At 43.0% G+C, this 144,179-nt stretch overlaps 2 protein-coding genes across 6 annotated transcripts in view; both read left to right on the top strand.

Moving 5' to 3' along the window:
- The window catches only part of LOC147889494 (cation transporter HKT1;3-like), a 2,432-nt gene extending 1,009 nt beyond the window's left edge, over positions 1-1,423 (top strand). Inside the window, exons 1-3 of one of the 2 annotated variants that reach the window (XM_087391773.1) lie at positions 1-117; positions 531-770; positions 862-1,423. The exon at positions 1-117 is cut by the window's left edge and continues 1,009 nt beyond it. In XM_087391773.1, the coding sequence (XP_087247899.1) occupies positions 1-117; positions 531-770; positions 862-1,162 (658 nt within the window). In that variant the 3' untranslated portion in view covers positions 1,163-1,423. Of the gene's footprint in view, positions 391-530; positions 771-861 lie in introns of both variants that reach the window. The other variant, XM_087391772.1, reaches the window with a different exon arrangement.
- Positions 1,424-69,355: 67,932 nt separating this feature from the next.
- On the top strand, positions 69,356-126,358 carry LOC147889493 (oxidoreductase, zinc-binding dehydrogenase family protein). Of its 4 annotated transcripts, none has more exons than XM_087391588.1 (11): positions 69,356-69,666; positions 69,825-70,046; positions 70,271-70,366; positions 70,549-70,634; positions 98,511-98,639; positions 98,721-98,838; positions 98,977-99,055; positions 99,290-99,399; positions 99,511-99,641; positions 104,757-104,862; positions 125,878-126,358. In XM_087391588.1, exons 1-11 carry the CDS (start codon positions 69,586-69,588, stop codon positions 126,181-126,183), a joined length of 1,464 nt encoding a protein of 487 aa, XP_087247714.1. In that variant the 5' UTR covers positions 69,356-69,585; the 3' UTR covers positions 126,184-126,358. The 4 variants fall into 4 exon arrangements, with proteins under 4 accessions (XP_087247714.1, XP_087247712.1, XP_087247713.1 ...); XM_087391586.1 differs by having other exon boundaries at positions 70,540-70,634; positions 125,878-126,356; XM_087391587.1 differs by having other exon boundaries at positions 70,540-70,634; positions 98,980-99,055; positions 125,878-126,355.
- The last annotated feature ends 17,821 nt before the right edge of the window (positions 126,359-144,179 follow it).

Here is a 144,179-nt window from a genome sequence, read left to right as displayed (position 1 = left end):
GTTGATCTGTTTTAGTGCGCTAATCCTGCTCGGAAATACACTATTTGCACCGACTCTGCGCTTAGTCATATGGCTACTCTACAAATGTGCAAGTGGAAAGAAGAAGCTGATTTTGAGGTACTTGTTGAAGAATCCCCGTAGATGCTACACTCACTTATTTCCCCGCAACGAGACTCTGTGGCTAGTCTTAACAGTGGTGGCATTCAACGCGGCACAGATGCTCTGCATCTGCTTGTTAGACTGGAATTCACCAGCTCTAGAAGGGCTAGGTGCTGATTATAAGCTCGTGGACGGCTTATTCCAATCGATAGCGACTAGGACTGCCGGGATGACTGTGATAAATGTTGCGACCTTATCGGCGCCAACCTTGGTTCTTTCAATCTGCATGATGTAAAGGAAAACCGCTCTCTCTCTCTCTCTCGCTCGCTCGCTCTTGCTCTAGTTGTTGAATGTGGGCGCCGGCGGGCGGGCGTATTGTTAGATTCATGGGTCAAATGAAAACCTTGCTTATAATTGGGAGCCTCATGCAGGTACTTAGCAGTGTATCCCGTGTATGTCACGCGACAACGCAGCAGGGAGCCAATTACGCGAACGGAGGGCTCGCTGACAAATCCTCAGAAGGATATCTACGTGCAATCGAGGAGGCTCCTCACTCGGGACTCCGTCCAATTGTTCGTGGCGATCTTCTTCATCTGCATAGCGGAGAGAAATGCGAATCAGGACGATCCGCTGAACTATTCGATTTTCAACATCATGTTCGAGGTGGTGAGGTAAACATGCAAAAGTTTCCTAGTGATGAGATGATTGATGAAGGTGGATGCGTTGGAGCTCATTCTGGGAAATGCTGGGTGGGTGAAACAGTGCGTATGGGAACGTGGGGCTGTCGATGGGATACAGCTGCAGCTTGAGGCAAGCGACAAGGCGGGGGGTATGCAACGATGTGCCCTACAGCCTTTCAGGAAGGTGGAGCACCTGCGGAAAGCTGATTCTGGTGGTGGTGATGCTTCTGGGAAGACACAGGGGTCTTCCAGACAACGTGGACTGGGCAATCGCTCCTCCTCCCCGCCATAGCTTTGCTGATTCTGGTGCTAGCGATGCTTCTGGGCAAACACAGGCGGCTCTTCCCGATAACCGGGCAATCCCCTCCTCCTCCCCGCCATAGCTAAGTTGCAATTCAGCCATAGCCATAGCTAAGTTGCAATTCCGCCATAGCTAAGCTGATTGATGTGTTGGTGATGCAGCTTCTTTTGTAAACACAGGGGCCTCCCGACATAGCTCAGTAGCATTTCCTCTTCCCCCCCATAGCTAAGTAGCATTTCCAAGAACTCCTTGAGGCTCTTACATTATTGACATGGTGATGGAAACGTGTAAATACTGTATTTGTCAACTTTTTTTTCCTTTACTCCTCACTTTTTCCACCTGCACAACTGCACGTGGGCACTAACTGCCTCCTAGTACAGCGGTAAAGCGAACACTTTTGGATGCAAAAGAAAGCAAATGACCTACTTTTGGATGCAAAAGAAAGCAAATGACTTGCACTAGCTGCCTCCTAGTACAGCGGTAAAGCGAACGCTTTTGGATGCAAAAGAAAGCAAATGACCTTCTTTTGGATGTAAAAGAAAGCAAATGACGTGCACTAGGGTAAAGGGGCCAGTCTTGTGCACCCCTATCTTTTTCATAGTGTAAGGGGCTGCGCTTATAGTTTTTTTGATGTTTTTCAAAATGTAAGGGCCTCGCATGAATGGAAATAGAGAAAGGATATAATTTTTGCCCAAAAAATGAGGAAAAAATATTAACTTCTTGGAAAACCTACATACCTAATACTAAAGGCAGTGGTGGGCGAGTATTGTGTCACATTTAGACTATCTTAACTTTTCATAAGAGCTTGACACCTAAGCATATTTTCCCTTTTTCATGCCTCTTTATTGGGTCTTTCCATGGAGAAAATAGGGGAGGGTGCTGACATTTTAAAGGCACCCGCCTCTTTACTAGCCCCTTTACCCTAGCTCCTGGTAAAGCGAACACTTTTGGATGCAAAGAAAGAAAACGATTTTTGAAAGGCCATTGGGCTACTAAAAGGCAATGTTTTTCTATATAAATGGCAATCTAAAACACGAACTAATTAAATTTTTAATTAATTACACATGGAATTTCACAAAAGGAGTTTCAATCCTCCACTAGAGCACTCCTCTAAGGAGGGAGTGGTAACAAAGCCTACACCAATTCTTAAAAATGTAAAGTAAAAGAAACTTGGCAATAAATTTTTTCAAGTCCAACATGTAAAAGCGAAAGACCACATGACTAAATTGGGAGAGAATAAAGCAAGTGAAAGTAAAATACATATGGCGAGAGGAGGATGAATGCTCATAGTCCTTTACAAGGAGAAAAAGGGCAGCACTCTGATCCTCCTTACTTTTCCCTTTTCAACTAGCCATGTATTTTCGTCTCTTCAGAGAAATAAAGTGCACACACATGTAGGGCTATGTGCCCGCACACATGATAAACTCCAATGTTTGTGTGTTCGCATGACCATGTGTTTTTGTGTGCATGCTTTTTTTTTTAATCTTTTCTCTAACTTAAAGATGCAAGTGCCTATATGTGTGCCACATCATGTGTCTCTATCTTTATTGTATGGGTGAATGTTTGAGAGAGAGAGAGAGAGAGAGAGAGAGAGGGAGGGAGGGAAGGAAGGAAAATTGTTGTTGGTAATGCATTACAATGATGAAACATGTGATTCCTTTGACCAAAGCATGTGAAAAATCCATGAGTCACATGGATGATCTGTTGGTTGTGTTATATAACCATTATTAAGAATATGACTATCGTATCTTTATCTCAAGTAAAATGAATACTGACAATGCTTTTCTTTAATACTGACAATGTAAGTGGAAATATTGGTGTGATCCTTTTATAATTCTCATCAATTCATATCTTTTAATATTTGTAACAAGCAACATTGACACATCACTTCTTCTGAGAGCTATTGTAAAGATGTTATAGTCTTTGATACATAGTAATCACATCCAAAAAAATTCCATGATCATGCTGGTATTCATGGTCAATTGTGCCCTCTCTTTATACCCTCCAATAAGGATTGGTTTACCATAGCTACAGATAATATACCATGGGTAAACACTGGTAGTATAAATATGCCATTGTATTTGATATTAATTGGTGGTAAATTTTATTGTTCCTTATGTATTGAATATTCAATTTCCAATGAGACCAATACCAAAACATGTCATCTTTCTTGGGATTGCGAGCTCTTATGCTATTTCTATATCGGGGCTTAGGAATAGAGTATGAAGGGTCTGTTGGGCTACAAATGTGTCCAATTTTAGGGGTTGTGATATTTTATGGCCTTCTATACATTGGGGCTTGGCCAACTCCAAGAAAGAGAATATTATTATTAGAGGATGTGTATAGGGTATCCTTTTCCATGGGATTTTCATATTCAACATTGGGGTTTGGGCAATTGTTTGAAAGAGATTATAGTTTAGAGGGTGTTTTTTATGTCTAGGTTTCTACGTCTCAAGTGCATGGATTGTAGCCTGTTCTTATGTGCTTTGAGTTGAAACTTGGGTGTATTGGGGCTTGAGTGAACATAAAGTTGAGAGTATAGCTCTTTCCCATGTCCTCCCCATGTCTTCTGCAGGAAGAGCAAGGTATTCTCAGTATGTAGGGTTCCGAGGCTTTTTGTCACCTATAGTTATATCGGTGTTGTCGTTTGTAGTATAAGTGTAGCTTAGGACCTCAAGTCGTATCCCGGTGAGAGACGTAGGCATAAGTGTGGTAAGCAAACATAGTGCATGCATGTGTGAAAGGAACGTGCATCATCATGATTGGGGTAATGAAGGCTTTCACCTTTGTAGAACATGCATGTTGAGGATTCCTAAGAGAGATTATTCCTAGCCTTATGCAAGTACAAGTGGAGCTTTGCCGCTACTCTACACACACATTCTATACTACCTAAGTCCGTGTTGGCACAGAGACAATATACTCCCGGATCTATTTTATTACCCATCCTTGGGTTATGGCTTATTGTTGTGATCACGGAGTTGGGATGCCATGCGTGTACTCCAATGGCTATGGAACTTGTGTCATGCCAGTCAATCCTATTGTAAAGCCTTGGCACCATACAATTTCTGCTCTATTTCCAAGTAGCCTGTATCCACCATTTGTTCGAACAGAGATATGTGGCGTTCTTTGAGAAAGATGACTCTTTGATAGAGTCAGCTTGTAATCTGAGCATCGATCCGTTCATTGGGATTGAAACTGAGTGACGGCAAATGGCAGTCGAGGTGGCTAGGGACCTCCAAAATGTATTCCAATGTTTTACAGAAGATAGCACTTGGGCAAAGGAAGTGGTCAATGTTGTCGTGCATTATTTGCTCATGTTGTTGAAGTGCTCAAATCATTGTGCCTTGGATATTCCATTCTACACCAGAGTATGATTCAATCATTGGCCAATTAATGGTGTGATTTTCACCCAAAGTGTGTATGTTGGCTTCCCATATGTGACGTCGTGGAACCGCATAGAACTTGGGATGGGTTCTGAGACATGGAGGTGCATGCAGCTACTCTTTCAAGAAGATTACATCAAAGATCTTAGGACGGCACCAATCAGGTTGGGGATCCTGTAACTTGCTTATCCAATCTTCACTAATTTGACGCTCACGAAGGTTGGTAGGGAAGTTGTCATGGGAGTACGAATTGGATTATCCAGATCTCGATATTCAAAATCGAATACTGGGTCATTTTTTGCTGATGGCAGCACAAGTAGTGTCGGAGGCCATGATGATGGGATAGGGAGAGAATCTGGGGACATGGGAGAGAAATATGAAAGAATGTTAGTTGTGAAAGGGGGAGCAGAGGGGAGGGGGGGAAGAATTGGGCAAATAGCTTGGTAATCCTCGACAGTAGCATTAGCAAGGGAAGGGAATAAGCTAGGTGTGAGGGGCTCGTAAGTTTGTGACTGTTGGGTTAGTTGAAAATGGTGAGAGGCATGAGCAAAGAGATGATGAAGGGAGTAGATGTTAGGCTGGAGCTCAGGGAAGGTTAAGAGGGTGGTAGCAGCAAGGTAAGTGAGGTTATAAGGTTGGCAGAGAGAGTGGTTAGATATAAGAAGTTGGATGTGAGATATGCCATGTCATCTTCTGATACTTCTTTTTGCTGGTGCGATGGGATCATCAGCTGTGCTGCAAGGGTGGGATGTCGATTATGTCATGACTTGCAAATAATAGTGATGGCCTTTGTAGCAATGGCAACAAACCAGCAATAAGCCTAAGGGGAAGACTACCCATGAGGCATACATATGCGATGAAAGAATCCATCTTGAGTGCTATAAACCCAGCATGCGTAGACAGGCAGAATATATTTTTCGCATCTTCAGACAAGTCTTGGCAAATTATGCATAGAGTTTTGGTCCCTATGGAACATTCCCATTTGATTGTTGGATGTGCGGATATGATCCTGATTTGGAGTTGCTTCCATTGCATAAGCACTCATGCATTGAGGTGATCTTCCGCTTACAGAGCGGCCACAAGCTCTTGGTACACCACCGTTGTGCATTGTAGTGGAACTTCATTGATGTCTTCTTCCATTGCCTCATTGTTGTGCACTAGCAATTGGAGTTCAAGCTTGGAGATGATTATCTTTTGGGATTGCATCTCATCCATTTTTTCTTTATATTTATGGTAGATGGATGTATATGCCTCCTTAAGCTTTCTCATTTGCAAGGTGACCTGCGCTTGTTAAGGAATGACTTCAGTGGTATTGAACCAATTGTCCAAGACTTGTGCTTGTGAAGTGATGGCCTCTTTAGTAGTAGAAATTTGGTCCTTTAAGATTCTACATTCTCTTGTAAGCTCTTCAATGTTGAATGTGCGTATTGCCAAAAACTGTTGCATGTCTTCAAGCTTGTCTTGGCAATCCTAGAGCTCTTCTTCTTTGTGGATTAGAGTGAGTCAAGCTTGTGCCAGTGCCTCCCTCTCCTGAGCATGTGTGGAGGTCAAGGAATTATAGTAGGTCTGTAGGATTGTCTTTTCTCGTACTACTACTATCAGCTGTAGTTGGCTTTGGTAGAGGTTGGACGTCACATCCCTCACTGCCTTCTCTTGAGCTTGGAGAGCTTGGTTCATGTGCACTTCTTTAACCTCCTTCTCATCTATTTGCGCCCGAAGTTCCTTGACCTCTCTGGCGATTGCTTGGAATTGGTCCTCGATTACGGTTGTAGTCTATCTGTCCAATTCTCGTGCATGTTTCTCCTTAGGCAAGCTAGTGAGTAGTTCGGACATTTGGATCATTCATTAGGGAAAAAGGGAACTCATTTTGGGGCCCTGTAAGAAATTCACTATTTTTTGATTTATTTCTCTCCTAAAAGACTTCAAAAATAGTAAAATACGAAAACGTGGCTCAGAATTGTCAGTAAGGACTACAGAACTGTCAATTCAAAAAGGAATAAGATAATCTTTTGTCTGACTAACACGATTTTGCATTAAATATCTCCTTAGATTTTTTTTTGTTTACCAAAGATCCCGCATCTCTTTTGCCGACGTGTGCAAGCCTTTCATAAAGAATCCATCACTGAACTTGGTGATTGCAAGTTTTCAAAATATTCACATGGATACCGCTACACTTCCACGATTCATGTTACAAAACAACTATGAGATTGAAAAACAAACTTCGCAACCTTAGAAGCACAAAAAATGGCCGATACTAGTGAATCACTATCTCAGAAGAAGCGATTACACCATCTTCACATCGACTTAGAAGAACAATATGCTCCAGCACAAAAAAGACGAAAGGATACGGTGCTGAATGCTCAACAGCGGGAAAATATGAGAAGAGAAGGGCTTCAACATATTGATTTATGGTGCGATGGAAGCATATATCCAAAATGTCAAGTAAAAAACTCTACACCTCCATTTGTCAATCCCACCACATTACTGAGGTTTGCCGGCGATGGACAAAATGGACTTCTTGGTTATATTTCAGCGCAGTCTGCATTTGCGGAAACGTATAAAATGATGTACCTACAAGAAAAGGGGGCCAAGATGCAGGAGATAGCCATTCGTGCAAAATTGGAGCAGCAGTTGCAGAATGAAATTGAGGAGCATTCAAAGAGTAAAAAAGAGTTGACAAGAGCAAGAAAGAAGAGAACCATGCTTGGAGACAGACTACGTAGCAGGAAGATTAAAAACATTGCAAATTTGAAGGCTGGGACTAGTGGATGCAAGCGACAAATTCAGGAAGCAAGGTTAGATTGAAATTTATCATTTTGTATACTCAAAAAGGCTCTCAAATGACTAGATCTATTTCGTCAATTATCGCAAAACAAGAATGGAGGTGCTGAATGATATAGGCATATTGTGTTGTTACTACAGGAAATTATTGGAGCCTGCAAAAGAAAATATGGACCCGAACCTTCTTCCTGCTAAACAAATGAAAGGATTGCTTTCTTGCGGTGTAGCGAAAGGTTTGATTGAGGAAAAAAAATACAAAGCAGTCAAACGCAATGTTGTAGAGGACTTTGTATCCAATAATCAAGTTGATGGCACTATAATCCAAGAGGCTCTTGATGTTAGTGGAGTTAGCAGGAAGGGATATAGTTCGATTTTCCATGCGATATCCTCAAATTTGAAAGATCAAAGGATTAAACGAGTTTTACTGCCAAATCCAGCAACCGTGTGGAGGATAAGAGGTCATTTGAATGAAAGTATAGATGAATTTATTGGGAAATATATCCATATTGAAGAAATATTTCATGGTGGTAAAGGAACCACTGTGTATGATCCTTGGAACAATATATTTAGATCTACAACAACTTCAAAGAAGAATGGTCGAGCTTTATGGAATAACATTTGAGCAGTGCAAAGGCATTTTGAAATTTGTTATCAAACTGGATGAGTGTGAGGTTGTAAAGGAAAAGAAAATGGAAAGAGTTACTATTACATTGATGAATGGAGAAATTGATACATCATTGACTGAAGCGAGTTCGAAGTATTTTAGTGTGCAGTCAGAGAAACACATATGGTGGTTAGGCTCGTTCCAAGTATGATCATTTTTTGTTTTATACTTGATTTTGGTCATTGTTTTCAAATCTGTTATAGTAAGACTTTTGTTTTCTATAATCTGGTAGGTGAAGACCGAAGACCATGAAACACTAGATTGGGTGTTTCACCACACGGAAATACCGAGAATAATCAAAAGACAAGTGCAAGGCGAGAATCTCCATGTTGCAGGAAAAGGTGATTTTCAAGTAGAGTGGCACATGGCCGGGGATCTTAAAACACTTAAGTGCATGTATAACATTAGTAAAGGAGGCAACTCAAAGTCTCCTTGTCTTTACTGCAAAGAATCAGCTCAAGTAATGGATTCAAAATGGTGGAAGAGAGCACCTAATAGAGATAAAGTTAACCCTGACTTCAAGGCCATTCTTGACATTCCACTATGTAATGTTCACATCTGCACATTGCATGGTCTCTCCATGGTCTATGTCAAATTATTGAGAAATTGGTATTTTTATATATTGGATTTGCTTGGAAACTCCATCCTGAAAAAAATAGAAAGGATGCTCTTCAAGCATTGGAAAAAGTGTTATCCGATATAGGTCTACATGGAGGAGATGTTCAAATCACAAAGGATTTTAAAAAGTCTACCAATGGCAAGGAGGTACCAACAATCAAGCCCTCTATTGGTGGTGTTAAGGCAAGAAGATTCTTGTCTCGACCCAAACACAGTAAGCAAGTAAGGCAAGGTAGAACAGTTTCAAAGATTAATTATGGATTGTGGAAGCAAGTCCATAATGCTGTGAAAGATCATGAGGCAGATGGGGAAGCACGAAATAGGAAGGCAGAGGTGTGGAGGTCTCTTGATCAACTCTTCATGTTCTGTGACAAAGTAACATGGACAAAGAGTGATTACAAGAACTTTGAGGAGGCAATTAAACATTTTGGGAAGTCAATGAAAGACGCGTGGACAGCCTGCAATATAACTCACTACATGGTAAGGTTCTGTCTTTTTCTTTTACTTAAGTGTGATCCTCTTTTTTTTATTACTTACTATGCATTCTTATATCTTACAGCATATCATCTACAACCACCTTTCCTATTTTGTCAAAAAGTATGGATGCCCAGCAATTTGGTCTACCCAAGGCATGGAGAAGTCTCACTACATGGCACGTAATGCATTTTTCAGACACACACAACACTATGGAGGGAGTCAGAAGGCAAATAGTCTGAAGGAAGTCTTCCAATGGTTTTACCGAGGCATACTACAGAGGCTGCATGCTAAAAGAAAAGTTGCTAGCTCCAAAATCAAGCTTGCTTTTCTTCTAGCCCAAAAGCAAAGACGAAGACAAGCTCTAGACAATTCAATGGCAGCAGAGAGACATAGACAATGGAGGGAATCGAAGATATTTAGAAACCATAAATGGACAAGTAAACATGAATAGGACTCATTTGTAACTTATTGGTGTTATGTCCACATGTTTTCAAACTCAATCAATAGATTTTTTTTTTGTGGAACAAGTGACTCTTGGTGTTATGCATCAAAAGTATTTCTTTTGTGAAACATATGATCTAAACGTGATACGATTTGTTCATAATTTCAATATATTGTTTGTTTAATATTTAACGACACCACTCTATCTAAATGTACAAATCATTTCATCTTCAACTTATTGTGCATTTATACAAGATCATACCAGATATCAAAGACTTTGTACAAATCATTTCAACTTTAATATAATGTTTATGCTATATTTGATGACTAAATCCTATTTCTCCCAGGGCCTGCCGATCGGAACTCTCTTTTTGATCTTGATTGGAGTCTTTTTCTTCTTTATTGGCCTGATGTCGACTGTCTGTTTATCAATGCTTGCCTCTGTTGCTTATCTAGGAGGGGTATCCTTTTCTTCAGCTGTCTCCACCTGTTCCTCTTCTTGGACTGTGTGGCCTGATGCAATCATGGGTGGCTCTCGAAACCTTATGAGCTTGTGTTTTCCATAGCCCTCCAGACATTTGGGCTCCTTAACACCACATGCTAATGCATAACAAGTGTAAGACAAAAAGTAAGCGGCCCTAGAGGCCTGCTTATTCACATAATCTCCAAATATATTTATGGCAGACAACCTCTCTATCAAAATGATCTTTTCCTTTTGCCATGAAAGATCATGTCCACCTAAAGCCCTGGACAAACATTTTAAGAAGTAAACAATGGCTTCTCCATTGTTGCTCAACTGCCTATGGTAAATCAAGATCTTAGCATTGCCTAGATCATGAATATAATGAGCTAAGCCTGACATTTTGCGAAACCCAACCGGCCTGCTTCCACTTGATCTCTGGAGGAATGTGTCATCCTCAATTTGTAGCTGCCACATATCAAAAGATTGGAGTGAGACAATACACAACCTACAAAAACAAAGTTAAGCAGAAGACAAAGTATTTGATTTGAAGTACCTTCTCATTTTCATCAGCAACAAGTAGTTCATCTTTCCAAAGATTTATTCCTCTCCCCTCTTGTCCAGCCTCTTCTTTAGGCTTTTCTGTGTATAGTGCTGAGAGATTCATAGCTTCCTGTGTGAGCTGGAAGGCAGCTTCATCTGGCTCTTGGAACTTTTCAGCCTCTTTGAAACAAAATGTAAGGGCCTCTACAGGATCAAAAATTGTTTCCAAAGCCAGTAGTGAATGGTCATCCTCTATGCCAACCTCCTTGTCAAGCCTTGAAGCCTGGGCAATAAGGGAAATGGCATAGTCCTCCCTCAAATTGAACATACACTCTATATCATGGAGGAAAACATAATCTTTTCCACCAATCAAGACACCTGGAAGCATAGGCACTGCATACTTGCTGCTCTGAACATCAAAATCTTCAACTGGTTCTGCTCCCCTTAGAGTTTTTGTCCTCAGTTGAACAAGGTCAAGAGCAGCCACTTGCAACCCCTCATCCTGAATCTTCTTGCTCTGCCATTTCTGTGACCAAAGAAACATCCTCCTTTTCCTCTGCTTCAGATGTGTCTTCTTCTTCAATCTCCTGCCCTTGTTCATCCAAAGACTCCTGACTGAAGACAATGTACATAAGGAATGCCATGGTTTCCTCAAGCACTCTGCACTTTCTGGTGTGCAAGTTACAGTTGAATTTATATTGATCAGTCAGGCTGTCAAATCTTCTGTTCACATGGTACCTCAGCCTGTCAATGGAGACAATATGATTTATATGCACAAAAACCTTTTCTCCTTCCAGAATTCTTCTTGCCTCTATCAGTTCTTTGAAGGTATCCCAATAGTCTGAAAGAAAATCTTTGTGATGCTCCAGTACAGAGCTCATTGTGAACTCCATGTTGAAAATACTGTGGTATATATGGAAGTTACTCTGAGCCTTGCATTTGTGAAGAAACTCAAATAGGAGCAAATCTGGAGACTTGTCCTCTTCTGGTTCCTTTTGTTTTGTGATGGAAGAATCAACACTCTGCTCCAGTCTCTTCTTTTTGCCTGTTCAAAAACTTATATACTATGAATTCTATATGCTGACATATGCAATTAGTGAATGCATTGGATATCACTAGATAATTCCTTCATGAGCTCTCATGACTCACCTGGTGATTGCTGTGGTCTAATAATAGCAGCAGAAAAGTTCAGCTTCCTCTTGAAAGGTGGGGCCTGGGAGCCAACTGTTCCAAAGCAAAAACATTTCTCATCATCAAAGAAGAATTCCACAGGGCTAAAGATAGCAAAACAATGAGGTAGAAGTGAGAACCAAATCAAACACAGGAATTTGCAGCAAAACGCGATGGGGGACCATTTGGAAAATATAAAGCACTCTCCTCGCATTTTGTTGCAAATTCTCTAGTTCTGTTCATATGCATGTCAAATCAAACACTAGGTTCATCTCATTGATTCCTGGACAGTATGATCTCATATGCAAGAGAAATGCTGGAGCTGAGTGAAGCTTTTCATGAGGAATGTGTCAACAACAGGAATTTGCAGCAAAATGCGATATGGGCTATTTAGAGATTTATAAACCACTCTCCTCGCATTTTGTTGCAAATTTCTAGGTTCTATTCATATCAATCTCCAATCAAATTCCTGGGTGATTTACCACATTCTTGGACAGTATCAATTGAAAATGTAACAAGAAGGGTGGAGCTGAGTGAAGACATTTGGACATCAAAAATCCAATGGATGGAAGAAATATATGTCAAAAAACATTGAAAACAATCTAGAATTCTGACCTTTTTTTTCCTTTTCCATGTTGTTGGAGTTGCACTGGTGAATCTCCTGCTCTTTCACTAGCTTGAACTCTGCACTCTAGGTAACCTGGAGATCTGGCAGTGGTAGTAGTCTTCAGGCAGGTTGCAGTCTGGATGGAGTGTGCTGGGTAGGAAAGGATCAGAGAGAAGGAAATGGAAGATGCGAGGGTCGTGGCAGGGATGAAAGATTGGGAGGCAGGGGAGGGAAGAGTGGTTGTGGAATTGATTATGAAATCATGAATGGCACAAGTTCCAAGGCATAAAGTGGACCTTTCACACGTGCCAAATTTCAAACTCCAAGAGATCTGGGTCCCATCCACACGTGTGAAAAACGACTACATTCCACACGTGTGGGATTTAGAAGATGCCTTATTTGTATTTGCACTTATTTGTGGTATCCTGTTTCAGACCTCTTGCCCTCCAGTCTCTGCTCTCTTGCCTCCCTACCTCCATACTCTGCAACATCAGCATCCTGACCAGCAGCACAGGTTCATCCCCAGCACAGGGTACTCATCAGCAGCACAGCACATCCACATATAGATTTCAGGTCAGTAACAATGGGTTCTTCCCTTAGTCTCTGCAATCTTCTTGCCTACCATAGAAACAATCCATCTTGCATGGAAATGCATAGACTCAGTCCATATTTTATTTAGTTGTCAAGACAGAGAAATCACTGTGCATAGACTCAGTCCATATTTTATTTAGTTGTCAAGACAGAGAAATCACTGTAGGAATGCAGATCTTCAAGTGTGATATTTGCATGTGAGGGTAAAACTGTACTTATGGGTTCTTCCTTCAGTCTGTGCACACTTCTTGCCTTCCATAGACTCAATCCATCCTGCATGGTTATGCAAACACCTTCAAATGACTGAAGGCATATTCTAGCATGCTGCCTCATGAATTTGCAGGAAAACGCGAGGAGAAGGCCTTAGGAATTTCAAACAGCTGAAATCGCGTTTTGTTGCAAATATTGAAATGTTGCTTCATCCACCCCTGTCATTATGGTTTTGTGACTTCCATAGCTATCCATGGCTGTACTCTTCTTGCATAAACTCCATTCATACTGTATTTAGTTGTAACAGAGAAATCACTGTAGGAATGCACTAGCATGTCATTTCAGGAATTTGCAGGAAAACGCGATTTGGACTTGTAACAGTTAGGAATTTCAAACTCCTCGTATCGCGTTTTATTGCAAATTTTTCTATGTTGCTTCATCCACCCCTGTGATTGCCTTTTTTTTGTCAAAACATGTTCTCCATGTCTGTAATCTCTTTCCAATCCTTTGTATGTAGTTTTTCAGAGTGATGGCAAGAACCAAGTCAACTGCAAGGAAAGCTAGCAAAGGGCCAAGGCTTGCAGCAACAGCAGCTGGGGCAGGTACCAAGAAATTCAGTGTGCCTCCAAAGGGAAGAGCTGCACATGGCAGGAAGGGTAAGCCAATGAGCCTGCTCAAGCAAAAGGCCAAGAGATTGAATCATGGTGCAGGTGTGCTAAGGGAGATCAGGAAGCAACAGAAAGCTATAGGCTTTGCAATCCCCAAGGCACCTTTTTAAAGACTGGTGAGAGAAATATGTGATAGTTGGCACCTTGGGTTCAGGTGGAATAGAACTGCCATTATTTCCTTACAGGAAATGGCAGAGGATTACTTGGAAAAATATTTTAAAGATGCAATGCTAGTAGCAACCCATGCTCACAGGGTGACTTTGATGGCCAAAGACTTCAACACTTTGTCCAGAGTGAGATGGAGGTATGACAAGCTTGTTCATCCTGTGGAATGGCAGGACATAAAGATGAGAGACATATTGTTAATTCCACCTACAAGGAAGTTGAAGGTAGATGAGGTTAAGGTTGTTGAAGTAACCCACTCAAAGAACACCAGAGGGAAGGCTACTTATGAGGAGTCACTGAAGCAGCAAATAAAAGAAACAAAATCTATTATAGATGTGGAGACTAGAAAGAGGGAGCTGCAGATACATAGAAGGTTGCAGGAGCTGGGCCCTAATATAGTTGTCCATATTGAGGATGAATTTTCAGTGAATGATTTTGACTTGACAAAACCATGCTTGGCAGCATTGGCTCATAAGAATGAGTATTGCTCAGATACTATCATTCTTGCAATGCTCTAGTAAGTGTCTATTATTTTACATTTTTTGCAAAACAATCCTCCTTGTACCTCCTTTATACCCTACCCTAATTATTTTTTGGTCCTATGCAGCATGATGAGAAGCTGGCTTCACCCCTCTGTATAGCATACAGTCCATATTATTGATCCTGCCATTTCTTCTAAATTAAGAGATGCAAAGGAAACTCCCATTAGTATTTCCAGCTGGTTCAGACACTGCAATTTTGAAGTAATTGATGTTTTGCTACTTCCATACCATAACAGGAATGTGGGTGACTACTTCTTTTAAGATTCTTCTTTAAGATTGAGAACTCTTGTAGCCTTTGATTTCCTAATGCTTTTTTCCTTATGCAGTGACCACTGGAGTTTTGTTTCTATTGACATCCAGCAGAAGCAATGCTTTCTATTCAACTCTCTTAAAAACACACAAAGAGAGCTGAAATTGTAAGTGTTGTGTGTGCTTTTTGAACTTAAAACTTCATTATTTTGATATCATACTAACTAAATTATACATATTGCAGTTGTATTAGAAGGCTTTTAGATGCATTGGATCACTGTCCTCCCAATGTCTCTCTTTTGGATTCAATAGAGCCAATAAATCTAGAGGTAAAAAGTCGTTCCCTCTACTGATGTCTATTTCATGCTATGTCTTTGAACTTATTGAATAATTTTGTTTTGTTCAGATGCTAACAGTTTCTAACATATCTTTCCAACTGTACAGACACCACAACAAGATGATTCAAGTAGCTACGGATGGAGAGTGCTGATCAGTGCAAAATATCTACTTTCAAGCTATTTTGAGAAAGAATAGCCAGACCTTGTAAGAAAAAATAATTTTCATTTAGCTTGAAGATAATTCATAATGATACAAAGTGTTCTAAATTATCGTGTGCCATTGCAGATGAAAGAAGATAGCTTCAGCTCAAACTATGTATATAATTTTAGAGCTCATACAATTTGGAGGTTTTTGAGCTATGCCTCCCCCAAACTTATTGTACCAGCTACTGTGGAGTTGGGTGAGAGCTCTAAAGTACAAGAAGGTGTCATACACCTTGATGCCACAGATGAAGCACCTAATGCTGAGGAGAAGAAGCCACAGGAGCAATCACCTAGTGCTGAGGAGGAGAAGCCACAGGAGCAAGGACCTGCTGCTGATGTTGTTAAGGAGAAGATGGAGCAGCAGCAAACAGATGCTCCTGGGGCAGTGGAGGAGACAATGGAGCAACACCAACATACTGTACAGGACAGGATGGAGCAGCAGAAAAAAGATTCTCCAAAAAATGATGATAGGGAGATCTTGGACCATGTAGAGCAGCCTCTGGATCAAGCTGTACATAAATAGAAAATGGATGTCAGAGATATGTTCTACATGTTTAACTAAACAGTTTTGTACAAAATCTTACTTGATTGAATACAAAACCTTTTTTTATGAAGTCTGTGTTATCTCAATTTTCAAATTTTCAATGTCTTTGCATTTTATTGAGCTCTCTCTTCTTTTGAGCAATTGCAAAAAAGCAATATGAATCAGAGCGGTAAAGTAAACTAATAGCAATGCTTAATGAGACTAGGATAAATCAGATGGTGTACCTTTTTGTTGTTGTAGATAAATAAAAAGTCGTTTGGAATAGAACCTTCTGTCTCAAACAGAATGTCATTGCGCAATTGAGCTAGGGAGCAACATTCTCTTAATGAGATATTGACTAGCACATCACCATTCTCAACAACATCAATATCAAGAAGTTTATTTTCTGCACCAAAAGAATCTTCATCTTGATCCATTGGGACTAGTTTTGTGCCTAGCATTCGACTGCGCTTGTAATAAAAAGAGAAAATAAAATTTTGTGATGCAACCATGTACTTCAGTTGCATAGAAGGTTGGACAACCTCACAAAACACTGAACTACATGTCTTCTTATCCCAACCTTTATCCAAAAATTGTGGCATGCATGCCGAACTTGTTGCTTTAACTGTGAACATTGTTTTTGAAACCTTCACTGGAAAGGTATTAAACAAGTCCACAAAAACTGTGAGAGGCATGCATAAAGAAATTTTTACTATCCTTGTGGCAATATTGGGCCTCAGAGCTTTATGTACTTCTTTGAAAAGCTTGGCCCTATATGCCTCTGTAACACTAGAATGTGGGTGAGGCCAATCCACTGAATTCCATGCCGGAAGGTCTTGTTTTATTAACACACCATGTGTGTTAGCATTGTCCAGCAACTGATAAAAATGATCAATAAAAAATATACCCGATTGAGCTAGCTCTGTTGCACATCGACCTTGGTATTGTTGTTCTCCTATCGATCCATGCAGAACATCTATAAATCCCAGAATACAATCGATGTTTTGCCATGTCTCATACGATGAAGGATATAAATCTGAAATAAAACAACACAAGAATGTCAATAAGCAAAGAGAGAAAGCTTCATCTTAAAAATCCATACACCTCGTAAAGAAAAAAACCACAATAGAAAAATATACAATTAGGCATGTGTTGCGGAAGATCTTTTGGATAGTCTCGCAAGACAAGTTCTTTATGCATGTACACGTGCTGAATCAAAACTTCTTTCACGGATATCTTCCCTCTGGTGATTTTAAAATCTCGTACTCTTCCCTTCCATGATGCCAAGAAAATGTTTTTTGTCTGGGGTCTTTTTCTTTTGCTAGGTTGCATGAGCACCCATGCTCCTTTCGAAACACTAAACCTTTTCCAAGTTCCTTCCGTTTTGACTGTACTTGAATTCTCTACCGACGAAATAGAAGAAGCAGGTCGACGGGGTAAGGATGTGTGGTATAATTCTGCCTTCATAGCATTATCATCCACAGAGCGTCTTCCACAAGAACGGCCATGGTTTTTATTCACCATGGAGATTTTCTGAATCTGTAACAATAACAAAGTAATGTAACTAAGATAACAATTTGAAGTTTCAAGAAAGAGAAAGTGGGCAGATAGACAGTTGACAAGAAACATCTTACTCTACGCCAAACAGGATCAAGGGAGCAGTTTTGGAAAAGAAAGGCTGCTGCACAATGAGGCAATGGTGTAGAATTGTAGACCTTTCGAAGGAAAGGCGGCACAACATTGCAAAGTTCAAAGGAAGGTGGAAGCGGGGAGGCCCTTGTCAGATAAAATGTCAGTTTAGATTCTATCTTCTTGTCCAAAGATCTTGTAAGAATAAAAAACCAATCTCCACATTAATGTAGCACGCTTGTACCTACATAAAGTATTGTTTCTTTTTTCTATTTTCTCTTATTTTCGTGAATTTTCAACGTTACGTTGGCCCTCTATTGATTGGTTGAGAGCTTATTTTTCCAAACCATAAAAGGCCCCAAAATGAGCTCCCTTTTTTTATAATGTGGCTAGCTTGATGATGGAGAATGACAAACGGTGATGAGGACTGGCGATACTGTTGATACAATTGGTGCCATGTAGCCATCCTAATGATTCCATAGTACTTGTTGGGGGTTGTTCCAATGGTATTTCAGTCACTTGGGTACAATAGTCATACTGTTGATCTAGCACTAACTCCCCTTGTGGCTCATGAATTGGCATGGCGTGGTGGTGCCGATGTAGTCTCAGGCTCTGGTGTCGATCTTGCCTCAGGCTCTCGTGCCGATCCTGCCTCATGCTTTGGCTGTGCTGCTATTGTTGGAGATATTTTGGATGTAGTTGTGCACCGAGCTATAGCATCTCATGAGGCAATTCCTCAATTCCAAACTCTAGAATAGGCATTTCTTCTAAGGAATCCACATTTGCCAATGTGATAGTAGGAGAAGTTGGTGAGATGGCTCCCATGCTGGTGAGAAGGGAATGTCCCAACTCCTCAATAGGTTTCGGTGGCTGGGGCAGAGTCATTTCTCATTCCTGTAACTCTTTTTTGAAAAAATAACAACCAATAATTGTGGAATTTTACATTTTTGGCCTGATGAACCATCCAGTTTTTTTGTGAAGAAGATGACTAAGTGTTGGATCCAATCTTGCTTTAGTTTCCTACTCAGTAAAACAAGCGTGCAAAGTGGAAGGGATCAATTCTTGCCGCACTTAACCACTAGGATTGTGGATAGAATTGTGCTGCTTTCTTGAGACGAGGGTTAATGATGGTGCGAAGTAATATGCCATCCCTAAGGAACATTGTGTCCTTGGTGAGGAGAAGTTGTACTTCGAGAAATTTAGCATTGGCAGGCCTTGTAGGGTATTTGGCACCTTGTGTTGGGAGTGCGAAGTCCCTTTGAAAGATTGTACTATCGAGGATAATGTTGAGTGGGCTCTGATGTATAGTGATGGTGACGTACTTGCCAACCTGTGCATCGCTGGAGTGGTAAGACTAGAGAAAGTCCTTGATGTATGTGGTCATTGTAGAACTGTCCTCCAAGGATTTTAGGCTCATACAAACTAACCAAACCCCTTTGCTCTAAGAAATATGTTGTTGCATTGGAGAGAGCATAAGTAATGTAGGTGGCCACACAAGTTCCAATGACTAGGCCCCATCAATGGCTATGTAGGCCGGTGGTGATTGGGGTGGCATTTGTTCTTCTTGGGTTTCCATGTCATGCACAGAATCCTCCTCAGAGCTATCTCTCTAGACCACAAATTCCTGTGGTTTCCATGGTAGAGAGGAGGTAGATGGTTACAAACTCTAGAGGGGTTCTCTTGGTTGAGGCAGTGGGCTCTTTCTACGCATCCTCTTTAGTGGCGTCATTATTTCTGAACTTGCATCCATGTGCATATGGTGTACCATTGATCATTAGATTAGTTGGCATGCAGGTATGACATTTGTGTGTATTTGTGAGAGATCTTATTTTTGCACATGCTTTGAGAGTGTAGACTGAAAGTGTGTGGCACAATTATTAATGCAATCGACTATGTGTCTAAGCGGAAGCGTGTGAGTGCACGTGACCTAGTAGCTAGATAGGGACTAACTATATGCTTTTTTTTTGTTGATGGGATTTCATAGAGCAGATAGAACTCAGGCATCACTTCTGAGCCCTAGGTTAAAATTGATTGATGCTACCTATATGTGCAAAGACGTACATATGCAAGTGAGTGCTCGTGATACAATCTAATCCTAACTAAGGAAGACTTGGGTTTCCCAAATCTTCATTTTTGTCAGGGATGGCTTGCATGTTGAAGTAGTAGCATTTTAGTCAGCTCCCATTTATTGTTGTGTTGAATTGGACTCCATCCAATGTTAGCAGCACAGCTTCGATGGGATTCATATTTCTTACTCGGTAGGGTCCTTGACCTAGATACTTAAGTTTTCCCTTGTGTATTTTGGAATTGTATAACAAGACCAAGTCACCTTCCTTGATGTCTTTAGCTTTAAAATTCCTATCAAACCATGCCTTTCTTTCAAGGATGCATGATCTCCCATGTGTTCCCGTACTGCTATGTGTAATCTTGGTATTACAAAATTCGAGTGGGACCATAGCTTCGAGTCCATACACCAATTGAAAAGGTGTATTTTCTGTACTAACCTTGAGTGTGGTTCGATATGCCCGTAAGGTTGCATTTAGTTTCTCTGCCCAATCAAAACGATGTGGTTCTACTACCTTGGTGAGGATAATGCATAATATTTTGTTGGTGGATTCGGCCTGTCCATTCCCTTGGAGGTAGTAGGGTGTGCTTTTTCTATGGATTACCATAAAGCCAGACAAGAGTTCTTGGATTACCTCATTGACAAAATATGTGCCTCTATGCGACACAATTTCAATGGAGCATCTAAATCGGGTGATCACATTCTCATATACCAATCTTGATGTGCTGGCTCATTGTAGGACTAAGAAAGAAAATTCGAAAGGATATGAAAAAGATTAGCAGCTATGAAACGTTCAATGCTGCTCATGCGGTAGCCATTGACATCGAGGATGGCATGACACACTCTAACACTAGCAGTGATGATGGAAGATCTAGTGCACAGGATAAGCGCTCTTAAAAGGGCATTGTTTTATTATAGCCTGATACATTGACTGAATGCTAATCTAAGCTTGTGAACCCGATGGTCCCCCATGCAAAGTCATTGTTATTACAGTCTGATTCCAGCTCAATGCTAATTTGAGCCTGTGAATTAGATGGTCCCTCATGGACAATCATTGTTATTACAGTCCGATTCTCACTAAATGATAATCTAAACCTATGAATTAGTCGGTCCCTTATGCATGCTCATTGTCAGTAAAACAAGCTCGGTGGCTGTTTGGGATTAGTATAATATTTGGGGTTTATATTTTCTCTTGTTGGCTCTTTCCTACTGCTTTTGTAGGAAGAGCTGGGTATTCTATGTTTGCAAGGTTCTGAGGCTTTTTGTCACCTACAGATATATTGGGATTGTCGATTGTAGTATATGTGTAGCTTAGGACCTCGAGTCGTGTTCCGGTGAGAGGCGTAGGCTTAAGTGTGGTGAGCAAACAAAGTGCATTCATGTGTAAAAGGAACGTAAATCATCTTTGTTGAGGTAATGAAGGCTTTCGTCTTTATTGGGGGTTGTAGAGTTTAGAAGGAGTTTAAGGGTTAGAAGGAGGTTCCAGGGTTCAGAAGGAGGTTCCAGGGTTTAGAAGGAGGTTCCAGGGTTTAAAAGGAGTTCCAGGGTTTAAAAGGATGGGATCCAGGGTTAGATGGAGGTTCCAGGGTTTAGAAGGAGTTCCAGGGTTTAAAAGGAGGTTCCAGGGTTTAGAAGGAGGTTCCAGGGTTCAGAAGGAGGTTCCAGGGTTAGAAGGAAGATCCAAGGTTCAGGGTAGAGTACATGGTGGAGAACTTGTCTCCCTCATAGATCATGGAGTTTAAGGGTTGAGAACAAAGGGTTTAGGGGGAGCATAGGAGTGGGAGAGAAAGAAGGTGTAAGAGCATGGGGGAATGTGTTCCCTTTGTTGCTGGATGGATGGGACCCACATAGCCAATCCCCCATTTTTCAAATGGTTTTTGTGCAACAGCTATTGTTAGGGGATTGAAGTCCTTGTGTTGTGGTTTAGTCCATTGGCATACATCACAATCTTTGACATATTCATAGGCATCTTCTCAAAGTGTTGGCCACTAGTAGCCTGCGAGGAGGACTTTTCTTGCTGTGGCTTCCCCTTGGAAGTGTCCTCGTGCAATTCCTTCATGGACTTCACTCAGGATTGGCATGATCTCATGAGGCATTACACACCTTCTTAAAACCTGGTCCTTTCCCATCTTGTACAGTTGTCCTGCAATGAGTTGATAGGGTGCAGCTTTTCTGGCATCCATTTCTTTCATTTCATGGGGTGGCCTTCCTGTCAAGTACCCAATGATATCTCCACACCAATCTGAACAACATCTATTTGAAATAGTGTGGCATTTGGCAAGTCATCTTCTACGCCAGTGGCTTCTTCTCCCGACTTGACACGAGACATGTGATCGGCAATATAGTGTTGGGCACCTTTGCAGACCACTATTTTGAAGTTGAATTCTTGAAGCAAGAGGAGCCATCTGGTTATTCTTCCTATTGTGCACGGATGGTTCACAAGATAAAGCAATGCTTGATGGTCCGTGTAGAAGACAAAATCATTTCCCAATAGATAGTGCCAAAATTTCTTAACACTCATTGCTAGGGCTTTTCTTTCTATGGTGGTATAGTTGATCTCTACATCATTGACTTGTTGACTGGCGATGTAGAATGGGTAGTCTTTCTTATGTTCACCAGGTTGACAAAGCACACTCCCAATTGCATACTTGGATCCATCAGTATGAACATGAAAATCAATATCCCAATTGAGATATATAAGGATGGGTGTTGTGATTAGGTGCCAATTTAAAAGCTCAAAGGCTTGGTCGCACTCTTTTGTCCATAAGAATTCCACTAATAATTTGTAAAGTGGTCTGGCTATCATGGCATACCGTAAGATAAATCTTCTATAATAGCCGTCATGTCCCATAAAGACCTATACACCTTTGGAATTTGTAGGAGGAGGCAATTTCATGATGATTTTGATTTTGTCCATGTCAGTTGTTGCAATCCCATGTTGAGAAACAATGTATCCCAAAACAACTCCGTGGGTGACCATGAACCGGCATTTTATTAGATTTAGGGAGATGCCATACTCCCTGCATTTGATTAGAACTGCTTCAAGACATTTGAAGTGGTCTTCTTTGTTTGAGTGGATGCACAAATCATCCAAGAACACCTGTAAAAACTTATTTAGAAATGACTTGAAAGCTATGAACATGACTCATTGGAATGTGGCCGGGGCATTACAAAGGCCGAATGGCATGACTCTATAGGAAAAGTAACCCCATTCTCTAGTAAATGTTGTTTTTGATTGGTCTTTAGGAGCAATTTGCACTTGGTTATAGCCATTGAAGCCATCCAAGAAGCTATATATCTCAGAGCCTGCCAACTTTTCCAACACTGTTTCTGTTAAGGGTAGGGGATAGTGATTCCTAATTGTGGCAGCATTCACATTCTTTAAGTTTACACATATTCTGAGCTTCTTATTGCGTTTAAGCATGATGACGATGGATGAAACCCAATCAGTGTGCTCTATCTCATAGATGAATCCGGCATCTAAGAGTTTTTCCAGCTCGTCCATAAACCATGGTGCCATACTTAGGATTTGTTCGATAAGGTCCACATACCTTAGGGTGGCACGTTCCCTTATAGGTATCGTGTGTACTGCCACGTCTAGTGAAATTCGTTTCATCTCTTTGTATGACCATGCTAGGCAGTCACGGTATTCCATTGGGAGTGTCTTGAGTTTGGTTTCATCTTTCTGTTGAAGCTGTTTCCAAATGAAAACCAATTTTTCTTCCTCCCCTTCAAGGGCGAGGTTTATTGTTCGAGTTTTTGCCAGTCCCTCATAGATTGGAGTTTCTCCAATGCTATCGGTTTCTTGAACTTCAAATTCTCTTAGTGGTCTTTGCATTGCTATGGGGACACTGCCACTGTAATTCTTGAAGTACTCCGGCACTTCTTAAAGATCATCGTTTGATGGTGTTGAACTAGCCTGACATGTGCTATGGGTATTGGGTGGCATAGTATCATTAACCAATTTGTTAGGCTCTCGATGACTTTCTTTTTCTCAAGTCTCTTATCGAGCTTCATCCATGCATGTGGCTTATACTTCCGAAACTTCTTACATTGGGAACTGTGGGGTAACTTTTCCACTAGTAAGGTGTTCCCAAGTAAGGGTTCATTTGCTGTGCATACTCCTTCCACTCCCTCTAGGGACCATTCAAGAGGAGATGGCTCAAATTTTGAGGGATCTGGCTTTGCAAGATACAATTTGACGATCCTTGTTTGAATTCGTTCGAATTCATTGAGTGTTCGGCCTTAGCTTTTTGGCAATTTCCTCCTTCAGCTTTCTTCTGGGACCTTCTGCTACTGTTATTTAGCTTTGGAGGTTCAACTTTTGGAAGCTCAGCTACCATTAGGGCATGCAAAATGGCTAAGTCATTGTCAAAGACTTGATCTTCAATTTGAGCATTCTCAACCTCAATTTTGAGGTCCCAAGGAAAATCTGAGTCATCATTGGTATGGGTACCTTCTTCAGATTCATTATCCCACCATAAAGAATGGCACCTCTAGATCGATTGGTTCTTCATGTGTGAGTTGAGGATCTACCTATGTCACCGTAGCATCTATCTACAAGAAGATGGGGTCTAATGAATGGCAGTTGTCGATGGTTGCCAATGTTTGTATCCAATTATTGACATTGCTTTGTGAATCCCCCGCTTAGGCATGCTGTTGTAGGGGAGCTAATTTGCTTGAGATCGTCATTGAAGAGGTTTCATCCAACACTCTAGGCACAATTGGTTTTATTGCTCCTATCCCCACATTTACTCTGACTATTGTGTCACAATTTCGGATTGTCAGTCTATCCATTCCGCAATCATGGAGGACTGATGCTTCTCGCAACCAAGGACGTCCTCGTAAGATTTGATAGGATTTCTTGGGGAGATCCAAGATTGTGAATTGTAGGAAAAAATGGTGTTGACTCTGTGCCAACATGGACTTATGTAGAAAGAGAATGTGTTACAACTTCTACATACGACTTCTACATGTAGAAAGAGAATGTGTTACAACTTTGTGTAGAAAGATAATGTGTTACAACTTCTACATACGACTTTTACATGTAGAAAGAGAATGTGTTACAACTTTGTGTTACAACTTCTACATACGACTTCTACATGTAGAAAGAGAATGTGTTACAACTTTGTGTTACGACTTCTACATGTAGAGAGAGAATGTGTTACAATTCCTACATGCAGAGAGAGAAGCTCTCCAACTTGTATAAATACCCCATAATGGAATGAAGCCCATACTCTTTGGGGCATTGTGTTGAGTCTACTTTGGTATTCCAAGCATTTGTCTCAAGTGTCCATGCTTCCTTGCACTCCATGTCCAAAAGCATGTCCTAACCTTGCAACTCCTCCTCCCCTCTCCTCCAACCTTGCAACCCATCCTCTCCCTCTCCTCCTCCCTCCTCCTCCTCCCTCCTCCTCCCTCCTCCGCCTGCTCCTCTCTCCTCCTCCTCCCTCCTCTCTCTTCTTTCCCCCATGCTCTTACACCTTCTTTCTCTCCCACTCCTATGCTCCCCCTAAACCCTTTGTTCCTCATCCCTTAAACTCCATGATCTATGAGGGAGACGAGTTCTCCACCATGTACTCTACCCTGAACCTTGGAACCTCCTTCTAACCTTGGCACCTCTTCTAAACTCTGGAACCTCTCTCTAAACTCTGGAACCTCCTTCTAAACTCTGGAACCTCTCTCTAAACCCTGGAACCTCCTTCTAAACCTTGGAACCTCTTCTAAACTCTGGAACCTCTCTCTAAACCTTGGAACTCCTTCTAAACCCTGGAACCTCCTTCTAACCCTAGAACTCCTTCTAACCCTGGAACCTCCTTCTAAACCCTACAACCCCCAATGAAGGCAAAAGCCTTCATTACCTCAATCATGATGATACACGTTCCTTTTACACATGCATGCACTTTGTTTGCTTACCACACTTAAGCCTACATCTCTCACCGGAACACAACTCGAGGTCCTAAGCTACATGTATACTACAAATGACAACCCCAATATATCTGTAGGTGACAAAAAGCCTCGGAACGTTGCATACTGAGAATACCCAGCTCTTCCTATGAAAGTAGTAAGAAAGAGCCAACATTTGGCACCGCTGCCGGGGAAGCCCCCACACAGGAGTCCCAAAAAAAAAAAAGCAAAAAAAAAACGCTAACCTAAAGCTAACCCTAGCTTAAGTTAACCTTAGTTAGGTTAGTTAAACTAGGCTAGGCTAGGTTAGGTTAGTATTAACCTACATTAGGTTAGTTTTTACCTTTGCTAGGTTAGTTTAAATGTTAGTTAGTTACCCTAACGAGGTTCGTTGAACTAACTATGGTCAACTTAACCATAACTAGGTTAGGATAGCCTAATTGATTAGGCATCTAACTCAACAGGTTAGTTACCCTAACTAGATTAACTTGGTTCAAACCCCTCAGTTGGACCTAAAGTCTATTCACACCACCCTTAGAACCCCCCCCAAAGCAAATTTGCCCCCTACTTTAACCCCTCATAACTCATCCGTTTGGAACCCAAAATAGACCCCGTTTGACCCCAAATTTCACACACGGAAACAGCACACTACGAGGTATTTTTCCAGCCCATTTCACACCATTTTGGCATCCCTAGCACTTGCTCATTTGTGCCCCCATGTGGGCCTCGTTTTGCACAAATTTGCTCATATCTTCACGCCGTGACCTCCGATTAATGATCCGTCTGCATCAGCACATTTCCCTACACACGTAGGACAATCTTAGGCACATTATTAACATGATGGTCCCTACACAAACTAACACCACTCTAACCCTCCTAACAAAGCTACATCCACACCCACACTTGTGGCAGAGACACCCTTAGCAAATCTCGCCCAATCTGCATGCAGGTGTAATGCCTCATGAGATCATGCCAATCCTGAGTGAAGTCCATGAAGGCATTGCAGGAGGACACTTCCAAGGGAAGCCACAGCAAGAAAAGTTCTCCTCGCAGGCTACTGGTGGCCAACACTGTGGGCAAATGCCTATGAATATGTAAAAGGCTGTGATGTATGCCAACGGACTATTAAACCACAACACAAAGACTTCAATCCCCTAACACCAATTGTTGCACAAAAACCATTTGAAAAATGGGGGATTGACTATGTGGGTCCCATAGATCTAGCAGTAAAAGGAACACAGGCATGCTACATCATTGTGGCCACTGATTACTTTACAAAATGGGCTGAAGCTAAAGCAGTCAAAACCCTTCCTTCTCCTCCTCCCTCCTCTCCTCTTCCTCTCTCCTCCTCCTCCTCCTCTCTCCTCCTCCCCCCTCCTCCTCCTCCTCCCTCCTCTCTTTACTTTCCCCCATGCTCTTACACCTTCTTCCTCTCCCACTCCTATGCTCCTCCTAAACCCTTTGTTCCTCAACCCTTAAACTCCATGATCTACAAGGGAGATGATTTCTCCACCATGTACTCTACCCTGAACCTTGGATCCTCCTTCTAACCCTAGAACCTCCTTCTGAACCTTGGAACCTCCTTCTAACCCTAGAACCTCCTTCTAACCCTTAAACTCCTCCTAAACCCTGCAACCCCCAATGAAGGCTAAAGCCTTCATTACCTCAATCATGATGATACACGTTCTTTTTACACATGCATGCACTTTGTTTGCTTACCACACTTAAGCCTACGTCTCTCACCGAAACATGACTCGAGGTCATAAGCTACACATATACTACAACTGACAACCCCACTATATCTGTAGGTGACAAAAAGCCTCAGAACCCTGCACACTGAGAATACCCAGCTCTTCCTACGAAAGTAGTAGGAAAGAACCAACAAATGGACTCCTGCAACTTTTGTTGGCACGCCATTCACTATTCCCAAGGGTTTTGCCTGTGAATCATCAGTAAGGCATATGTTGAAATTAGCCTTTTGCATTGGTGGGAGACCCCATTCATCGTAGAGTTCCTTTGATAGGACATTTACACCTACTCCACCATCCACTATGGCTTGGACTTCATTATATTCCTTATGGATCAAAGGCACAGTGATGTTGCATATGGCATCTCTCTTAACTATCCACACAAGGATATCTTCTATGTCTTCCATAGGTGAAGGGGGATTTGTGAGTTCAATCTAGCCTTTGAAACTCTCCCAGAGATTGGGACAATTCCGTAGGAGGATTGCGATGGGAATCGACACAAACAACTCAAAATGCTAGAGAGTGCGGCTCGTTCAAGTTGGCGTGGCAGTACATTATGTTGCGGATTCTATTTTTTGAACAGAGGCTCAAGTACAGTATCAATACTTGATGGGGCCAAGTCATGGATTGGATCTTGCGCTTGCTTCTCATCCTCAAATTGAGCTTGTTCCTTTTGTACCCATTGTTGAAGCACTTGAAATTGAGCCTTCTCCACTTCTGCATTTGGGTATGGATCTTCTTTTATTTGAGGCTCAGGAACTGATGTGGATGAGCTTGGCTGCTCATTGCTTGGCAGAGGTAGAGGCACTTGTGCTTTCTTGTGAAGAAATCATCTTGGTTGGATTGGAATGTTAGGGTCCTTGGTGGCCTCTTCCTGTTGGCGTCTAATTACATTCACAGGTTGTGATATTATGCTTGCCATCCCCAGGCTTTGATTGTCCACCCCAATAATTCCGATTGGGATGTTAGGCTTAGCCTCTGTTTGTTGTGGGACCTTATTTTTCATTCGACAATCCATACAGGCATGGCCTTTGCCACAATCTTTGTAGAGTGGTTGGAAAGTAGCTCGATATGCATTGGGTTGTACTTTAATTTGCAAACTGGTATTAAACCTTTTGTGCCTTCTACATAGTACACTAGATACTCGGCTCCATACTCGAATGGTGAGTCTACTTCCTCGGCTTACAGTTGTTGTATTGGAACTGCCTGAGGAGCTAGATTTGGCGCTCTTGGATATGGTCATGGATTTGGATTCCTGAGTAATTGTGTGGGACTTGTGTCCGAACACTGAACAGGATTCAGCCTTGGAGCTAGGGGCACTTGTGAAGTGCTGGTTTCCTATACACTAGCATGGGTGTCGATTGGTATTGTTGAGGTCGAGGGGGGTTGTTGCGCATGTTGAAGATGCAACTATTTTCATCATGGCCACCGACTATGCAGATATGGCACCACAACCTTGGCGGTAGATTTGCTTATGTAGTGATTATGGCTCTTAGGACCGGGCATTCATTTGTTGTATGATTGGCCATGTAGTGTGGGCACCATACACTTCCTCGCCATGGATAAGCCTGAGGTGGTGGCTGAGACAAGTGAAGATTTTGTTCCATGGCCTACATCATTTCTTCTTTCAGTTTCATGGTCATGGCCTCTAGACGATCTTCATTAGACATTTCGGCAGTGGACTTGGATTTTTCCTTTTTTAGAGCATTTATCTCATGCACTGGATCTTCCATCAACACTACCAGTTTCCATCCTCGATGTCAATGGATGTCGCATGAGCAGCACTGAATGTTTTGTAACTGCTAATCTTTTTCATGTCTTTGTGGATTTTCTTCCTTAGTCTTGCAATGAACAAGGCCGTGAGGTACTTTGCATCGGGGCATGGGTCACATTTGGCAATTAAGCGTTTCATCTTGCCCAGGTACGTGCATACATCTTCTCAGTGATCTTGTTCGATCTTGCTTAGTTGGAGAGTAGGATCCTCCTGTAGTATCTCCATTTGAAAGCGCCTCTTGAATTCAATTTGAGCAAGTCCCATGTGGCTCTTTCTTCCACTAGGAGGTCTAGGTACCATTCCGACACTTCATTGTTTAAGGCCATGGGAAACCAGTCAACCTTGGTTTCATTGGATTGATCTCCACCCGCTCGACATGCGGTATCAAAATGCTGGAGGAATCGGGCTGTGGATCGGGGCTGTGGATCGCCCCTACCATTATATTTGGGAAGTTTGAGTCTTCATAGGGGGCACCTACATTGATTGTTATTATTGTTGTCAAAATTGTTGCGATTAAAGAAATTGTTCCTCTTTGCATCGAGGTCAATATCCCCATCATCGTGGACAGCACCCGACCATGTTATGTCATGGAGGAGTCAAGGGGATTTCTTGAATTTTAGGGGGGGAATCGGGGTAGAGGATTGTTATAGGCATTGGCCGCAGCAATGTTGAATGTAGATTTTGTGAGCATTAGTGTCGAAGGCATTGGCCGAAGCGCAACTGCATGCAGGTGCAACGGATGTCTCTACCATCGCAAGTGCAGGTGTTGATGTAGCCGTTCTAGGAGGGCTAGAGATGTGTAAGTGTTGTAGGGACCATCATGTTAATAATGTGCCTAGGATTACCCACGTGTGTAGGGAAATGTGCCGGTGCAGACGAATCGTCAATCAGAGGTCACGACGGAAATATACAAGCGAATTAGTGCGATAAGAGGCCCGCACAGGGGTGCAAATTAATGAGTACAAGGGATGCCAAAATGGTGAACAATGGGCTAGAAAAATGCCCCATAGCATGATGTTTCCATGTGTGAAACCATGGTTCAAACAGGGTCTAGTTTGGGTCTCAATCTAGCAAGATACAAAGGGTTAAAGTATGGTTTAAATTTGCCCTTTCAAGTGTGTGTGGGGGGGGGGAGGGATGGGGGGTTCCCCTTGGTCTAAAGTGTGGTGTGAATGGTCTTTAGACTTTAAGTCTATGTGTGAAGGTGCCTTAGGTGGACTAACCCCAACTGAGTTGGGGTAGCTGGTAGTTAGTGCAACTGAGTCAGTTTGATGGGTCAATAACTACATTTAATTCACTAGCTACAATTAGTTACCCTAACTAATTTGAGTCTCGACTAACCATATAGGGGGTCAACTAACCTAAGGTTAGTTGAGTTAAGTTAATACTAACCTAACCTAACTAGATAGTTTAACTGTTAGGTTAAAGAAACCTAATTGCAGCTAACTAAGCCTAGGTTAAACTAACCTAAAGTAATTCTAACCTAACCTATGCCACTAATCCTAACCTAGCTTAGTCCTAAGGTTAGTTTAGGTTAGTTTTCTATTTTTTAAGGTTGAAAAAAAGAGAGGGGGGGTGCAAGTGGGAGTCGAGGGGGTGGGGAGTGGTGAGAGGGGAGGGAAGGAGGGGATGGAGGGAGGGGAGGAGAGGGTCGCAGAGTGGAGAGGAGAGGCGGGGTCTATGCGCAGGAGGGGTCGTGCCACAAGTGCAGGTGGAGTTAGCGGCGGGGCGGGCGCCGCCTATGTGGCAAGCACCGCCACCATTTTTGGTAGTTCTATCGTGCTAGCGGGCCACCGGTGGTGAGGCATGACAAGGCTATCGGTGGTGGTGTGTGGCAAGGCCACCGCCGCCGTGCAGGCAGGGCCGTTGTTGTGCATGCGGCCTACCTTGCCTTTGCAAGGGCTTAATGCCCTTATATGCCCTTATAGAGTAGGTTAGATAGGAAGAGCAGGTCGAGCGGCGAGGGGTTTGTGGGTGGAGGAAGAGGAGAGGAGAGAGGGGTGGGGAAGAGGGGGGGAGAGAGAGGGGGGGGGGAGAGAGAGGGGGCGGGGAGAGAGGGGGGGGAAGGAGGGTTTTGGGGGAAGAGAGGGGGGGAAGGGGGGGGTGGAAATGGAGGGGGGGGGGGGAAGGGGGGGGTGAATGGAGGGGGTGGAGGGGGGGAGGGAGGGGGGAAGATGGAGGGGGTGGGAGGGGTGAAGGGGGTGGGAGGGGTTGGGGGGGGTGGAGGGGGAGGGGTGGAGGGTGGTGGAAGAGGGGGGGGAGCGCGGGTGGGGGGGGGGGTGGGGGGGGGGGGAAATGGAGGGGGGGTGGAGGGGGTTGGGGGGGGTGGAGGAGGGGGCAGGGGGGGAACTTGACGGACGGAAATGGAAATCCAAAGGGAGGAAGAGATGGTTACCTTAACACTCTCCAAGTCTTTCTCAATGTAATGGGATTGTTGAGGGCGAATGGGTGGATGGCTAGGTTATCACTGCAAGAAGGGCTCGAAATAACTCACCATGTGAGGATGGGAGTAGGGTGGTGATCGATGGAGAGGGAGGAGTGTCTTGCGTAGAAATCAAAATGGAAAAAAGGATGGAGGCTAGATGTGAAAGAAGAAGAATGAGGGGGTGGAGTGAGTTTTTATAGGAATGGGTGTAGGGTTAGGGTCAAATTGTAAACTCTTCCCAGGCCATAACTTTTCATGGTTAGCTCGGATCGTTCTTCTGTAAAAAGGTGAAGTGATCAAAATTGCAAGCTCTATGCATTCGTGTTTCCATTACCTAGCCTAATTTGTTTTTCAAGTGGCTTTTTTTTAAGAAATAAAGAAAATTTCTTGAGGTAGTAACCCAAGGTTGATGCTTGGGGTTGATATGTGTGGCTAGAGTTGGAAAAAATAATTTACTCTCCATGCCCTTGAGTGTTATGTTCGTGAAAGTTCGTAGTAGTTTGTTTTTTACATATCGTTGCATATGTTTACTCATTACTTGAGATGCTAGTCTCCCCGGCAATGGTGCCAAATTTTTGCTCTTTCCCACGGCTTTCACAAGAAAAGAAGGGTATTCTTAGTATGCAAGGTTCCGAGGCCTTTTGTCACCTACAGTTATATCGGTGTTGTTGTTCGTAGTATAAGTGTAGCTTAGGACCTTGAGTCATATTCTGGTGAGAGATGTAGGCTTAAGTGTGGTAAGCAAACATAGTGCATGCATGTGTGAAAGGAACATGCATCATCATGATTGGGGTAATGAAGGCTTTCGCCTTCACTGGCGGTTGAAGGGTTTAGGAGGAGTTTAAGGGTTAAGGGAAGGTTCAGGGTTTAGAAGGAGGTTACAAGGTTCAAAGAGAGGTTCCAGAGTTTAGAAGAGGTTCAAGGGTTAGAAGGAGGTTCCAAGGTTCAAGATAGAGTACATGGTGGAGAACTTGTCTTGGAGGTTAAGGGTTGAGGAACTAAGGGTTTAGGGGACCATAAAAGTGCAAGAGGAAGAAGATGTAAGAGCATGGGGGGAAAGGAGAGAGAGAAGAAGGGAGGAGGAGGGAGGAGGAGGAGGAGGAGGGAGGAGGAGAAGGAGGAGGAGGAAGACGAGGGGGGGGGGGAGGAGGAGAGGGAGAGGATGGGTTGCAAGGTTGGAGGAGAGGGGAGGAGGAGTTGCAAGGTTAGGACATGCTTTTGGACATGGAGTGCAAGGAAGCATGGACACTTGAGACAATTGTTTGGAATACCAAAGTAGAACTCAACACAATGCCCCAAAGAGTGTGGGCTTCATTCCATTATGGGGTATTTATACAAGTTGGAGAGCTTCTCTCTCTGCATGTAGGAATTGTAAGACATTCTCTCTCTACATGTAGAACTTGCATATAGAAGTTGCATGTAGGAGTTGCATGTAGAACAACTCGCATGTTGCATGTTGCATGTAGAACTCGCATGTAGAACATGCATGTAGGAATCGCATGTAGGATTTGCATGTAGAAGATGCATGTTGGAACCGCATGTAGGACTTGCATGTAGAACATGCATGTTGGAATCGCATGTAGAACTTGCATTTTGAGGATTCCTAAGAGAGATTATTCCCAGCCTTATGCAAGTACAAGAGCTTTGCCGCTACTCTACACACACATTCTGTACTACCTAAGTCCATGTTGGCACAGAGACAACAAGCGGTAGTATAAATATAACATTGTATTTGCCATTATATTGGGGGTAAATTTCATTGTTTCTTATGTAATGAATGTTCACCTTCCAATGAGACCAATACCAAAGCATGTCATCTTTCTTGGGATTACAAGCTCTTACTCTATTTTTGTATCGGGGCTTGGCCAACTATAAGAAGGAATAGAATACAAAGGGTGTGTATGGCTACAAGTGTGTCCAATTTTAGGGGTTGTGATATTTTATGGCATTTGTACAATGGGGCTTGGCCAACTCCAAGAAAGAGATGTGTAGAGCATGTCCTTTTGCATGGGATTTGCCTATTCAACATTGGGGTTTGGGCAATTGTTTGAAACAGATTACAGTTTCGCGGGTGTTTTTTATGTCTAGGTTCCTACGTCTCAAGTGCATGGATTGTAGGTTCTTATGTTCTTTGAGTTGAAGCTTGGCTGCATGGAGTGAACATAAAGGTGAGTTTTAAAATACTATATTTCATAGTATTATTATCATATTTAAGCTTTGTATAGGAAGCATGGCTACATCCACCTTACCAAACTATCATTAGTAGCTTAAAGTACACAGGAGAAACTGACTAAAGCACCTAGTTTTGAGTTGTATAAATTCAAGAACATCATATCCCCTAGAGATGCATAGCTTACAAAAAGATGTGAGTACAGCTATGCCACACATAAGAGGTCATTTTTTGAGTCATATCAAACATCAAGATTCAGATTTTTAATTATTAAGTGTGTAGGACCCAATGCCAAAGATTGTAGAACAATTAATTGTCGAGGTTCAATTAAGTGTTGACATGATATGCTAGAGCCTTTGCCAAGATCATAGATCACAAAGTCTATATCACTTGCCAGAGTATTTGGGGGAGCACTAAGGACCTTCCTCAGTCAACTCATTAAGGTTTCTTCCTCTAATCAAAATAAGAAAACACTAGAATCCTTGATGGAGACCAAACTGTGAATATCCAAGCCCCAAGGGGTGCACTATTAAGGCATTCAATGATATGAAGTGCATTCAATGTATTTCAAAACACCCCTCATATGTGAATTTTAAATCAATAAAAAGACCCCTTTTTCTAGATAAATATATGGTTTGTTTTATTGAAAAAATATTCAATTTAAAAACCCCATATTATCTATAGACATTGTTTTAAATGTACCTTAAATGTTTGAATTTAAAAACCCTAAATCATTTGGATCCATGTAGTAGTATACTTACATATTATTGGGTGAAACCCTCGAGGCCCAAGGTAATTTTGGAAATGCACTTATCTCTCTACATCAAATTTGAGTCTTTTTTCCATTATTCATGTTATGCCATGCACACTGCATTGATGGATGTAGCATATGAGAATATGGAGAAGTGAGTGAAGGAGTCCATCATTGCTAATTTGGATTTAATAAGATAAATGGTTATTTCTTATGGATGGATGAATGTTTCTTGTTGCCCTCTCATCAATGGTCATCTCTCCCAAAGGAGAAGCCTTCTGCAAGTCTCCTACAAGTCTTATTGTACAAATGGTGAGATTAAATGTAGAGAATATATAAAAGATTTATTGATGATGAGATTAAATCTAGAGAATATATAGAAGATTTATTGATGAAGGGTGATTTTTTAATCTTTAAACTAATAGTTTTAGTATGTTTTGTAGGTGAAATTTTTTAGACATGGATAAGCAATGTAATGTAATCACATAGTAGGAGCAAGATAGTTAGATGCTACAATGGCATGAAGTAGTCACATAGTGACAACATTGCAAGGTGAGCTAGAGCCAAGTTTGAGTAAGCACATGGACCCTACTAAAGACCTCTTTGAGCAAGCACATAGATCCTTCTAATGCCCTATTTATAGGCATGGAATATCTACACCACCATTCATACATTACAACCACTTGCACCATTAGCGATGGCCTTTTTGACAAAAACAACATAGAAATGTTTTTTTGCAAAAGGCAAAAAACGTCTAAATCACTGTGCATAGCTTGGGCGAGTCAAAGCAATATGTAAGATAGTGTGAGTAATCAATATAAGGGTTTTTATATTTTTATGGATTTACATATATAACACATTTTTTAATTCAAGAAGTGAAATTTTCCATACATAAGAGATACTTTAATCATCTCAAAATTTATAGGACAAGTATATATGGGTTATGAAACTCTATAGGTAGGGGGTTTTTTAATACCCCTTGATCACATATGCTATGTGGGTATTTTACATAGTGACTCCCTAGGCATGGATATAAGCGTTGATAAGAAAGCATCGCATTAACCATTTTTATAGCAATCTATATAAACATTGATATGGTAATATGTCAATGTTTGTGTATATGTCATTTTGACTCTGTTACTAATAAAACCAAACTTAAAAGACCCTCTGATGTGCAAGTGAGCCCAAAGGATCTATTGCAGGCTAGTAACCCCTACCTATTAGAAAAAAGAAAAGACCTAGAAAATTAAAAGGGATAACAAAAGCCTACAAAATACTTTACCCTCATCATTTCTTGTATATGTCATGGAAGTTCTTGGGTTTGCTACAAGCACCCAATAGAATGAAAGTTTGAGTGAGTAGAAGATTGAGCAATAGATTATAGTGCAAGAGGTGGAGTATTGTATTGTCAAGTATTTAAGAGTGTGGCAGATTAATGCAAACATTGACATTACTAGGACATAGTACAGCTCTCCTAGGATGTCCTGGTAATCTCATAAGGTTTGAGCTAGCTACGAGAGATGTCTAGTTTAATTTTAGGAGAGAGTCCTACTTCAATTTTAGGAGTTTAGGGCGACGGAGAGTATGGGTTTGGTTTTATAAGATTGGATATGTACCATGTGGGTGGATGCGTAGTTAGATGGACTAGCTTTTGTGCTAAATAGCACCTTGAACTTAGCACCTATCATGCAATATGCAAAGTTCTAGGTAGTTAGGAACCACCTCTCCACCTTCATGGTTGCTTTATCCTTTCCTTTGTTCCCCCCTCTTTTCAATTCAAATTATCTCTGTGTTTAGCATTCCCCCTCTTTTCACTTCAATATGGTTCCCCCCTCTTTCTAGTAGCTAACTCGATGGACCACCCAGTGCTTACAAAGTTGCCAAATGACATCAAGCTTAATGAGAATTTAGCCTCGATCATTCTGCAGTCATAAATAGGAACCACCAACAGCGAGGATTTAAAGAAAAAAATTGAAATTTGCAAGGTAATTATCATGAATCGGTTTTAATCTTTTGACATGTATTACTCATCACTACTTTTTGCTCTAGTAATTGATAGCAATCAAGTCTGGCGTATTTTGAACTGGTAAGTGGTTGTTTTGTTATGGAAGTTATGAAAAGGAACAATTGAAGCATGCAATGTTGCACATCAATTTCTTCAAGGAAATTTTGCAGGCCATGGAGTTCAAACAACCATTTGTTGTTGTTCCCCACCCCATTTGTACACAACCACTTTCTCTTCAAAGTGGACAAATGCTCAGGTTGTGTCCTATCATTCAACCAAGATATTACGGATTTGTCGATGCTTCAATGTCCCATACTCAGGTAGTGCTACATGAGAGTCCATTTTTTACACTTATTTCTCAATGCTTTGCGAACCTTAGAATGTCTTTTGCACCTTGATTGGAAAATCATGGGTAGGATTTGCACGCACAAAATTTGTCAGTATAGGTGTCGATATGTGCATTGGTATAGGCATTCGTACGTGCATCCGGGGCACTTAGCAATACCAATGTAGATATCGATGCACATACTGACACCTATACTAATGCTTGCATTCCATGATGAAATTATAGAAAGTAGTTCGCAAAAGGACCCAAAATATGCAATTTTGATCATTTTGAAGATGAAAAATACAAGAACACCAAGTTTGGGATCAAAATACTCATATATTCATTATGAATTTAATATCCAAGTTGACGTAATGCAAGTATAGAAGTGAAAGAGCCAAGGATAAGAAGCCTTATCAATGGCAAAGGAATCAATTAGCAGCATTTACATCGAGGGATACATCTTCGACCAAGACCATCATGCCAAATAAGTCTATCTCTAATTCTATTCCCAACTCAATTATATCATTAGGGTCTATACTACCAAAGACTCGATCATTCACCCTCTTCAATAATAGCAAGTGATACATGATCACCATCTTCTTTTTGGATTTTGTGACATCCACCTTTTTATATTGCAATGTCATTATTTCCACCTTCTTCGCCCATATTGTAATCTTCATCTTCTTCTCTAAATCCATTGACATTAACTGGATCCATTGGCATCTCTATATCCACATCCATATCTTTAAAATTCAGTTTATTTTGAGAAGAAAATTGGACCACATACCACCATCTTGGATCAGAATGATTTGGATGAAATACCACCTATATTCAATAGGAAAATGCCATTAATTATATTAATTTACTATTAAGAGAGAATATGTTCCAATTTACTATTAAGAATGAACATATTACAATTGTTTAAAAACAAAGGCATTAGCTTAATTCTATACATGTTCACATTGTTGAGGCAGAACAAAAGTATCGCTTTCATTGGACTAGATTTTGGTGGAGTCTATGGCAAAAAAACCACTACCAAATTTCATGATTGTTGCATCGGCACCATTGTAGATAGTTCTAAACCATTTTATATCAAGAATAAAAATAATAAATTGTCTAAATCTAAATTCTACAAAACCAAAACCATGGGGGAAGGTGTGATCTTATATGTTTTCTTCGATGACTTTATAAACTTTGATCTATTGGGTAACGATTGCATTGGTGTGGGTATTGAGAAGAAATAACAAGCCATAGGAAGTGGCTTAGGGTCTTCTATGTAAGACATTGGCTATCTCAACCTAATTAAGTGGCCAATCAAGTCTAGATTAACTTATTGAATGGAAGCCCATTGTAGCAATATATGCCCATGGACCAAGATGTTAGCATACATGAGGTGGTCAATGATTGAATGGTGGAAAAGGATGCTCCATCTTCAAAGAAAAGAAGATGCACTTTCATTTAGAGGGATCCTAAGCAAATAGGTCCTCCAGCATCAATGTAAAAAATCTCACTAGAATCGTTGCAGCAGGTATCTTCCATCAATTGTTATGGGAGTAGATGTTGCCAACATGATGAGTCAGACTTCTTCATGTCTATAAGGAAGGATTTTTTGGGTAGCTCCTTGGAATCTCACACAAACTTTATATATGATGGATTGTCAATGTTGGAATCATGACTTGGCTAGGAGAATATGCTACAACTTCAAGGTGAATGGTTAGGAAATGTGTTGCAAAGCATGGCACGAGATGCATGGAGTACCAAGGACATCATTTTATCAATACTAGCAGCAATTTGAGAATGGTGTGCAATGATATGTGCATGGGAATTCAGGGATTATGAGGAGGAGCAAGGAGCACACAGGTATGGGTGGGGCTCTCATTTAGCACTTTGTTGATAATGACTCAAAGCATATGCCTCGAAAAAGTAGAACCATGTTGAATGGCTCTAGAGAGACACGGTTGGTGACACCTGAAGCATACAAGCAAATAGACATCCTACATGAGGTCAAAACTTTGCTAAAACAATGTGGTTATGAGATCCTATCCACATCTACATTTGGAAAAATTTGGAATACAACTTAAAAAATGTAGCCAAGCTTGCTACGACTAGTGAATTCTCTAAATGCAGCTTGTGCAATGGGACCAAGGCTCAATTGGCCGCCACAAAAAGTCAAGAGGAGCACAATTTTCTAATGGAGGAGAGAAAGAAGCATATGATACAAAAATAGAGTTGTAGGAACTTATACTATGCATGGCATAGGTATCTAAGATGGATCCACAAAAAGACGAATGCATAATCCATGAAAAGATGGACCAGAAGAAGAAAATGATTCCAAGACTTTGGGTGAGGTCAAGGACATCAATTGCATGTGGCAATTACAAGTTTCACTTATTGGAATGATTACTCATGGGCATGGGCATGGTTGTTATGGGCACATCACCCTCAATGGTTTTCTGTCATATCTAACCCCAGCCTGACAATTGCTGACAATTGGATCCCTTACAATTTGTTTGTGGAGCTTGGAGAGGATGGATACACATGATCTTGAAGACCTTTCTACTAATGGGATTCCAAGAAGAAATGTTCAACTTCTCAATTCTTTATGCTCAAGAAAGTAATTAGACTCTCATTTTAATTCTAAAGATATGCAGCTTTCGACTATGGGTGGCACATGTGAAATTGTAGATGGCACAATCGTAAATGCAGATCTAGAGATTGTATCAGATGATGACCCAATGTTTAGCATGGATGCGGTAGGATAACTTCCATTGAACTACATGTACTGATTCCTTGCCATCACCTAGATGTAAGAACCCAACCTCTTCAAATTGAAGTGTTACTATTGAGCCACCATACCAAAATTTGCAAGAAAGCTTGCTAGATAATTGTGCGTTTGAGATTAAAATAAGATACTTGTTTGCAAGGGGTGATTTCAAGGCTATTCAATTGGGCTTCTTGATTGTACAGACACACTTAAGGATATTAATACAATGTTTAGTAGGTTCTTTGAGAGATTGTGAGTGGGACAAACCTTCACTCCCCCTCATCTGATGGATACATTCAAAAAATATCATCCTCACTAGCACCATTTTTTCTTACACGAGTTCCAAACTTCAAGAGTTATGTGGGAAGGCTACCTACATGATGGCCAAGATATGCTAGTTGGTCATGCAAAACCATTGCAATGTTGATTCTTTATGCGGGGTGACACACCAATGATGCAATACAAAGTGCATCAAAAATAACCAAATTGGATGCCCATTCAAGGGGGAATCGAACTATGGAAGAAAGATAGCAAGGGATGACTATTGTTGCCAACAAGTTGTCTAGATTGTTAGATATCAATGCTCCACTCTCGTGTAACTACACGGGAACCAGCTAACTCTACTTGTAAGCCCCCCATATGAGGAGAAGGCATTTGAGTAGCTCGGTTATCCGGTAGGTCCTGGTTTGGACACCAGATGGGGGCCATGTGTGGCCTGATGGCTGGACGGCTTCAAATAGAGTTGGCACACCGCCAACTAGGCTACATGCAAGTGTGGGAAGGCATCCCTTGACTGACTGCACTGAGGGTGGACGGAGCATTTCTCGAGGCAGCCCACTCTCGAGTTTCGGGGCTCGTTTGGAGCCTCAGATGATCTCGGATGGCTGTGGGCCGAACAGAGACCGTAGGCTAGTTGCTCTGTTTTGCACACCGGTTCTATCGTATGGTCGGTGGCCTATTTCGGGACTGACCCCCAGTCAACCGTTTTGGGTAGACTGGGTCGACCACCCAATTGAGCCTAATCGACTACGACTGGTGGCTATATAAGAGCAAGCCCGTGAAGCCCATTTCATCACTAGCTATAGCAACCTTGATTCCTTAGCATTCAGCCTCCGTCTTCTACTGTTTCTAGCACGCCATCGAAGCTTCTTTCACAGGAGCGCACGGCTGGGAGGCAGCGCCATCTATTGTATCAATTCTACAGTAATCAAATTTTTTATTCTCCATACTATCTTGTTTTCTCTCTTGCGTACGAGATCCTGTTATCTGTTGAGCACAGACGTTGTATTATTTTCTTACATGGTATCAAAGCCTGGACTCTAGCAAGAAGATTTGGTAGTGTGTTTCTATTTGCAAGCAGATTGTGAGAGATGGCCCAGCCCGCAAGACTGCGAATCCCACCGTTCGGCGAAAGCGGAAAGTTGGACGGCTCTAACTATCCTCTCTGGAAGTTCAAGATGAAGACCATCCTAAGTGCATATGAGCTTTGGGACACTGCTACTGGGTGGACGTGAGGTCGGTTCCGAGACCGAATCCAGCCAATGCAAGACAACAGATAGTACCAACTGCGGATGAGATTCTCGCGTGGACAAGAAGAAATGCAGATGCGCTGTGTTCTATTGTCTGCAGTGTTAGTGATTCCGTCATGGCGTTAATTCAACATGTCATCACAGCAGAGGAGGCATGGATGGTCTTGAAAAATCAGTACGAGACCACGAATCAGACGCGGATTCAAAATCTGGAGACTCAACTCGCAAATGAAAAGTTGTCTGAGTCTGAAGTGGCAGAGAAGTTCATCACCAGGGTGAAGAATCTACGCGATCAGATGACTGTGATTGGCATCACCATCACCAGCGAGAATCTAGCACAAAGGTGCATACGAATTCTCCCACCAAAGTACGACGGTCTTCTTATGGCGCTGAATACGCAGAACAAAAATCTGCCCCTCAACTTTGAGGATTTCAGCGTGATGCTTCTGGAGGAGGAGATGCGTCAAAAGACGAGGACTGGAGAAGATTCGGCTTTCTGGACCGGATCAAAGAAAGGTAAGGGTAAGGACTCTGGTAACCCATCTTCTTCTGATGATAAAAAGAGAAAGAAGAAGATCAAGTGCTTCTATTGCAACAAGGCAGGGCACAAGCAGAATGAGTGTCGCAAGAAGATTGCTAATGAGAAGAACGGAGTGAAGAAAGAGTCCAGCAACAGCGCGCAGGCAGTAACCATAGAGCTGTTCATCGCAATTGAGGAGATTTGCACGGAAGCAATTCATGTACCTGCAGATGAACCTTGGATCATTGACAGTGGTGCATCGTGCCACATGACCAGTCGGAAGGATTGGTATACCTCTCTACAGCCGGTAGGGAATGACATCATGGTAGCAATCGACAATGATGCAAAATGTCCAACAAAAGGAAAAGGTACAATTGCTCTCAAGTCAGATGGAGTTGTAAAACAGTTGTCCGATGTTCTTTATGTGCCAGATATTAAGAGGAACTTGTTGTCCGTTTCTACGATCACGGATTGGGACCTCAAAGTTCAATTCGATAAGAATGGTGCACAGATCCTGGATCTTCAAGGAAAGGTCATTGGTAAAGGTACACGGCGCAACAACATTTACGAACTCTCAGCTTTTAGTGCTCGAGCGGATGTGAAGAACACTAAATTGTGGCATGAGAGGTTTGGTCATCTAAACCTTAGTTCTTTGAAGGAGATGCATAAAAGTGGAATGATTGCAGACCTACCAGAAATTTTAGATATGCCCGATGTATGTGAAGCTTGCATGATGGGCAAGCAGCATCGGCAGCCCTTTCCTAAAGAGGCCAGCAGAGCAAAGGCTCCTCTAGAGCTCGTTCACAGAGACCTCTGCGGAAAGATGGAGATGGAAGCTTTGGGTGGTTCCTTCTACTTCATGACGCTGATCGACGACTATAGTAGAAGGATATGGATATACTTCCTGAAGACGAAAGATGAGGCTTTCAGTAGGTTCAAGGAATGGCATGTAATGGTCGAGAAAGAATCGGGAAGGAAGGTGAAGAAGCTGAGATCAGACAGAGGTGGAGAGTTCACATCGACTGAATTCGAAAGTTACTGCAAAAGTCACGGAATCAAGAGGTAGAAACCCCCGCCACATACATCACAGCGAAATGGAGTAGCAGAACACAAGATGTGCGTCATCTACGAAATGGGCCGGAGTATGATGAAAGGGAAAGATTTGCCAAAGACTTTCTGGGCTAAAGCATGTAACACTGCAGTTTACATCCTCAATCGTAGCTACACGAAGGCTGTGAATGGGATGACTCCATTGCAAGCCTTTTCTGGTAAGAAACTTTCAGCTGCACGTTTTAGAGTTTTTGGATGTGACTGTTTTGTGCATGTCCGTGATGCTACTAGGACCAAATGGGAACCGAAGAGCCGGAAGTGTATTTTCTTGGGCTACAGTGAAGAGGCGAAGGGTTACCGTCTCTATAACCCTGTTACCAAGAAGGTAATTGTAAGTCGCGATGTGGTCTTCTCAGAACAACCGCATCAATTGGAGGAGGATGCTTCCTTCCCAGACAACCAGGACCAGGATATCCATCCAGTACCACCACCAACAGCAGACCCAACTCCCCCACCAACGGTGCTTGGGAGGATTCAAGACAAAGAAGATGAAGAAGAGCCTGTAGAACCACAACGGCAACGGCCATTCCCGAAGTGGGTAAAGCAGCCTTTGGACGGCAGAGAACCTCCAGCAATTGAGGAGGAACCATCCGAACATCGCCGGTCCAAGAGATTAGAGAAGCAAAGAAGGGCGCAGGAACACTTGGTCAACTATGCTTTGATGACAGAAGTGATCCGTGCTGATGAACCCAAGTGTCTTGAAGAGGCACAAGGCGATGATAGGTGGATGGAGGCTATGCAGTCAGAGTATGGCTCCATAATGAAGAACAACACTTGGGACCTTGTGGATCGACCACCAAAGCGCAAGGTAATCAAAACCAAGTGGGTGTACAAGATCAAGTACAAGTCTCGAGTGCCATGTCATCACTTGCCACAAAGCCAAGTCCAATCATCAGGTTAACTAGTCAACTACCATGTCATCTATTGAGCATCCACATAGCTATCCACATCATGATTGTTGCCACCTCAGAAGTGGCACATGGCACACTGCCCCTTGCTAAGCAGTTACCTCTTGCGCAACTTAATGGCTGTGCATTCACTCCAAATATGTTTATGAGAGCCAATATTATACCCTCTATTACCACAACACAGCTGCATACCAAGCGCTGAAGGATCCAAAGGTGCAAGCATCCTTGGTGATTGACAGATCTCAAGCTAGAGTCGCGGACCGCCGACTGCCATGCCACCTTGACATGAAGCTACTTAGGGAGTTCATCGATACTTACAATTCAAATTCGCATGCATGTGTACTCTGACATGCAACAAGGACACTTCACTTCAACCACCTCAATGTGGATGTAGTGTGCACTATATTTGGCCTACCAGTGGTTGCAGAGAAGTATACGCACAAGAAGAATTTGAACGAGCCCCTTAGCAAAATATACACCTACGATACGAAGAAAATCAAGGGCCGCATCAACTTCTATGAGCTCACAGTACCAACACTAGACAAAGCGGCAAAAGTCCTCCAACTATTGACACAGGTCAAACATATGAACCACCACTAGTCTATAGTGCCGAACATCCTCGCGCCAGGATTGCAGAGTTGCAAATCACAAACTAGGTAGATTATTTCTACACTTAGATGAGGGAGGACCTCAAAACACATGGAAATATCTTGGGCAATTCCTCCAACACTAGCACCACACAAGCATGAGACATCCCAATCCATGTCATCCAATGCTCCCGTCGACCTACCAGATGACTCGATACATTGTTGTAGCCGACAAGTCTAGTTGACAAGCTGATTGACCTTTTGACCTTAGGGCATGCAGAGGAGGACCCCATGCCAAATGTTGATGATGATGTTCCTCTAGCCCCCACTCATCACCACAAAAAGATATACAATGGAGGCCCGACCTCCAGTCCTTTTAGGTTTTACCCCATAGGGTTCTCGTGCATCACCAGAAGGCCCAACTCAAAGGCTCCCGCCTTCATCTGTCTGAAATAATGGAAGCTCGCCCCTCCACTACTTCTATCACTCAGTTTTTCAACGATTGGATGAGAGCCAACCCGAACCGCACACATGGCATCTACAACTTGGCTCTAGACATGCCTAATCCACTCACCGACATGGACGTAGGCCTCCAACCCTGCTGGCACATCTCCTTTTTGAAGAAAGAGCAATTTTGGTGCTACTATCACAGTGTACCCCCGAATCCATCCCCTCTACATGCCCACGGAACAATGATGGTCCTAGGCCCACTTCATGGAGCTCCAAAAGAAAGGTCCCAGCATCATCTACAACTTCCCTAAGTACAGCTTCCCCAATAAAATGACTCAAGAAGGATTTTTCTTCTACCTTTAGTCATTCAATGCATACCTATACCCTCCCCTCTCTCTTTCTCAACTCTTTCTTCTCGATGGAAACCCCATTGCAACGATCCAGTAGGCACTTGAGTGACACGAATGAATGCTTCACTATGCAAGGCTCCCACTAGTTTATTATACTAACATAGGGTGCAAATTTTTGTGTTTTTGATCTCACCAGTGCGTCCGAAGCAGGCCAAAACTACCAAAACGCTTCAAACATGCTGAAAATGGACAATCAAAGGCCCAGAAAAGGCCAAAAAGGCTCAGAAAAAAAAGTGTACAACAAAATGTGATTTGACATGACAAGTGGCTTCGGAAATGCTGAAAACGAACAATTGGAGGCCCGAAAAAGGCCAAAAAGGCCCTTTAGAAAAAGTGTACAACAGAATGCGATTTGACTTGATTGACGGGTCAAATCGCATTCTGTTGCACCATTTTTTTTCTAGGCCTTTTTGGCCTTTTTTGGGCCTCTAGTTGTTTGTTTTCAGCATTTTCGAAGCCATTTCGGAGCTTTTGGCCCGCTCCAGATGCTCCAGTGAGGTAAAAAAGACCAAATTTTGCATCTGTTAGATATAATAAAGTAGTTCATATATCCTCATTGAATGCAAACTCAAAGGTCTTTCTTTTTTCTCCTTTTTTTGATTTTTCCCAATGTTACATTGGCCCTCATTTGATTGGCAGAGGGCTATTTTCCTTTTGGCTAAAAGGCCCCAAAATAAGCTCTGATTTTTCCTAATGGCATTGTAGTGTCCAAAATTAATATGGTCCCTTGTGCCACATCCATTATCCCTTCTAATCTCTTCCATTGGATGCTGGTGTAGCATGATAAGGAATCCTCCCCCTTTTCTATCCTATGAGAACATTGAGATAAGCAATTGGACTCACCTACATCAATCAAGATAAGATAAAAGTTAGAACCTTTGTAATAATCTTCATGTAACCGTAGGCTTCAATGCCTAACCACGGTTGTTATCCTTGTCCATCCCATAATTTTCTCAAGAAAGAGAGGAGTCAAAAGAAAATTCTATGTATTACCAAATTTGTATATCCATACATGGACATTTGCATGTATAGTTTTCTTATAAATGGTATTGGGCATAATCTTTGCAATATAGCAGAATGTCAAAAACTCTAGAGTGATAGTCCAAGTTTTTTCACATAATTCCATGTTTTATAATGATCTCATCCTAATTTTCTACTGCTTCCAAGTGTGAGAAAACCTATAAGATCATAATTGTGCTAGAGCAATAAATAAATCCTCCTAATCATGTTAGTGTCTTTTATAGGGAGGTCTAGCAATATCTCAAAGGGATTTTTGACAGGTCCTAGAATCTAATGTGTGTCAAAGTATTATTAATTTAAAAATAGGGAAGCTCAGTAAAACTTAACTCTTCTGATGAGACCAAAATCAGTTAGGAGCCTTTTCATATATCCTGAGTCCGGTTCAAAGCTACATGACTAAGATTAGCACTTAGTCCAACTCAAATTAATCTCAGTATGACAAAAATATATAATGCATTTTTGAAATTACTTTAAAATATAGGAAAAGGTACTGTTATGATTGAACATGTAGGACAGGGTTGTTGTGGGGGTAATAAAACTTCATGCACCTCTTCACTTCCTACTACTTTCAATCTTAGTGACAGAGATCTTATCACTAGAAAAGGGATATTAAAAAGAATCTTTTACTCCAAGAGAACACACCATACTTTCCTCCCTTTGATGAGAATGAAGATGGTAACATCCCAAGTGATGTTGTACTCAAGCATAGGGAGAAGGAAAGAATCAGTAGAGGCCATAATCTCAACAAACCAGTCTGCACCAAAGAGAAGAGTGATACGTTGTTGAAATAAGATCTTGTGGCTCAACATGACATGAACTCATATATATCGAGGAGTTTGAAGGGGCTGATTTGGTCGAATGGGTAGGTTCCGGGGAAACATTGCACCTCCTTCATAGATAACTTTACAAATTAGCTCAAAACACTCTACAAATTGTCATCAGACATAGAGGCCTATAACTTCTAGCACATATATGATATCAAATATTAAAATGCATTTGGAGATGTGTCTTAAAATGGAATTCGCTTTGATATAAGTTTCGTAAGAAACAAAGAAGTGGTTGAAAAGTTATGGGCATTTTACTAGAAGGGCATAAAAATTGTCTGAAAAAGAAATACTCACACACAAAGAGTCATAGCTTTTTGGTCTGACATCTGATGCAAAAACCGGTAATATACAATGATTCTCCTTGAATAGATCTTTACGTTGATATAATTTTCATCAAAATCAGAGCATTGAATAAAACGTTATGAGCAAAATACTGTGACAAGGGGTCAAACAATCATGAAAAACACCTACTCCTACTGATGCCGACTTTGGAGAATACTCCCTCTATGTTAAGACTTCATCAACGACCATAGAAGTCACCTAGGAGAGAGGAAAGGATGCCCTTCATGCCTCGAGAATGGGCGGACCATGTTTGCACAATGAGTGGCCGAGTAAGAAGCACTTCGAAGATCTTGAAAGGAAGAAGAGAACAATGGAAGGAGAGAAGACTCAAGAGAGGCTAAAGTGACCTTTATTTCCAATAGAGTGAGACTCCACTCAAAAGCAACTCAAAATACTATAAACATAAGGGAGAAGAAGAGGTTTCATACATACAAGAGGAAGCGAGAGCTCCACAACTACTCATAGAAAGAGAATGAACTAGAGAGACATGGACTCAAGAGTCTACATAAGAGAACATCTACAAGAGGGAAGAGAAGGCTCATAGAAGAGGCTTGAGGGGACTAGAGCTACAACAACATGAGGCTCAATGGTCAGAAGAGATGTTGAACAAGAGAGAGGAGGGCTCCTTTTATAGAGATTTTGTCACCCTCCTTCACCCATTTACAATTGCTGCCTGTAGGCTCCTTTCCCCATCAATCACATAAGCCCATATGTCACCATCCATGTTCTTTTTGGCTACTCTTGCCATGTGTCCCATCAAAAGATGCTCAAGACTCTTAAAATATTGAGAAAGTCAAGAGTCTCCCCACATGGAGCCCATAGGGAGACCCTCGCTTTTCCATATGTCCACCTCCTCCTTATTCCACATAGGAATTCTAGAAGGATTCCTCTTGACTCCACACTCTTCCACACTCCTCCACATGCCTTCCACATGCTTGGCATGTGATGTGTCTTATATTATTGGAACACATGGACATGAGACCCACCTCTTTATATGACTCACTCTTCCTATTTTCTAAAATATCCCATACACAAATAAACCAAGGTATTTATCATTCATACACATGGTATTTATAGTGATCCATTCCACTCATGCTCTCAATCCCATACAATATCTTAGAAAATAGAAATAAGTGAGAGCCACTAGGCTATCACTTGATACTCGCACTCTTACCAAACATAGAGAAAATAAAATACCAATTCCCAATAAACCATATCAATTTTTAGTGTCACATCTTTCCCCCTAGTAGTAGTAATAGAGAGGGTCTGTTGACCCTCAAGGTGGTTGAGCATAGAAGAATTTAAGGTGATACTCATTGGTGCGTGCGGGTATCACCATGCCATCAATATCCTCAAGCTAATAAGTTCCATTGGTGAACTTCTTCTTAACTTGATATGGTCCCTCCCATCGGTCGATAAACTATTTGTCTAGCCACTTGTCCAAATGGCTCTCAAATCTCATGACCAAATCTCCTTCTACAATATCCTTCTTCTTGCATAATTTAGTGTCAAAACGGGCCTTGCACCTTTTTTGAGAAGCTTCCAAGTTTTGTAGGGCTTGTAATATGCATTCATCCAAGGCTTCTAGCTATACCAAGCGTTGAGCATAGGCATCCTAATGTCCTTCTATTCTTGCAAAAGTAGTGCGAAGACTATGTATCTCCAATTCAATGGGCAAAATGGCTTCTATCCCATACACTAGTTGGAATGGTGTAAACCCAATAGCTAGGTTGTGTGTGGTTTTGTAAGCCCATAAAACTTCTGCCAAGTTTCTATCCCAATGTCTTTTCTTGGTATCTACAAGCTTTTCCTTTGAATTGCACAACAATCCATTTATTTTCTCAGCCAAGCCATTACATTGGGGATAGTATGGTGTGGACATGTTATGATTTATCTTTAGCTTATGCACCACATCTTCAATTAGTTCATTTCTAAAAGAGTTTCCTCCATCAGTGTGAGAAATTCCAAAGGACAACCAAAGCGTAAACAAATTTGGTCAAAGAGAAATTTTGCAACTGTGCTTGCCTTGCTACTATTGACTATGGCCTTGGCCTCTACCCATCAAACTACATAATCTATGGCCACCAATAAATAATGCTTGCCTTGAGATGAATGAGGGAGTGGTCCCACAAAGTCCAACCCCCACCTCTCAAAAGGTCCATATGCTGGAATAGGCTTCAAGGGCCCATGGATCAACTGTCACCTTCCAAACTTTTGGCATATTGTACAACTTCGACACCATTCATATACATCCTTATGGAGGCGTGGCCAAAAGTAACCTACCTTAAGAATTCTCCTAGCTGTGCTCACTGAAGCAAAATGGATGGAGCATTCATGACACATTTCTAGGATTCTCCCAGTTTCCATGGGATGGACCACCCTATGGAGCACCTTATCTTTTCCCAATTTATAAAGAATGCCATCAACAATAGTATAGGGATAAGCCTTCCTTACCAATCTCTGCTTCTGTTATGGAGTTAACCCTTGAGGAAACATGCCTTCTTCCACATATTGTTGAACATCTTATAGTTCTAGCCATCCTGTGTCTACCAAAGAAACCACCCCCCGTGTTGTACTACAATGGCTTGAGTAGCTAACTCATCTGCCCTTTTATTTTCTTTTCTATTTATATGAACAGACTTGCAAAAATCAAACTGACTACATAGTATCATAGCCTTCTGATTAAGCTCCTTCAAATGAGGACTTCTTGTCTTGTAATGCCCTTGCATTTGCTTTATAATAAGCTGAGAATCTCCTCTTACTTACAATTCTTTAACTTGACTTTGAAGACAACCTTCCAAACCAAGAATCAAAGCATTATACTCAGCTACATTATTAGTTGTGTAATACCTAGAAGCTCTTGTCCTCTTGCCCATACCTCTTGACCTTCAGAATCTATCAAGACCATCCCCCTGGCTCTTTGTTGGCATGAAGGACTAAAACCCCATCAAGATACAAAAAAAAAGCTATTGGTGGTGTCCTCTTTCATCTTTAATGTTCTCCTTACATTCCTTATATTCTCCTAGATCCTCCCATCCTGTGAGCAAATCTGCCATAGTGGACCTAGTGGTATTTTCAGTGACAAAAGAGAAAGAGAACTCTCGAAGCTCTAACAAAACCATTTTGCAAATGTTCCCCCAGGATTAGGCTTGTGAACTAGATATGCTAATACATACTAAAAGGTAAGGAAGAAAAATGGTCGAGGCAATAAATAGGAGCGAAACTTTCTGACTGAGAACACCAAAGAGAGAGCTTGTTGCTCCATTTCTTCATACCTTGTTTCCACCTCTATAAGCCATCGGCTAGCATAATAGATGGGTTGCATTCTACCTGCCTCTCCTTTTTGTAGCAATACAGCACCAATTGAATGCAAAGATACACTTGGATTTACATAAAAGTCTTGAGACCAATCAGGGGGCTTCAATATTGGTCCCTTACTCATGGCCTCCTTAAGTTGCTGAAAAGACTCTTGTTGCTCCAGTCCCCATTGGAAAGAAACTCCTTTTCTTGTCAACAAGCTCATTGGATGCACTAACTCTACGAAATCATCACAAAAGCATTATAATTGCTCTTTCCTAGAATTCTGCGAACACCAGTCACACTCTCAAGACTTGGCAATGATATGATTGCTTGAACCTTGTCAAGATCCTTCGCAAGCCTTCTTCAAACACAAGTATTCCCTAATCTATCATTTTGCATGCTAACGTTGTTGTCAATTCACTAACATATTCAAGAGTGCAAACATAAAGGATTTGATCATGATGACTGTGTGAATAGCTTGAGCATCACTTCACAATCTTCTAGTTCTCTTAAACGGGTTGCAATCTCTTCTAAAACGGAGTTCTTCCAGGCATCCTCTTTATCACATCAAAATACACATGCCTATACTAGGCATAGCATATGATCCAATACACCCAAGACCATTGAGTAACATGGGATGAATCCAATACCAAACGTACCTGGCATCTCTAGCAAAAGATGTGACATGAAGTTGGGGGTTATAAAACTTCACGCACCTCTTCACTTCCTACTACTTTCAATCTTAGTGATAGATATCTTTATCACTAGCAAAAGGGACATTAAAAAGAATCCTTTATGCCAAGAGACCACACCATACTTTCCTCCCTTAGATGAGAATGAAGATGGTAACATCCCAAGTGATGTTGTACTCAAGCATAGGGAGAAGGAAAGGATCACCAGAAGCCATAATCTTAGCAAGCCAGTCTACGCCAAAGAGAAGAGCGATACGTTATTGAAAGAAGATCTTACGGCTCAACATGACATGAACCAATATATATTAAGGAGTTTGAAGGGGCTGATTGGGTGGATGGGTAGGGTCCGGGGAACTATTGCACCTCCTTCATAGATACCTTTACAATTAGCTCAAAACACTCTCCAACCTATCATTAGACACAGAGGCCTATAACTTCTAGCAGCGATATGATATTAAAGAATCAAGCACATTTAGAGATGCGCCTTGAAATGGGCTTCACTCTAATATAAGTTTCATAAGAAACAAAGAAGCGGTTGAAAAGTTGTGGGCATTTTACTAGAAGGGGTAAAAACTATCTGAAAAAGAAATTGTCACACCCAAAGAGTCATAGCTTTTTGGTTTGACATCTGATTCAAAATATGATAACACAACATGATGCTCCTTGAAGAGATATTTGTGTTGATATAATTTTCATCAAAATCGAAGCATCGAGTAAAAAGTTATGAGCAAAATACTGACACGGGGTCAAGCACTCATGAAAAACACCTACTCCTTCTACTGATGCCGACTTTGGAGAGTACTCCCTCTATGCTCAAACTTCATCAACGATCCAAGGCCCATAGAGGTCACCTAGGAGAGAGGAAATGATGCCCTTCATGGCTCGAGAAATGGGTGGACCATGTGCGCACAATGAGTGGCCAAGTAAGAAGCACTTTGAAGACCTTGAAAGGAAGAAGAGAACAATGGAAGGAGAGAAGACTCAAGGGAGGTAATCTGAAGTGACCTTTATTTCCAATAGAGTGAGACTCCACTCAAATGCAACTCAAAATACTACAAACACAAGGGAGAAGAAGATGTTTCATACATACAAGAGGGAGTGGGAGCTCCAAGACTACTCATAGAAAAGAGAATGAACTAGAGAGAGATGGACTCAAGAGTCTACCTACATAAGAGAACATCTACAAGAGGGAAGAGAAGCCTCATAGAAGAGGCTTGAGGGGACTAGAGCTACAATAGCATGAGGCTCACTGGTTGGAAGAGATGTTGAACAAGGGAGAGGAGGACTCCTTTTATAGAGATTTTATCACCCTCCATCCATTTACAATTGCTGCCTGTAGATTCCTTTCCCTATCAATCACATAAGCCCATATATCACCATCCATGTCCTTTTTGGCTACTCTTGCCTTGTGTCCCATCAAAAGATGCTCAAGACTCTTAAAATATTGAGAAAGTCAAGAGTCTCCCCACATGGAGCCCATAGGGACCCTCTCTTTTCCATATGTCCACATCATCCTTATTCCATATAGGAACACATGGACATGAGACCCACCTCTTTATATGACTCACTCTTCCTATTTTCTAAAAACCCCATAATATCCCATACAGAAGTAATTCTCATGCCAAGATATTTGTCATTCATACACATGGTATTTACAATGATCCATTCCACTCATCCTCTCAATCCCATACAATATCTTAGAAAATAGAAATAAGTGAGATCCATTAGGCTATTGATACTCACTCTTATCAATCATAGAGAAAAGCAATACCAATGCCCAATAAAACATATCAATTTTTGGTGTCACAATGGCTTCCTGAACATCTCTCTCTCTCTCTCTCTCTAGGTACTCATTTGCCTAACCATGCCTTCCTCATTTGTGCAAAATGAAAACTCCTTCGAGAAAGTGTGCCAAGAAGAATGTGCACCGTAATGATGCCAAAACAGAAGTGTCCTTGTCAAAATCTTTTCCACAGCGTAAGGTGTTTCTATCAAGATTAGTTTAAATGCCTTATTCCTTTATTTTTTACGTGTGATTCTAATCGAGACAAGTAGTCCACAATCAATTATGACTCTTAGTTATGTTGTATGGTTTTCTAGGAAGTGGGAAGCGATTTGAATATCCTCGTCTCAGTCGGTTTTGCTATATAGCCAAGGAATTGAACATAGAGTATGGTTTGAGCTTGTCGAGCAAGCTCTCAGTACATATAAGTGACACTAATCTCCCAGAGAGTCAGTGGTTGACAGTATTCACTATAGTAGCCACATAAAGGGAAGCAAAATTTTCCTTAGCATGGTTTGCCCTAAGTTCTTGGAACTTTAATTTTTTTCTCATAAAAGTTTCAAATCCTGGTAAATATTTGAAATGTTTATTTTTATTAGGGCATACAAACTTTTGACACCAATATAAAAATTTCGCTTCTTAACAAAACTATCACTTCTTAACAAAACTAACCGAAAAAATTCATCCATGTCAATAATGTATTTTGTAAGCTTTTGTTTCCCTTTCTATCTAGTTCTTTTCTTTTTTTGTTAGTACTTTCAGCAAGTAGAGTGTTAAAGTTGTTCATCTCTTATTTGTAGTGTAGGCTACAGCCTAAGTACATGCGTCCCTACTTGATATAGTAAGTTGGTTCTTCTTGTAAAATATGATGTTAGGTGGGGCTAGTGCTAGGGCATTTAAAGATTTACATATTTTACTTTAAAATTCAAAAGAAAATATATAAAATTATGCCATGTTTAATCAATATTTTGAAGCTACAAAAACTAGCTTGATAAACTTTTTCCAAGATTTTATATTAATATATAAGTATAGCTTCGATAAAAACATCCATGCTTATTGGCTTCCCTTTCAAATGCAAAGGAGAGCATACAAAAGCTAGCATTTGGAACAACTGCAAAACCAAAGCACAAAAGTCCCTCTAATATGCAAATGAGTCCAAATACTCCTGTACGTTAGTAACCAAATTCAAATCATTGACAAAAAAAGAAATGACCAAGACATGATGCACTCATGAATGGAATATTCTCTTGCATTCAAATGTGCACACCCACACATCCTCTACTTCAAAAATCCTCATTTTGATGCTTTCAAGTGGTTGTTTTTTGTGCTTTTTTTCCTCAATTGGCAGATCATCATCTAGCGGCAGTCTTTCCTAAGGAAAGTGGTACTTGCCAAGTATGGAAACTACATCCACCGTGAAGGGAGTAACAGTGTAAAGTTGTTTTGAAGGAATTCCTCTCCTTCATCATCATCAATTCCTTTGGTCATGTTGACTCCCTCAGCCACCTATGGGCAGCAAGGGTCCTGCAGAATTGTAACCCTCGATGATACAAAGATGGATGGCTATATTAATGGTAGTAAGCTTAAGCGCTACTATGACCCCTTTACACTGCAAACATTACAGGCCATCCATCGAACTTAAAAAGGAAGTTGCCCAAATGAAGTGGCAAGCCTTTTGAGAAACCACACTCAACATCATGTGATCATATGTGCATAGCACTAACACATATAGAGTGCTATAAAGGAAAGGGTTAGATGCCCTAACCCTAACCCTAAAAGGGTTTGTATTTATTCTACATTTTCAACTAAATCTAGTGTATAGTTAGTCATTTGTGGTGTGCTCTCTAGTTGTGCCCTCTCTCCTCATCTCCACTCTTCTCCTCTCCCCTCTTCATATTTTGTCATGGTATCAAAGCATGGTTCTGCCTTCCACTAAGGCGCCATCCTTCTTGCAAGATTGAGAGAGTGATTGAGAGATCGAAAGTGATTGAATGTCCTTTCATTCCATTGATGAAAGAGAAGTTTCTGTCAGAGATTTCCATCCATAGAGATTTGAGAGATTAAGTGTTCTTGTGTTTTGTGAGAGAGTGAGAGCATTCATTCTTCTTCACATAAAGAAAGAGATCTAAGAGACATCTCTTCCATTGAGAGATTGTGTGAAAGAAAGAGAGAGATTCCTTAAGAGAAAGAGAGAATTCTATTGACATCTCTTCGGTTGAGAGATTGTGTGAAAGAGAGAGAAAGATTCCTTGAGAGAAAGAGAGAATTCTATTGTGAGAGCTTTGATGATTTGAGAGAGAAGTCTTGTGTGAGAGGATCTTATGTATTCTCTATTCCCTTCTGATTCCTATGAGAGAATGAGAGAAAGGCTTTTTGTGAGATTCGTGTCTCTTAGAGTCTCCAATACTTCAACCTACAACCATCTTTCGGCTTCTACATGCATAAATGCGTACTCCTATGACTCACAGCCATGTTCTATGCAGTCGGTTGAGGTAAAGTCTAGCTGATGGAGTAGAAGGCAATGCTACAAATAGAGGCAACTCCTCCTGCAAGGTTGGCTCATCCAACAACTAAGGCGGCAGTTATCAAAAGCAACTCTCCTACAACTAGCAGCGAGCAAGCAGCCCTTATCATCCAAATCTGTAGCGCCATCTACTCTGTCAACAATTCTAGCTCATCTCAGCCTTCATGACGAGCCACATAGCTCCTATTGCCACTCAGCACATCGTCATACATACCTATCCAACAATCAAATTTTAGAAGGTTATGGTGATGCAGATAGAGACATGGCTCTACTTGTAGCTCCCTTGTCCTAATCCATGCCGATAGGTCCACGCTGATGAAGCCATCACCAAATATAAGAAGGAAAGAACAAAGCCAGAAGGCACAAGAAGAGGTGGCCGCAAAAAGATAGCAGGACAAAGAGGCCGCCTACAAACTCTAGGAGGAAGAGGATGCTCAAAGACACAGGGAGGCAACCGAAAAACAATGCCAAGACATTCTCTAATAGCAAGAAGACATCAAACGGCTCCGGGAAAAGCAAGAACTAAAGAAAGCTATGGATATAGCTGAGCATTTGCACTGAGAGCATAGATTAAAGAGGCCAATTGGCCAGGGGGAGGATGTAACTGATCTCACATAGGAGTTGCAAGAGCCCAACCCACCTCAAATGCCTACCTCTACTCCAGGCTAGCAGCCTCTCCTAACCCCATTCCTCCTGAATGTCTATCAGTAGAGCTATAGGAAATGGAGTCGTTTACCACCCCATTGTATATAACTTCATGGTGTGGACTAGAGTGTTGCAAGACTCCATGTACTTCACCATGGCTATGCCTCTCCTCAAGCTTATCAAGCCCTCAGCTTTCGAAGACCAACCCTACAATCCAAAAATCCAAAGAAGAAGTCTTGAATGGATGCAAGGGTATGGTTGACATGATGTTGAGTTTATATTCCAATTTCCATTGCCTGTTTAGGGCATCCAATGAAAGATATCCCCCTATTGGCATCATTGTTTTGTACAATAATATAATCCAAGCCCTTTAGAACATGATTCAAACTGGCATAAGTCAGTTTGATGATTCACATGTGGCATACCCCACGAAGGTGCAACCCAATGATATGGATGTGGCTTGGAACCTTTTCTCTTCCGCCCCACAACCACCATTGCCCTCACATCCTGACACAACACTTAGCATAGGTCCAAGCTCTATCCTCATGGGGACCAACACAAGCACAAGCCCCACATCACAGCCCTCCACATCATAGCATTCAAGCAACAATAACATCTTGACTAGGAGGGATAGGAAGACATGAAGAACAAACACTGGTACAACATTCTAAAACCCATGTTCTTCTCCAACATGGAGGGGCCTTATGAAGAAGAGGCTCTAGAAGAAGTGGACCAGCACCCACCTGATGAGAAAGATCAACTGCCAATAGGACACCACTCCTGACCACGGTATTTGGTACGATGCCATCACTTCATTCAAAACGATTGAGGATGTGGTAGACATCAATAGATGGAAAGGAAAGGTGCAAAGCTTCCACCTCACCCAAAAGGACATCATGAAGGTGCAAGATCTCACTGAGCTTATCCAATGCAGCTTTAGAAAATGGCGACAAGAGAATGATTGACATACATGGGGTGGCTACAGTAGGCTAGACTACAAACAAGTACCCCGCACTAATACCCATGCTGGTCTACAACCTCAGTGGCAGATCCCATTTTTGAAGAATGTGGAATTTTGGCAGACCTATTGCTGCATAGGGCTTTTACGGAGAATTGATCGAACCTACATTACCACTATGCCGACGATGGAGCTGGCCCGATTTTGAAAAGATGTGGGCTACGAATCCAAATATAGCATAGAACTTCCCTCAATTTGAGTTCCTAGAAGTTGGCTCTTCATTAGCATTGGCTGCATAGATGGAGGAATTTAACAATACATTCGCACAAGTCCCAAATCTGGCAGTGGTGGCAATGATGCATTTCTTCATACTACTGATCATTTTGTTAAGGGACCTCCTTGCACTCTCCTTGTCAGCCCAAGAGCATCATCAGTGTTGGTGGCTGAGTACCGAAATTGTATTCAACTTGAATGAGGGTCCCTTTTTTCCTTCAGGTATTGCAACTCTATGTACATGTCTGCAATCTTCATGGTCATCACATCCAAACCTTTGAAGATATGTCTGAGACACTTTTGGAAGCAGCTCCATCCATTTTTCCGCATCTCCCATAGAACATTCGATCGGTACAGCATCATGAACAACATCCTCAAAACTGACATCATCATGCACAGGACACAATCCTAGGATGGATTATGAATAGGAAAGGGGCATGTTAACCACCTCCACAATTAATAGTTTAGGTACCTTGTAAAGTAAGTGGAGATGTAGGAGAGAACATGAGGCTTAGAATATGATATCTGTGTTGGAGCCGAATGGGCCCAAGTGGTTGTAAAATGAGAATGAGAGCGGTAAATGAGAGTACAAGGGTTAGCCCTCCCTTTAGAAGGTGGATATGTATATAAGGCCAAAAGTTTGACTTTGGTCTTCATTGTGTACTTGCAAGTTTTGGAATAGAAGCTCTCTCTTTCTCTCTTCATTCTCTTGTATTGAGTCTTCTTGCTTCCCCTTGCAAGTTGTCTTGTGATTGCCACTCTCTCCACTCCCCTTTCCCTCCCCTTGCACTCATCCCCTTCTTCTTCCCCCTCTCCCCTTCCCCCTCCCTTTTCCCCCTCGTGGAATCACTTGCACATGATTCGATAGATGCTTGGGTGACACAAGCATGTGGCTTGCACATATGAAGCTCCCACAAGGAGTTGTTTGAGAGTAGTGGCTTCGACGGCATTCCTCCAAGATGCCCATGACACGTGATTCATCACCGGAGACTACACATTAAGGCACAACATTCTTCCCTCTCAAAACATTTGGGCTTGCAGCCTCTCTCATTGATTGTGCTTTCACCCATTGGTATTCACACGTCCTTGCCTTCTTGGGCTATTGTGAGTGTCTCCCCTCCCCAATTGCGAAGCACCTTAGCACCCTTCACCCCCAATTGTACCAATAGCATCAAGTGCCCTTCTTTGCTCTCCATCCTAAACGTGATGAGCATGACCGTGAAGTAGGCTCCATGGATCTTGTGCAAAGTCTTTCAACATGCCTTTAGGCATCACTAGCCTTTGATCCACAATCCATTGACTTTAATCTCTTCAACTTCATCCTCTTTGAACTTTTTCTGAGATGATATTCATGCCCAAGCTTCCAAATATCAGCGCTCCCTTCACTAGTGGTTTTGAACTTTGATGTCAATCATGGGTACCTCATTCTCCCAGACTGTTGCCTTAGTCAGTCAATGATCAAAATCCTCATGTCCAATTCTTGATACTTCTCCCAAGCTGACTTGATTTGTGTTTGCTCCACTTATTCAGCTTTTTCTACATCCTTGGGTTTATCATCTCCTTCATTCATTTGCCCTACTCCACTAGCTGATCCTTCTCTAGTTATTGAACCAATGAGTCTCCCACTTCAATGAGCAATTCTTTTTGTTTCAGATCATGGCTTCTCTTTTTTGCCATCTTATTTTCTTCCTTCTAGTGAAATTGTTTCTCTCTCGGCTTCTACATCTTTGTTTGGTTTACTCCCTATGATCTTGTGACCATTGTCAAAGCCATGGCTACTCTTTTTTGCCATCTTCTTTTCTTCCTTCTACTAAAATTGTTACTCTCTTGGCTTCTTCATCTTTGTTTGGTCTACTCCCTATGATCTTGTGACCATTGTCAAATCCACCTCTATTAAGACCACACCCACTTGGGGTGCATGGCATCTTGGTTGCATGCTTTTTGTAGCAAAGTATTTGCTCTTTTGATTCCCTTCTTTGCCATAGAAGTAGCAAGTCATGTTGTCGCTCTTTGATCTTTGACCTTGCTAGGTTTTCTTTGTCTCCTTTGCTCCACTTGGTAGACGTTTACCATTCACTTGTTCTTGTTGAACCAACAATTTTTATTATGTGGCCCAAACGGTTGCATATGTTACAATAACTACCCACCAACACTCATTCACTAATTTCTATAAAAAGAATGACTCGTTAATTGTGTGACCATTGATCTTGCACTTATGGCACTGGATCTTTCCCTTTTCTCTATTTCCCCAAAAGCCCATCTCTTTCACAAGATTTTTGAGCTCCTCTTTGGTAATCGTGGTGTCCTTTTTGGCCACCATTTCTTCTTCATTGTCACTATTTGCCTCATAGACGAGAAAATTCTTTTTGGCTCTCTGTTTCCCTTTTCTAACACAATAACTTTATTAAGCAATTCATTATACCTTCTTTTTGGGTATGTAATCTCTAATGTTACATGGCTATGCTCCTTCAGCGATATCACTTGAATGAGAAATAGCAACACCATTTCATCTTGCATGTTGTTGAGCCAATTGGTTAGCACCCTCATTTGTGTTACAAAGTTGTACAGTCGTTTATTTTTTTGATTGAGGTAGTTGAGCTTCAGTAATGTGCCTTCCTGTGCTAGAACCTCTTCAAGAGGCTTCGTTGGCAAAAATGTTGGGGAAGTAGATCAAGTACTCTTCCTCACAAATGACTTGCAGGATTTCACACATTCTTAGGAAATTATGTAGGTGAGGCCACGGATTCTCTCTTGGTGTCCATTGAAGTTTTGAACTTACATTTGTATCTTTGGTCCTCTTGCTCCATTGTGGCTCCTTAGTGTGGGTTCACTGGTGGAATCATCAGTTACGTGTCTTCATCTCTCTCTCTATCTTCTCTATCTATGTCAGCTTGGTCTATATCACTTATTTCTCTATCCATATCCGCTTGCTCTTCTTGATTCAATCTTCTTCTTGTGGTGATGGGGTGAGGATCTTCTCCCTTGTCCTTGCAAAAGGTTGCTTGAATTTAGAGGTGGGGTTCTTCGACTCTCTTGGTTAGTCCCTTCTTCCTTGCTTTGTCCAATGTCAACAATGCTAGTAGACTCATTGGCCTACTCAATTCTCTCAGTCAAGGATTTGTCTTCTTTATAGCAATTGTCTCAAGCCTTCTTGTCTTGGCTTTGAGCCTATCATTCCACTCTTCTCTTTGTTGTTAGTATCTGAATTGATTTATTGTTCTTGCACCCATTGCCTCTATCATTCATCATGAGTTAACTCACTTACACTCCATTGGTCCCTCTAGCACAACAAACTTTGGATTTCCTAGTAGTATTTCTAGATGCTAATGTCGAATTGTGAAAGTGCTATGACTAGTATGTCGATTTGTCCCATGGCCTCATTTTGTCCAAGTGTGTGGGAAATTTTCCTTTTCCAGATGACCAGACACGTGTTTCCCTCTTTGAGTGAATGCATATCATCAAGATCAAATGCATAGCATGGGGAAAGGGAGAACAAACAACTCAAAATAAAGATTTGAAAGAGAGAAAAGGAAAGTTTGCAATGATTAGAAGCAAATTGTCTTTCTGTTACTTAGCCCAAATGGACTCAAATATAAACATCTTCCACTACACTCCACGCATACAAGCTACCTATGTTGCACAAATGACCCCAACTTCTAGGACTCTAGAACCTTATATGCATGAGTCCCTATTGACATTCAAATTGGGTCCTACTCACTACATTTACAAAGGTTTGCACCTCCCTTGTCAGAAGGAATGGTGCCATTAGTTCATCTATGTTTGAGCTAACAAACTTTTCCCACACGAATCCTTTATGTAGAGCCATAAATAGTGTCCTTGGTTCAGTGGCAGGTTGATTGTTGGGTCCTTTCTCCTTAGCTATTGCACCCATCATGAACCTCTAACCACCCAACTTGTCACCTAGCACCACCTACGGATTGGGCATTCTAAAGATGATGTTGACAAGCAGGTTTGAGCTACTTATTATGTTTCCAAACTCTTCAGTTGTGTGCCCCATTTGTTCTTTGAGCAGGACATCCATCCACACGCTTTGCCCTTTCCTCTATGAGCTCTTCTTCAACTGAAGTTGAATCCCCAAAACATCAATGTTGAGGTTCAACACATTGTTGCCATGATTCTTATTCCACTATCAACTTTGATGTTGATGCTGGTCTCCATATCTTTGGATGATGACCTACCTCATTCTCTACTTTTGTTTGAGACTATAATGCTTGCTCATTTGCTTGAACTTTTATTGAATGGCTTGTGTCTTAAGTTCCTCACCGAGTAACATTGATTGTATGTCTTTAAGTGATGGAACTTGCTTTTGTATGGAAGTACTTTGAACTAGTTTCATATCCTTCACTAAGTCCATTAAGGATGACATGAACCATCTTTGCTAAATTCATAGTCTCTCTTATTGGCTGCAAGCTGATTGTTGTGACTAGATTCATTGTTATTGCAACAAATCTATTGAATATAGTTTATAAGTATCAAAATCCCAGAAGTGTTCTTGGAATCATAGAGTGGTAAACACATCCCATGTTGCCTTATATGTTTTAACCATGCTATTGCAAAAACTCTTATTCATTTGGTTTCTGAGTGTCAAAATCAAGGAAGTTATTGGATTCATCAAGAGTGGAAAACATATTTCATCTTGCCTTGGATTTTAAAACCATGTTCAATTGTCCCAAGGATGACATCCTGAACATTTTGCTTGATCATCATTCTGTCTACACTCGAGATGGCAAGATTTGCTATGGGGTTACCAGATGGTCTAGGAGGAGACCCATATACATACCCCCATTTGTCTTGAAGAACAAGAATGGTCTCCATCTGCTACTTCCATGCAAAGAGTACTCATAATGCCTATGAAAATGTTGCATTGTAATCTGCAATTTGGTGGTTGTTCAGGGTGGTTATACCCAGAGCACTTCTACATTAGACCTTCATACAAACACTTCCCATCAAGTATTCAGACACTGAGTCGGAGCTATATCAGACAGAAGTCGGAATAGATAATTATTCAATTGCGCATTGGAAATAGTAGATATAGATCATAAAGTGTCTCCTTATATTCAGCATTATCAGATCATAGAAAAAGATTAGTATAGAACTGGTATAAACAAAGCATATTGCAATCCAATCAATCTCTGAATGTCATTAAACTACAAAGACTCATAAGCATGAGCATAGAAGTTACATACAGATAACTGCATAACTATTTTTAGTATGCTAACTAGGACAACTAACACCTAAGAGTACTATGTTGGACTAGAGCTATTTTAGATTCCTAGCTAACCTCTAACACCTGGCATTTCTGGTGGATAGGGCTTTTGATTTGTCAAAAAACCATAGAGGCTTTACAAGGCTAAAAACATGCACAATATGCCCACAAAACATCTTTACAAAATGAAGTCATACACAATATGCCAACAAATGACAAATAGTCAATATGTCTTTACAATGAAGTCATGCATAGTGAAGATAAACAAGCTACAATCTACCCATTTATGCTATGACAAAATATTGTCTGCCTCACATTCCATTCATAGTCATTAGGTCTGAAGGTATATGCTAAGTGTCAGACTAGTGGAAGTATAGGGGGTGAATGTCCCAATTATAGGGCCCCAATTGAGTAGAGCTCAAGGGCTTTAGAACTCAGCATATATGAGGGTAGATGAACTAGTAGGGGAAAGGTATGAGACTACCATGTAGATGGGGCTGCCATTAGACTCCTTCCTCCTATTATATTTGGGAATTCTAATGGGACACCCTAGTCAGCATTGAGAGATGACTATATGCCCGCATTTAGGGCAAACTGTGGGGCTGGAATAGACCTAGCAATGTGGCTATCCATAAGGCCCTAGATCTAGTGCAGGACGATCTATAAGGCCCTAGGGCATCAAAATAGCATACAATGGGTGGTTGGGGCCATTTATATGCCTAGATCCAAGTCAACAGGACAGCAGACCAAGTTAGTTGTTTACAATAGTTGCATAGCAGATTATGTTTGGCCACAATAGCAAATTTAGTTAGACTCAAAGACCCTTCAGGAAGACAAAAGGTGTAGAACCAATTGCTTGACAAACTAGTCGTATGATCTCTCCCTAGGTTTGCCAGATCAAGGCTTATATAAGGGCCTCCCTTGGAGGCATTTGATTCATTCACACGTGGTAAAACTGAGCATTTTCCAGACAATCTAGCCTACAGACTAGCACCTTGTTAGAGGGCAAGAATGTAGTAGTGAATCTAGGGGTCCACATGCAGTACCACATACATAGAGCATTCTTGTAGGGTAGAAGTCCAAATGTCTACTAATAGTAGGAGAGCATAAGGGTGTATCAAAGGGAGCTTTGTGTGCAGTACACCAATGACACATATCTTTGCAAGAGTGCTTCACCTTGAGCAACTACTACTAAAGCCTATCACACAAAGGTGCATGACAAAGAAGAGGACATTCCTTTAGAGTGTGTAGCAAAAGAGAACCTTGTTTTGGTACGTTACCTCAAGGATTGTTTCTCGAGGTGTTGGTACATAAGTTGGCAAGTTTTTGTACTTGATATTTACCTATATATCTATAATGTTTTTGTTATATATCTGAGTTCTCTTCAAATCCCCCTCTTTTCATTTAGTAAGCACATGTATTTGAGTTGTGTTCCTGAATAATTATCTTGTGATCTTGGGGTGAATCTTCCATTGCATAGGAGTGTTGGCTTCAAGCAAGAAACCTCCCTCTCCTGTTCTATTGCATGTGATCAAACGGGTTGATGCCAATAAGAACTAGTCGGATGAGTTTGGGCAAGGGATCACTTGGCTTTGTGGGGTTATTCTCCCTCAAATATATGCTAATTTATGCTAAACTATCCATCATAATGACAAAAATTAGTAAATCATTTCTATTCTTTATTTTTTTTGAAAGTGATGGGTTCAGATGCATCAATGAAGAGGCTTTAATATGCAAAAGATATGGATCTCATGTAGAAGCTCAAAACAATAAGGTGCACACTTTGCATATGGACCTAAAGTACATCATCCTTTTGGACCCTCTTTTGATCAACATTTCACAACTTTTGGCCTAAGAGGAATTTAAGTGGTCCAAAGAGGAGGAGTGATTGGTTTCTCAAGTTCTATGTGCTTGTCACATCACACATGATTTTAACACTCTATGCCTCTGAAGCATTGCTAGTGGAGCACAAATGTAACATGGCAGTGTTGTGTCACATGCAATGTGAAAAACTATGCTTAGGTGGCATAGTTATAATGTGCCCTTACTGGGGTGGATTATTATGACATGGGCTTCTATGTGGCCTAATGATATGGATTTACACATGGTCTTATCCTACCATGTTTCACTTTGAGGTCACTCTCTTATCTCCTTATGTGCCACACAGCTAACTGCCACATGTCCTTCTTTCTCATGGTGGTGACTACTTGCTCTACCATGTTGTACTATGTGGTTTTCTTCTTGTGTGAGGCTGCTACTTCCTATGAGCTACACTATTGCATCATCTCTACATGCTGTGTGCCATTGCTATTTGATGTTGCTATTTACTGCTTTGGTGCTATGTTTTAGGGTTGTAGCTTGCCTTATGCTAGTCATAGCCCATATTTGCATCACTAGGCATTAGCATGTGAGTTAGGCTTGTTGTGTTGTGCTTGCTTGCTTTGTTAGGTGTCCATCCTGTCTTGCACTGATAGTTTATTGATGTTGTACTTGATTGAGCATCGTGTGTATTTGTATTATGCTACTCTATTTGTAGAGTCATTGTTGTACTTTGCACTATTGTAGGTGTTGTTTGTCACTTGAGTTTACTAGCCAAGCTTATGTGGTCACTCGAATTATTTTGTTGTGGGACTACTAATTGCTTTTAGAATTGTCGTGCTACTTATAGATGTTGTAAATAGATGTCTATATATATACACATATGTATATGTATATCTACATATATATATTAGAACTAGATAGGCAAGACTTTGGCATAGGTTATAAGACGAGGAAAAAATAGAGGCGATGACTGAAGGGCTACTAGAAGATGAAGGAAATTCTAGAATCCCTTAAAAACTTCACAAATCACCCTCAATGCACCCAAAATATCACTTAAAGGACTCACTCAAACACCAAAATGTTTACCAACCACTAAAAATCTCTCTCCCTCTCACAAGGAAGCTCACACAAATGATCTCACTCCCATTGCTCCAAATGCGGAGCTTTCTTAAGTAAAATGAAGAGGGGACCTAGATATACACTCTCAACAATGACAATCCTTAGTGGAAGGCATGAAGAAGCTCTGATATCATGATAAAATATGAAGAGGTAAAGGAGGAGAGTGCAGATGAGGAGAGAGCACACAACTAGAGAGCACACCATAAGAGACTAACTGTACACTAGATTAATTGTAAAGAATGAATACATACAAACCCTTTTTCCTTCTTAGCACTCTGATGTGTTAGTGCTTATTCACAATATAATTTGTGTAGAATTGGTGCCTTTGAAGGCCACACCAAAGTTCCACATGACTTTAAATTGTGCATGCTAGATGGTAACTTGTGATGAAATGAAACAACTCTTCGTATAGCTATAGATGAGAGTTTGGCCCCCTTTCAATATGTTTGGTAGGATACCAAAGCGTAAACTCCTCTTTCTCTAGCACCCATATAATTTATTGGGAAAGAAGAAATAAAGCATCACATATAAAATAGAATGAACATTTAACTCTATTGTGGCCATCTTACAACTCTATTTGCACTTGCAATTGATACATATGAAAAATGTTATCATGGTTATAGAAGAAATATGCCATGAATTCAGTTACTCTAAATAAGGAAAATGGCTTGCAAATTTTGTTGTATTGCTACTCCTCATAATGAACATCATATCACTCATAATTGGGTTGCAAAGGTAATGCAATCCTCTACAAATGATGCAATGTTCTAGGTGATGGCAAGAAACCCAAAGGACTAAAGGAGAGTAGAAAGGGGAGATTATCACAAAAGGATATGCATGAAAATTACCTCACTTGAATGAATTTCAAATAAAGAGAAACTACAACCTGTGACCATAGATTCTTTGACATGTGCATGGACAAGCAAGTGTTAAAGTGCATTATGATCACATTCTTGTGTTGTGGGGAAAAGTACACAATTTTACCCAAGGTTTTGGCACATTCAATGGTTTATAATACAAAGTGAAGGAATTGCATATGAGACATCTAATGGCACTTGATGTCCTGATATCAATATGAAACAATGTGTTGGTGGATCAAGAACAATGTGTAACATTGCATAATATTATTTTCTAAAAATATTAAAGAAAGCCTCAAAATAGAGAGGGCATTTCTTGAATAACCGTTGATCATTCAACATAACTGCAGGGAAAGGATAACATAAAAAATTATTTATTCAACTACGTTCCAAACTTCCCTACCACGTAGACCACAATAGCACATTCCATTAACAAGCTGTCTTCGTATCACAAGGGACTCCTCCTCCACAATCTGGAGAGAATGAAAATTTTAATTCATTACATACAATCCAAATTGAGAACAACATAAAAATTGTTGTAAAGGAAGCTTATCTCTTATATGTATTTACTTGAAATTTTGAATTCCTTATGCTTTTAAGTGATTTACATATTTACCTATACAATTCATCACTGACATCATGATTTAATTTGACATGTCCTTCTGTTGTTGACATGGTTGATTGAATTTGTGATGTTGAGAAAAAGTTACATGATTCAATGTTCAATGCTTAATACAATTTACTCTTCTGTGTGCTTGTTGCCACTTTGATTTTATGCATGCTTCATATCTCGATTGTGCATGGGATCTTCTACTAAAGTTGAAGTGTCTTCATTGATAAATGTATTCATAACAAATTATGCAATCTCTTATTTTATTTGCATAATCCATTCTTAAATTTAAAATTTACCAAAGTAGAAAAAAAATCAAATCATGCAAAATACAAGATGCCATTCTATGAAAATTCTATGATCTTCTACTAAAGTTGAAGTGTATTTATTGTTAAATGTATTCATAGCAAATTATGCAATCTCTTATTTTATTTGCATAATCTATTCTTAAATGTGAAATTTACCAAAGTAGAAAAATAATGAAATCATAAAAAATACAAGATGTCATTCTATGAAAATTTTAGGATCTTCTACGAAAGTTGAAGTGTATTCATTGTTAAATGTATGCATAACAAATTATGCAATCTCTTATTTTATTTGCATAGGCCATTCTTAAATTTGAAATTTACCAAAGTAGGAAAATAATGAAATCATAAAAAATACAAGATGTCATTCTATGAAAAGTCGAGGATCTTCTGAATTGTAAGGGCGATTTGCATAGTGGAGACAATGCTAGTAGATCACTACAATGTTATAGTTGATCATTACAATGCCTTACAACTCCAATAAATATCATCGAGGGATGAGGGGCATTTGCAATCAATAATCACAACAAAATTGTCTTCCAAGTCATTGTCACCACCGATCACACTTGCAAATGAATATATGGTCATTGTCAGGATGTGGAATGTCTTGTGGCACACCCTCGATGATTAAAAGGGTTGTGGTCACTCTTTTCAAATTTTGCAGTTTTAGCTTCAATGATTGCCACAAAATGTAGAAAGAGTTTCCATGAGCCTCTTCCCTTATTCATGAATAACTAAAACACACTCCTTTCAATTGGGTACATTGTGAAAATGAGGTGGCAAGCATTCGATGCTGGACTAGATACTGGGGCTAGTGATGCAAAAATGCATGAGAGGATGTTTGTTTGTCGACTAGGATGCTATGAGCACATTCCCATTCACTAGCCAAGCAGCCAATAAGAAGTAAACACAAATAGAGCAAGGCATAAAGTGGCAATGGTTCTCACTAGATGCGCCCGATTGCTAATAATTAGAGAGACATTAAGAGAGCAATTCACGCTTGTTTTTTCAAGAATTGAACTTCTTGCAAGAACCGAATTTGTCTCTCCATCAGTATTTCTACTGAGCACATTCCCCTTTGCTGGCCAACCAACAAAGTAAACACAAATAGAGCAAGGCATAAAGTGGCAATGGTTCACACTCGACGCCCATTGCTCGATTGCTCATAATTACAGAGACGTTAGGAGCAGTGCAAACTTGTTTTTGCAAGAACCGAATTTGTCTCTCCATCAATAACTTTGCATATGGGTATGTCGAATTTGTTGCACCTCCAAAATGCAAATCCAAAAGACTTGTTTCTAGGGGGACGGAAGTCTCCCTCCTACTAAAGCCCTAATGACATGGTGGGAAAGTGGGAAAAAACTAATTCCCCGTGTTAAATATCAAAATGTTTGCTGAAAGAATAGAGTTTATGTACAAAGTCCTTTTTCCCACAAAACCATTGGGAACAAAAAAAGTGAGAGACCACCCACCACCTTGGAATTGAATTTCCCATTTATTCTACCTATTATTCCCGAACCCCAAAAAAAAAGGGATAGGTCTTTCACACATGGTAGCTTGGAGGGCTTAGGAAATGCTGCCACATGCCACCCTAGGACTCTTTGACTATCATTACCTCTAGGAATACCAGCCTTGGACTCTTGGACTTTTATGAACTCATGAATTACTATAAGCTCTTGAACTACTACTCTTGGCTCTTGGACTACACCCTTGGTGGACTACCACAAGCTCTTGGACTAACACCCTTGGACTCTTAGACTACCGCAAGCGCTTGGACTCCCACCATTGGACTGACTATCACAGGCTCTTGGACTATGACGCGTGCCACCCTTGGACTCTTCGACTATCACTACCTCTTGGATTGGACAAGCTCTAGACTACCCCCCCCCCCCCCCCCCCCACACACACACATGCATACGTGTGTGCAACATACATGCACCTGTGTATACATGCAACAAAAACATAACACACACACACACACACACACACACACACGTGTAGCGGCCATAAAACTACCACAATGTCATCAGAGCAACTCCCCATGCACTGCTGGAGATGGAGGAGGCTGCTGAGTCTAGCGTTTTGGCTTGAGCATCAATTAAGGCCCCATGTGTAGTTGCTAGGATGAAATTGTGGCGTGAAGTGGGCTCCCCCTGCCTGAACGAAATTGCAACCGACTGACCCTTTCCACCAATGAAAAGCTTCTGCAGATATGCTGGGCTGGAATCCCACATTTCATCACTAGCATTTGACATGCCATGGAGTGTGGCGAGCCAGCAGCCCTTCAATCTCAACAGGGCCTCTGCTAGTGGCGCTGCGCCACGGGGAGGCCATCGCAGGCCTGGTTGAGCTCTTTAGCCAAGTCATTATTGGCCACGTCAGCAGCATCGTAAAGTGTTGGCCACGTCACCAGTTCCAGCCTTGATCGATGAGCGGCAGGAAATTCATTTGAAGGCAGAAAACCAGGCAACAGGACGAATTTGCGGAAATGGTGAGAGCTGTGATCGGTGACGAGACTCATGTAGAGACTTTTGTGGACAATCTACTCCAGTCTGGGATTACCCTGCAGGTCAATCTTGCTTTTTGCTTTGCTTCTCCTTTCCATTTTTCGCTTATTTCAGTATGATTATTATCTTCTTCATGGTGAACTCATCATTGCTTGATTTTCAATCCTTTACGATCGTCCAGTCACGCCAGCTCACTTTTTAAAAAGCTGTGGCTTGGTAGGTTGGACTTGCCATTGGAAGGTTAGGCACTGGATCCAGCCGGGATGCTGTATTTGCTCTTATTCCAACGCCCCAAAATGAAGGACGGGATGCAGCAGCATTTTTGGAAGGAGATTCTGCAGGAAGCTCCAGGGAAACAGAAAAGAAAAGGGGTGCTAAAGGGAAACATCTATCCCAGTCCTTGCAAATTGACGTTGATTGGGTCGCGGAACATGCTCGTCAGGTAGCCTTGCGGTTCATCCTTGATGAACCAGTGCTTTATTTCTAATACAACTGTTGGTACTTTCACATTAACCTTTCATGTATTGGTAGTGCTATAGAACTTTACAGCATCACTGATGATGCCAATGCAGGGTAGAACACACTTCCATTTTGCAAAATAAATCAGCATAACCTATGTATTAGGTTCGAAGCAGAATAGATTGGATCTATTTTTTGTCTGAGCAGGTATCCAAAATGCTAGTTGGTGGGATAAGCGTAATAGGAATATATATTCTCACGAATGACAGCAATTTCAAAACTTCTATGGCAGTGCTGTGGCAGGTAGGTCGTGTGGTGGTGGTCTTCAGGCTTATCTCTAGTCTTTTGACATCTTTATATATGTTTCTCGTTGTCAGCCACTATACGTTGATCAAGCTGTATTTGCTTACTTTTTTATTTGTAATGGCTTTGTTAGTTATTTTCTTCTTGATGCATCTTGCCTAACTTGAAGCCAGACATCAAAGGTGGTAGCAGCAGCAGCACGTGCAAGTAACGACAGACTACGAAGTGAAGAGTTTCTGCTATTGCACTTTTCCTTTAGTCCAAGGAGGTGGGATACTTGACTTTTTCAATGTTTCTCTTGATCTTGAAATGCCATTTATATGGGTTCTTTGAAGGTCATTCTCCAAAATGTTGTCCATGCTACCACGTGAGACAATTTTAATGCACAATATTTTATATTTGCTTGATTGGAGTCAAAGGCTTTCGAAACATTTCTGAGATGACACAGCAGTGTCATTACATGCAAGAGTATCTACTTGTAAAATCTAGGGTATTTTTGAGCTGTTTAGTGTAGAAAACATACTTTATTGGATGTCCATATGGTCTAGTTATTTCTTTGTTTCTCTCCTCCTTTCAATGCCTGTAGAACAAGCCATCGAATCTAATAAAACACAATAAATATCGTGTGTCGCTTTTATAGTTGCTGATGAGTTCTTATTTTCACTGGTCTGGCTGTGTCAATGCTCCCAATATGCTGGCATATCACTAAAACTACAAGAAGACATTGAGGTATCTGGCTTCTGCCGTCTTAATGCACCTGCAATATTAGAATAGAAAGTATTATAGTCTCATGTGCAGCCCGTTGTTTGGCACCACTATGCTTAGAAAATGTAATATTTAGATGGCTCATTGCATGTATTCAACATGCCCAAGGCTTGAGCATGCTAACCTCTCACATATGCCATGCCCCACATCTTACACTCTCTTCACTAGGGGGGCGGGTGAAGGATGCCGTGATAAAACTTCATAATGGCCGCGCGAAGGATCATGACGGGCTATGCACTGAGTTCATTGCATATGGGATTAACCTCCTAGCCCCGATCTTAGCAAAGCTCTTTAATGAAGCTGTTTGTTTGGGGTTCCCACGCACCTGGACCATTAACACTATCTCACCCATCCACAAGGCAAGGGATTCCATGAGTCCGGAGAACTACAGGACCATTATGATTGGACATGTCATGTCCAAGGTTGATGCATCGGTATTTGATTTCGAGGTCAGCAGATTTGCGGAGTGTCGAGGACTTAGAGCAGCAGGATAGGCCGGATTCTGGTATGATCATGGAACCATGAACCACATTCTCACACTCAGATGTATCATCGAGGAGGCGAGGGCACGCAAGCAAAGGGTTTACTGTTGCTTTGTGGATTTTCGCAAAGCATTTGATACGGTTTCGAGCCCGCCTCCTCCGGCGTCTACAGGATCTGGGTTATGACCGGGAGATCATTTGAGCTGTCATGGCACTTTATGAGAGAGTCTTAGGCAGAGTCTGGGCAAGATTTGGGTGGACAGACGAGATCATGAGAACTATTGGGTCAAACAAGGGTGTCCTTTATCACCTCATAGACGAGCTCGAGACAGTGATGCAGACACAGGGGGGGATGGATGCTCTCTTGTTGACATGCTGATCCGGATATTGCTGTATGCAAATGATGTGGCTCTTTTGTCTTCCTCAGCAGAGGGGCTCCAAAGACACCTTGATGCACTACAGTCTTTTTGTGAGTCTCATGATTTGAAGGTCAACCTGAGTAAAACCAAGGTTATGATCTTCAATTACATCTCGAGCCGTCATGCGTCAGGAGCAATTCACATTTAATGGGTCACCTATTGAAATAGTTTCATCATACACGTATCTCGGGGTTGTCTTCTCCAGACCCATGTTCCCTATGGGACTTGCGATGCAGGCCCGCTTGGGTAGAGGATACGCTTCATTGGCCAGACTAGAAAGGCAGTGCTTCCGCTCGCACTTTCAGGATCCACGGACCAAGGGGTTGCTTTTTGACTTCTTGGTTCACCCAGTGGGGATGTACGGCATCCAATGTTGGGGGCCAGACTTATCGGATACAGAGTAGACCCGTGTGGAGCGGCTACAAGTTCTCATGTTATCATGGATGATTCGTGGTAAGCCATCCGTTCCTCACCAGATTACTCAGAATGAGTTTGGGTCACCCCCTTTACATAGATGCTGCATTTCAGGTCTTCACGTATCTGTATCGAGTCAGGGAGTATGGGGATTACACCTTTGGGCGTAGCAGGCTACCATGGCTAGCTCTGTTCTCGTCTATGGCACTTGCAGCAGGTGGGGACCAGAGGTGCTGGTATGCACGTACAGAGAGATGGTTTGAGCGACTGGGGCTCCGCATGGATAGAATATCTCCCTTCCAGTACAGCATGGATGCTCCGTTTTCTCCTGTCCTATCACACAAGGTCAACTAGGTTATCCATGCTCTATCACGGAGTTCTTTCAGCCAGATCACATGGACCCCCACGAGATGAGGCCTTGACGTGACCGTGACCCGAAGCTTGTGACCCGACAACTTAGACAGAGGGTTGACCATAGATCACACTTGGGGACATCCCCTTCTTGGTTAGAGCCGGAGCTTGATCGATTTGGGTCACAGTAGCCTTGGTTAGACGTCGAGCTACGACCAGGAGACGTGCCAGGACTGCACCTTTGAGTGGCCGACATCACTCTATTGCCAATTTCATGCCCCCATTGCCTCATCCACCTTGATGTCCTGCTGATGATGATGAGGATGTTGATGATGCTGAGATTGATTTATAGTCGACCATTGACATGACTATGCTATACTTAGGACTTAGTACTATCATTCTAATGGAACAAGAGCAGGAGACAATGGAATGAAGCAAATGGAGATTGTTTATTCAAGAGTGGAGAGCCCAATATATAGGCTCTAAGATACATCCAGTGAACATCATAGATGATGTCATAGTAGAAGCCACCAAGATCCTATAATCATGCCACCATCTCCATGAATCTCTCAATCACACCTAGAATCTTCTACAACCGGACCCCATTACATCAATTTGTCCTTCATTCCCTCAGCAGTAGTACATGGGATGCTCCATGGCTTGCCCACCATCATGTGGCAACACATATGGCCCCAACCTGTGACTCACTCCTAGGACTCTTGGTTTACAACTGGAGGATTGGACAATGACTATGTATGGAAATCCCCATGGGTCCAACAAGGTAAAATCTCAAACAAAGTACTAACAATCATTCAAGGATGGACTATCCATGGCAGAGAATCATTATTGACCACACACACAAATAACTTAGAAAACAAATGGGTCATCACCCTCATCTTGATTGACTTGGGTGGTGAAAGTAGTCAGAGCTTTAACATCCTCTGGTTCTTCTTCTTCTTCTTCTTTCTCTTTTCTTTGCTTCTTCGACAAGGTTTGCTGAACATTTCTTCTTCGCATAGCACTCTTTCTCAAAATGTCCAGGTTTTTCACAAAAGTTGCACTTCATCTTGCTCTTGCTGGTGGATCCCTTGAAGTTGCTTTTGGCCAAATATGCCCCATGTTCTTTGTAGTTTGATTTTCCTTTCCTATTCCAAGAGGGATGCCTCAATTTCCACCAAACTAATCTCTGGTATATTGGTGAGAGTAGTGACAATAGTGCCATATTCCTCAGTTAGGCTTTTGAGTAAGATAGCAATTACAATGTCATCATCAAGATCAAACTTGATGCTAGCTAACCGAGTCAGTATGCTCTTCATGGAGTTTAAATGTGAACAGATGGATTCTCCTCTATCCAATTTCAGATCAAAGAATTTGATGAGCAAGCTAAACTTGGAGCACTTCCCCTGTGCTCCAAAGACAAGCTCAAGATGACTCCATGCAGCATGAGCAGTCTCATAGCCATCAATGTGGTGGATAAAAGAATCACTCAATCGAAGAGCAATTATGGCTAGTGCCTTTTCATCCTTGGGTAACCATGATGCCTCTCCTTCCCTGGTATTGGGTTTCTTTTCTTTTCCATTAGCAATATTCCAGATTCCCTTTTTCATGAGGATAAATTTCAGTTTGGTTTGCCATGTATGGAAACCTTCACCCTCAAATTTGTCAATCTTGGTTTTAATGGCCATTTGGGAAGGTCTTACCAATTTAATGGCAGTGTCTAATCCCTTTACAAAAAATTAGTCTTTTTGAACAAAGAAATCACCTTCACCATATAAATGCTAATTGCTAGATAAAAATTCTGAAAAACCTAGTTGTTTGGCATATGCATAACCAGTTGGCTTCTCCCAAATCCTCTTAACTAGGGTCTTCTTCACCTTGTACTTCAGCCTCCGAGTAGTCTTCACCTTGTTTGATTTCTTCGCTGGGCTTTCACTTGTGCTACCACAAGAACTTGGCATGTTGTCTTTCAAATACACACAATGTAAAAAAGATGAAGAACATAATGCAAAACAAGCTCACTAGTCAACTACATGCTTCCATCAACAGACTGAGAATGGAGGATGCAATTCGACCAAATGAGAGCAGAGCTTTGAGGGCTTTTGCTGCGCAATGAAAGATATACTGCTAGAGAAGACCCAGTACCAAGCTTGGGCGAAATGTCGCGCCAGGTCGCCATAGCCAGAAGCTCAGAAGTCGACTGGTTTTTTTGTCATCGCGCCTCAAATACTGGAGCATTTGCCTTTAGATTTGAACTGTAGATAGCTCTTGGTGTCACCTAGCCTCCCCTGAGAGGAATTAGAGAAATTCGGCTCCAGTAGGTCACATTGCACCAAATGGCACAGACTGTGTATTGTGTCAGCACGGGCTGTAGGAGGCCTAGCTTAAAAAATCCTCTGGCATGAACGTGCGCCCTAGTGAGGGGAAGCTACAGCAGAAAGGGCTTGGGCAATGGTCGCCTAGATTGGGAGAACAAGCTTAAGGAAAATCAAGAAGGGAAGAGAAAATTTCATTTGGGGGAGATTAAGAATCTAGGAGAATCTAGGGGAATCAAAGAGGACTCAAGGAGGGTGGACGTGGCGGCTCTGATACCACATGATGGAACAAGAGCAAGGAGACAATGGAATGAAGCAAATGGAGATTGTTTATTCAAGAGTGGAGAGCCCAATATATAGGCTCCAAGTCACATCCAGTGAACATCATAGATGATATCATAGTAGAAGCCACCAAGATCCTATAGTCATGCCACCATCTCCATGAATCCCTCAGTCACACCTAGAACCTTCTACAACCAAACCTGGTCACACTAACCAACATACAACCCTTGTACTCCTAGGTACACCCCATTACATCAATTTGTCCTTCACATTCTGCATTTTTGCATTTTGCATTTTGCATTACCACAGCTCATTTGTACCAGGATTTTCACAGTCTCATAGACCCATCAGTCTTCCGAGGACTTTAATAAATTTTCTTTCTTTCCATGGTTGTTAAGACACTGGTGTCTTATGATAAGACACTTAAGACACTTAAGACACGTGTCTTACCTTAAGACACCTTTAGACACTCTTGCGTTTTTTTTTTTTTTTGGTGGGTGGGGAGTAACAACACACATTGAGTTTGACTTAGCCATGCTATCATTGATGGTGACTTTGGATCTAGCAGTGGCAGTGACCTCATAGATTCAGATTAGGATGAATCTTCAGAGATTTGAGTCTTGAGAGTCGAAAGCTTCCTTTCAATTATATGTATCGAGATGCAGTTTTCATTCATGTCACATGTGACAAGATTCAATTGTCAGTTTAAACCTTTAAGTACTCAAAACTTGTGAGCTCTTCAGTCGTGAGTCTTAACTTTAACTTTTAAGTCTTGAGTGATGAGTCTTGACTCTTAACTACATTGTACAAGTGCATTGTTTCTTCTTGCATTATTTAAGTGTAGCTTATTGTACTTCTAGAATCTAGCAGCTAGCTATGCTAGTAAGTTGTACATTTGTATACTTATACATATATTAATTAAATATTTATTATTATAACCACAATGGCGTGTCTTACGTGTCTTATCTTTAAGACACTTTAGACACTCGTGTCTGAAGCGTGTCTAACGTGTCGTGTCTTAAAGTGTCTTACAACCATGTTTCTTTCTTTCTTTCTGCAAAACTCTTGTAAGCTTTTGTGATCATGCCTTTGAAGAATATTTCATGAATCCCTATCCACTTTCGATTCCTATTGGATGGAGTCCAAGCTTGGATCATCTTATCCTCCACCTCTTAGCCGATAACCTGGAATATGTTTACCTTCAGTCCTTGGCATGGTTGTTTGTTTCTAATCTTGCTCACACATCATATTGGAGGTTATGTTCATCAGTTGCCTTGAGGTTATCCTGTACCTATCTTGACTTAAAGAGAATCCCATTAGGCTTAGTTATCAATCCAAGGGTGGGGTTAAGCTCCATATAGTTATATGGATTTGGGAAAGAATAATTTCCTTAGCAATTCTTATTTTGAAGGTGAATAAATTGTGCTTGCTTATCCAGTCTTTCAAGCTCAGTTGGGGAATTAGTCTCACCCTTGAACTTCTGTAACAATATCTGTTGATAACCCGTCATCATCTTTGAAGACCTTCCCCTTTCAGTTTGAGCATATGGTGAAAATAGTAATTCTCTCCTCACCTTTGGGTCTAACTACTTTTATTCATGAAATTGGAGAGCAAGCGTGTCTTTCTTCTTCTTCTGAGCCACTTCTCTGAATGTGGCAGCCCATCCATTTCAGTGACAGTCAGTCTTTCTAGGTTTATTTTCTGCGAAAGAGGGATTGTCGGCTTATAGGATTTGGAGTTATCCTCTCCTTTTCATAAAAAACACTACAACTTCTTTTAACAGAAGCCATAAACTTAGCTTCAAATTGGGCCTCAAAGATTTGGTAAAGATTAATTGACCTTGAATGGGTCTTGCTTTCTGAGCTATGCAGTGCAAAATAATCATCAAGACCTCACACTGATCAAGATCCTACTCAATGTATGTACACAAGCAAGAAATAACCATGCACAGATTAGTCTGATAGACTAAGAGATATATAGCCAAACTTCAAAGCGTGAATAAATATGTGTTGTGAAACATGGTGGGAGGTCATATGGACCTTCCACCTCAAACTCCTACTACACATGACCTTTGACTTATTCCTACTGAGACTCTAGTGAGGGACACTCACTCTAGGATTTCTCACACTATGGCTTCGATATCCAAAACACCCCTTCGAAGCAAGGGTGAGAAGATATCAGAGAAAAAGACCTCAACAAGGTTGAAAATATCAATCTACTACTGCTCCTCAACGAGCCACACCTGAATTCTCATGTCAGGTGTGATAAGACGCTTATTCTTCACGTCTATATTGTGGTCTATCCTAAAGACACAATTGGGGGTGAAGACACCCCCGTGGTCAAATCCCCCTTGTTCTAGGCAGGGTATAAAAGATATCATGAAGTCTTTAGAGGACAAGGCACACATATAATAATTTTTGAGGGACCACCCAAGGCAGAGTACCAGTATTGACACATACCCAAAACAATTATTTTATGCTAATGCAAGGGCAGAGGACCCATTATTGATAGACAAAAAATCAGGACGATCTTTCTCAATGGAATGATGTGGTTAGTGTGACTAGGTTAGGTGGTAGAAGATTCTAGTACGTGTGATTGAGAGATTTATGGACCTAATTGAGAAATCAGTGGAGAAATTAGTGGATCCGGAGATGCTCTCTCTTGGGCACATGCATTGTATCACTTGCCTATATATTGGGCATTCCACTCTTGAATAAAGTACAGTGTACACACACCTTCCTTCATGCTCTTGTCTTTATTACGATTCCATTGATGTTCCTTCAAGTGGTATCAGAGCTACCTCGATCTCCTTGAGCCTCTAGAGCTCCTAAACTACCACATCATCATCTTCTTCCCCACCTCCGCCTTCTTCTCCATTTTGCCCTCTTTCTGCCTAGACCATGGAGGACCGAATTCACCATTTTTGTTGCTCCATTTCTTGAGATCTTTCTGCTGGAGATCCACCTCAGTAGAGTGCACGTCCACCCCAAAGCATTGCGCAAATTGTTGCTCCTACTGCCCGCATCCATCATCCTTCACGCCAGTGACCTGCCCGCCTGTTCTCCCTGTCTGCTGAAAATTTTCTCACATACTCCTAGCTGGAGTTAGGTGACCCTATGAGGAGTCTTCAGTTCAAATCTGAGCTGCGATGGTCCCGGATTTGAGGAGAAATCAGTGATAAACCAGTCTCCTTGAGAAGAAATCAAAGCAAACCAGTCCAACTTGCTACTGCTACCCCGGGTGACGTGATGCGGCATAGAGGAACGTCACTGTCTGGAAGATGGCACCAACCTGGAGAGGGGACATGGCGAACTCTATCTGTATAATCTGATGAAGGACCGAGGGTTTACTCCGAATCATTGTGGAGCCCATGGCCACTTGTAGTCTCGCAAATCTCTTCCACTCAGTCAACACTGAAATATCACTCCCCTAGAAAGCTGCTACGTACATGGTAGTCAGTCTTACCAGTGTGTCAAAGAGCCAACCCTTCATCGGCGGGTCTTGGAATTGTGCCTGGCAGCATCGACTCTCTAGTTGGGCTAGAGCACCCTGTCCTCGTGTGAGTTGTGCCGTACGCGCATGGATCATCGTGAAACTTGGTCCAGTGAACACTATCCCCAAATATGTATAGGACTGCACTATCTCCATAGGCTCGCAACGGTATGTGAAACTATGGTGACGGGACACTGCTCGCGAGGTGTTGAAGATCATAACTTTGGTCCTCCCAAGGTTAATCGTCAAGTCTCTCTCCCTGCAGAACATCTCCAGAGCCTCTAGATGTTTCTGTAGTCTCTTTGCTGAGGATGATATGAGGACTTTGTCATCGGCATACATCAATATCTGCATCATCAGGTCAGCCAGGAGCGAACCCTCTCCGCCTAGTCGATCGACAAAAGAAGTGATCTCGTCGATATAGAGCTCAAAAAGAGTCGGTGATAGGGGGCAGCCTTGCTTTACTCCGATGGTGCTCTCAATCTAGTCTGATAAGCCTCCTGGGACGCGTATCCTCCCTCTGGCAGACTCATATAGACTCATAATCCCCCAAATCATGATATCTGGGAGTTGTAGCTCCTATAACCTCTTGATCAGGCTAGAGCGTGGGACAATGTCAAATGCCTTACGGAAGTCTACGAAGCAAGTGTAGACTTTCTGATGCCTTGACTTCGCCTCCTCAATAATAGCCCTTAGGGTGAAAATGTGATCCAAGGTGGAGTGCTGTCTCCGAAATCCTGCTTGCCCAAGTGCCCACTGTCCGTGACCCTCTGTGTGGCTGTTGGTCTCCCTCTCTAGTATTGACCCATATATCTTAGCCAAAGTGTGGCCAATCATAAGAGACGGTAGTTCCCTGTGTCCATGGGATCACCTACCTTGTGTATCGGTACTATGGTAGTGGTGCTCCAGGTAGGTGGGAAGTCATGGCATATGGCATGGTTGAACAGCTGTGCTAAGATCGGGGTCAAGTTCTTTTGCTCGTGTGCAAAATGCTTAGCGCATAATCCCTCATGATCTGGTGATCGTCAATTATGAAGCCGGAGAAGGGTAGCTCACACATTCTGTGAAGTAAACAAATGACATGTGGTGGGTCTGGGCATAGAGGACATATCAGGTGGTGCCTGACCACCTTGGACATCATATAGAGAGCAAGCATATGTATGCCAGACTGTGGGATCTATGATGGGAATGGGTGACTTCCCTTCTGATAAGAGCCCCTATCCCGTAGTAGGATCTCCTCTGCGAAAGGAACTGATCCTTACACATGAGGAAAGCCCGCTTCTTAAGCCGTGTCACTCGGCGTGAGATCCGTTGTGCCTCTGGTGAAGTCAAATATCCCAGTGCTATCTCACGTGTAAGGTGGGCTCTCATCTCTCTGCAGTCATCATCGAACCATGGATTTTGGGGCATCCTCCCATTTGGAACACGTGCAGATCATGTCGTGGGAAAGGATTTGGCGGGAACATCTTGTATCACTGATATAAGAGTGTCTGATGCATGTGTGAGGTTGTGGCTCATGTACACCGGGTCAAGAGCACGGTCAAAATGGATCTGAACACGAGTGGGTGGTGGGGGGGCCCTCCTCATGGCTGGAGTGGCAATCGATATACAGAAGGTAAGATATGAGTGGTCGGCTCCGAGTGGAGGAGGCAGCACAGTAAAATCATGTATCCGTGGGGCCAGTGCTAGTGGACCGAGCAGGTAGTCTACTGTACTACTCCCCCAGAAGCCAGGTGGCTCACGTACACCGGGTCAAGAGCACGGTCAAAATGGATGCGAACACAAGTGGGTGGTGGGGTGCCCCTCTCATGGCTGGCATGGCAACCGATATGAGTGGTCGGCTCCAAGTGGAGGAGGCGGCACAATAAAATCATGTATCCGTGGGGCTAGTGCTAGTGGATCGAGCAAGTAGTCTACTGTACTACTCCACCCTCCATGTGGGAAACAAGTGAGTCCGCTAGATGATGGCCATCTTCGGAGACCGCTATATATGATCAAGTCATGTATAGCCCCCAGCTTGAGTAAATGTCTCCCATATGCTGTCACTGGTGCATCTACATCTGCTGATTGCCTCACGATCCCCACCTCTGCTGCATCCATCTTATGAGGGAATCCTCATTGAAATCTAACAGGACCACCTGTCTGTGCCCAGTACGTGCATTGAAGTCACCAAGGAGGAGAGTGTCCCCATGTCTGGAGAACTATGTGATGTCATCATGAATAGTCTCATATGGACTGTGCCCGTCAGTGGTGGCCTCTCACGCATAAGATGATGTGTCGGGGGGAAAGTAACATACTGCAATGAAGGTTGGCTGTGTGTCTGGTAATTGGACACGAATCCACATGTGCCGTGCATGCTCCTTCATATCATAGAGAGGAGTGGCCTCAGTTATGATCTGAAGAGAACAGCCACACCTGCGGATCCTCGTACCCCACTATCCCTCCTCAGCTCCCTGCTGTGGGCAGACTCCCATGTGTATCCTGTCACTGTGGGTAGCCCTCTCTCTGTGCTCTCATGTGTCTCGGTGTAGAAGATCACATCTCTGTTATGGTATGTCTCCAAGCCCTGGGTCCGGACCATAGGGTGCCAGTGCAATTCCACACTGCCATCCTCAATTTGTTTTGCATACTCGCCCCATTGTTCATAGTGTACGCAACACGTTGGAGGAAGGAGGTGGGAGTGATAGGATTAGATGTCACATCAAAAGATGTCCTTGTACATGAGAGTATGGTACTTATGTAGTACCACCTTATCCCTTTAGACCCCTGTATCTTGCAAACACCCCAAATACTAATTATCCTAACCCCCACTAACTTGACCCGCTTTTGGCCTTCATTACAACCATCCCTCCTGTAAAAAACTAAAATTGTCCTCAAAATTGAAGGTGATGGGCCCCCAGCTGTAAAGAGGTCATGCATACCACCAGGGTCAAAAGGAAATGTAAAATATGCTTGTGCCTTGGGTGTTTTGGCACCTCCGGGGTCATGTGGGTGGTAATCCCTCCTGCCACGATCATCATCATGAAACTCCATAATGACATAAGTTCCGGCTGTCCCCATGTTTTTGGTTCTGCACACCACATTGTGCTTTGCTGTTCACTTTTCTCCACATGTAAAGCATTGATTGCTTTGCCATGTACCCTCAATGGTAGCTTCCATGAGCGCTTCAATGAGCTGTCTTTGCATTGCATCTTTCGTTATGCTGTCCTTGCCAAATGCCAAGAACTGAAAATCATCTTCATTATAGCTGCTGTATTTGGACTCAAACAGCTCCATAAGCTTCTTTAATACCCCAAGATGGCATGGATCTAGAATTCTGACAACACAGGGCTCCAATATTTGGATGCTAGTAGTATACATGTCTTTCGGACGGCCTCCAGGTGCATCTAGCCTGCAAACAGCCAAATAATCTGAGAGAGACGGATTAGGCCTGCTAGGAGTCATGTAGGCATGGTCCCATAAACTTTCCTTGTCACTGGAGACACCAAAGTCCAACCCCCAGGCAACACAATAATAAAACACATTGTTTGAACCTATTTCAGTAGACCAAGGAGGGGGCATTGGATGAAACAACAAAATGCTAGATCCTGTTTGACCTCCATTTGCTTCGGGCTGAAAAGGGTTAGCTGTCCATGTTGCTGTGGTAGTAAGAAGACAACACAAACATGCACGGAGAACAAAGGCTATCAGCCATGTGCAACCCAAAGTGCATGTGCTGACCCATAGTCTCGCGTATGCATGCCAGATTGACTGCATCTGAGCATCATTGAGCAAGTCGTCTCTGCCATAGTCCAACCAAGATCAGTCAAGCCCTCTGAAGAGTATGCCTTCTTTGTTGAAGGAGAGGCATGAGCTTGCATACATTGATATTCAAGATATGCTGCAACCAAATCTGTAACCAAATTACCATTGGCTGGATGGATGCGTCTGCCTCTTTCCCACACAACATCAGCAGGTTGCATGTAGCATGAACATTAAACTTGGAAAGACAAGGCCTAGCCATTCATTCTCGTGCAATCATTCTATTCCAATTGGCTCCTTGAAGCTCAGGTAGATCTTCTGCAAAGCTGCCTCTGCTTAAGCTCTCCATACAAGGGACAATTTCCACGATTGATATCATTGTAGGGTTTCCAATCAGCTGATAAATGAGGTTCCATATATCCTCATTGTGAATGGACCGAAATAGTGGCATGCACATAAGGCTCTGTAATGCATTACCCCATGAGAAGAATTGCATCAAAATTTTCAGATCCATTGCCACAATGCTCAAATTTGGAAGTCCAATGGCTTCATTTCTGTCCAGGCTTGAAAGCATGTCTATTGAGCAGCCATTCATTTCAACATCATGATTCCCTTCTATGAGTACATTTTGCATATGGCAATGAAGGAACTGGCAAACATATGGGTGATCTCCCTGTGATATCAACACCCATGGACCTTCCTTGTTGATTGGTAAGCTGTAATAAATGCATGCAGCATAAAGAAGCATAATGCCCTGATGACAATTATGCCAAAATTTGTGGCCCAAAAACATCAACATCACACTGCATTAGGACAGCAATCATAACAGCTGTATCTTGGGGCTTGTCTTGCTGGCTTATGTCTGCAACTTGCTGGACAACGAACCATTTTACATATTCTGAATTTCTAGCTCATAGGCTAGTGGTATCTTCGATGAACTATAAGTAATAGTTCTGACATCACCCTCATGGGTCTGTTCAGCCTCATCATGTGCACACGGATTTGCTTTTGTGAGTGCCAATACATGGCAGCATTTATCCGATGTTGTACCAAGCACGAGGACACCCTTGCAAAGTTCTGCCCTTGCATTTACAGCAATCCTATGAGATGCCATTGTTTTCCTAATGGCTGCTAAGTGTAGCAAGCAAAACTCCCAACTATACTCACCTAGTGAGCAGCAGTGAAGGGCATCAATTATGTTGAAGTTGTGGCCATATTCCCCTCTGTCATGCTCCTGAATGTCTTGTGACACAGCTTCAGGACTAAAACTGTCTTGCATGTCTTTTTCATGCTGCACAAGCTGCTCCTTGTCACTGTGGGTAAGTTTACTTTGGCATCCCTTGCTATCCTGTGTGGTCTTCTATTTTCGTCCTCACCTCCTCAAAAACTTTGTCCTCAAAGTTTGCATGCCTAGAAGGATCGAGTGTAAGTTCATCCACATCCTTATCTTGCCATGCATCTTCATCAATATCACAGATTTGCTCATCATTAGCGCTTCATCTATCTTTTCACCCATCAGGTCTGTGTCATTGTCACGGTTATGTAGGCTACTTTGAATATAGGCATTTCTTCCATTACTGTGCTGAATTGCTAGGGCATCATCTGGAGCAATGTATCGGTCCTGCAAACTGATATAACAGCCCCCTTGCTGTCCCTATTTGTTTCCATCATGTGGGCCGCTGCTTTTATTTGAGCAGCTATCCCAACATAACCCTTTTGTAATTGCAGCTGTAATAGCCTGGAAACAACCAGATTTTTGTCCTGCATATTGAGGCATCTTCCACGGATTTGAAGCATGATTTCACTGCGTACTACGGAGAGGCATAGCATGGCTAGGCTGCATAGCTCCTCTAGGCATCATAGCTCCAGGAGACTCTTTGGGTGGATCGATATCCTTCCCATCCCCATCGTTTTGGTGCATAGAAGGAAGTGTGGGCTGTTTTCCCATCGATTGCATTGCAATGTGCACAACCTCTCCGACCTTCTCATAAATTTGTTCGCCGATTTGTTGGCCCATCTACTTCTCTGCAGTGCTCTGAAGCATCCATGAAGTTAGCCCTTGTGCCATCGAGCGTGTGCATTGCAAAGCTAGGAGGTATACCCTTGGGTGCTCTCAAAATGACAGCTTTTGATTCTTGCTGTTCATAGCCATTTAAGCTGCTATTTTCATTAAAACACTTCTCCCCACAACATCCTTTAGTATTTGCAGCTGCAGTCACTTGACAACGACCATAGTTTTGTCCTGCATCCAAAGGCATCATCCATGGCTCTAAAGCATGGTTTGGCTGCATGCTAGGGAGTGGCATAACATGGCTAGACTGCATTACAAGCATTGGCCTGACAACATTCTCCCTAGATGTTGGGTGTTTACTCTTATAGGCTTGCATAGCTTTTGGCATCACCCCCCTCGGCATCATAGCTCCAACAACAGGCTGCTCTATGGCATTTGTATCTTGACATTTAGCATAGGACATTGCTGTTAAATCTAACAGCTGAATACGTAAGGTACAACCACCATCATATATATCCCGACCATGCAAGGTATTTTGTGCTTGCAGTGCACTAGCCTGTGAGGCAAAATGCATTTCAGCTTGCAGTCCACCTGAAACTTGATGCATAACAATCTTCTCAATAAGCCCAAAAGGTGAAAATACCTGATGCAACACATCCAATGTAATGGGGTACAAGATATTGTGGATGGTAAGCAAAAGGATTCCATGCGGCTGTGAATCATCCCCACTTTGAAGGTGCCCTAATCTTTTTGCATGCTGCATAAAGCCCTCCGTAAGCTGTCCAAAACTAGAGGCATGGTATCCCATGTTCCCTTCATACGCATATGGCTGTCCCTTGTTGTGCATTAAACCTTCGTGGCTGTCCCACTGTGCCAAATACATGCACATGTACTCTTTTTTTGCCTGTCTCAAAGCTCAAAATGTAATGGAGAGGCTAGGAAGAAAGTGCCAAAACAGTCTCGAATGTCCATGGAGAAGGCTCAAGAAAGAAAGAGGCTTCAAAATGGAGCCTAAATGGGATGTGGAAGGCCTTGAGAAGAGACTGGAAAAATTGACTTTCTTGCCCTCTTTTAAAAAATTAAAGAAAAAATAAATTAATAAATTTGGGGGGGGGGGGGCTCCTAAGTCACCTAGGACAATTAGTACAGCTCTAACCTAAGACCTTTAGGACTGTTAGGACAGTGTCTTAGGCCAACCTAACCCAGCCTTTAACCTTAGTTAGTACTAACCTAACCTAGACCCAAACTAACTAGAACCTAACCTACTAACCTAACCTGACCTGGACTAACCCTAGTTGTCTTCTTACTACCACAGCAACATGGACAGCTAACCCCTTTCAGCCCGAAGCAAATGGGGGAGGAGGATGACAAGTTGGTAGACGGAGGTAGATGGGCAGACGGAAAGGGGGTTGAGGACGGGATCATTGAAGGCGTCCGATTGGGTTGAAATCCCTTTGAGGCACCTTTGAGGTGACGACGTGAGCAGAGATGGGCGGGGCGAGCAGGACATGCATCCACGTGAAGACGCGATGCAACAAAAAAGGGACGGACGACGACGCATATGGGAGTGTTGGTCGCTCACACCTTCCGGCCCGAGGATTGGCGCTTACTTTTTTTCTCCATAGAAAAAGTTCCTGCACCCCGTTGCCTTGATTCAATTCTCTGGTTCAAATGACTAGAGGTCTCTCTACCCTTGCTGAAAGGCTATTGGTCCTTCGATGGATGCTTTTCTTCTTCTTTTTTTTGTTCGATGTAGCAGGTCGGGTCACACTCGGTTCTCAAGGCTTTGGAATGTATACAGTGAACGCTTGCAGCTGGGTGTAGGGGTTAGGCAGCAGTGACGTGGGCGGCACTCTCAATAGGCGTTGGTGAACTAAGTCCAAGAAAGTGCTTTGATACCAATGCAATGAAGGGGATAGGGGCTGAATTGGTGAAGTCCAGAGATGGCAGGAGAAAGAAAGAAAGAAAGAAAGAAAGAAATTTTATTAAAGTCTTCGGGAGACCGTGAAGGTCTATGAGACTAAAGATAACTAGTACAATGAGCATAACGGTGGCGGTCTCAAGACGGTCCGGCCAACCGTTTCTTCAACCAAACCGCCTTGGTTTCATGGGATTGATCTCCACCTACTCGGCATGTGGCATCAAAATGCTGGAGGAATTGGGTTGGATCTCCGCTACCATTATATTTGGGAAGTTCCAGTTTTCCCAAGGGGTTTTTGCCTTGATTGTTATTATTTCTTCGATTAAAGAAATTGTCAACCTCTACATCGAGGTCGATATCCCCATCATTGTCACGACAGCGTCCAGAGGGGGGTAGGGGATTGGTGTTCTAGAAATTTCCTCCAGAAATCCTTGGAGTTGCTGTTGAACAGGATGTTTAGTAGCGTATCCTCATTCTGGCGCAAGAAGGCTAGCTTCTTGCGACGGACTAGGCGGCGATATTCCCGGGTGAGGTGTGGGTCAGCCCTAGCATTTCGCTGGGTCGTGAGTCGGAGTATGCGGCGGAAGGCTTTACATTCGTCATCATACCAGCTATTGCAAGGGGTGGAGCCAACGGGTGGGGGGCGGGTAGACCGAGTAGTGTAAGGAAAGATGTGGCGGGCTGCATTGTGGAGAGAGTGGGTGATGAGGGCGGTTCGGTGATCTAGAGAGGGTATGGTGTTTGAGGAGAGAGGCTAGGTGGGCTGAGTAGTCAGGTGAGAGGTTATGATCAAAGTGTATGTCATGATAAGTGGTGTAGTGCGGAGTGTGGCTGGAAGGGGCTCGAGGTGTAAGGAGATGAAAGAAAAGGTAAGTGTGGTCGGCTCCTGGGGGTAAGGGTGCGGTACGGAAGTCATTGATTTGTGAGGCTAAAGTAGGAGATCCCAAAATGTAGTCGACGACACTGGCTCCTCCGCCATGTGGGAAACATGTGAAACCAGAGGAGGCGGGCCACCGATCTAGTCCATTGTAGATGACCAGATCATGTATACGTCCAAGATCCAAAAGCCTGCCCATATGCAGTAACGGGGGCTCGACTGTCGGCGGAGGAGCGGGGGAAGCCCGAGTGACCGGATCTGAGTGGAAATCCAGGAGGGATGTCTGATGTGTGCCTGTCCGTGCATTGAAATCCCCAACTAGGAGGACCTCTCCACGTCTGGAAAACTTCACAATGTCTGGGTGGAGATCTAAATAGGGGGATACCCCCGTATCCTCGCATAGCACCCGTGCGAAGTGTGACGTCTCAGGGAGGAAGTAGCAGACTGCAATAAAAAGGTCGCGTGTGGAAGGGCGTCGTAAGCGGAGCCATAGGTAACGGGCATGAACATCCCGTCTGACCACGGATATCAGACTAATGAGTGCTGAACGGAAGAGTACTGCAACTCTGCCTGAGCCTCGGACCCCCCCAGTATCTCTGGTCTCCTCACGGAATACTGACTCCCAGGTATAGCCACTGACCAAGGGGAGAGGGCGCTCGGGGCTCTGGTGTGTCTCTGTATAGAAAACTATGTCACGTCTAGTGTATGACTCGAAGAAATTCCCAGGGTTAGACCATAGGGTACCATTACAGTTCCATATGGTGCATGCCAAGGGTACTGTGTGCTGAGTCTGAATCTCATAGACCATGTCTCCCTATTTGGGGGGGGAGCCTGCTACCATGTCTTGAGTACCTGGTGGGGCTCGGCGGCGGGGGCCAACTAGCAGGCGGCCATCTTGGACGACAGCCCACTTCCCCTCCTGACGGGCTGCATCTCGCTGCTGAAGTAGGATGCGCCGCTCCTCTACTTGCATAGGTGTGAGATCCTCATCCATGAAAATGGTAGGGTGGTCCCGCAGTGTAGCGCGCTGCCTGAGTGCTGCAAGTCGAGCCTGAGTGTCCCTGAATCGGATGATAAGTGGCTGTGGACGTGTGGGATCCCGTCCCGTGCGCCATGCATGCTCGATCCCATGCTCGGCGAGGCCGAGGGTAGAGGTCACGAAAGCAGTCGCGTCCACAAGGGCGGTGAGTGAATCTACTCGGGGGATACCTCGAACTAAGATGTTGAGAGCCTTACTGGCCCTCTGTTCCTGCTCGGCGATGGTGGCTGAAACTGTTGCTTTGGGTGCCCGTCTTGCAACATCTACCCATCTGGTAGTCTCCTCAATAGCGGTCTGGATGGTGGCGATCCGCTCCTCCACCTCTGGTGTGGTGCGCGGGACCGTTGTGACTGTAGCGGTGAGGGAGACCACCTCCTGACGGAGGTGAGTGATCTCCTGGCTCATGCTCTGGATAAGTTGGTCCTGTGCTACGGTACGATCCCGTAGCCGATGCAGCTCTATAAAGATGTAATCAAGCGTCTCAGGTGGGATCCAGGGGAAGAGGAGAGGGGAGGAGGAGGAGGAGAGAGAGCGATAGAAGGGAAAGGGGTAGAGAGAGAGAGAGAGAGAGAGAGAGAGAGAGAGAGAGAGAGAGAGAGAGAGCATGTTGGAGGAAGGAGGTGGGAGTGATAGGATTAGATGTCACATCAAAAGATGTCCTTGTACATGAGAGGATGGTACTTATATAGTACCTCCTTAGCCCTTTAGACCCCTCTATCTTGCAAACACCCCAAATACTAATTATCCTAACCCCCACTAACTTGACCCACTTTTGGCCTTCATTACACAAGGTCATTGTGTGCTTGTGTGTGACCACATGGTGGTTAGTGTGACCAGGTTAGGTGGTAGAAGGTTCTAGTAGGTGTGATTGAGAGATTCATGGACCTGATTGAGAAATCAGTGGAGAAATTAGTGGATCTGGAGATGCTCTCTCACATGCATTGTATCACTTGCCTAATATTGGGCATTCCACTCTCGAATAAAGTCCACACCCCTTCCTTTTGTCTCTATCATGATACCATTGATGTTCCTTCACATGCATCTGGTAATATCAGCCTGTAGTTAACCTGATTTTTACCAGGAAAAGCTGCCTCATTCACTTTAAAGGTCCTTTATACTTTACTGCAAGCTTTACATATTTGATATGACCTTGAACTGATTTGATTTGTAGTTTATGAGTCTTCAGATAAACCCAACCTCCCACTTGGAACTGTACATATCTTCACTTCTTATTGGTTGATTTCTCATATTGAATTTGCACCTTCTTATCGTCACGGGCATCCAACAGCCTGTAGCCATCTACTTGACAACAGGGCAGCCTAAGGGGCTGCCAAACCCTCAAACCCTTATATAGGCTCAGATCTAGTTGCTAAACCAATTTGGGTCTGTGAACAGACTGATTTAATCTGTGGAAATGGCAGTCTGTGAATTGCAGTTATAGACCAGTCTGTGAAATGGCAGGAGTCTTCAGGGCTATGAAAGAAGGCCAAAGTCTCATTCTTCCAGCATCACCTAGTCCAGACTTCAGCCAGCAGCCCCTCCCCAGCAGCCCCTTCAGCCACCATAGCCTCTCCTTATCCAGTGCCTGTGAGAGGAGTCCATCAGCCATAATCAGATTCAGCTATGAATAGCAAACCCTTGCCTCTTCGGCCTCTCCATTGAGGAACTAGATGCTATATTCAGGCCCCTTCATTGAGGGAACCCTTCAGCTGTATTCAGTGGCTCATTTGTGATTGCCAATGGCAACAGAATAAAGATTGTGTTTAGCATAAACTCTTAGCGCAACAGTTATGAGTGTGATGTGAATCGTGATATGTCTTATGGATCTCCACAATCTCTGTCTCTGAAGTTGAAGCTAGCAGATTACAACAAGCTATGCAAGTGGTTGCATGACACCTCAGTAGTGCAACAACGTCCACGCTAGAATCATCCATTTGCATAGCTTCCAATGGTTGCTGCATCTGTGAATGCCATCTTGGACCGGAATGCTTGCATTTATGTGAATTTGCAAATGGGAGTCATGGACCTGCAAAATCCAAAGTCTGCACCACAACATTAATAAAAGTGGCAGATGCAAGCTGTAACGAGGAACTGAACTTGTCAAATGAGTTATGAGGGACAACTTACAAGCTGTGTCTTCGTGCCATCGTAGCTGAGGAGGTAGAACAGGCTGTCTCTCAAATGCCATCCATCTTCAAGCAAGCTTGGGCTATGAACAAAATGTAAAGAGGGATATTAAAATGACAGTGCTGAATACCAGGCCTTGCCTTGAAAAGATCCATGAACAGTTTATTGCTCTCACAAAAGGAATGCTATGAGTTGTTGAGTGGTTCACTATAATTTGGCTGTTCACATGTGGTTCTACCCCCCTCTCCTCTCCCCCGCTCCCTACCCCCCGCCTCAGCCCTCTCCTCTACCCCCCTCTCCTCTCCCCTGCTCCCTACTCCTCACCTCAGCCCTCTCCTCTACCCCTTCTCCCCGCTCCCTGCCCCTCCTCCCTCGCCCTCTTCTCCTCCTCCTCCTCCTCCCTCCTCATCCTCCCCTTCCTCCCTTTCCTCCTCAGCCCCTCCTCCTCCTCAGCTCACCTTCCTCCTCCCAAGCAGCTTAGTGCGGAAGGAACCTTGTTTGTGTTCGAGTCGGCCTCACCCACCTCGATTGGCGATTTCTCTACCTTCAGCCAATCTCTGTCCACTCCCACCGGCCGCGAAAACAATTGTTTTCTCAAAAGACGAGTTGAGCAGCCCAAAAAAGATACTGAGCAGGAGAGCTCGTCATTGCTCTTTGCTCGCATCCATGGGTCCCACCCGTCCAGGTTACATGCCAGGGACTGGATGCTCGCCACTCTACCTGGAGACCTCGCAGGGCACCTTACAGATGTTCGTCTGCTTGGGCGAGGTTTCTTCCAGATTGTTTTTGACTCCTCGGAGGTAGCTCGTACAGTGCTGCAGGCTAGCCTGTTAGCACTGAGCTCTAGGAGGATTTTTTTGACCCCTTTTTCTTTGAGGTTTGATCCTGTCGAGGAAGACAGCCGGACGACGTCAATGTTCATTAGATTTCCAGGCCTTCCTCAGGTGTACCATCGACTGCTACATTCCATTGGAGCCGCCTTTGGAGTGGTTACTGAGATCCCCACTCTCCCTGAGATGCCTACTTCAGCAGCAGAGACAGTTAGGTCCGATGGGGTACTGTGTGTTAGGGTCATTGTCTTTGACCCTAACATCTCGAATGACCACATCATGCTTCAGCGTCCAGATGGCTCCTTCTTCAGAAGGAGAGTCGAGATTGCAGGAAGACAGGATCAGTGTAGGATTTGCAGGACCCTTGGGCACTTTGCTAGAGACTGCCCAAGGAAAAAGAAAAGACCAAAAAGATCCACGGGTGTGCCTCATAGCTTCACCTGACCTGGACCTTCTTCATGACCAGTTCCTACCGCCTCACGAGCTGCTAGACCTTCGATTTCACAGCCAGGACCTTCAGCCTCTCGTCCTAGTACTTCTACAGCGCGTATAGGACAGTCAGCACGTCTTGCTCCGGTCGTTGCCCGCTGGGTGTCTGTTAGAGTTGGCGAGCCAGTATCTCAGGCTACCACTGATGGGACCATGGACACGTCTCTTCAAGCAGGAGACATCCCTATCCTGGTTCCATGTGCAGATGAGATTGCTCCTGACCCTGCTCAGATGCAAGAGCACTTATCTAGGGAGAACCTTCCTGCAGAGGCCCGTGCTTTACTTGAGGGGAGTGACAGAGTTGTGGCTGAGATCAGGCATATGTGTTTGCCTACATCTGACAGAGGTAAGGGGATTATTGGTTCCACTCCTCCTTCTGTAGGGCTCCTTCGCACTCCAGTGCCAGAGGCACTTCGCAGGAATTCATTTTCGGTTCTGGCAGACTTGGCTGAGTTTGAGGCAAAGGAGTTCGTACCCTCCACGCTTGGGGAGCATATCTTCCAGGAGAGAGTTTCCCTCTCTGCAGGGGGGGTGTGCTTTCCCCAGTTGACTTCCCTCCTCTTGATAGGAGGAATTCTTCACGAGAGAGGGCTTTTTTGGCTACTAGGTTGGGTAGGATCTTCCATCCAGCCTCCTCCTCTCGTAGATGAGGATTGTCAGTTGGAACGTTTAAGGCCTCAGGGATGTACCTCACCGCTGCCGCAGGCAACTGATTCTTAACCAACTTCATCCAGGTGTTACTGGGGTTCCCATGGACATTCTGATGATTCAGGAACACAAAATGGATGCCAGGGATTGTTCCAAGTCGGGTAAACTTCTTTCAGGCCACACTTTTTGGTCACCCGCCTTGGGCACCAGGGGAGGTACTTGCATTTCTGTTTCTTCTTCTATACTACCCTTGGTGATTGGACACAGGATCATAGTCCCTTCTAGAGCTCAGTGGATTATGCTTTTAATTGATGGGCATAAGGTTGGTCTTTTAAATCTTTATGTACCCAATTCTAGAGGGGAGCTTGTTCTTTTTTGAAAGGAACTGCTTTCTTGGTCACATATTGCAGATGCTTGGATTATAGGGGGTGATTTCAACATGGTTGAAATGCCCTCAGACAAAGGGGTGGTAGGGAAGGTGGCCTTCACTCCCTAGAGAGAGCAGCGTGGGATGCCTTCCTTTTTCAGTACAGCGGCAGGGATGCTTGGCATGATGATGCTTTTCACACTCAGCCACATTCTCTCCTGTTTTCTTGGTCAAACAGGAGATTGAAGATGCCTATACATGCACGGACTGTCAGATTTTATGTGGGTGATTGGGCTCTTGACAGAGGTGGTACTGTTTACATTGCAGCTGGGGTGTCTACTTCAGATCATTTGTCAGTGGTTTTGATGGTCTCAGATCCCCATGTGAGGCGCTGCTTTGCTAGTATCAGGATTCCAGATTCTTTCTATGCAGAGGAGGGTCTTATAGAGACAGTGTTGAGGACCTGGGTATCTCATTTGCAGGATGGACAGCTTTCTCCTTCAGATTTAGCCGCAACCCTCTCCGATATCAGTGACTTTTATATTTCAGTTGCTCGTATCAGAAGGGGTGAGATCTTGAGGCGTGAGATAGGTATCCGCCAGCAGTTGGCTGCCCTCCAGAGGGAGGAGTAGGAGAGGCCTACGGATGCATGGATTCAGGAGCGCCTTGCTACAGCAAGGGCTCAACAGCAGTCACTTTTAGATCAGAGAGTAGAGTATGCTTTTCACGCCAGAGAGTCATTTTGGACACAGAAGGGAGGTAGGGTCAACAAGCAGTCCTTCTCTACTCTTGGTCCCAGACATAGTAGGGAGAGCGTCTCACGGCTTGTTGACTTAGGCGGAGTTCTTCAGACACATCCAGAGGCCGCCTTGTAGGTTGCCACCGATTTCTATGCCTCCCTACTTATAGCAGATCCAGACACTCAAGCCACAGATGATGCTAGAGTGGTTATTTGGCGATACTTACCTGGGTTGATGACAGGGTATATGATTGTTTCACTTGATGCACCCTTCACCAATGTAGAGTTCAGGAGTGCTCTCTCTGCCCTTCACAAGGGCAAGTGTCCTGGTTCAGATGGACTTACCCCCCTTATTTTTTATTACTTTTTGGGATCAGATTGGGGATCATATTACCTCAGCCCTGCAGGGTGTATGGGACTCGAGTGAAATGCCAGAATCACTTACAGAGGGCCTCATTCATTTGATTCTGAAAGGGGGTTGCAGGAATTTAGTGTCTCAGTGGAGACCGATTACCTTGCTGGGTACCTTGTACAAAAACATGGCTAAAGCTATCAGCCTTCGTCTGCAGCCCTTTCTACTAGATCTTATCCATGATACGCAGATGGGTTTTGTGCATGGTAGGAGCATCTTTTATAACATCTTCTCATTTTGGGAGGCTTCGGAGTGGGCCATGCATAATGGCCACATGCTGGCCATTCTACTCTTGGATTTAGAGAAAGCTTATGACAGGGTAGACTGGGGCTTTCTGGAGGGCACACTTACTCGCTTTGGCTTCTCAGATGCATGGATCAGAGGGGTGTCAGCCCTCTATAGATAAGCCCACAGCCAGGTTCTTATTGGTGGAGTCAGGGGGGGAGACAAGTTTGAGATTACCAGATCAGTCCGTCAGGGTTGCCCCCTAGCCCCCTTTTTATTCCTTTTTGTGGCTGAGGCTATGAGCTATTACATTAGAGCTCAAGTTGGAATTGTAGGGCTCAGGCTTCCTCTGAGGCATGAGGATGAGCTCTGAGACAGTGAGTTGGCAGATGACACGACTGTTTTTTTGGATGCCCATTGCCACTCCATAGACACTGAATTCATTCAGGATAGCATTGGATTTGTTTTGCATTGTGGCAGGTGCACACATTTATTGGAACAAATCCAATGGCTTTTGGATTAGTGATGAGGACACTCCAGTCTGGGGGATTGACATAGGGTTCACTTGGATTCAGAGGGGAGTCTCCGTCAGATATCTGGGATGCCAGGTTGGGTTGGGCATCTCTCCGGCACAACAGTTCGCTCATGTGTTGGAGAGTATCAGGAGGAAACTCATCTTTGGGAGTTTAGCCATACTTGACCTTGCATCTAGAGTTGTGGTTGTGAACCAGGTATTGTTGGCCACTGCTTGGTTTGTTTGCTCATGTTGATGCAGATTTGGAGATTGTATCGCTCAGCTCATGAGACCTATCAGGAACTTCCTATGGAGCGGTTTAGATTGCACCTCAGATGTTGTATCCAGGGTGGCTTGGGAGACCCTCATTCTCCCCACATGAGAAGGGGGTCTCAATATTATTGACCCGAGCTTGCAGAGTATGGCCTTGCTCTGCAAGTTTGTAGTACGTGGATTGATGCTTAGACAGGAGCCTTGGAAGGATTTTTTCTCACGCATCATTCAGTCTTGCACCCCTTCTCATGGGGGAGATTGGTTGGATAGCAGCAGATGGATCTTTACTTCAGCCCATCTCCCCCACCTTCCCCTCTCATGGCTGCTATTCTGAAAGCTTGGGGCAGCTTCAGAAACACACTTCGCAGAGTTCCATCCACTTCTCATGAAGAGATTCAAAGGCAGCCAGTCATGTGGAATGACTCGATTTTGGATCATCATGGCAGATCACTAGGAGTGTCACATTATATGCAGTGGTCTAGATGGGAGAGGGGACCTACCTCTACTGTAGGCGCTTGGCAGGCCTTTATGAGACTTCCAGAGGATCAGAGATTTTTAGCAGTTGGCCACCTCAGAGGGAGTGCACTTAGGATACAGCAGATACATGCAGCCCATTCCGCCAGAGTGGATTGACACAGATGACATGCCGCTTACAGAGTCCACTTGGTGGGGAGCATTCTCAGGGACGGGCATTCCGTTACAGGTCATTGCATTGCAGGATGCACATGAGGAAGGATACCCTTGTCTTTGATGTTTAGTCGGGAGGCATACTTATTAGATCTTTTAATGATATTCTTTTGGAGGTTGCATTTCAGCATGTTAGGATTGCAGGATTCATGGAGTGGGGTAGGGATTCACAGTGGTATCTTGACCCTGATCCTATTCTCCTTGCGTTGGGGTCTTGGAGACTCTGGCTATACGGTGGCTCCCCTATTAGGTTCTTGCAGTGGGACCCAGGGGAGTGGGAATGGATTGATGAGGGGCACCAAGAGAAGAGCTTTCCTTCTTTCGATATACAGTTAGAAATGCCCGAAGATTTCAGCTCAGCAGTAGAGGTTGGAGGCCCTCCAGAGCACCACACTGGGATGGTTTTTAGATCTCCGCAGCTATGCGGAAGAACTTTTGGCGTAGGCTCTGGAAATCCCTCAGGAATAGAAAGGTCACTCTTTTCTTTTGGCTTTCTATTCATGGAGGGATTGCAGTGAACTTGTGGAGATCCAGGTTCGGGGCTGACCCTACTTGTCCTCGTTGTCGCATGGCAATTGAGTCAGTACATCATTGCCTTTGGGAGTGTAGACAGGCGAGGACGATCTAGAAAGGTGTTGCTAGGATTTTTAGCATCTTTCATATAGCACCTTTCTATATGACCTGGGGTTCTGTGGCTTGATTATCTCTTACTGGCCCACATGTGTTCTTCGAGGGACATGATCCAGATCCAACTTTCATTGTACGGTGACATTTAGTGGAGTCTTGTTCCCTTCAGGATGTTCCCCACACTCCTTTCAGAGCTGCTCATGCGTCAGTAGACACGTCTTGGGAGATTTTGGCTAGCATTGCAGCTTGGCATATTTGGAGAGCCAGGTGTACAGAGGCGATGGAGGTTATCCAGGCTCACCCTTCCCAGACTATAGCCAGTATTTGGACTGACACAGTACACACTTTGATGGCCATTTGGGCAAGCATGCAGGGATCCTCCAGAACAGCCACTGCCAGGAGAGTAACCTTTTTCAGAGTTTGGAGGGGATCTCCTTTCTTCTCTGAGTTGCCTTCAGGGTTGAGATGGCATTTTCAGCCTCCGCCTTGGTTCTTTATTAGCTCACTTTGAGCTGTTTTTTCATGCATTGCATGATGTACTCCTGCATTTGAGCTTGCTCTCGCGGTTTTCATTCATACTTAATGAATTTTTTGAAAAAAAAAAAGTAGGAATTTCATGTCTAGATTGATTTGTCATAGTGGTAGGTATAGTTGGGATCTAGATGTCACCTCCCCGGTGACATGGAGCAGCAAGTATGGTTGGCAAAATGACCAGCGCATGGAGCTGTGAAAGACCCTGGAATAGGGCGTGATGGCTGGTAAAAGCAGGCCCTGGAATGGGTAGCATAAGAGGCCAGCAATGGGCATATTTCTAGGCAGCCAAGGGTTCCCTGGTCAGCCATAGCAGGTTGGCCAAGCTGGACAGTCTGGTGTGGTGGTCCATCCGGTTGGTAGACCCACAGATTGGGTTGGGCCCTAGACTGGCCAAATTTGAGGTCAACTTTCCATACTCGTGTGTTCACATTTACTGCTCTCTTGGACAGACTTGTAAACTGGATAGTCTACATGTGCTGCTGATGTGGTAGGCAATTGCCTGTCTGGCTGTGTGTGCCATATGCAGACCCTACTCTCGATAATGCAGTCCTACATGTTGTGTCAGAATGCCTACACAAGGTGGCACCTTTTCTACGAGTGTTCCTTCGCTTGGTTTGCTGGCCCATGGCAGCCATATTTAAAGAGACAAATAGCAATATGCACGCATAAAACTAACAAGTGCAAATGACAATTTATTTTTGGCATACCTTGTCCTCAGTCTCACGTTAAGAGTAAAGAGAATATGTGATGAATGTTGGTAATAAAGTAAGTCAATTACGTTCAATCTTAAGGGCTTGAAGCTGTAGCATTAATGTGACTATTATGAATTTGAAGTTGCATCCATCCCAGTAAATCTGCAAAACTCGATGGAACTCTCAAATTGGAAACCTTATCTGGGGAAATGGTACGATATTTTGATGCAGGACAGAGTATCACCTACTGCAAGTGCCCACTTCTAGCATGAACGTAGCAAAGGCTATGAACCAAGACAATAGTTGTCAAGTGAACTCACATCTTCCATAATTAAAAACAAGAGATTGTATGAAATGTCCATGCTTGTTAGCCTATACATCTCAAACAAAAGCTAAACAGTTCAAGCACTATCCTAATAGACAATCCAAGTAGTGGGAAACTTGAGCAAAGCTAGTATTGAATTGGAGCAGGACGTGTTGTGATGTGTTTCTTTAAAGAGTGTATCTAAGTTGACGCCTGAATATAAATAATAGTGATTATATTTGGTATCATTGTAATGAATTTATGTTTGATAGTAGCATTCTGTTCTTTAAGCTAGTAGGCTGGCCCTCGCTCTTTTGCTTGCTTCTGCTCTCTTAGAAGCTTGATATTACAAGCTAGAGTCTCTTAAGGAAGAAAGTAAGGCATTAAATTGATCTTAATCTGATAGGTTCTTGTTGTACTATGCAAGGGTGCATGTGGACCCATTTGATTACTTAAGGGGCTCCTAATAGATGAAAAACCTTATGGAACAATACATCGCATTTCATTTGTTATTAGTGGACTACTTAAGTTGTGGATGTGTGCTCACAAAGTAATGGATTTTTTGGGTAGAGTCGCTTGCCGGAGCTGCTCTTTTGAAACACAATTTAGCTCAACCTCACTGCGGCCCTGTGAATGGAAGTTAGCAAAGATTCTGTCGACACTACATGGCTTTGGGTGCTCATACAATTTTGAGCATAGGTGAGCTTTTGAGAGACATGTCTTCTTACTGTTCTTTGCATATGGATCAGACTGCTAATTCAACATTCCTTATGATTAAAGAATTCCAGTTTTTTCAAATAAGCTTTCAAAGAAGAGGTTGCTGGATGTGTTTTTTTCGGCAATATCAGTGGAAGCATCTCACTTAGAATCTGCTGTAGCTGTGGTGGATGGTACCCTGGTAAGATTTTCTACTTGCAGTCCCTGTTAGCTTATGATTTCTAGGTAGACTTTGCCGTATCTTTATAGTTTGATGAGGCTATGTGACTTGCCTATCAAAAAGTCTTATAATGTTTTATTTCTCCGGTATACATTCTAGCAGATATCTGAAGATAAGGTGTTGGCTGGCCAAACCAGCCATGAAGTAGAACTATTCTTACCATATGACTATGGTGAAGGTAGACCTTTGTTTGCTCTCTACAGCACTTTGGGATGACTCTTTACAATTTGAACATTCTGTGGCTCTTTGCATGTGCATTTATAGACCGTTGATTTGGCTTTATGCCCGCTTGACACCCTAACTCAAGTGAAACGTGCACTTAATTGCATGTCTTTTTACGTTAAAAGGCAGGAAAGATACAATTGCTACAGGAGAAACTAACTAGTGACTTTCTGACACCTTGCCTGTGAAGATTTGAGTAGTGGTCAAGTTGCTGGTCTTGCTGTCCTAAGTGGTTCTGTGCGAGCACATGCATACTGTTTCTCCCGCGAGCCTCTGTCACATGCTGTTGCAGATCTGAAGGCAAGGATTTTAGTTTTCTCTAGATTGAAGCTCTTGCTCTGTGTCATGTGAGCTTTTGCAGCTCGTGCTTCTTCATGGCTATGGCATGAAATCATGTGGGTCTGTGTACAGGCAGACATAGTCAAGAGCTTGAGAAGCAGGCTTGAGATTCTTTATGATGAAGTGGATCCAGCTTTGCAAGATGCAAATGCAAACTCAAAAAGCTTGCAGAGTACGACCACATTGCTTCCTCTCCTAAAGATGTGAGTGACTCTTTCACATGCTGTGCGTACTTTTACAGACTTCTTTTGTCTCAGATGCAAATATCTAAGCTGAGTTCAGGAGAGGAAACAATATGACAAGTGTGACTAAAACATGAGAAAATGTTTTAACTACTAAGAGTGCTAATGGCTTGACAAATCAGTGCCTGCTGCTTTCATGAGATGAATGTAATTTGTTGGCCATGGGTCAGCCATGTGTTCGCTGACTGTTTGGTCAAATGTCTTGCCCACATGCTCTGCTGGCTGTAGTATTAAGAGTTCAATGCTTCAACCTGAGACATCCACCTATATCTAGATGCTCAAACATGTGAAGCCCTCATATGGGAAGAAGCCAAATGAGCAATAGATTCAGCCAACCATGGCTGAGTAAGGACATTGCATGTAAACCCCTGCAATTCATGGATTTGCCAGACATTGGAGGGTCCGTCAAGGACCCTAGATTTGGATGATACAATGATGCTTATCAGCCGTTTGCATCACTGATGGTATGGCAAACAAGTCAGTTGATGATGCACACAGAAGTTGGAAGATGACGTGGCACAAGTCATCGTGATGATGTGGCATTGGTTGATAGTTGATGATGTGGCATAGTCTACTGTATATGCTGTGAGCTGACATGGCAGGTGCTTTGTGGTCGATTGCCACATGGCATGCAAGTTGGATGACCTGCAGTTGGCCCCTTCCATCTGGTCGGGCTACATAAGGTGGGGTTGCACTCCCTCTCCATCATAAAAACATCAGCCCCTCACCTTAGGTTTCCCACTCCATCCAACACTTGGAGAAACGTTTAGGAGGCTACCAGCATTTAGTAGGAGAGAGTGGCTAGTTCATCTTCATCCTGTTAATATGTGGGAATAGTCTTGTGTTATTGCTTCCAGTTTTGTTTATATGTGCATGCTGAATCTCTTATGTGTTACTCCCAAGAGAAGCCACAAGAAGTACCCTAGCTGCTTGCTGTTCAAGAAGATAATTTGCAGCACACTGGACAGAAAACACATGCATCCTCTCATGAGGTATAAGGAATCAAAATGTATTTACAGTTTGCTGTTTTCTGTGTGGCAAGTAGTACTCTGTTTCAAAATAGAGACATTGATGATCAAGAACATTATCATGGATGGGTTATATATCACCGTAAAGGGCGTGACAGCCATTCAAGCCAAAGTGGTATATGATCCCAGTGGATGTGTGGTATGTGGATATTGATGCCATTCAAAGCTCGCATGACAAACAAGAGGGAGTAGCAGAGCTCTCTCATACCGTTGGTCCAAGGTCAACTGTCATGGTAAGAGACAGCTCCAAATGTGCAGTGAAAAAAATAGGTAGTAGCTTTAACATAGGATCAACAGAGCACTGTGTCACTATCCGATACCAGACCGGTGGGATCAATGCCTCAGCCTTGCATTGACAATAGAGACAAGTCCAATTGATCTTGCCACTTGCCTGCTCAGAACAATGAACATACAGCCCAACGATGTTGCATAATCCTTTCAACAAATCACAATTGAAACCCCCAATCACATGCTCTAGTATTATCCTGCTGGTGGTATCACAGCTCTGGTGCATAAATTCTTGTATGATCATGCTGTTTCACCAGCATTGACGTGCCTGTGTCAACCAACCTGTGCCTGCGCATCGATCTAGTGAGATCACAATCCCTCAGCATCATAAATGCTAGTACATCAGCAGCTAACATAAAGCCCACCAGATCTCGTTGCTCAGATGTTCACTCCAATGATGACACAGGGAACAACTTGATATATATGCTCGTCAGTTAGCACAAAGAGCAAGCAGTAGAAGAAGTGCACTATGTGGAACATGTGCCATCATTTGTCTTCAAATATTAAGCTGTCACTGATTATTGGCCTGATTTCCTAGCCACAGCTGAGAGTTATGGTGCTGTTCAGGTGAGATTGCCACTGCTTGTTGCAGTTCATTGTTAGACTTGATGCATGTGCATACATGGGCACATGGGACAGGGCTAGCCCCTAGGACATGTTGTTAAGGTCACCTCCCCATCTGTAAGCCCTGTATGAGGAGAGGATTGGGGGGGTGGACCTAGGTCTTGACAGACTGACACATGGGCAGGGCCTATAGAAGGAGCAGATGCTGGGGACAGAAAACCCTCGATCTGGCCTGGCAGGAGGCAGATCTGGAGCAGCAGCATGATGTGGTAATCCAGGAGCATAACTGCTTTGATGGCGACACACTTGGGAGAGAGTATGGCAGGTTCAAGGCCTGCAACAGGACCTGCAAGGTGGCGTTACAATGGGACCGGCAGAGGGCTTGTACATGGCGAAGATATGGCGCAAAGGGTCGGCCATAGACTAGCCTGGTTAGGGCTGGTTGGAGCCAGCCAACCAGGGCAACTTATGGGCAACCAAGGGACTGGGTCCCTGCAAAGTTATGGGCCAATTGGCCCTGGTTTTAAGCTCCAGGAGGGGCCAGAACAGGTCGGCCAGGAGGGGGGAAACTGACTGACCAGGTCGGCCAGTCTGTGGCACCTGGGTCGGTGGTATTTCCAGCTCTCTGGGCCTATAAAAGGAGGGCCTTTGTGCCCTCATATCTCATTCACTTGGAGCAGCACTTCAGGGAGCAGCAGATCAGCCACCTGTGGGCCTACATCTAGAAGAAGACAAGTGGGCTGTAGAGCTGCAGACCTAGATGGGGAGGTGACCTTTCCAACACCCCCTCTCACCGACACATCTTGGCCCAATGCCAACACGTCGACGACGTTGCCCCAATAGCTCCCATGATGAAACCCTCTGGCACAATCCGGTGTTAATTCCAGTTCCTGGCCTTTCAACTAGTGGCTCCTGCTCCTCCAGGTCTGGTCTTGCACAGGCAAACCATCTTGGTACACAAGTCCATCCATGGTAGCACCCGTTTGCACCACCACCACCATTCGCATTCCCATCTTCGAACTCGAGCAATCCAAACGCCACGATCTTCCAGTTGTCCCCCTCACAAGGAGTGAACACAAACTTCTTAAACTTATGTGCTTAAAATAGATGTGCAGACTCATCAATAGACAATGATCAAGCCAGATATAGAAGCTACCAAAAGAATATATTTCCGTCGAAAACTATGGACACAATACAAAGAGAGACTAAAGCGTGGTCCACCACATACGTCTACTATCTGCCGGATATCTCTAGACTTGAGCTCGCGTGCTCCACCTCGAGCGTATGTAGACTCTTTGTCCAGATTCCTTCGACTTTGCTGTCCGGAAGCCAGCCTAGGTGGGCAGCACTTTGCTAACTTATAGCCCCATAGACTGGGATATGTTAGGATTTCCAGACATGATCAATATCTGTTAGGTCTTCGCTTGTCTTTAAGGCCTTTATGTTCACAACTTTGAGACGGACCTGGGTCTGGAGAAACTGACAGATGGGAAGGGTATTGACTGCCATGTGGGCAGGAATCAAAGAGAGGAGAGAAGGGTACCTGGAGGGACCAGCATGGCTGCACCAGAAAGCGCCTATAGAAGGAGCAGATTGCTGGGGCAGAAAACCCTAGATCTGGCCTGGCTGGAGGCAGATCTGGAGCAGCAGTATGGCGTGGTAATCCAGGAGCATAGGCACCTTGATGGTGACACATTTGGTAGAGAGTATGGGCAGGTTCATGGCCTGCAACAGGACCTGCAAGATGGCGCAACAATGGGGCCCCGGCAGAGGGCTGGCACATGGTGAAGATATGGTGCAATAGGGTCGGCCATAGACTAGCCTGGTTAGGGCTGGTTGGAGCCAGCCACCAGGGCAAGTTATGGGCAGACCAAAGGGCTGGGCCCCTGCTGCAAAGTTATGGGCCAATTGGCCCTGGTTTTAAGCAGTAGAAGGGGCCAGAAAGAAAGAAAGAAAGAAAGAACGAAAGAATGAAAGAAATTTTATTAAGTCTTCGGAAGACCGATGGTTCTATGAGACTATGAAAATCCTAGTACAAACGAGCTGTTGAGGGTGGAGCTACTAAACGAGCATCCAGAAACCGGCCTATAGGGGTTATTGTAGCCCTTGTTAGGTGCAGAGCTATGACCAGGAGACATCACAGGACCACATCCGTGAGCGGCCGACAACACTCTATTGTCGATTTCATGCCTACATTGCCTCATCCACCCTGATGTCCTGATGATGATGATGATGATGAGATTGATATGTAGTCGACCACTGACATGACTATGTTGTACTTAGTACTATCATTTTGCATTTTTTGGATTCTGCATTGGTGTGGAGGCTGGTTTAGTAGCTCCACCCTCAGCTCGTTTGTACTAGGATTTTCATAGTCTCATAGACCCATCGGTCTTCTGAAGACTTGATGCAGACAATTGTATCGCCAGGGTGTCTGATCATTAACCAACAAGGGTCCCATGATGCCTTTCCTTTAATCCTGCTATGACTTACAATACATTCACACACTGCAATTTCCATCTTAGCAACAATTAATAATATTTTTTTGCAGAACAATAGCTATGTATCATATACAGTTATGATGATGCGAGTGGAAGAGCCTTTCCACTTTTGCACTATCTGTTGGACCCTTGTAGTGGAAAGTTTTGAAATAAAATTGTCTGTTGAATCAGTTTGAACTGTGTGGTGCAATGATCAGAAGACAAGAATGAGATTCATGTCAGTTGACCTTCTAGTTTCTCGGTCTCTTAGAATTGGATATAAGGCAGATATATATGAAAGTAGGAAAGTATCTGAAATTCGAAGTAGTTCAGTCTTTGCCATTTTGTCAACTTTATTGTGTATCAAAGCCTGTTGTGTTTGATTGGGATCATGTATATCAAAAGCCAGACTATGAATTTGATTTTGAGCATGGAGAAGATCACTGATTTCAGTCATTACACTTGCTATTGATTACATAGGCAAGCGGGCTTTGACTTCTTTGGTGACTTCTTTAAGTGTAACTCCATAGGCATAATTGCTCAAGATCATGTCTATCCGGCAGCACTTCTTCCCAGCATGTGACATTTAAAGTGGGCGTGTTATGATTACATTGTTTCCATTGGTAAGGTTATTTTGTTAGTTTTAAGCGAGTATTGAGACTTATCCTGGCTGCAATGTGGTTGCAACTGTATTACAATTTGCTTTGGATGGGCAGTGAAGATGCGGTGGAATATCGATGCAAGCTTCCATGCCGTATATTTTTTCCATGGCTCGAAGGAGTTTTAGTTTGCGACTACATGCAAGAGGGTGAAACCTTGGAGGTCAGCTTTAATCATTGCTATTTTGTAGTTCGAAGCTTTCCCTTTGGTTTCCGGCTTATTTTAGAGGGAATACGTTATCAGGGACATGTTTCTCATGCATTATAAAATTGCAAGAACAATTTGATAAATCAAATCAGCATTTAAAACAGATTAAATCAAATTTGCATGCATTATAAAATTGCACTAACAATTTGATAAATCAAATCAGCATTTAAAACAGATTAAAGGAAAGCTAAATTCTAAATTTTGTGGTGTTGTTGAAAACAATCAGAGAGATAAGATTTCCTCTCATAGACAGTCTATGAGATAGTAAAAACCATGTTGAATGACAAATTGTGAAGCCCCATATATGAGAGAGAGAGAGAAAGAAAGAAAGAAAGAAATTTTATTAGAGTCTTCGGAAGACCGATGGGTCTATGAGACTGAAAGAAAACTTGATACAAATCACAGTAAGGGTGGAGCTACTGAAACAAGCATCATCACCCGTGCTGAACCCTAAGTCTGATCATACATAATCAAATACATCTGGATGTGACAATGAAAAGAAAAGGACTGGAGCGGAGCGGAATCCTCTGTATGTCATGTCGCCCTGGCTGGTGCATAGCTGGTGATGGGACGTTGGCGCCCGTCAAGGGGTGCCGTGCGTCTCGGTCTCCTGGACGAGGCTTGACACAAGATCAAAGCCACCGTGACTCCCATGGGACGTATCCCGGGTCTAAACAATGACGGGAGGTTCCCCAGAGTGATCTGTGTCCCCTCGATGTCTCGTGTGTTGTGCTGCGGTCGTCGGGTCGGGGTCTCTGTCACGTTTGTGGCTAGAGACTGGACGATCAATGTCACTCGATGGGAAGAACTCTGTGATCCTGCTTTGAGAGGTGTCTGATGATGTGGCCAAGCCCCGTCGCCTGAGTAAGTACTCTCTGTGTCGGACCTCCTCGTGAATGAAGGATGCGAGGCATCTCTGATCTGGGTAGGCAAGGAATCTGGAAAGGAGCCCGGAGCCGTCTCTGAAGAGGTGGTGGTAGTGACCTCGGATCTCGTAGTACACTGGGCACTTGAAAAAAAAATGCTCCTCCGAATCAGCCTCCTGACAGTCGCACAATATGCATAAGCGATGCTCACTAGGAATCCCCTCTGCTTTGCCGCTCTCTATGTGGAGGTGGTGTGATGATACCCGAAACTGTCCGATGGAGATCCGTAGTGAGTGACGCATATGAAGCTCAGTGTACCCTGGTGGTGTGATGAATCCCTCCTCCGAAATACAAAGACAATAATCTCTGTAGAAACTCAGCTTCATTGGAAGCTCCCTCGGCTCCAACCAGGTCCTAAAGGTCTGTAGCTGCAGGAGATCCTCTCGAATGACTTGGTTGGTGTGTGGCCCAATTGGGATGGTGGGTGGGAGTACCGGAGGGGCATCTAAATTGTACTGAAAAGGAGGTATCCTATCGATGTGGAACCCTAGTCTCACAAACCATCTGTGAGTCAGTGCATACCAGCATCGCTCATCTTCCTTTGCTGCCAACCTCATGGAGGAATCGAGAGCCAACCATGGCAACCTTTGTCTCCCTGATGTGCAGTCCCCATATGATCTAACCCGGTGTAAATATGTGATGGTCTGAAAGGCTGCATCTAGCTGGAGTGGAGAAGCACCAAACTCGGCTTGAATGATGTGATGTGGTATAGACGGTTTCCCCCGATCATCCGTGAGAGCACGAGGATTTGCAGGTGCTCCATCCGTGTCCACGCTATCTCTGACATGTCAGGCCCCCAACAAGGGCTGCCATACATACCGGCTGGTCGGACCAAGGAGTCGAAGAGAAGAGCCTTGGTCCGAGGGTCCTGGAAGTGGGAGTGAAAGCATTGTCTCTCTAGCCGAGCCAGTGAGGCGTATCCCCTGCTCAGTATGGCCTGCATCGTTGGTCTCATCGTGAAGATCGGGCCGGAGAAGATGACCCCGGGGTAGCGGGGGGTAGCAGAGGGGGTAGCGGAGGGGGTTAGCGAGGGGGTAGCGAGGGGGTAGCAGAGGTAGCGGGGGGGGGAGAGAGAGAGAGAGAGAGAGAGAGAGAGAGAGAGAGAGAGAGAGAGAGAGAGAGAGAGAGAGAGATTTTATTAGAGTCTTCGGAAGACCGATGGGTCTATGAGACTGAAAGAAAACCTGATATAAATCCCAGTAAGGGTGGAGCTACTAAAACGAGCATCATCACCCGTGTTGAATCCTAAGTCTAATCAACATAATCAAATACATCTGGGTATGATAGTGAAAAGAAAAAAGATTGGACCGGAATGTAATCCTCCGTATGTCATGTCGCCCTGGCTGGTGCATAACCGGTGATGGGGCGCTGGCATCCATCAAGGGGTCCCGTGCGTCTCGGTCTCCTGGAGGAGGCTCGACGCAAGACCAGAGCCACCGTGAATCCCGTGGGACATATCCCGGGTCTAAACAATGACGGGAGGTCCCCCAGAGAGGAAAGAAAGAAAGTTTATTAAAGTCTGCTAAATACCGATGGGTCTATGAGACTGAAGAGAAACTTGATACAATGAGCAAAAGGGTGGGGCTACTAAGCGAGCATCCTAACCCATGCTAAAAAATGTGTGTAGACATAGTCAGTGATATCATAGCACATGTCCACCATAAACCCTTGCAGCCATCCTGGCATCATCGTCCTCATGTGGACTTTGGCACAATGCCCAATTTTAACAAGTTTACACCATAGCAAATGGAGCAGAGCAATCTCAAGCATGCAGTTTCTTATATGGCAGGCCATATTGCTCTTACAGAGTTTCTTATATAGCAGGCCATATTGCTCTTATGGAGGTGACGATGGGAGCAAGAAGTGCAATAGTAACAAAAGGAATGGAGGACCTTATCACATGTCTCTTCTTGTCCCTTTCAAGCTCATGACAAGGCTGTCTGCACCATAGTCACAAGAAACGTTTCGTCTGTTTTGTTGTTTCGACAAGTTTTGTTTCGTTTCGTTTCGGCTTTTTGTGCAAAATGGATAGGTTTCAAATTGATACTTAATATATACCCTTATAGGGACAAAAATACATGTTATATTTAAGTTAGAGTGAACAAAGAGAAATATAAGTCAAGATACTAAAAGGAAATTTAAAACATAAACACCTTGGATTCTAGAAAAAACGGGGCAAAAACGTTTATTTTGATTTGGGCGAAACAAAGGTTTCGTTGAGAGCGTTTCGTCCTATTTCGAAACGTTTCATCTATTTCGCGTTTCGAGGTTTCGAAGAGGACGAAACGGGTTTTCATGTGACTATGGTTTGCACAGGAGTGTTCTATGTTGCAGATATATATGAGAGGAAAGAAAATTGAAGATTGCATTCCCAACACAAAGGAGGATGAAATATCGGATCTTGTCATAGCGTGTCGTGAGAACAATTGAGAGGTCATAGTGTGTCATGAGAACAATCAAGAGACTAATTACACCTCAACGAAGTTGACAAGATGGATACCAGGGTCCAGTAGGACACAAGGCATTGGAAGCTACACAAACTACTGGATGGTACATGGGATAAAATGGATGGAATTGTGGGATATAACAGCTGCTGGTATACCAAAGGATGCATATGAGATTAGTTAGTTAGTGACACAAAGGATGCTACAAAAATTATGGCAAGACCCAAGGGCAAAAATGCAATTCTACAAACTGGAAATTAATCCAATGGACAGCTATAGGATGCAAAAATATATTGGAAGACATATCAATGTTTAAAAGGCATCTAATATGCAAAGTGAGAACTAGCTGACATGATCTAGAGCTAGAGAAGGGAAGGTGGGCAAGACCAAGGGTCCACTGTGACACAATGCCTAATTTTATTAAATTTATACCATGGCAAATGGAGCAGAGCGCTCTCAAGCAGGCAATTTCTTATATGGCGGGCCATATTCCTCTTACGAAGGAGACAACGGGAGCAGGAAGTGCAACAGTAATAGAAGGGAATGTAAGACCGTTATCTCACGACTCTTCTTATCCCTTTCATGCTCACGATGAGGCCATCTGCACAAGAGCGTTCTACGCTATAGATATATGTGGGAGGAAAGAAAATTGAAGATTACATTCCCAACACAGAGGAGGATGAAATATCGGATCTTGTCATAGCGTATCGTGAGAATGATCAAGAGATCATAGTGTGTCATGAGAACGATTGAGAGGCTGATTACATGAGGTAAGCCAAAAATTGATATAGGGCCTCCCCTTCGAGGGTATCATGCCCATCTAAGCCAGTAGGATGGGATAACGTGAGAGAGAGAAAGAAAGAAAGATGTATTAATATCTGTGGGAGGCCTCACGGGTCTATGAGACCAAGTACAAACCAAAAGTAACTCATACAAGCCACTATGGGCTGAAGCAAAGGGCTCATTAATGCCCTTGCTGAATGCTAAAGTGCTAAGCTAATGAACAAAATAGCAAAATAGCATCATGTGCTCAGAGCTAATGCTCCAACTACACGCACAGGCTCCAACTAGACACACAGGGTCCATGTATCCAGGCACCATGGTGGCTCTCTGACAAGATATAAAGAGCTCTCGTTTTCGTGTCTATCGAGTTGTCTCTCAGGGTGGTGGAGGGTGTGGTCTTCTTGATCTCTGTATCCGATGGGCTACGGCAAGGGTGATGCCTCGTCTCTAGCGGTTTCCTCCGAGGAGAGTGAGATAGACCGGATCTCAATTGTGTGTGCTCTGGTCACTCTCCGTGCCCCATGTGGTATGTGTGCCTCTCGTCTGTCAGCATTGTAGCGGTGGCTCTCACTGCTAATCCACGATGCCCTCATCTTATCTGGCTCCTCCACCTCAGCCTCCCCTGAAGTTGGCTTAGATGCATAGAAGTGTGTGACACATGTCTATGCTCGGTCAATCTCGGTGACATGTGGCATCATCCCCTGCTACTCTGTGGTATGTCACATCAGTATATCTCAGTGTCTCCGCATCTCAATTAGATAGAGCCCAACACAAACGTGGTTGGGAAAATGGATCAGCCGTGTAAGTAGACCAAAGACATGTCCCTCCTGAAAGAGGCAATGAAAATGTTCCTGGATCTCATAAGAGATTGGACAGACACATAGAAAATGTTTCTCTGTCTTGACCTCTCCCATCGTGCATAGTCTGCAGAGCCTCTGCTCTCTAGGTATGCTTGCAGCTCTCCCTGCCTCAATACTCAGTTGATGTGACGAAACTCGCAACTGCTCGATGGCAATCCTCAGTGCATGTGAGACTCTCCTATCCTCAAGATACTGAGGTCTGACGAAACGACCTGAGGAAGTGGTCATGGTAGAACTGGATCTTGGTGGGGAACTCGTGATCTCCCCCCTAAGCCCAAGACGTATGAAGTGTGAGAATGGGAGAGAGAGCAAAGGTGAGAACAAGAGTAGGAGAGTGTGAGAGCTGAAAACGTAGTTGCAATTAGATGAGAGGGTTACAACTGAATGGAGTGATGGGTTTTGTCTAAGTGACAAAACCTTATCACTTTACTAACCATAGTTAGTGAACTAACTGTGGTTAGGGGGAAAAACCTAAGTGAGGGAAAAGTGCCCCTAACCTACTTAGTACATTACATTGGTCACTGCTAAATTATAGCAATAATTCTAACACCCCCGTGCAGTGCCAATGTCATGTACAAGGAAAAGATCAATCACCAAAAGGAGATAAGTTCAGGGCACTGTGAAATGCCTCAAACTTTTCACGTGGAAGTGCTTTGGTGAAAATGTTTGCAACATTGTCATGTGTTGGCACATAGATCATGCTGATCTCTCCTACATGCAACTTCTCTCTGACGTAGTGATAATGAACCTCAATGTGCTTCGTGCGAGCATGAAACACAGGATTCTTTGCTACTACAATAGCACTCTGACTATCAGTGAGAATTGGAGAAGGACCCTCCAATGAAAGATGAAGATCAGCAAATAAACGATGCAGCCAAACACATTCAAGTGTCGCTGTGAAAGCTGCCGTGTACTCAGCTTCACATGAAGAGGTAGCCACTGTAGATTGTTTCTTGCTCAACCAAGAAATACAAGCTTTGCCCAAAAAGAAACAATTGCCACTTGTGGACTGCCTAGTGTCATAATCTCCAGCCCAATCTGAGTCACTGTAGGCATGCATCTGCAAGTCACCCCCCCTGGGAAACATCAAGCCAAAAGACTTGGTACCTTGCAAATAACGGAAGATGCGTTTTACAGCCTGCCAATGCATAGTCTTTGGGCTGTGCATATATCTGCTCACCTGAGAAACTGCAAACTGAATATCAGGTCGTGTATTGCAGAGATAAATGAGGCATCCAACAGCCTGACTGTTCGAGTGACATCAAATGATTCACCTGCTTCATGCATTGTAAGCTTCAGCCCCGGCTCCATGGGAGTAGCTATGGGCTTACAATCCTGCATGTTGAATCTGTCCAAGAGTTCTTGCACATACTTGGATTGAGACATACCGATGCCACTTTGCTCTTGAGTGAACTGGATCCCCAAATAAAAGTGTAGCAGCCCCAAATTTGACATGTCAAAAGTGGTCTGCAATTCAGCTTTAAAATCTGCAATATTATCTTCATTTGACCCTGTGAGCAGTAAGTCATCTACATAAAGAATGATGACTAAAATATCCCCCCCATCCTTCTTCATGTAGAGGGTGCTTTCAGTTGGACTGTTGTGCAGCCCCTTGCTGGTCAGAAAGGCATGAATCTTTGCATACCATGCACGTGGGGGCACGTGGGGCCTGTTTCAGCCCATACAAAGCTTTATTCAGCTTGCATACCTGAAGTGCATTACTTGAAATTTCAAAGCCTGGAGGTTGTTTGACATAAACCTCTTCCAACAAGTCTCCATTAAGGAAGGCTGTTTTTATGTCCAACTGATGAACATTCCACTGAAAATTTGCAGCCATTGCTATGACTGACCGGATGGTTGTCATTCTGGATGTAGGAGCAAAAGTCTCCTCATAGTCTATGCCCTTTTTCTGAGCATATCCTTTTGCGACCAGCCTTGCCTTGTACCTGTCAATGGTGCCATCTGGCTTTCTTTTAACTTTGAAAACCCACCGTGTACCTATGGCATGTTTACCTGGTGGCAAACCATGTCTGATTTTTCTTAATGGACTGCAACTCATCGTGCATGGCATTCATCCAGTGCACATTATCCTGTGCCTCTTCAAATGTCTCAGGTTCCTCTTCATCAAGAAGAGTACCTGCATAAGCTGATTCAACTGAAAGGGCACCTCCCCCATGCCTTACTGCACTCCGAGTTTTGCCAGGTAATGGAGCATTAATTTTACTCTCCCTGAGAGTCTATAACAGCCAATTTGGGACTGTTTTTGTTGCATGTATATCTGCAATTTCTTGCTGAACAACCTCTTCCACGGCTTGTGGAGGTGGTATGGCATCCTGTGGCTGAATCGGAGTATGTGGAGGTATCTGAAAGTTCTGATTTTCATCAGATATATCAGCAGGGGAACCCAAGGCAATGGGTAGTAGCCCCTCAAAGACATCACATGAAGAAGAAGGCATATCAAATTCAGCTTGAGTGTGAGCTGAATTTTCTGAAAATATTACATCTCTACTGACAATGATCTTGCACGTGACAAGATTGTAGAGACGGTAGCCCTTGCTCTCTGCACTGTACCCAACAAAAATGCATTTGATTGCCTTATCAGACAATTTATGCCGGAACTCAACAGGCACATGAGCATATGCAAGGCATCCAAAGACACGGAAGTGATTCACAGAAGGCTTTCTCCCTTGCCAAACTTCATAGGGAGTCTTGGTCTTCAAAGCTTTTGTGGGTGCCCGATTTAAAACATAATTGGCACACATGAGACCTTCAATCCAAAATTTGTGAGGCAATTTTTTGCTTTTCAACATACATCTATCCATCTCCATAAGAGTACGATTTTTTCTCTCAGCTTTCCCATTTTGCCGAGGAGTTAGCCTCACTGTAAGCTGATGTACAATGCCCTTGTCTTTCAAAAAAGCATCAAAATCTGCAGACAAGTACTCCCCTCTATCAGTGCGTAATGTCTGTATCTTGAGTCCGGATTCATTCTCAACCATGGCTGCAAAGTGTTTGAAGACCATAAACACTTCTGATTTGCGTTTCAGCCCATAAACCCAAGTGTAGTTGGAGTAGTCATCTATAAAAGTGACAAAGTAAAGATGACCACCCAATGATGGAGTCCTCATGGGACCACAGACATCACTATGTATAAGCTGTAATTTTCGAACAGCTTTAACTGATCCATCCTTCTTAAAAGGAGATCTGTGCATTCTACCAAGAATGCACCCTTCACAGGCATGTGGAGGAGGTGTTTCAAGAGGAGGCAATGCATCAACCATGGCATGTTTTTGAAGCGTCATCAAGCTGCCATAATGCATGTGTCCATATCTCGCATGCCATAACTCCGCATTCTGCATAGCAGCAGTAGGAGTGGAAACTCCAAGAGCATGTGCTGGTCTTTTCTCATACATGTCAAGTTGAAAAAGACCATGCAACAAAGTGCGAGACAATCTCAAGGCATAGTCATGCTCTCTATCATGGACTGCACACTTGTCATCTTCAAAAATGACCTGAAATCCAGCTCTGTTAAGAGTGGACACTGAAAGTAGATTTTTTGTGATACCAGGCACATACAAGACATCAGAAGTTCTGAATGTTGAGCCATCAATGGCTGTAAGTTCAACTTCTCCTGTACCACGGACTGAATAGGAGGAGTTGTTGGCACATGTGACCTTTTACCAACAGGTGGTGGATGCAGAGATGTGAAGAGACACTTCTTGGAAGTGATATGCTTTGAGGCACCGCTGTCAAAATACCATGTATTATGTGTCTCATTGACACTGAAAGCTGATGCATCCTTGGAAGAATCATAACTGCATGTCAGAAAAGCATAAGTGTCATCATTACAAGTGGCTGTACTATCCCGAGCAGCCAACTGAGAGTCTAAAATGCAAGACAAGAAGGCATAGTCGTGCTCCACAAAGTTGGCTGTAGCTTGCTCATTGTCAGATGCATGAGGAGCTGAATCTGAGACAGCCTTACTGGAGCTGTTTTTCTTTTCTTTTGCAAGCCTTTTCTTGCATTCTCCAATGTAGTGACCTGGCTTTTTGCAGTAATGACATATTCCCTTCTTCTTGGGCTTACCTGCATCACCCTTAGCCTTTTGAGAAGGCTGTCCTGAACCACTGGAAGGCTGATTTGCTGAAGTCTTTGCCTGTCCCTTTACTTTAGGCTTGAGTTTTGAGAGCATAGCATGTTCACCTGCTCGTGAAGCCATGTTTTTCCCGGTCTGCTCTTCCTACAGCAGAAGTGCTATCAACTCGTCAAAAGTGAGAGGATTTGCACCCCCCCTCAACGACAAATTCAGCGAGGTATGAAAGCTGAGATAAGACTCAGGAAGAGAATTCAGAGTAATGGTAATCATCTCTGAATCAGGAATGATCTCATTAATATTCAGCAACTGCTCTCGTAAATCCTGTAGCTTTGTGAGGTGCACTGACATGGAGTCACCCTCTTCCATATGTGTATGAGACAATTCTCTTTTCAAAAAAGACACCCTGGCATCATTCTGAGCTGCATACATGCTCTCCAAAATATCCCATGCTGCCTTTGAGGTCTTACACGACCGGATATGCGCAATGATGAATCTTTTCACTGAAAGAGAAATACACGACAAAGCTAAAGCATCACGTGAATCCCATCTCTTCTGCTCTGGAGTGGTAGGTATAACTGCACCAATAACTTGTGCTGCAGCTGTACCCTGTGCACGACCTCTGCCTCCTCCTTGTTGGGGAGGGGTATTAGGTGCCACATTTGCTGGCCGGAACTCATCCCACTTACATAGTCCCACAAATTACGAGAAATCAGAATATTGTGTACCATAAAACTCCAGAGGGAGTAGTTGGTACCATCCAGCTTATCCTCTTGTGAGAGACCACTGAAACCGAAATCAATCTCATTTTGCTGGGCCATCTCTGAGAAGGAAAATACAGCAAATGCAAATCTGAATTCCCTTGCTGGGAATGGAGTGCACAAATCCCAAAAAAAAAACACAGCCAAACATTGGCTAAAAATGCAACTCAAATCTCTGTAATGTCTCTGTCAGAAATCTGCCAGAGCATCCAATCTCTCCCAAAACCTGCCAAAAGCGCTTCGAAGCACTCACAAAAAGGCAGTGTGAACTGAAACCTGTCAAATTGCTCTCCCAACACAAAAGCCCCAATTTGTGGCTTGAAATTGCAACCAAAAAGGGGCAACTTTACTAAAAGCCCCAAATCTGCAATTTCTGAACAAAAGCCCCAAATTTGGAGTTGAAATTGAGCCAAATTTCACCCAAATAGTTAATCTCCTGCAAAAGCCCCAATTTCTTGGCCAATCTTTGCAATTTGCTTGCAATGTGTGCCAAAATTTTTACAAAAGCCCCAAAACCTTGATAAATTTGCAATCTGCCTGCAATACTTGTCCAATCCACAAAATGCAAAGTGCAAACTACACCTGCAAAGTGGCCCTTGCAAAGAATCCTTTGTTGAAAAAGACCCTGCAAAGAAAACAACCGATGCACGAAGCAGGTTTAGCGTTGTACGGGCCTACTGGTACGGTTGTACGTATGGGTGCAGTATTGTTGTACGAACAACAGCGTGTACACCTGTACTGAATGTACAATCAAGTTGTACGGATGAGTGCCCTCTTGTGTACGGACGGTTTAGCTCCTGTGTACGGCAACTGTACGGATGCCTTACGAACTAATCATTGGTACGGACGACGTACTAGATGTACGGTTCGCACGTGCAAAGTACAGACGGTACAATAACCGTACTGCTGTATGGCAGTTGTGCAACGAAAGTATGGCACAGGTGTGACGGTACGGAATGATAGCGCAGGTACGGACGGGCTGTACGAAATCAGTCCGTACAGATTGTACGGACGATGAGCTGTAGGAGCAGGGAGCTTGCGGGTTGGAGCTGGAGGACGAGAGCTGGAGGCAAATGTGCAGCAGGAGCAAAAGCAGGAAGAACCCGCTCTGATACCAAATGTGAGAATGGGAGAGAGAGCAAAGGTGAGAATAAGAGCAGGAGAGTGTGAGAGCTGAAAACGTAGTTGCAATTAGATGAGAGGGTTACAACTGAATGGAGTGATGGGTTTTGTCTAAGTGACAAAACCTTATCACTTCACTAACCATAGTTAGTGAACTAACTGTGGTTAGGGGGAAAAACCTCTAAGTGAGGGAAAAGTGCCCCTAACCTACTTATTACATTACATTGGTCACTGCTAAATTATAGCAATAATTCTAACATGAAGTTGGAGGAGGTCCAACGGTATGATATGGTTGATCTCATCTCGTGAGATCAACTTGGGCAGTGCATCCATGCTATACTAAAAGGGTGGAAGTCTGTCCATCTGAATGCTGTGGCTATCAAACCATGTGGACACCCGTGCATACCATGTTGTATCAACACCGGTTTCTGCTAGTCATCTAGATGACTCTAGTGCTAGCCTCGGTAATCTACATTGGGGTAAGGCCCAAACTCTGTGGAGGAATGTCACTGTCTGAAAGATGGCATCAACATGGAGAGGGGTCATGGCGAACTCTGCCCGTACAATCTGTTTGGGGACCGAGGGCTTACTCCGAATCATCATAGATCCCATAGTCACCTGCACCCCCTCAAATCTCTTCCATTCTGTCACTGAAATATCACTCCCCCAAAAAGGTGCTGCATGCATGGCAATCGGTCTCACCAAGGTGTCAAAAAGCCAACCCTTCATCAGGGGATCTTGGAAGTGTGCCTTGAAGCACTGCCTCTCTAGTCGGGCTAGAGCACCATGCCCTCATGTGAGTTGTGCTGTAGATGCATGGGTCATCGTGAAGACTGGTCCTGTGAACATTGCCCCCAAATACATGTAGGACTGCACTATCTCCACTGGCTCACCTCGGTACATGAAACTATGTCGACGGAGCATTGCTTGTGAGCTGTTCAAGATCGTAACCTTGGTCTTCTCAAGGTTAACTGTCAAGTCTATCTCTCTGCAGACACCTCGAAGCCTCTAGCTGTTTCTGCAATCCCTCTACGGAGGATGATATGAGGACTATGTCATTTGCGTACAATAGTATCTGCACCATCAGGTCATCCAAAAGTGAACCCTGTCTACCTAGGCGGTTTACAAAGGATTTAATCTCATCCATATAGAGCCCAAAGGGAATCCGTGAGAGGGGGTAGCCGTGCTTCACTCCGATAGTGCTCTCAACCCACTCCGATAGTCCTCCCGGGGCACGTATACTCCCTTTGACGGACTCATATAGACTCATCACCCCTCAAATCTGCAACTCCTGTAACCTCCTGATCAGGTGGGAACGTGGGATAGTGTCGAAGGCCTTCCGAAAGTCTACAAAGCAAGTGTAGACTTTCTAGTGCCTTGACTTCGCCTCCTCAATGATAGCCCTCAAGGTGAAGATGTGGTCCAAGGTGGAGTGCTATTTTTGAAAACTTGCCTGCCCAGGAGCCCGCTGCCCATGACCCTCTGTGTGGCTGTTGATCTGCCTCTCTAGTACCGACGCATGTATCTTAGCCAGAGTGTGGCCAATCATAGGAGTATGCTAGTTCCTAGTGTCCATGGGGTCGCCTGCCTTGTGTATCAGTACTATGGTGGTAGTGCTCCAGGTAGGCGGGAAGCCATGGCATACGGTGTGGTTGAATAGTTGCACTAGAACAAGAGTCAAGGCCTCTTACCCATGTGCAAAGTGCTCAGTGCGTAGTCCCTCATGATTTGGTGATCTCTGGTTATGAAGCCAGAGAAGAGCAGCTCGGACATTCTGTGCAGTAACCAAGTGACACGTAGTGGGCCTGGGCATAGAGGACATATCAGGTGGCGTATGATATGGGACATCATAGAGGGCAATGGGATGTTCAATTGTTCTTGGCTGAGAATAGAGCCTGGGTAAGGCTTTCCGACTTACCTCAAGAATGTGGCATAGGCTTCTCAAATCCTAGCCAATGGAAATCAACAAGCACAGGAGGGACTAAGCCAAGAGATGAAGTCCAAAGAGCAGCAATAGCACCGGGTTTGGATCAGCTGGCCTCAGCAGGAGGAAGGAGAGAGCCCAGAGAGCTGTGCATATGGTTTAGTTGGAGAAGCCAATGAAGATTGTGGATATGGATGCTATGGGAGCCAAAAGGACCAAGGGGAAAGAAAAAGAGTCAGCTCAAGAGAAAGCACGACCACCCAGGCATGTCTGAAAGAAAGAAAGGTAGCAAGTAGGGAGACAGGGTGCTAAAAGAAGAAGAAGAAGGATCATGGAGAAGAGTTTTCCGCTAGGACATGATGCATATGAGGAGTCTACTTTGGGCGTGCTTGTTGCTTCTCTCAATGGTGCCTATGAGGAGTCTACTTTGGGCATGCTTGTTGGTGATGCCATGGATCCTCCTAAAGAGAGTGATGATGATGTTGATTCAAGAGAAAGCAGGGCCACCCAAGAAGAAAGAAAGAGAGCAAGAAGGGAGACTGGGTGCTAAAAGAAGAAGAAGAAGGATCACGGAGAAGAGTTTTCCGCTAGAGGACATGATGCCTATGAGGAGTCTTTGGGCATCATTGCTGCTCTTCTCAGTGATGCCTATGAGGAGTCTACTTTGCGCGTGCTTGATGTTGGTTCTCTCAGTGATGCTATATCAGATGCCATGAATTCTACTAGAGAGCATGATGCTGATGTTGATCAGGTATGGGACTTCACGTCTAGTCTTCTCTTGATGGTGAGTATGTGTACAAGAGTAGATGTGGAAAGTTGCTCAACTAATCTAGTGCTGGGGGAGGATGGTTGCATGCCTTTCAATGAGGTGCTTGGCAATACTTCGATCAAGTTAGGATGCATATAGTGATGTGCCTCATCATGGCTATGAGAAGCATGTGGGTGAGGCCGAACAAGAGGAGGTTATGGACATTGCCGTCATGGATTGGTTACCTATTGTGGGTCTTATTGTAGCAGGCTACTTTGAGGATGTTGAGAATATATTTGATGCTATGTGTGAAAATGAGGGAGTGGAAAGTGGTCTTCTTAAGTCCTTATTCTAATATGTTGAGGATGAAAGTTTGAATGATGATCATCATGATCAGCCTGAAGAAGGTGCTTGTGATGTGGTGTCATGAGTGATAATGTGTTAAAGATAATTGATGTGGATGTTGGCAGTCATATGGATGAGTCTTTCACTAAGGGTGGTGTGGACCCATTTGTTGTCTTCGAGGATGAGAGCTCAGATAAGGGTGAGTTTGCCTTGTAAGGTGGGAAGAGCCTTAAGAAAATGTCTAGGGTCTTGAAGCTTGAGATGTTGCAAGAGGATAACAGTGAAGAGACTAATGTATAGGATGCATGTGAGGTTATGAGTAGTGGATTGGATGTTTTTATAGACATGGCAAACAACTATTTTCTGAATGCTTGTGTGCATGCATCAAAGATATGCTATGGTGAATTGGTTTTATGCAATAGGATGGAGCAAGATGTTTTGAAGAATAGATGCTTTGTGATGCAGAAGACTTATTGGATATCTGTGTGAGGTTTGTACTTTAATACAAATGGTCAAGTAAATGACTCTTGGATGAAGGAAGCTATGCAGAGGCTCCATGTGCATGATATATGCGAATGTGATTGTGTAGGAAGTTGAAGACGTGAAGCTACTTTTACCTTTCATCTTGAGTACCCCAACTACCCTATGTGTGGTGATGAGGGACAATTTGCGGCTATGGTGGCAAGTCTTGTTGAACAAATGGAAGTGTTTTTTGAAGCTTGGGAGGAACATATGCAAGCATATAGGTTTTACAGCAGAGGAGGTGGCTACGCCTCCTATTTCGTCAGAGTATGTTGAGCAGGTTCCAAGTGAAGAAGATGTCTCTATAAGTCTCAACAATGATGTGGATATGCAAATAGAAAAGAAGATGATTAGTCCTCTAGATGTTGCTTGTGATGACTCGTTTGTTTTATTGGGCATGATAGCACTACCCTATGGTGCCGGAGGTTTTGTTGCATGCACTCATGTTCTCACTCCTCTTGTTATGCCATATGACATTGGTAAGTGTTTTGTTCATGGATCTAGGTGTAATCCAATGACTCAAGTAGGAGTATTTGATCCAAGTGGAGGTCTGTATTGATGTCCTGATGGTATGAATAAACCAGTAGGTACTTGAAGGGGAATGGCTAGCTTAGAAGCAAGATAAAAAACAAGACGTTTGGTCACGGTACATGAATGCACCATCTTATTGGGGGGTGGCTATCACGATGCATGGCTTTTTGATACCGGGGTTTGGTCCTAAAATGCGAGAAATCGCAGGTGTGTAGGGGTAGTACGATGAATATTAGATGGATAGGTGATTTTCGAAGGTTCTAGAGGGTTGTACTAAGTTTGGGATGGGATAAGGATAGATAAGGTAAAGCAAAATAGGTGCTCACCTCTATTGGAGGCGTGGAGGTAGGAAAAAGTAGTTAGCTATGAAAAAAGCATGTCGAGAAAAAACAGCAATTACTATTTTCATCGTAACTTTTGATCCATAATTCCAATTGAGGAGCTCTTTTTTTTGTTGGAAAGCTGAAATTGCAACCTACGATTTTTTTAGAAGAAGTCGAGATTTGAATCCACTATATATTAGGCCAAAAATCCGATTTATGCATTGCTACCTAGCTTTTTGTGGAAGGCATCCTGGTTTTGGAAAAGCTGGCACCAGACTATTGTTGGAAGAGCCTTGCGGGGGAAGCACACCTTGTGTGGAGAAAAGCCAAGCTTTTGGATATTCTTGGTCCCATCTACATCTATAAATTGAGCCCTAGGGCTGCCCTCGTACTCAAACAGTCGCCTAGCCTTGATGCACCCAATTCTTGCTCTCCCTAGGATTGTAGCACTCATTTTTTGAGCACATTTTATTGCTCTAGCCTTGTATCTTCTCTATTCTATTCATGAAAATATTAGTCTCTTCCAGCTTTCCCATGTGCTTTCAATTTTCTTGAAGTTTTTATATAGATCTTGCTCTTCTCCTCTATGTCCATGGCGGTGATTGGTAGCTTGTGAGCTCCATGAGAATTGCGTTGGTGCAGCACGGTGTTTGGCAATGGTTGTATGCTCGTTCTTTGCATTGGTTTGTACGGAGGTTGTGAGGTTCTACACAAGTTCTTTGTTCTTTCAAGAAAGCGGTGGGTTGTCCTCTTCAAAACAAGGTTTTTTGGTTCAAGAATGATACATTTCTGGTCATTTCGTGGAGAAGTTCACATATATGCCTTTCGGACTCGACAATACACTGCCGACATTTAACAAGATGATGTTGAGGATATTTGCTCCATGATGTTGGGGTTATCCTTTGCCTTTAACTTCTTTTGACTCTTTCTTTCTTCTCCTTCCCACACACAAGAAATTTACTCTTGCAAACCCCATACTGGACCGGATTTTAAAGCTAGCGAGAAATCTGGTCATACCTCCGCATGACATTTGAACACTTTGTCTCATAAAAAATGGTAGGATTGGATTGGCCATGCCCAAACTGCAGTGATGGAACAAATAGTAGGTTAGAAGATCTTGCATTCAACTTAATAAGGTAGAGCTAAAACATAACTCCAACATAGGAATACATCGCATGAAGTGTCAAAAATCAAATTGCCAAATAAAAGCATTCTTTAATTAGAAAAAGGAGTCAAGAAGACACAATGAAGAGGCACACTGATTTGAAAAACATTGCTTATGAGATCTAATTGTCACAGACCTTCATAGAATAAAAAAGGTATCCGCCTGATTTATTCTATTCATACTCATTCGAATTTTTGATAATACATGGTTACTGCGTAGGGCGACTCTGTTTGATTGGGGTTGGTCAGATTGTACCCTCTTAATAAGAAGCTTACAAATAGTACTCTTCTCACCACACCCCATTTGAACCTTGATGTGCTAACTCATCTAAATCAAGAGACCCTTAAATCAAGACAAATTTAGCAACCCGCTTCCAACATGACCTACGAAAATATAGATTCAGCCAAGGATGCAAGAAGACATTGGAAAATAAAGGTCTCCCACAAGAAGGTGGTAGGTTTACTCAAGCCCTCAGGACATTGCCATGGACTTCGTGGGACCTCTTCTAGCATCCACACAACGCTTGACTTTTTTTTATTGTTTCAGTAAGTTTTGTATGCTTGTACTTTGCATATAGATGGCCAACACAAAAGACATCGCACGCATGTTCAAACAATATTGGTTCAAACAATATTGGTACCCCATTGGCTGTTTACCCTCGAACCATTTCATCAGACTGGGACACCAAGTTTACCTCACATTTTTGGCGAGCCTTGTTTGATAATTTTGGCACAAAGTCATAGCTATCTAGTGCATTCCACCCGCAGACAGACGTGTAAACTGAGATGCATAACCAGCTGGTGTTCGATGTTCTTAAAGTGTATTGTCATGATACACAATCAAAGTAGGAACAATAACTTTCATTGTTGTAGGCCATTCACACTCATCAAGCGTTGGTCGCACACCTTATGAAGCTGCATTTGGCAAGCAGTTCTCATCCCTTTAACTCAAATGATGTCTGTCCCTTGAAGCCAACAAAACTACAGAGACCATGGTCAAGATCATGGTCAGGATTGGCTACCCAAGGCTCAGGAAGCATGCACATGCCATATTGATAAGTTTGGCAGATGCCAAAGATGTCACTTTCAAAGAAGGAGAATGGATCACATCATCAAGCAAAGCTGGAAGCAACTGGGCAAGCGATGCCCCAAGCTTTCTTTCCATAGTTTTGGACGGTTTCCTATCATTTAGAACATCAATCTCCATGAAGCTGCGATTACTAGATAGTTGGACTATGCACGTCTTACATGTGTTGTGGCTAAAGCCATATATCCTAGATGAGCCACAACCGAAGGTGAGTGACGAGGCTGAAGTCATCGAGCTAGAGCATACGTCCCTCCACAAATGGAAGCATGGGTCAAGACGACACATTCAGGAGTTTTATACAAAGTTCTGCAATCGAGGTACGGATGAGGCGGTTTGGTTAGATGAAGGATTCTTCCCATATTTTGGCGGACTACTTGGAGACAATGCATCTACTGCCAAGTAAAGGAGGGAATGTCACATGTACCCTTGCACAAGGGTGAATTGTGACACACTGGACTCATCATTAAGTTTATGTACATCAAGAGCTCCTAATTTAGGATATTTGTCATGTATGGTGGCCCCATTGTGAGCCCTAGTCCAAGGATAAGTCAGACACGAGCTATGTAGGTTATCTCCTAGCCTTTAGGTTCATTCCTTGCACTCTTGTATCCATTGGAGAACAGTATAGGTTAACGCTAGGTTGATCCTAGATTAGTTAGGTTTTAGTCAAGGTTAGGTTTAGGTCAAAGTGACAGCTTTAGGGCTGCCATTTGGGGCTGACCAGGCATCAGGTAGACCTAGCTGCCTAGGGTTGCGGCCCGTAGGGCTGACCAGGTTAGGCATAAAACAGCCGAGCAAGCTAGGTCGGTCAACTGACCAGCTTGGTCGGTCAGCTAGCTATGCAGGTCGACCATTTCAGGCTCTATTTAAGGGGTACTCAGCCCCCGTATGCTCATTCAATCCTGGTGATTATTCCTCCACAATTCCAGCCTGTTGCAGCGCAACTCCAGCTCCAGTCCTTGCCCTGAATTAACACCAATTAGTCACACTCGTTAAAGGTTTAAAGGTCTAATGTGATCACACAATCATTGACCGTTGCATGTTACACTCGCCTGCGCCCCCCCTCTAGATTATCGTCCTCTCTTTGCTATTGCCCTGCCTTGCTAGTGCAACTGCTCTGCCTTCCAACTCGCCATCTTCTGTTGTGCGCGCTAGAGCGTGGGACCGCTTCGTCCTCAACTTCTATTAGTTCCCATGCGGCTTTGGAGTTTGTGCGGACAGAGCTCAACGACTGGACAGACAACAACAAGACTCCTAGACTTCTTGGGTGGAGCCTTTCGAGGGGGCTTGGATTGGGATGGAGAGGAAGAAGCCTGCTAAGAGGGCCACAAAGAATCGCATGTGGTGAGCTAGACTTAGACAGTAGAGGATGGTAGATCGGACAACAGTTTCATCATCGTAGGAGAACCAGGCAGATGGATCTCCTTTAGGACTCTTGAGGGCGAGATCTTATTGGATTTCCCAGCAGACCCACCAGAGTCAACGGCTCAGAGTGCTCAGGTGACTGCATAGTGGCAAGACTCAGGAGAGCCTAGCACACCTATCCCCTTGTGTGCCCCCCTTCCCTCTCATTTCTCTTGGATATCACCCCACCACTCCTTCAAACCCCCCATGCCTCCCAAATCCAAAGTCCCAGCCTGCTGCGGTGTCCAAGATAGTAGAAAAAGGCATGGCTTTGACCTCTTTCTCTTAGTCTTTAGCTTCCACGTTGCTCCTTTGGATCACATTTGCCACCTAGGTAGGGCAACCATCCTTAGGAGGGCCCTTTGATTGCTACCAAATCTCTGTCACGGCCTGTTGTACCTCCTCCTCTTGAAGCAAAGCATCGAGAATTCAGAATCGCTTCTGTGGGTCCATGGTGGGGCTACTCTAAATGCAGCACAATTGGGGAGTGATTTGACATTGTCATAATTGCCAAAATACCCTTTGCTTTCTCTCTATGCATGGCCCAATCCCCCACATAGAACTTGTCAATTTGCTCTAGTAGGCCATCATGCCTCCGCTAAACGAAGGAGAAATGAAGACTACAGGGAAGTCTGAAAACCTCTTCTCCTATCCATAGGCCTCAACCGCTGATCACGAAAACGAGCTGCCCCCACGTGCCCCTCTTAGCCATGGGCGTATTTTGAAAGAAAGCTCCTCCCAACTTGTCCTCCTCAAACCCTAGATTGTTAAAGTCATCTCCAACAACTCAAGAGTCAATTGGAGGCTCTTTGTAAGCTGTCTCTAGAAAGGAGGCCACTGCTTGCTACAAGCCGGGGCATACACATTTAGGATCCCAGTCCTAAAGTCACCCATCCATAAGCTGATTATAGTACTTGCCTTGGGAAGAGCTCGCCTTGATCGAACACGTTTGGCACGAATGCATGGGAAACAAAAATACAAACCCCTCCACTCCTGTCTACTGTAGGGGATCACACCTCAAGGCCTCCCTTGTGAGGAGGCAGAGTCAATTGGAGGTTCTTTGTAAGCTGTCTCTAGAAAGGAGGCCACTGCTGGCTACAAGCCGGGGCATACACATTTAGGATCCCAGTCCTTAAGTCACCCATCCATAAGCCGATCACACTACCTGCCCTGGGATGAGCTCGCCTTGATCGAACACGTTTGGCGCCAATGCATGGGAAACAAAAATACAAACCCCTCCACTCCTGTCTACTGTAGGGGCTCACACCTCAAGGCCTCCCTTGTGAGGAGGCGGCACCAACATCTGATAACAATTGCTGAAAACATGTGCTCCTAAATCAAAAGAAGATCACCTGCCTATCCTACCACATCCCTCTACAACTCTTGATGAAGTATCAATTGCTATGGCTGCTTCCTTGCGTGATCATGACGTCCGTGTACCTTCCAATTCATGGAGAGGAAAGAGCTCATCAATGCGAGGCATTGGTGTTATGATCCCAAGGTCATAGCTTGATTGGTGGGGCTAGGTCCAAGGAGCAGACACCCTTATAAACAGGTCATTGATGCAAGAATTGAACCCGCCCATGGTGGGCGATAACGACTCTAATGTGATGAAGTTTGCACTGATGGCTTGTTTTGACTGCAAAAAATTTGGACACATGGCTTCACAGTGTCCAATGAATCAGCATAACATGCCTCTTGCTACTTTGCATGTTCTAGCATCTTCTCCATTCTCTGCATATCGCACGCCAAAATATGGTCTCTTACCGACAAATTCTTAGTTGTTATAGCATATACTCCATCCTATGCACGATGCGTGTCAAAGTTTATGAATCTTTGTACCTGAATAATGCATGCATTGATTTATGTAATGGTGCTAAATTGAGGAGCAAACATGAGGTATTGACAGGTTCATTTTTCATATACTCTGCAGGACTTAAATGGCCGATGCAAGGAGCTGCTGGCAATGACCAAGCCACTGGGCCAATCTGATATTTTGGAGCCTGAAGTCATGAGTATGAATCTGAGTGAGAGGTCTTTTTGGGATATTTCTAGCAGAAGTAAATGTAACGCAAAGGTGTTATTGAGAGAAAAGCAGGCTGACGGACAGGGTTCTATTGTTGCTAGCAGGAGGTTCCTTTCTAAGATTATTGCATTCTCATCTTTTTTGGTTCTTCTTGTGGCATGCTTTATAGCGTGGTTTTTAAACCACAAGCTGGAGAGGACACCAGGTCAATAATTGTATTGAGAAGCTAGTCTCTGAGCTTCACAACATTCGGTAAAGGTGAAAGTAGGTGTTTGTAATCTATATGGAAATCCAATATACAGACTATGAGATTTTGATGCTGATTCATCCAACACAAATAGATAATCTTTATCCTTCTCTCCAACCACCATGTCTTTTGTACAACAGAACTTCTGCAGCAAGTAGATGAGCACACAATTATTGGTTCGAAGGACAAATCTAACGAATGTGCAAAGCACCACAGTGACTGAAAATATCCATGATTACTAAACACACAAATTCTATTCAGGATAGCGTCGAGCATAGGCATTTAGAATTCTATGCCTTGAGGCTGCACGGTCACATAAGCTCGCTTTGACGATCTGTATATGAAACCTGTCAATTCAAAATACCTGTCCACCAACAATCCTGATGCAATGTCACAAGCATTTCCCTCTTGAACAGGAAAATGTGGTTCAATATAACAGCTGCTTATGATGCCTTGGCTGCATGAAAATATTACAATTCGGATTTTATTACTGTCCCAACAAGCCTGGTTCACTTATTAGTTTACCAAAAAGTGGACCGTTTGGGTTCTAAGTAACTATACTATAGTACTATGTTGGGATATTCTAAGTTCTAATTTAGATAGTGCCTTACTATATTGTCCTATGCCCCAATAAAGAAAAAAAATTGGGTACGGCCACCATAGCAAAATGTCAAAAGGAACTGTAGGGGGTTATGACAAAGCCTCTAGGTCATAACCGTGCTACTTTGGGAGAAAGGCCTATCCCTTAATCCTATCTCATTTCTAAGGTGGCTTCTTTTGGAGCATATGTTGGCTCTAATTTTTGCCAAGTTTGTCACCTCACAGAGACATTTGAGCATACTTCCCCTAGCTCTTCCTTGATTGTACCATGGTTATAGACCTTGTCTATGCAGGTCGGACCATAACCTTGTTAGCACTAGAGCATGATTTGCTATTGCCCCTTGCATGGGTGATTTCACCTATACTTCTAGCATTTGGCTAGATGTACAACACATCTCTCACTATCGCTCAACAGGAATTAGTCATCGTCCATTACACACTGGACTAATTTGTTGGTCCGTTGGTCCTCACATGCCTTTTCTATACATATATTTTGGTCCCATAGCTGTTTTTGAACTCCAACAAACATTAATGTTATCATCATCAGCATCAACTGTTCTTCCTTCCTTTTGTTCTTCCTCGTCCCTACATTAGTATGTAACCTACCTTGAAAAGAGTGTCTGTGCAAAGATGCATTGCATCTAAAATTTCCATATCATTTAAGTCTCAAGTTCATTGGAGGTAAATTGCTCTCAATAGGTAAAAGGCAAAGATTCATGGCATTTCTATATATGGGAGCTCTCTTAGCATGCTTGAAAATGAAAATTGCGCCTAGAGACTACTCACATTGAAATTCAGATGTGAAATTTTCATTAGGTCTTTGCTTCAAGATTTTCACGAGGCTTGATGCTAAGGAGGATAGGTCATGCCTGAAAGCCTGCCTTGGTGAAAGACTCCCTTGTTGCACTGCACTTGTTTGGCATGTACAACTGCCACAAACAAGCAAACAATCTTTCTCATGGGTCTAGAAGGCCTACTGGAAGCGCATACTACCGCATGCTACTAGAAGGTTGGAATATCTATCGAAGCATCGTAAACTGTCTTGTCGGTTATTGGCCCCCTCATTGTTCCTTTGAGGGCACTGTCATCAATAGTGACCTTTCTGGCCACATCGGATACATGTACTTGATGCCTTGAGTGCTTCCCATTCCTTAGCTGTCAGCTTCTTTCATACTTTCTGTTCAGCTACCAAAGCCTCAGGCTTACTTGCATATGTACGATCTACAAATCTCTCCTTTTGGTCAAGCACCATCGGGACTAGTGCCTCCGAGGTCAACACATTCATCCTTCCTTGGTTATCAAGGACGAATAGAATGCAGGACATGAGAGTTATGGCCATGTCCTTGGGAGACATTTGATTCCTTGCCTCAAGGATCTCTTGCTGAAGTTCCTCGAACTTGTTGATGTGCTTCTGTATCAATGAAGACTTCTTGGGATCCAACAATCTCATTTGGACTTCAAGGGAAACCCTCTTCTTGGGAGAGTTTCGATTGTACAAGAGGATGCCAAGTGCTCCCAGACACTCTTGGCCATTGTCATGTGATTCATGTGATTACTCACTTGAGGAGTACAGTTAAGAGATATAAATGAATGACCTTACCCTTGTATTGACACAGTCCTAGCACTAAGACAGGGTCTTGGCCTCCTGCTCTAGGATCCCAAGGTTTGATGCAAAGGGGATCAAGCCCGACAACCTCCACGCTAGATCATACGACTGTAGCACAAAGTCCACCATGACTACCAAATATTGTAATTGAGTCCATCCAATTGACGGTCGATCAGGAAGGGGGGTATTCCTTGCTCTTCGCCATCTTAGTCAGGGTCGGCTTGTTGGAGTGAAGAGGGAATGAAACTGAGAAGAGAGGGTGAATGGGATTGAAGGAGAGAAGGGGATGGACGGAAAGAAGGGGAGAAGAGGGTTGGATATGGTGATGAAGAAGCTATGATATTGCAAGACCTTCACACCTCATTGTCCCTCCCTTGAGAAAACTTCCCTTTGAATCTATAAACACCCTTCAAAGTCAACACTCCACACCTCGGGTCTCTAGCCAATCGTGGCTTTGATACAATGTAAGAAGTGAAAAACCTCACACACACAAAACTAGGAAGAAGAGAGAAAACCCCCATCTGCCGGTGGGGAAACCTCTACTATATATGGTTGATCTACTCCACTTTGAGATGCAAACCAGGAGCATCTTGACCACAATCATGGTACACTTCAGGCTCCTCATACTCCTTAGATTCTGAAACCTCAATGATCATGCTCAGCTTACTTGAGGCTGACTTTGCCTTGCATGATTTGTTTTGATCAACACTCCACTTTTCTCCACACCTAAAGCATAGTCCCTTCTTTCCTCTCATCCATTTGTGATTGGGGAAATTGTTTTTGAACCTCCCTCCTGCCCTTATCAAGGTCTAGACATCTTCCATCAACTTTGGACTCTTTGGCAACAAGAGTAGTCTTTGAAGCATTAAGGGTAGAGGGGGGCCTATATATATCTTGGATTCCCCTTCCTAGTCCATTGTATGAGCTGGCTGACTGGTAGCATGTGTGGGTCGACCCACCTACTTATGGGGTCGACTCCCTCCTCTATGAATAGGGGTTGCTAGGAAACCCTACAAGGGGTTGACCCCTTGCCCTCGAGCCTAACTAATCGGGATCTAGGGCCGACTACCTCAGGCGCTCTACAAGGGCAGCACCCAGCCCTACATAAGGGGGCTCCTCCCCCTCCCTATGCTCTGACCAGCAAGCCTAGGTGGTCGACTAGTAGGTCGGTTCACCTCAGTCTATAAAGGGCCCATAGGGGTTGGGCTGCCAGCATACACATGGCCATGTAGGCTTCCCAAGGTGACTAGTAGGGTGCGCCTCCATGAGGTTTGCCATGACACATCAAATGGACTAGCAAGGGGCCCAAGAGGGCCATGCCACCCATCGCATATCTGCCCTACCCTAGACTACCCTCATGGGGGACGGACACACCCACAAGCAAAGACTAAGGATTGCCATTGGATAAATTCGGGCCTCGTCACAGCAGCTGAGGTTCTAGGTAGGGAAAGCCACATGCACACCCAGAGAGCAACAGGTTTGCAAACTATGCACCTTGAAGGTAGTGGAGATAGAGGATCATTTCCTATGTACTTACCTAGGCTATTATGAATTCATGGATGATGCTATTGTCTCTTTCAAGAGGGGCACTATTTTGGGCCACTCTCTATGTTGATCCACGTTCATGACCAGGTTTGCATTGGTCTATCTAAATTGAGATATGGCAACACAAAGAGATCCTATTGAGATAGATCAAACAACAGGAGGTGACAATGGCATAGGGGACAGAGATAGATCGAGCATAGCAACATGCCACATATTTCTATGCAGTTGAGTCAAGTCCACGAAACAGTGGAGTGGAGGAGGAGGAGATATCAAGGCAGAGTGGATTAGTGGGAAGAGATGAGGAGGAGCTATGAAGCCAGAGACACAAAGACCACGCACTATCCAGAGGATGACTAGAGCATGCATGATGGAGGTCTTATCATCTCAGCCTTACGCAAGGTGGATTACTAGAGTCGAGGTATCACTCTCGATATGGCTCATCGGCGGATACATAGATGATAGAGACCACGTCCCATGCCGCAATGAGATACGCTGCGATAGAGGGAGATACACGATATCTTTGCACCCCAGTGGAGTGCTACTATGGTTTGAAGATACCAAGATCATAGATGACACCTGATCACATCTCTTGGCATCTTAGGATTCTATGTTTTTGCATTTTTTGTGTGTTCAAGCACTACTTTTGAATTTCTTAGTATAACAATTAGCAATTTCCTCAGCAAGCCCTCTACCTCAACCCATAGCAGCTTGTATGAGTTACTTTTCTAATCGTACCTTGTCCTCATTGGCCCACGAGGCCTCCTGATATCAATACATCTTTCTTTCTTTCTTTCTTTCTTTTTTTCTTCCACACAGGCATAGACCCACACACCACACACACACACACGAATCCACTCGCAAGCACATACACATAAGCACAAAGTCCTCTTTTTTCTTCTCTTAGAGACCGCTACTCTCTCATTCATCACTCACAAATCTCTCTCAAGCTCTTATAGGTCTCTCTCTCTCTCTCTCTCTCTCTCTCACACACACACACACACACACACACACACACACACACACAAAGGAAGTTGGAAACACATACACACAAAGGAAGTTGGAAACACCTAAACTTTTGTTAACTACATTAGTTGGCAATACCATTTGATGGATAGTGGCAAGTTCATAGAGATAGGATTGTGCCTTGGAGCCAAATCGGTCCAAGATGATTTTAAAGGAGGAAATAGAGTGGTATGAAGAGAATAGGATTGGCCCTCCCTTCAAAAGGTGGCATGTATAAAGGTCAAATGGTTGATTTTGGTCTTTACTTGTTGGTTGCAGACATTGTAATACAAGCTTTCTTTCTCCTTTATGGAGTTGTCTCTTGTTCCCTCATAGTGCCTGTCGTGAATGCCATGTTCTCTTCTCCTCTTCCCTTCTTTATCTTCTCCTCTCCCTTCTCCACTTCCGTCTCCCCTCCCTCTTCTTCTCCTTATGGATTCACGATCGCAACAAGCCGGGAGTCGCTAGACTTATACTAGTGGATGGCATTTGCATGCATTGCTCTCAACCTAGAGTAGCTTGGAGTACTCCATTGGCATTCCTACAAGGTCCCCACGACACATATCACCATCAGACTACACATTTTTGGCGCTGTTGTCGGGGAGGCACAGGTGCTCTTTTGCATTGTATTTGCTTCTCTCATCATCTACCCATTGCTCAACGTTGAGTCTTGTAGAGAAAAGATGTTGGTTTTTCGTGTATAGGAAGGTATGAGTGAAAGAGAGGTGTTGGATGTCATTTGGAGTGATTTTGAAGGTTTTTAGTGTTTAAAATTTGTGGAAAAGTAGTTTAGGTGATTGCTAAGGTGGGTGATAGAAAATCCCAATAAAAACACAAAAAACTGATGCTAGGAGTGATTTTTGAAGTTGTTTGAAAGGAGAAACTTGTCACTTTTTGCAAAACACCCAATTTTCCCTTCAAATTTTATTCTTTCTTTTTGTTTTTTTGTTTCTTGATGTTTGTAAGTAGGCAGAGTAGATAGAAAAGTAGTCCATAAGCACTCCAAACACTGCACAAAAGCTCTTGAAGCTTGCAAATTCGTTTGCAGTAGAGCTTGGGAGACGTTGCATTAATCTTAACCCATCACATGTGGGGTTATAACCGAACGTACTTGGGGTTATAATGCAACGTACAATGTACTAGCCATTGACCACGTTGCATTAGCCATTGACCACACTGTATTAACCGTTGACCACGTTGGGTTAGCAGTTGACACTCTGATCTCCACTGACAACCTGACATGTGAGAAGATCTGCCAACAACTGGCATAATTAATGCACGTGGGGTTAGCAACCCAAGGTATGTTGCGTTAGTAACCCAGCACACGTTGCATGAATAAGCCAGTGCATGCTAGGTTAGCAAAGTCAACGTTGGGTTACAAAAGTCAATGTTGAATTAATAACTAAGGGTATGCTGAATTAATAACGCAATGTACAGTGCACTATAACCCAACAAAATGTGGGTTAGCAGGCACATTGCATTAGCTTTGACCATGTTGGGTTAGGTTTGATCACGTTGGGCTAGCTTTGGCCATGCTCCATTAGCTCCTGAAAATTGAAGGTTATTGCAAATTTAGACAAAAATGATGAAATTTGCATGCAAATTGCATTGAAATAAATCCCATTAAACAAAATCAATGGGGCATTGTGTTTGCATCCCGCTGGGATGCTATCCCTAGACCCTACCCTAGTAGGAAGCCACAATGGGTGCACCCTTGGCCCTGCGTCAAAGCGGAATCAACTTAAAATTGGGGCCTCAACTGCTTTAACCAACACATGTACTAGTTCAGGAAGAGTCCTAGGAGCTAACCTGAGCATGAGGATATTGTTTCAAATACCCTCTTGTCAATTTTCACATCTAGCTATACACCCTTAGGGTTAACAAGCTCGAAAGTCGGTTCTTACGCCTTACATGAACCACCACAAGGTGACCAGTCTAGCTCAAAAGAGTCCATGACCTTAGTCAGATACATGGGAGAACCTCCCAATGTTAGAGCCTTAGTGGCTCCAAGCACTAGATTTAATGATCCCCAGTCTCATACCCCTTCTACAGTGGCTAGGTTAAGGGAAATCTTTTTCAATGTGATGGATAGGCTTGGACTCACTGAACCAACACATATACTAAACCCATTTGCGAGGCAGAATAGGGTGCCGGTAGAACCTCCGGTGTCAGTCGAACCTCAAGGGTCTATCTAATCATTGGTGTCGGAAGCAATATTTAGGGAACCAAGTCCCATCATATCTATTGGCAATCAACTACCACCATATCCATCCTTTCATGAAAGCCAACCATATAGGGGTGAGGTTTTCCCGAATCTCCCTCAAGAGTTTCACATGCCGGAACAAGTGGACAAAGAAGTAATCTAGAATGTCCACAAAAAAGAACCCCTACATTAGAAGTTCTTTCATTTTCTGGTCACAGAACATGGGAGGCCATACCAAACAACTGGCCCTTATAGGCCTATGCCTGGGGTGAGCATGCCACTCCCCAGGGGACCTACAGCCCTAGGCCCAACCAACCCCAAAACATAATGTAGATACCCAGTGGGTCAAGATCCTCAATTCTCACATTTGTACAGCCACCAAATACATGGAACCCTCCATTGGGATTGCTAATATATAGAGCATACTCCATATCCTCAAGTTTTTCCTACTCCACAAACGATACTTACTGATGAGGCGATGAGGATCATAGTGCAAGAACTAGGAAGGGGGGCCACACCTCTAATATTTGTGGGAAGAGACCAAAATCCTTCTAGATGTAAACGTGTCACGATCTCCAAGTTAATAACCAAGTTCTTAGGGGAAGGAGGCCTAGTCTCCCATGTTGAGCATTTTGAACAGATTTGCGAGACATTTTGTGATACTGGAGATCTCGATAAGGTCGGTGCTTTTGGCTTAAGCCTTAATGTTAAGCTGGACAATGATTAGAGCACTGAATCCAAAGGAGAAAATTAATCGAGACACGTTGCAAAAGTTCTTCATAGTGGGTTTTCCCCTCAGTGGACCCAAGTGGAGCCTAATGAACCAATCTATGAGGTCAAGCAGGAAGAGATCGAGTCTCTTCAAGATTATACTGCTAGAGGCCCACTATGAGACTCACAAGAGGATGAACGATAAGTGATTATTGCCACGCTTCCTCATTGGATTATGGGATCCAAGGCTTCATGACCATATTTTTGCCGTGAATCCCACGTCATTTGAGTTGTGTGCTTAGATGACAACATGAAAGAAAAGGACCAAGGAGGGAAGACCACATTTGCCTCCTCAGAAGTATCCCAAACCTTGAAGGCAACTACTTCACGTGAAGTCAATGAGACACAACCCCGCTTAACAAGGGTGTGAATATGGAGGAACTAGCTACCAATATATTAAAGTCAGTTAAGCCAGCTATTAGAGGGAGGAACAACCAATGAATCCCCTTGTAATCCCCACCTATTCCCAAGGCATGACAACGTATGGTGTGGAATTTGTAGTGGGAACCATCCCACCAATGAGTGCCCTCCTCTACTACATGCATTGTGCATGATGGGGGAACCATAATACATCCCAATCTCATTATCCCAAGGTCATTCTCCAGTTGATGGACCAGCAACGACCACCTCTTACTTTACCTGCACCTCCAAATCCATCCAACCAAGGACAATTAGCTATCCAAGGAGCATTGCTGCCATCCAAGGGCATTATAGGGCTCCAAATATCCCATTAGCCCCACCTGTTCTAGGACCTCAATCCCCACCACGAATCACTTCCATGAATTAAGTATTGGTGGAGGAACTACCTAGTCATTGTGAAGAACTAGATCGCACCCTTAGTGGGAGTACCTACTCTCAATCTCGTGATACTATAAGTCAATCTAACTATATAAGTCATTATATTATGCAAGACGACCAATATATCCCCATCTATCAAATGCTTCTCTCTCAAAATGCACAAAATGCGTGAGATATGAACACCTTGATAAGGAGACACGGATTCAATGCTATATGTGTTAGGGTCCTCATAAGAATAATGAGTGTCCATACAATGGAGTGGCTAATTCGCCGGTCTCATGCTTTAAATGTTAAGGACATCATTTCTTGAAAGACTGTCCCTACAAAGACACCCAACTTGCACTAGCCACAGCCCCTTCAAACACAAAGTAGCATTGTGCACTGCGTTTGGAGTTGACTACCTCTATAAGGATTGCTCAATGTAGAGATCAACAGTACCAGATACTGCATCTAAGAATGCAACTCTTAATCTTCTTAGCAAGTGTTCGTGAATGGGGGCGAAATTCACAATGGGTATGCCTCTTTCATTTCTATGTTTACACCACAATTCACACTGAGTGCCTTGACGATGTCCATCTTCCTCTTGTTTCCTTCTCCTTCCTCATCCAAATCTTTGTCGAAACTATCATCTTCTGAACTATCACTCTCCTCACTATCAGAGTCAGAGTCTTCCTCTTCTTCTGATTTACAATCAGAGTCATTGTGCTTTTTCTTCTTTACCTTCTTTTCTTTATTTTTTGATGCTCTAGATCTTCTTTCTGCCCTTTGAGTACCTTTCACCAACTTATTGAAATCATTTGCTTCAGCAAGTTGGTCATGGCCTGCTACTGTGGTCCGCAATTCCCTGTTGAGCCCTTTGCAGAAATAGTCTCCCAACTGTTCTTCAAAAGGCCTCTACAGTGCTGCCAACCTTTGATATAAAATTTTGAATTTTTGTGCATAATCTTCCACTAACAAATCTTCCTAAAGCCTTTTAAGCACTGCCTCCGGTGTTTTTTCCTTGTGAAATATTCCCAAGAAAGATACCTTCAATTCCTCATATGTAGCAAAGTGTGTTAGCCCATATTGCATGAACCAACTCATTGCTTTCCCCTCCATTGTTGCTGCATGTTGCTGCAAGCTGCTCCTTTATTGCGTCTGCTAGTTCTTGGAAACCGCTTGCAATCCATCGGGTTTTGAATTACCCTACATGCTTGTTAGGGTCTTGTCCCTTTTTCCCTTTGAACTTTGCAGCTTTTACCAGTGGATTTGGATTCGCCATGATGACATGGTTAACTAGTTTGTCTCCTTCTTGGTTGAGGTGGCAATGTATTGAAAAAATTTCTTTAGGCTGCAACACAAACTCGTGCTGCTACATATGATCCATAGGTCATTCTAGGCTTGGATTTTCTTCCTCCACTTCTAAATACTCCGAACTTCATAAAGGATCCTTCCTTGCTCAGAACATAGTCGACATCCTCACTGCTTTCTCCATCTTGTTGTTGTTGTTGGATATCAGTTTGACTCAAGGCTTTGGACTTGACCCTCGCTTTGGTAAAATAAGTGTGACCTCTTCGAGTAGGAGTCTCTTGTTCTTCTATGTTCGACATTCGCCACCTCTTCGAGTAGGAGTCTCCTGTTCTCCTATGTCCGACATTCGCCACCCGATCCTCCATGAAGGTAATGATCACCTCGGTCGAACTTCAATTAGAACTTCAGATCTTCTTTACGTGCTATCTTTCACATTAGTTGCTTGTAGATTATTCCGTACTTTATGACCATAGGATTCTTGCTTTCGATCATCCTCTTCCAGAATGGAAATAACTTCTTCCTTGTTCAATCGTGCCCAACCGTCTTTCTTACTATAAGAAAACAATACAATGCCTGTGCTGAACAGATAACAGGATCTCGTATGCAAGAGAGAAAAGCAGATAGTATGCAGAATAAACATTTTGATTACTGTAGAATTGATACAATAGATGGCGCTGCCTCCCAACCGTGCACTCCTGTGAAAGAAGCTTCAATGGCGAGCTGGAAACAGTACAGGATGGAGGCTAGATGCTAAGGAATCAGGGTTGCTGTAGCCAGTGATGAAATGGGCTTCACGGGCTTGCTCTTATATAGCCACCAGTCGTAGTCAATTAGACCCAATTGGGTGACCAACCCAGTCCGCCCAAAATAGCCGACTGGGGGTCGATCCTGAAATAGGCCACTGACCACACGATAGAATCGTGGCGCAAAATAGAGCAACTGACCTACGATTCCCGTTCGGCCCAGAGCCATCCGAGATCATCTGGGGCTCCAAATGGGCCCCGCAACTCGAGAGTGGGTTGCCCCGAGAAATGCTCCGTCTACCCTCGATGCGGTCAGTCATGGGATGCCTTCCCGCACTTGCGTGTAGCCTAGTTAACAGTGTGCCAACTTCGTTCAGCCATCAGGCCACACATGGCCCCCATCTGGTGTCCAAACCTGGACCTACCGGATAACCGAGCTACTCAAATGCATTCTCCTCATATGGGGGGCTTACAAGTACAGTTAGCTGGTTCCCGCGTAGTTACACGAGAGTGGGGCATTGATATCTAACACCCCCCCTCAATGTCCACCCGCAAGTGACTTACTTTTTCGGCCCAATGCCAAGTCGATGAAGATGCCTCTCCAGCAAGTCTCTTCCAAGAGCCTTCGTGAAGATGTCCGCAGCATTCTCTATAGTCGGATGGTACACCAAGTCGACCTCTCTATCCATGATGAGCTCGCATACAAAGTGATATTGAATCCCAATGTGTTTTGTACGAGCATGGAACACAGGGTTCTTTGCAATCGCCATGCAACTTTGATTGTCACATGATAACTGTGTAGGCTTGTTCTGCACTGCACCCATGTCCCCTAAAATCCTCCTCAACCACACTGCCTCACAAGAAGAAAAACATGTTGATTCGTAGTGAGCGTTGGTAGAAGAAAGAGCAACTATGGGTTGCTTCTTGCTGACCCATGACATAGCTCCAGATCCAAGTGAGAAATAGTAAGCTATCACTGATCTCCTGCTGTCCACGTCTCTTGCCCAATCCAAGTCACAGAATCCAGTCAAGATGTTGCCCTTGGTATAGGTGATGCCATAATCAAGTGTGCCTTTGATGTATTTCAGCACCCGCATCCCTGTCCTCCAATGGTTCTCCCGGGGCTTATTGGAAAACCTGCTTAGTACACCAGCAGCAAAACTGATGTCCAGCTGCGTGCTGTACAAGTAAATCAAACTGCCCACAAGCCTTATGTACTTCGCTTCGTCCACCAGTGGTGATGAATCCTCATTTGAGAGCTTCACGTCAACCTCCATAGGGGTGCCAACTGTCTTGCACTTAGCCATGCCAAATGCCTTCAGTATCTGTCCAGCATACTTCAGCTATGAGATGAAGATCTATTTTGGCTCTTGCCAAACTTCAAACCCCAAATAGAAATGCATCAGTTTGAGGTCTGTCATTTCAAACTCTCTTCCTAGAAAATGCTTTGTCTGCAGATCTTGTCTTCATGGTTTCCTGTTATGACAAGGTCGTCCACATAAAGGACCACGATTATACACCTGCCTCCTTTAGGAACATGCCTTACTCCTTCAACAACCATTAGTTTCCATTTTGCAAATTTATCAACACCTTGCCCTTTCCAACAACCTTCAACGCTTGGTCATTATCTAAATGAACAACTCCAAAATCACCTGGAACATAGACTTGAAAGTATTTCCTATGAGGTAGCATGAAATGAAGCCCCTAAGTCCACTATCCATGCATCAATGATAGTATCCAATGAACTAATTAAGGCATCTTGCAACACACTAGCATATTCTCTTATTGCCCATCTCCTTCCTTTTTCTTTTGTGAGACCAACAATCTTTCTTCAGGGGGACGACCATTTTTCGAGCGAAATCATCCAAGCATCCGAGGGAAGGAAAAAAAAAAAGCTTCCAACTATGTAAAAGGGATGCGTCAATTTTACGAGCAAAAACCTATGAGCAGGTTTATCCGAGCGTGTTTTTCAAGAGATTTTTAAAAATGTTTTTCTTTAGGAAACATGGTTTTTACACTTTTATTTTCACTAGAACTAGATCCCTTTATCATAAAAATATACAGACTAGTCACTCATTCATTTTTACACAACATAATTTTCTTATTTAGAGACATCCCTTTGTACCCCTGTTATTACCTTAAAAAAGTGTTGATTCCTTTAAGAAACATTCCTCATAATCACTCTCAATGTAATAATACTATGCATATATAATTACTTATTAACACATTTATATCATATGGCAATATCTTTTTAGTGTTTTTATAGCATATTTATGGACATGTTTCTAAAGAAGTTTAAATTACTATAAATAAGTATTAACTTGGGCTTATATATCACTCTCATAAAATACATGTAATATTTAATACTATATATGAAAGATTTTCCAAAATATAACTCCATAGATGTGCTCAAATGGGGTGTTCCGATCAATTTGAGTGGTTGAATGACTATATTTGGACATTGGATATGAAAGTTATGTCACTTTTAAAAGTGCTGTCCAAGGTAGTTTCGCCAGCGAAACTACCTTGGGAGACTTGCTTCAAAGGGGTTTCGCTGGCGAAACTACCTGGATGGCTTACTTCAATGAGTTTTCTTTGAAGAAACTCTTTCATGAAGATAGGTTGAGAGAGGGTTTTCAATGTCACCCCCTATTAAGTAAAAGTTGTAAGAAGGATCATAAGGGAATTTTCATAGAGAAGTCTACTCTACGTGTGGGTTTCTTCAAAAGCCATCCCATTATGCTCTCACCATTCCTACAGATTCACCTAAAGATTTTTGTATAAAATAGGCATTGCTATAATACTTTGCATATTTCTAAGTGAAACTATGTTTTCTTCTGATCGATTTTTGCCATATTTATGCATAGTTGGAAGCTTTTTTTTTCCTTTGCTCGGACGCTCGGAAGATTTCGCTCAGAAAATGCTCGTCCCCTATGTAAAAGTATGGCAAAAATGGATTGGAAGAAAACATAGATTCACTTAGAAATATGCAAAGTATTATAGGAACACCTATTTCATATACAAATATTTACATGAATCTTTGGGGATGGTGAATAACATAATGGGATGGCTTTTGAAGAAACCCACTTGTAGGGTAGATTTCTCTATGAAAACTCCCTTATGATCCTTCTTACAACTTTTACTCAATAGGGGATTGCAATAATGGATACAACATTCAAATCTTGTACAAAATTGAGACAAAATTTGCCCACATTTTAGTGAGCTCCTCTTGTCTTTGACAAGATCTTCATGCACCAAAGTACATCTCTCATGCAGACAGATTAATTAAAGCTTCAGCCTCAAGTGATAGAATTTGAGATCTTACAGCTTGTCCTAAAGTAGGATAGGATGTTGTTCATGCAAAATCATTGCACAAAGTAGTATCGTTACTCTTGAACCAATCAAGGATAAGGGTTTCGTGTTCAAGGAAAGAATTTCACCTCATTATACTATCTACACTTCTAGAGTATGTTTTGTGCCTTCTCTATCAAACTTCTTCATCTCAGACATGAACCTTTCATAGTCCACATCTTTTCCTTTAGCTTCTGTCCGCTTCACCTCACTATCAATCGCTAGAGGTTCTTGCAGTGAAGCATGAATTTCATGGACTAGAATGAAAGGTAGAAATTGCAAGTCATCCATGGGTACCCAATCTAGAGAAGAGGTGTATTGCTTGCAATATAGATATGTTCTTTAATCTATGTTTTTCTTTACGATTTCTCTATGTTGAAAGCTCAAGTAATTCAATTTCTTGGTACAACATTGCTCACCTGGTCCATATTGAATAATCGCTTGAAATCGTAGGTCTCTTTCAACTGATAGATGTCACAGGCCGTGGAGTATATGATTCTTTCATAATCCATCACCTCTACCAAAGTGAATGCATCATTTCTTCCAAGCTTCTTAGAGAATGTACTAAACATTTGATGTATTTGATCGTGAGTATGACCACAACCAGGAGGAATCCAACTTTTGTCTTATCAACAACTCCCTTATCCAGAAGCATACACATGTACATAAGAAATGTCTAGTTTTTGTTTTCCCTTGATGTATTGTCAACCGAGATATATAGTTTTCTTGGAAGGCAACCTTCCCATGCCATGAGAATGTGATGAGTTATTGTTATTGATAGATTTGAATCATTATGCAACTTTGGATAATTGACAAAAACCTTAACTTGGAGCTTTTTATGATACAAGAGACATCCCATGAGATGCATTTGCACAAATGCCTCTTCCTTCATATCTTTTAAAAATCTCATGAAGTATAGCAAATAGGTCTTCTTTTGATCCATACCATCCATAGAGAGCCCAAGATACTTATCGGGAGTCTTCAAGCATTTTCTTCTTTGCTTTGCCAGCTTTGGTTGTTCTTAGGCCTGTTGCTCTCTATTGGTTTGATCCACACGTCAAAACACACCAAAATTATCACACATCCAAATTCTCTTGATAATCAAGCTATACAGGTAAAATACCTTGGTGCCTCATTCACTTGAGGAGTCCTAGCTTTAGATATACTTGTTCTAGATCCTATACATACTTACCTGGTCACTCACTCAACATTTGAGCTTATATAAGCAACCATCTTGAGCTTTTGACTTCACTTGTTCCGTGTTTCTAACCATATACATCATCTATACAACATATACACATATGTCCCACCAATTGTACATGGAGGAGTATACCAATGATCTATTCTTCAATAGTTCGTAGCTACATATGATAAGCTATATCCATTTATTTGTTAGAGAAGCTGATAAAAACTCCATAATGATCGTTAATATAGATATTGTAGGTCTGATTTAAGTTTGTAATGACATGTGAGATAATATAGCTAGTTTATATGAATTCCTATTTGAGATAAGCATAAATGAAAACTCATGATGACATAATCTCTTTTGAAAAGCACAACAAATCGAGACAACAATAACTATCGCCCAAGGGGAAGCTCGAGCTTTTCAGCTTTCAACATATTTCAACCCAAGATTAACTTGTGGAAGATCATAATAGGCAATAAATATAGATTCAAAATTCTAGTAGTATCTCAACTTGTAGCATTGACCCCAAAGAAGCAAAAGTCTCTAAGGAAAAGTAATCATCATGGGATGCAAAAGCAGCTTTACCAAAATTAACTAAATAAAATTTAACGTCAAAGATGTCATGATCCCAATCATCAAGGACAAATTCTTTTGGGAAAAAATAAAATTAAGTTTATATTATATCATCAGATTTATATAATGTCTTTCCTATCATAAGTCTCCCAATGAGCTGATAAAAGATTGATTATTACAAAAAAAACAAAAACCTGGACCACATCTAGTTCAGCAACATCCTGGTCTTCAAAGTTCATATTCCTTAAAAGTAAAGCTCCCTAGTCTAGTAGTAGCCCCAACATGTTTTAATGCAGCACATATTTTGATGCAAGAGTAGGCTTAAAGCCTAGGTCATCAAAGCTGTCACATCCATGAGCATTCATCCTCTTAAGCTATCATGAGCTTAATTAAAATTCAAGTAAGATTACATCCAATCTTTCTACTTCTTGTCTAGCCACATTAAACAGCACATCATTGTATTGGAAATCATTTATAGTGACCCAAATGAACCAAAGAGCATGAGAACTAATTTGAATCTACATATCTTGTTTAGCTTTGGTGGCGACTCCTAGGAGAACAATTTTCCAATTACTAGGTTCCCCAAACTGAAGTTGAACAATCTTCCAAACTCTCGTGGCATTTAGGAAAGTTACAAATGTCATCCTTGCGGGCAAGGACATCTCTTGCAATTTCCATCACCTTTAGTAATGGATAGAGTCCTAGCAATTGTTCATGCAACCCTGTGTAGAATCAACCATCATTCCAAACTCTAGTGAATATATTTTGCTAGTAGTTCCTACTATCGGTGAGCCTAGATATGGTATTTAAGACCCTAAATATCTCTTTAGAGTGGGATGGAGGTGTAGGAATAGGGGAGAGAGACTTGGATCCCACCCAACTAAATTCTTTCTATTCAAAACAAGAATGGTGCCCCTATAGCAGCAATTAAGATAGTGAGGGATTAGTTTGATTATCCCCCTATTCAAATGGTGAGGTAGTTGTGCTTTTCTCAAGATTTCCTACTAAACTAGCAGAAGGTAAGGATGTACTCGGCCCAAAAGAAATTTATAAAATTCTATGGGAAGACCATCTTCCCCAAGAGTCTTCCCCTCAGCCACCGTGACATCCACAGCTTCTTTTAGCTCCTTAAGAGTTAAAGGAGTCTCTAGGTAAAAATTGTCAAAGATTTGGATAGTATTTTATCCAACTTGTTGGCCTTTCAATCTAGCCCTTGCTATATCTACATTAGCAACCACACAAGAGGTAAAAGTGGTGCTAGATCAGCTCCTAATTCTCTTCCAAGGAGGTTACCAAAGTGGAACCCTTTCTTTTGAGGAAAAGGATCTCTTCATTGGATCTTTTCATTCTAATTGGCTTCAAGTTTCTTTTGTGGGACTATCTATCTTCCCATCCTATGACTCTCTCTTCTGATTTAGCTTAATCTTCTCCTTGAGGGCTTTCTTAGCTACAAGCACATCCTCTTGAGCCTAATATCACCTTGCCTAACCAACTGTTCAAGGTGAGAAATGTCAACCTGGATTTCATCTAGTCTTCTTGCCCTTATTTTGGCTTTGATTTTTTTGGCATTCTTAGGAAGTTTCTTTGTTCCTTCCACTCCATACTTCCAAGAGTCATCAACTAGTCTATCCTATGCAAAAGAGGCATTCTAGATTGTGCTAATCTGTGCTTGCACATGCTTGTTTTTAAATAGTGTGGGGTCAGCCTTGAACCAAGGAGGTGCTCTTAAGCCTATCCTAAAGTCACAAACTAATAGTATTGGTTTGTGGTCTAATAAGGTAAGAGAGGAGAAAATATGTCTAGTATACTTGATGGTTTTACTAATCACATTATGGGATACATAAATTCTATCCAATCTTGCCTCTCTTCTATTATCCCCTACTTGATTATTTCCCTAGATGAATTCCCTTGAAGGGAGGGCATAAACCAATTGAATTGAATTTTAACCTTTTCCCAAGCTTGGAGCTCAAACCCTCTAATAATTGAACATTTATCCTACCACTTGTCCTTCCTATTCACCACCATGTTGAAATCTCCTAACACCATAGCATCACCACCTAGCCCACTTAAGGAATTCCAAGTAAGAACTATACTTTGGGTCCCAATGGGAGAATAAATGGAAATTGTAATGGGTTGAACCCCTTTTATTTGACATTGTAAAGCCACCCATCTCTTCTATGTGTCAATAATCTCTTGAACAATACTTCCTTAAAAGCATGAGAGGAGACCAATGGTAGTGCCACCTCGCCCTTCTTGATGCTTTGTATAAAACCAAGATCTCCTCCTATCTACAG

The sequence above is a fragment of the Dipteris shenzhenensis genome, chromosome 20 (assembly GCF_047967505.1).
Source record: "Dipteris shenzhenensis isolate YYH24624 ecotype China chromosome 20, Dip_SZ_1.0, whole genome shotgun sequence".
In the NCBI taxonomy this organism is placed as follows: domain Eukaryota; kingdom Viridiplantae; phylum Streptophyta; class Polypodiopsida; order Gleicheniales; family Dipteridaceae; genus Dipteris; species Dipteris shenzhenensis.
Note: the sequence above shows the minus strand (reverse complement) of the source record. Positions and strands in the feature narration are given on the sequence as shown.

What these genes read in the sequence shown, in the direction of transcription:
- LOC147889493 (XM_087391586.1), top strand. Translation starts at nt 69,586, where the DNA reads ATGGTGAGAGCTGTGATCGGTGACGAGACTCATGTAGAGACTTTTGTG. An exon ending in AGTCTGGGATTACCCTGCAG is followed by an intron (nt 69,667 to 69,824) that starts GTCAATCTTGCT and finishes GTGGCTTGGTAG; the next exon opens with GTTGGACTTGCCATTGGAAG. An exon ending in TTTTCCTTTAGTCCAAGGAG is followed by an intron (nt 70,635 to 98,510) that starts GTGGGATACTTG and finishes TTTTTTGGGTAG; the next exon opens with AGTCGCTTGCCGGAGCTGCT.